This window comes from Strigops habroptila, chromosome 10 (genome assembly GCF_004027225.2).
Source record: "Strigops habroptila isolate Jane chromosome 10, bStrHab1.2.pri, whole genome shotgun sequence".
Lineage (NCBI taxonomy): Eukaryota > Metazoa > Chordata > Aves > Psittaciformes > Psittacidae > Strigops > Strigops habroptila.
Window position 1 is genome coordinate 30,523,823 of NC_046359.1, and position 144,179 is coordinate 30,668,001.

The 144,179-nt window shown below is 45.3% G+C and overlaps 1 protein-coding gene across 3 annotated transcripts; it reads right to left on the minus strand.

The window, feature by feature from the left end:
- Positions 1 to 5,337: 5,337 nt before the first annotated feature.
- On the minus strand, positions 5,338 to 72,034 carry SYNDIG1 (synapse differentiation inducing 1). Of its 3 annotated transcripts, XR_003993423.1 has the most exons (5): positions 64,245 to 64,504; positions 54,666 to 55,235; positions 46,111 to 46,248; positions 7,459 to 7,732; positions 5,338 to 6,897 (listed from the first exon to the last, which is right to left on the minus strand). XR_003993423.1 is itself a non-coding variant. In XM_030499121.1 (4 exons), the coding sequence occupies exons 2-4, from the start codon at positions 55,143 to 55,145 to the stop codon at positions 7,574 to 7,576; spliced, it is 777 nt and encodes a 258-aa protein (XP_030354981.1). In that variant the 5' UTR covers positions 55,146 to 55,235; positions 71,912 to 72,034; the 3' UTR covers positions 5,338 to 7,573. The 3 variants fall into 3 exon arrangements, 2 of the variants coding, with proteins under 2 accessions (XP_030354981.1, XP_030354980.1); XM_030499121.1 differs by lacking the exon at positions 64,245 to 64,504 and adding an exon at positions 71,912 to 72,034 and having other exon boundaries at positions 5,338 to 7,732; XM_030499120.1 differs by having other exon boundaries at positions 5,338 to 7,732; positions 64,245 to 64,539.
- Positions 72,035 to 144,179: the final 72,145 nt, after the last annotated feature.

Below are 144,179 nucleotides of genomic sequence, written 5' to 3' on the forward strand. Positions count from 1 at the left end.
ATAAGAGGAAAAATAAAATATTTTTATCAATTTCAGTTTGGATCTGTCAAACCAAGTTCCAGTTAAAAGAGAATTTAAGTTGTCCTCTTGCCAGCCAGGCTGCAGTTTGATCAGCATCAAATATTTGAGAGACAAATAATGTCTAAAGAAAACAGTCTCTTTCTCAGAAAGGTCAGTGGGAAATATTCTGCCATTGGGAAAGGGTTTTGCTTTTTATTTTCTCAATTGCAAAACGTCCTTGAAACCAACATCTTCCTGCAGCCAAGCTTTCCTTTTGATTAAATGGCATTTTCTGATAGAAAATGTTCTAAGCAAACATAAAATGATTAGAAAATGTAACCGGCTCTAATTGCTGCTGTGTGCCAAGAGTGAGCCAACAGGTCCCTTTCTTGGAGGGAAGCAGGAAAAGGGAGTTTTTTTCTTTGATGATTCAAGAAGTCACTGGCTGCTTCAAAGTTATTGGTAAGAGTTCAAAGGCAAGGCTCCAGAAATGGGCACATGAACTAACTAATCAAATGACATAATAAAGGAAGGTGAGGACAGGTCTTGGTGGGTAGTCATCTCAGCTCCTTTCCAGAATCCTATAAAAACATGAAGAAATGGGAGAAAGAGATATATTTGTGTGTAGCATTTAAGGTGGGAGCAGTGCTCTACAGGCCCTTATAATGTGGTAGGCAGTGGTTTACTGAGGTGTTCTCCAACTGTCCAGAATGAGAAGTAGCCTTGCAACAATGTATATATGTGCATTGTTCTACCTGAACGAGTAAAAGTTCATTAAGCAGTTAGCAGAACCAAGGACTGCCTGCATATTCATGTCTGTCCCCTTTCCTGGTTAGAGAGGATCTCCACAGCTTTGATGTGATGAGGGAAGTTGGCAAAATGAGAGTTTGCAGTACCCCAGTCCGCTACCAGGTTCAATGCCAATCATTGTTCTCAAAGCTCATAACTTTCAGATAGGACTTTTTTTCTGCAGTTTCTACTTAAGGACTCTTTCCAGAAGTGCCACTGTTTGGTGTCATCTTAAAGGCTCTTTTCCTCTTGCATGCAAGCATTTGGCCTTCATGAGATGTTTTGGGTTACTCATTTCATGGTTCAGTTTTGTGGGTTGCTGTTGGCAGTGCAGCACTGGTCTTCAAGATGGCTTGCTTCCTTGATGAGGCTGTTATTCTGTTACAGCTCTTAAGTTGCTCATAACCAAAGCAATTTAGTAATAATACAAGCTGTTGATTCATGAACCTGTTTTTGAAAGAAAATCTATATTATTTCACCTGCATCTTGGCTCATTTGAGCATTCATTTAGTTCTTGTGATCAGTCTTGCCTCTTGGGTATGTCTCAAATGAGTAGAAAATAACGAATATGCCAGGACTACGGTACGTGTTCTTAAAATATAATAGATAAACTAATTCTAAGACAGAATTAAGACATTTGGTCCCAGTTTTAAATGTGAGTCAGTCACAATTCCTTGGGTGCTCAAATTGTCCTTCAGTTTGGGGGAAATTCAAAGAGAAGAGTTGCAAATTCTACTGGAAGCGCAAAAAAATGGTGGTCAGCCCACATGCTTTTTTGTCTTTTTGCTTTGTTTTGCACAGAGAAAATGTAATTTCTGTGGGCCGTGCAGCAGGTTTGTGGAGACGAGGTTGGAGGAGCAAGCAGTAGATTGGTGGGCAGAGATGCCTTTTAAAGGGATGAAGCTGGAGAAATGGATTGACATGGACATTGCAAAGGTCATTCATTGAAAGCAAATGTGATATCCTGTCTCTGGGGCATAATGACCCAGTCTTGGGAAGTGTGTGAAGGAGTTAACCAGGAGCCGGTAGGTGCCCCTGCAGCACAGTACACTAAGGGGCTGTATCAGCAGAGTGCAGAGTGAGTGGAGTGATGAGGTTGATTATAGTGATTATAGTCCTCTCTGCTTGGGACTGGTGAGATCCCGCCAGTCTGGGACTCTCCAGTACAAGAGACAGAGGAAGAAACTGGAGTGAATCCAGTGGAAGATACTGAGCTGGCTGGAGGCTGAAGCACAGGGCACTGAGCAAGAGGCCAGAGTGGAGACCTGCAGAAGTCTCTGCAAACCTAAGTTATTCTGTGGTCCTAATTGCAGACCACCATCCCTAATTCCTAGAGATTGCAGATCTCCAAAGAGAATTGCTCCAAAGAGTTGGTAGATGGCTGAGACGAGCTGCCAGCCTCTGGAGGGCAGTACAGACTCTATTAAGGCTTATCATAGAAGAAATCCATGGCCAATTTGGATTAAGACCTGCTATCCTAGGGGCTGGGTCCTTTCTTTTGCAAAACAGTGGGCAGCATGCTGCTAAGGATGTGTCAGTACCACTTCCATGCACAACCATCAGCTTGCCCCCACCCAATGGTAGCAAAAGACCCATTGAGAAAGGTGGCAGGAATTAAAAACCCAGCAAACAGCTGACTCAAAAGCACAGAGCAGGGAAGCAGCAAAGCATAGCTCTCATGATCTGTTACCCATTTTGTACGTCATTATTGATCACTATTGCTCTTTTTGTTTTCTGTTGAAATCCACTGCAGCATTCTCCTTGATGGAAAACAAGTCAATTGAATTCTCTGTGTCTTTCTGTTCGGTATCTCCCATATACATACATGTATATATATGCACGCAGACACCTGTATATGTATGTATATGTATGTATGCACGATTGTGCACATATATGGCACTAAGAAATGACATGAGTATGAAACAGAGGGAACATCTCTACATTTTCTGGAAGGACAAATTGAATCTGAGAAATATGGAAATACCTAACCTTTGGAAAGGGAAAGCTACTGTAACCCACCTGGTACATCACTTCTCATGCTTCACCTTAGCACAAACACAGCCTGTTACTGGTCAGGCAAGTCTGTAGAAGGGAAGTTTTGACCCCAGCAAGATAGTGTGTGATCATAGATTGGATGTAGTAAATTACAGATTCTCTCGTACTTCCCACCTCATAAAGCCTGTCTCCCAGAGCCTTTTCCCACCCACAGACAGCTAATGCCCTGAAATGGCTAGAGCAGCCTGTCATAATAAGCACACTTGGACATATCTGAGGAAGGAAATGTGATGGCACGAAGGGGTAGCTCCTACCTTCTGACCATTGCATGGCAGCACAGTCACCAGAGCTGCCTCATGATCAACAAATAGGGGACATATGATGTCCTCACCATATCACCATAGACTGCAACACTGTTGGCACCTCCTGCTTTCATTCCTTTGACACAGCCATGATCCTTGTGTCTGCAACACTGACTCCTGCCTGTGATGTCTGAAGTAAAACCTAACGTTCTGTGTTGCACAAGAGAAGTGGAACCATGGGCTGCAGTGACCAGGCTGCCTGAGGAACCACCCCACAGCATCTTTTGTGCTGGCCTGATACAGAAAGCAGAGGATGCTTTCAGGATGCTGAAAAGGGATGGATTAGTTTAGTTGAGAAAACTGGGACTATTCCTGTCATCCATCTCCATGTCTGCTTCTTGTCTTGGATTTGAAGTCATCTAAGCCCAGGACTATGCTACTTGGACTGCATCTGGCCCTGAGGAATCCAGACACATAACAAGGTCTCCTAGGTGCAGCCCTTTGCAAATGTTCACGTTGTGGTCTTGTGTTGCTAACAGGCAAGTGTAATGAACTCTAATGAAACCTGTTCTCCTGCCGACCCTGTGTTTCATGGTCTGTTGTGCGCTCTTGACAGATTCTGCACCACTGGCTGGGGCTTTCAGCAGCCTAAGTGTATGTTTTCTGATGCCTAATACATATCATCCTCTCTCTTTGTGCCCTCTCAGGGGGCAGCGATTGGGTGCATCTCTTCTGTTGCACTGCTCCTTACTGTGAAGTTTATAGGCACTTTATTGCATTAAAAATGTCCACTCCCCCTGTCAAGTTCTGTCAAAAATGGTTACCAAATTGACAAGTCTCTCAGGTTAGAAACACTCTCGAGCCATCACTATATGCAGTGACGCAGGAAGAAATTAAGAGGACATTACAGAGGAGCTGACGGTTGTTGGCTGCCCATGATTTTCCTTGGAGCTCACCAGATGGCATTTCCCAAGTTTTGGAGGGTGCATGGCAGACAGCCCAGAGAAAGTGGTTGTCACCACCATGGGCAGGCAGGCTGGTGTCTGCCCCATCTCTTCCAGCCTTAGTGTACAGTGATGCTCCCAAGCAGCCTCGCTATGCACTCTCCTTGCCTCAGCAGGGAGCTCTTGCAAGCTAGCCAGATGGTGGGTGTTGTGTGGAACATGGGAGACATTCATTTCAGGCTGAGAGCGATAAAAAATGCTCAAGGCTAGGAAGATTCCCAAATGAAGGCACTGAGAATCAGTGGAGGTATCGGGGGTTACGAAATCCCGTCAGATAGCAGATGTAATGTGTAATTAGTCTCTGACCCAGCACATAATTTGCTGAGCATCTCTCTGTTCTCCTGAGCTCTGAGACGTTCACAAAGAGGGTTTTTTTCTTCTCTATCAGCAAGTCTCCGGCACTCCATGGATCTTTTGAGGTTAATCCACAACGGCATCCTACATCACACGATTAAGTTGGAGCCTTCTGACCCTGGACTTTACAGTTTGGTATTTTTCCTCATAGTAAATCTTAGCTCTCGCTACAGCTTGTCATCTGGTAAAAATATCAGTGCCACTCCTTTGACACTTCCTGATTGAGGAGTCTCGGTCTCCTGGGTGAGAGAAAGTCTCACTTCAGGAAGGGAGAGAAGTAGTGAGGCAGCTGTAGTCTTTGAGAGACTGGCTGACTTTTGGACTCGATGATCTTAAAGGTCTTTTCCGACCTAGTTGATTCTGTGATTCTCTCCATTCTCCCTGTGGTGCCAGAGCTCTTTTGTAAACTAAACAGGATCTCCCTGTGTGCAAACACAGGAGGGCAGAGCACTCTGCTACCCCAAAAATGATGCTCATTAAAAATAAAGTAGCCTTTAGGCATGGAGAGAGCATATAAGCAGCAATGGCTTCTGAATAACAGGTAGGTTTAAGGGGTAAGTTCAAGCTAGAATGACAAGTACACTAACTCAGTTTCAAAAAGCTGCTTTGAAAAAGGAAAGCACCCAGAGGCATTTTTTTGGTGTCCCTCTGTAGATAAGTAAGCTTTCAAGGGTCTATCTTTACCTGTCAGTACTTCCTCCTGACTTCTTCCAATTCATCATTCACAGTAGATGTAGGACTGCTGTCTCTCCTCTCTGGTTACACAACCCTTCCTTTCCCAAAGGAGGAGTTACAGTCAGAGAAGAACCATCAGCAACAAGCAGCCAGCAATGAATAATGAGTTTTTCAGCTCAATAGTTTCTTACAGCATTTCATAGCCGGTCTTGAATAGTACGGCTCTGAACAGCAGGACTAATTGCTACAGCAATTTATGAAGATGTTTCTCTATCTGACTGTGGTTTCCTAGTTCGTACAGGTAGGTACACTGTGGCATTACTCAGAAACACCAATGTAGTTTGGGTAAGGCAGATGCCAAATTTGTGTGAACACACAATAGGAAGTTCATGCCACATTTATTGTAGGAATCATAGAATCCCATACTGGTTTGGGTTGGAAGGGACCTCAAGGCTTATCCACTTCCAAGCCTCTGCCACCGGCAGGGACACCTTCCACTAGAGCAGGTTGCTCCAAGCCCCTGTGTCCAACCTGGCCTTGAACACTGCCAGGGATGGGGCAGCCACAGCTTCTCTGGGCAACCTGTGCCAGGGCCTCAGCACCCGCACAGGGAAGAACTTCTTCCCAGTGTCTAATCTAAATCTCCCTAGGTGACTAGGAGTAGTACATTGCTAGTCTCCAGGCTTAGTTTGAAGCCAAATAAATTAATGCAAAAGAACTGTCAGTGACTGCAACAGGTCTTTGGGTCCAGGTACAGTGTGGGATCCTCCATATGGATACTTCTCCATGTAGTTGAACTTGGGGTATTGGGGTAACTTTCATTCAAGTCTAATGCTTCACATCCATCCAAAGAAAGTGTCACACGGAGCATCAGCAGCTGTGTACCATGTATTTTAATAAACTGTATAACTAGCAGAAAAATAGTTTTGGATGTGTTTGTCTTCCTCCCCCCTAAAATAAAAAAAAAAAAAAGTCAAATTAAACCCAAAATAATGCCAACCCCAAAACAGGAGAAAAAACCTGTCCCAGAGCAAAGCTGACACACAATACAGAGTTGGAAAATAAAGGTATTTGATGACATTCTTGGGTAAAGAAATATTTGTAAAACACAAGGCGGTGAATAATAAAATGCTTATTGTTTTTGATCAGCTTCTCTCTCTGTATATATGTATATGGAGATACATATATATTTATGCTGATACACCCTTGGTGAGATGACATAGTACATCTGTAAGACAAAAAATAAATAGAAGGTTGATTGTGGGGAAGAAAATAATTGTATCATTTCAGTGAGTGGAGTAAGGACAGTGCTCAGTTTCCTTACAGCGTACCATTGCGCTGCTTATCGAGGGACAACCTTGTCTCTCCATGGCTATGTTGTGTCCCTGGTCCACGGATGAGCTGTGAGCTTGAGATCTGAGTGGTCTCCTTCACTGCTCTGTGTGCGAGCAGGATCCCATAAATGTAGGAAGCGTTCCTTTCCCTGGTTAATTCCCATGCTTTACCGTGATTTGTAATTTATTAGTATTTCAGTTTGCATTCCCCCCCCCCCCCCCCCCGAGGTTTCTTGCACTGACTGCTACGCAGGTTTCCATGGTAAGACGGAGCAACCCAGGTGAGCAATATGCCACAGGAATGTGCCGTTATCACGATATGACGAGATGGAGGAATTCGTTTTACAATGGATCTCATGCTACTTCGACTTCACCCTCAGTCTGCGGAGCCAAGTCATGCAGCAACCTCAGCTGTTCTGCACTGGGTGGGCCTGTGGGTCACGTCTTAATCCAAAAACAAGGAAAGGAAAGAAAAGAATATTTTTTTATTTCCTTTTCTCCTTCCACGGAAACCTACCCACACAAGAAGAGAAGGCAATGCCATTCTACGCTGAGGTCTCTGCTTCACTCTTAGGCAAGTAAGTCCTGTGTTCAAAACAAAAGAGAACATATCCTTCCTCCTGTTGTTACATTGCCAGCCACCGTCCAGGCTTTCCCAGCTCTCAGTGCCGTGCTTAAAAAGCAAACTAAGCACAAGCTCATGCTGGCTGCAAAGTCCGGGTCCCCAAAAAGATATTGAGAGAACAGCTCAGTTTGCCAGCTGCTTGTAAACACCATATTGCAAAGGAGAAAAGGCAAACACCCCTCTCCACACCTCCCCCAACTTCCTTTTCCTTTTTCCTTTTTCCTTTTTTTCTTTCTTTTCTTTCTTTCTCTCTTTCCTTGTTTTTTTCTTGTATGGGGGTTCATGAAGAGAAGCAAGACTTGTGCATCACAGATTGTGGAACTATCCCCCCAGCCAGCTTCCCACCCTACAATAATGCACAAGCCCACGTTATCCTGTACCTGCCCCCAGAAGGTGTTTGTCTCTTCATCTTTTTGGAAAGTCATGCAGTCCGATCTGCTGGGGGGGGTCTGCAGTACAGGTGCCAGGTGGCTGGTTCTCCCCCTTTCCTGAGGCTCATAAATGATTGTTTTTGGACAGATAGGCAATAAGAGCCACGGCCACCCCAACGTAGATGCCAGTTCCGATTGTGATGGACAGGACAGCCAGGAAGAGTGCTCGCCGGGAGCTGGAGCTTGCATGGTGGAAGTCCCCCTTGGCTACTGCTTTGTTTGTCTGCAAGATACACAACAACAACAATGCAACATATTTATTTGTTTCCCCTGGAAACAAAGATGTGATGCTCATTTCTTGGCTGAAACATAGTCCTGGGATATGACAGTGAACTGGTTGGAGATCAGGTGCTTTTTTAGTTGAATGAGGTTATTTGCACAGTTAAGATGATGATTGAACCAATGGCATCTCAAGTGGTACTTTTAAGTGCCTTTAAGCTTAAAAATACCCTAGGATTTAAAACTTTGCACCATGATGACTCCCGAGGTGGCTCAGCCTCCCATGAGCATGTGGACAGATGGGCTGCCATGTCCCGTCCAGACACAGCTACAGTCCTGCTTCCCTGATACGGCTGGACTCCAGCCTGGCTGGGAAAGGTAACAAGGGAAAAGCCCTCTGGAAGTGCCACTTGCACAAAAACACTCTTCCGAATCAGCTGGAATGGTTGGTCTGTTCTTACCTGGAGAAGGACGAGATGGGCTGAATTTTCCCTTCCAGTGTGGTGCTTTTGAGCACTGACTAGGTGGAATGACTGGCTCAGGTTCACTCCCATAGCAAGGCCAGACACCACCAGTTCCCTTTCATCCACCTCAGGCTTGAGCTTTAGTGCAGGACAAACAACTAGGAAACCAGAGCTAGTAGACACTCTTTTAGCCTTAATTCAGATGAACACTTACACACACGAACAGGGCAGTTCCCTTGATTATCAGAGGGGTGACACATGAGCTTAAAAAGAGGAGTTTCCATTTTGATGGTGTTTGGCGTCTCTTGCCATGGTTGCCAGTAGCTCAGAAGACTAACCCAAAGCTCTGGCAATTGTATCACAACTTCTATGCAGCTTTGAGTACCCAAGCAGGTGCCTTGAATTCAATCTGATCAGCTAGAGTTCCCAAAGTAATTTGTCAGGCTTTTTGGCTTGAGAACAACAAACCTCTCAGAGTTACTGTATTTGTTAGTACAGCTGTCAATGATGAACACAGAAAGCAGTCACTTTCTCATTGATGGACGTCTCCTGTGACGATCCCACAGTCACACTGACATCAACAGGATGGCCACTGCCAAAAGCTACATCTGGAGTTTGAGAAGTATTCAAATACTGGTTCTTCTAACACATCCTTCCTGATGCCTCCAAGCCTAGGACCCAAGACAAAAGCAAACTCCCTGCTCAAAACAGGCAAAGGAGAGCTAAAATTGGACAGGACTGATCTACCCATTGACAAGACTGCTTAATGCTGTTTCAGTGGGTCTCAGCCTTGCTGAGACCATGGTGTGGTATCAGCAGGGTCACCCTGCAGGCAGTAACAGAGCTATCACTTACAAGAAATGTCTTGTAGCAGTGTATGAGCTCCATAAGTTCTGAGACAGTCCTTGGTCCCTTGCAACAATGAGTGAGGAATTCATAATGCTTTAATTGTATTTCCTCACAAATGCTCGATGTGCTGGGACATTTTCTGCTTCAGTGTCACCTATTGCTCTATTTGTGTCTTTTATTTCACTATCTTGCTACTCAGAGCAATTTACAGCAGTCAAATGACAAGCTTTCATGCTGAAAAAAAGGCTTCTGGCCTTTCTGTCAATGACTTTATTAGGAGAACCATCTCTTCTCATTCATCAACCTAATTTTTTAAGCATAATGCCTTATAAATGTTTCACGCAGAAACCATGTCAAACAATACGTATTAAAAGAGAGAGAGACTAGACTGCAGGCAGGGGGGAAATGATCATTTCAAAACAGCAACATAACAGCAACATAAACTCCCAAGAGTTTATACACCTACTGTCATGTCCTTCAGTTTAGCTGGGTACTCACTTTGCAAAGGATGACCAGTTAGTGACCAGGGATTTAATGAGCTTCTTGTCTGGGATCTCCAAATACTCAAAAAGAGCCCTTCCCAGAAAAATGCTAGGAGCTTTAGGCATCATGGATGTAGTTGTCAGTGTGGCTTAAAAGTCGTGGCAAGGAAAGCAGAGAAAGCTTTCGAATGAGTAGGTCATTCAGCTCTTCAAGCATCTGCTAGCCATTGCAGTATCAATAAAAGGCTTGAGCAGAGAGGCTTCTATTCAATGAAGTTAGGTTGGATTTGCAGGTGAAGGCAAGTGCACAGCACTGAAGCTCTTTGAGCTTTTGGGTAAACTGTGGTAAACAATTTCAAACCTCAAAATGGAGTGAAAGTTTGAAAATGTTGGAACATTTCAATTTGACATTTCTGAAATGTCACATTACGTTATGAAAAATTCTGCAACATTTTGGGTTGACCTCTTTGAAATGAAACTTCTTGCAGTTTCAAAACAGCATTTTTTTCACTGAAAAATAGATGGAAACACAAAGGGGAAAGAAACCATTAACCAAAATGTCAAATAATCTGAAAACTTGACAATATGTCTTGATTGGATTCAATAAAAGAGGTCAGATCTTCCCAAAATGATGAATGACCCAAAGGGATTCAGAAGGCTGATTTGTCAAGCACTAATAGACCATTTTTTTTCTGGTAGGATCTTCAACCTAGTGACATACCTGCTCACAGAGAACAGCTTTTATACTTGATGAGCTCTCTGATGACATCTGTGAAAGGATTGGACCTATGGTGAAAATCCTTTTTTTGGGGAGCAGGCCCAGGCTTTCACTGAAGTTCTCGTTTTCAGCAGAGTAGCTAATCTGAGTGTGGGTTTTTCCCTTTAACCCAATGCATATTTTGTGACTTGGCAAAATCCAATCTTTCCTACCTCATTGTGCATTGGGAAGAGTACTCTTATATTCCTCCTTTATTCCGTTCAGAAAGGTTTCCATTGAGATGAGAAATCATCCACACAGACACCATCCTCCATCAGTGTCAGACTAGTCTGAAAGGATTTGTTTATCACTAAGAAAATGCTTTGTTGCTATTTCCTAATTAGCAAAACCATCCCATTACTCCCCAGAGTCACTATACGCAAATTGCAGCATTTCTGCAGGTTTAAGCTAAACAGATCTGGAAAACAGTTAGTTGCTACTCAAAATGCAACTGAGCCCAATTTTAATAGGTCAGCATCTGGCAACTAATAAGTGTTTTTTCTTGGTTTGTTTGTTTGGATTTTTTTTTTAAACAGGGATCAGATCTTTGGTATCCCTGTGCCCATTGAGAAAGTCCCTTGGTTTTGGTAACCCCCCATGGCAGGAGGTTGGAACTAGACGATCTTTAAGGTTCCTTCCAACCCAAAACATTCTGTGATTCTGTGATCCAGCCCATTCAATGCCTGACACAGAGAAGTGACACTCTGTTTGGGTCTTTCATGCCAGGGATGCTGTGCTGTAGCAAAACCCCATGTGGGAAATGAGGACAAGACATGTCTTGTGTTCTCATCTGGCATCCACACCCAGCCTGGAAATGGATTTCTGTGAGTTCCTCTTCACAGGCTCAGCTCTGGGCTCACTAGAGCAATACTGGCTTTTTGTTACTTCTTTACCCTGAAAAGCAAAGCCCCAGCTATGAAGGTTACTGGGCTTTAATACCTATCTGGTGTTAACTAGTCCATCATGATTGATGCAGCCAGCACTGGTAGAAGAATGAAGATCCGAATGCCCTACTAACAAAGGGCTTGATTCACTACAGCCTCCTCCAGCTAAGTGCCTTAAATTAACTATTAAGGAATACAAGCAGCTATTCTGAAGGCCTTAAAAGTGGCTGCAGAAGTAAGCACTTTTCCTAATCAAAATGATGTTATCTCTGGAGTTTTACGGTACTTCCATTCATTTGCTTCTTTCTCTGGCAAGACTGTGGCTGACAGCCAGATGATTGATGGACCAATTTAATACAGTCTTTGGGCAGCAGCAGGACTAGCAGGTTTGATAAACAGATCAGGGGACAAGTGCAAGACATGGGATGAATTACGAGTGGGGGATAATTCATTGCATCGCACCAGACGGGTTCCCTCACTGCACAGCCAAAAGGTGAGACACTTTTCTTGCAAAGGGTTTGTGTTCCAAGCCCCCTGCCCCTTGGTTTTCCCTTGTTCTGTTTCCTCTGGATGCCCCCATATGACTTTCTGATCAATTTGCTAGATACTGCACAGGTTGTGATGAAAGCTGGGTACTCCAAAGATGAAAACAAGGGCTTCAGCAAATACCAGCCCTCAATCAATCTTCTCTTTAGAGATTTTGGAAGTCAGCCAGGGAAGTGAGGAGGGGCAGGGGAAGGAGGAGTGAGGAGGTCTGGAAGGTTTATCTTGCTTTGTATAACTAACAAAATGAATATCTTGTTGTTTAGAAACACTTTCAAGGTACTTCCCTGGAGTTTCCACTTGAGCTTCTGCAAAACACATTCATCATGTCTCTGGGCTGCATGTTTTATGGGCTGAGAGAAGATGAATACTGTACCTCCATAGCTGCAAGGCCAAAAAATTCTGCTGCATCCCACAGTGACTCATATATCACACTCACAAAATACCTTCTGGTACACTGTATCTGGAAACAAGAAACACATTGATCACAATTATTAATCCTGCCTCATCACCCCAAGGTGGGAGAGCAGGAGCAGCTCCATGTAAGACGAGAATAGGGTATCCTGACCCCTTTAGTCAGGTGATGGGAGGATTTCTTTTCATTTCATGGTGAAGGAATGGCCAGCAGGGAGCAGGGATGCGCAGGCTCCATTAAGACACTGGCCAGACCCTAGGTCTTACTTCTACAAGTGGCATGCAAAACTTGCCACAGAATGAGGAATAACTCATACAGAAAATGCTTCCGCTTTCGTATGTTCTCCTGTCTTCTACTCAAAAGCTCTGGCGGCTTCTTTTAATTTGCCCAACTTGTACTTCTGCTGATCTCAAATTTCTGGGCAGTATCTTCCACTTTCAGGCTCACACCACTTATTTTCACTGATGGTGAGAAGAAGACTCCAGAGACTTTGCTAAAGATACAGATGGGAAAAAGGTGAAGTCAGGATCTGCCTCTGGACCATGAATGACAGCAGAGATGTGCCAGGCAGCAGGGGAAATCATGGGGCTGGCAGACCCAGCACAGAGGTTGGGACGTAGCAGGAGAGTTTCAGGAAAGAATCAAAGGGACTATGGAGTCCCATCAAACAGCTCCACAGGCAGAAATGGTGAATTAAGTAAATGACAAATGATTCTTTGCTCAGTCAGTGTCAGTCAGGCATTTGCAAATCACATTATGCCCATAGTATAATGAAACTTCAGCCTGTGGCAAGTGGCCTTTTAGGTACCAAAGAGCTCCTCTGGAGGTTTCCATTGCTTCTGCTGGGAAGTTGGGCCAGGAAGTGGACATGAGTCTCAAGCAGACATTCTCTGTCTGGAACTTACTGTGGTAACAGTGGGGAGCAGGCATCACAGTGAAATGCAGCACTTCAAAACAGAGACACAAACCTCTTAGGCTCAATGCTGGACTTAGTCTCTACTGATGCTTACATTTCTTTTCCTCTTCAAAGGAAAAGCCTAACCTAGCCTTCGGACTGCAGTGTCCAAAACCAATTGCTGGATCATCTTCAGAAAACTCCCATTCGCACTCCAGTGTTGATAGATAGACACCAGATAACTTGCTCAGGATTGATGTCTTTCAGTAAGGGTCAAGCCCACCCTGCGCGTTTAGAAGATAAAAATCACAAGATCTTGACCATATCCTGCTCTCTCACTATATGGTAGCACTGAGGTCCAGTTGGGATGGCTGATAAGGACAGTGAGGCAGTAAATGCTTAGCCCACATGGAACTTCCCCTGGGGCAGTGCTGAGATACTGTGAGTACTTGGGAAGCAGTGAGAAAAGGATGATACAGGGATGTCACCAGGGTTTCATTAACACATGGAGAGGGTATAAACTGGCATATGCAGCTGCTGCTGCTGCTTTGCTCGAGGCTTCTGCCAGATGTCCTAAGTGCTCTGCTGCATCTGAGAGTGACAAGACAAAATCCAGTGTGAAAACCTACCCCTGAAGGCTTGCTTTCTACAATGAATCCTCATTCTAGTAAATAGGCTTGCGGGCAGAGCATAGCACTGTGCGATGTGAGTGCATCGCAGCAGACGCTGCTTCATCAGCAGTCCCTCTGACCTGCCCCAGCCCCTTCTTTGCCATGACTGTTCAGCAAGGCAGAGAAAAACAGGCTCATTCCAGTGGAGGTAGGAACAGCCACCAGTGTTAAGGCAATGAGAAAGGACAGGCTGGTGGCCACCCCTGTGTCTGGAGTACTCTCTTGTGTTGCACTTCAAATCCATGTGTTTAGTTAGTTTAGCCTAACCTTTCTCCACCCAGTCCTCCACGTGGTGTTTCCTTCTCTGTGAGCATCACCTCCTTTTGCCCTGCAGCAGCACATGAACTTCTAGACTTGGCAAAACCCTACCAAGCTCCTGGATAGCTGGCAGGTGAAGACAAGTGGCCTCAGTAACAGAATTCCTACTGCCACCAAATCAAATGATGTTGTGTTGATGGGAGGGGATGTAGTGGGGACAATATTTATCCCTGGAAACCTATGAAAGGTGCAGGGGAAGAAAGTGTGAGTGGGGAGAAGAAGGAGTAAATAGAGACCAGCATGAGTTTGCCTCTTCTGCATGATCGACTCTTACAGCATCTGGGTTTCAGCCGTTGCATTGTTTTGGTATCAATGTTTTCTGCTGGAATTTGAAAATCCAATGGAGGCGAAGACGTGATTCAGCCCCAGGCTGGTGCTGCCTGTGGTGTCTGATTGTGCATTCAAGTGCAGATAAAACTATAAATGTCCGAGTGAGATTTCGATACTTGGAAAAACAAGAGCATAATAATGAGAACAGCAGGCATAAAAGGCCTGAATGAGCAGAATGTTTTTAGACAAGCTCCACAGCAACAGCAGTTCATTTGATTGCACTTGAGAGGATGAGACCTCAGCCTGTGATACGACGGCAGCTCTGTTTTCCAGGCATATACAGGAATTTAGGATGTTTATGGCAAAGAAGATAATTTCCCCTCCCCCACCCCGCCCCTTTGCTTCTAGCCCTTAAACAGATGTTGCCACTTTGTGATGGAACAGAAGAAAATTTGGGAAAGGTGGCATGTGATGAAGCCCAGTTTACACACACTGACTTACGTATGCCCACACAGACATACACATGGGTTTGTGTCCACACACATACATGTCTCAAAGGAGAAATTCTGTTAGAATCTCTATTTCTGAATTCATCATTGACGTTTTACCAATGAACATATCGTGGATATTGTTTGGGAACAACATCATGGAAGTATTACAGAAGCCTATGCTTCTTCTGCTCCTAAAGACCTCTCTTCGTATCTGCTTATGCCACCACCGGACACAGGTTATTGGGTTGGAATTCTTAGGAGGCTTCAGCATTGCTGTTTTATAATGCAGGGTGATATGCTCAGTTAATCCATTATGCTAATATGTCATTCCTGTATTTATTTAACAAAGGTCTGTGGATTTTGCTAACATAAAAATTGCACCTATTTAGTATAAGAACTAAAGTCACCACATTTTGATCAAAAAAAATATGTTTATTCTCAACTGAAATACACAAAAAGCACTGTGAAATCCTTAAGCTTTCTGCTAATGTTTCTGTTCACATTTTTATCAGAAAATTCTGAGCTGGTAATAAGCATGGGAATAAGGCAGTGGGCTTTTGCCTTTCTGAGAGACATACTTCTTTCAAAACAAAATCTAAATAATTTTCTTTCTCTTCTCTCCTCTATGTTTTAAAATGTCATCACTGCTTTTACAATAGGTCCTATATTTACATGGCAAAAAGATATTGACCAAAGTCCCATGAAAAATATGACTGACTGTGACATTCCAGAAGATAGAAACTCAGGGGGAAGGTTTTAAAAGCTCTAGAGGACAAGAAGAAGGAGACCTAATACTTTTAAAACAACTCAAACTGTATCCAAGATTGACTGAGCATGAAAAGTGACGTTTCTTTCAGACCAAGGGCAAAAAAGAGTGTCAAAAAATATGTTGAACACAAATATGTGCTATCAGATTTTTTTTTAATAATGGAAATTAATTTAAGCAGATTATAATAAATTTATTTATTATTTATAATAGTAAATTTATTAATTTATATAGATAGTTTTGAAATATTTCATGTTGCTTTCTAGCTTTTCTTTGGGTTTTGGTTTGGTTTTTCTCTCTCTCTATATACAATAACTAAATCTTTCAGATTAAAAACTTTGTTCCAAATGAAAAAAGGGATTAGTTTTGTTCTGCTTGGAAAGGTATTGATATGGGGTGCTCCAATCATTTCAAAGGGTTTTTGAAAACCTTCTGAGACAAGAAATGTCTCAAAACAACTTTTTTCTGAAACCATACTCTCTCTATATATATAAAAATATCTATATATCTGCAGACACAGTATTGACAAATCAACAAAAGTTTGGTGCATGAATTCTCATTTGGCTCTAATATTGGTCATTATGCATTCAATTTTTAATCGCTTTTCAGTAATTGACATGTTGCCTTTTCAGAAATACGACTCCTTCTGAGGAAGACTCTTCTCGTCAGGGTTGAGACGGCCTCAAGTGAACAAACTCCTGTGGAGCAGTCACCTTCCTGAGAAGAGATAGTCTATGGGGTATTTTGCGCCTGCTGCTGCAGGCAGACCTGAAGCTGCTGTTGATACCTTGGAAAATACCTAGGCTAAAAGGGAGATACCAAGGAAATTATTCCTGGCTAGGCTGCTCGTACTGTCAGGGAGAGCTGGAAACTGCATTAAGTGGTGTGATCACTGCAGTACAAAGATGATGTTCTCCATCCTCCTTGCCTAGCCCCAAAACTGTGCTTGGATGGGGAAAGAATGAAAAAAGAGAAGAAAAAATTGTGCTGTGAGACAGGCATCCTACCCAGACACCCACCAGCATCTACTAATGCCAGGATACACCTCTGCACAGGCTGAAGAAACCAGAGGGCATGCTCATCTCTTGATTCAACTCATTCTCAGTAGAGGAGCACTCAACAAGATCTCATTTTTCACTATGGGGAAGGTTCATCAGCTGACCTGGAACAATTGATATGTATTTGTCACCATTGCTGTTGGCATGGAAATGGAAGGTCTAACCTTGTATTAAGCTGTCAACACCTTGAAATGATTGCTCTGTCTTTCCTATGACTCAGCGTCTGCAAGACAAGAACTCCATGTTCTCCAGCAATAACACATCACATCACCGTGCTGTCATGCCAGTAGATACTAGCCCCTAATCTCTCATGTACAAAAGTCCTCCCTCCTACCACTGCAGTACTCCCAGGCTCCTGTACTCCTCCTGGTGCAGGTCTTGATGTGTAGGGATTCCATCCCAGGGCTTTGTCTCAGTCCTTGCTCTTGCCCTGCAGACTTCTTACCTTTATATCTCCCGTTACTCATTTCTGCTCCTCTTGTTGCCCCTCTGCTCCTGATTCACCCCCTCTTTCTTCTACCCAAACAGCAACCCTGCATTTGTGTTTTGTAGAAGTTATTTCCACCCCAGCAGGAACAGAGCTCTCTGCAGAGCTGGGCTGTGGGTGTACAGGCAGCAGCACTACCTTGCCAGGGGTGGGCAGCTGGAAGGAGCCCAGCAGCAGCCAGACTGAGCTGGAAAGGCTTTTTTTCTCATCCTCCTGTTGCCCAGTGAACAGGGTACAAAGTTGGTGATAGATCAGGGTAGCTCTCCAAGAAAGCTGTTGCTGAGGAGTAGGTCACCTGCCTGAGCACTAATCACAGCCTCCCCCAACCCCGTCTGTCTGCTGGCAAAATAGAAAGAACACTGAGACCCTGTACCTGCAGTGCCTTAAGCAGAACAGTGAGGAACCCCTCCAGGTCTTGCAGCACAGAGTTGTTGGTTTCACCTCCACAATGGCAAGAACATCCTGCTAATGTGCCTTCATGGTGCCTGAGTCAGCTCTCACTCTTGCCCTCAGGAAGAAACTAGATTGGCTTGAGATGTGTATCCTCAAGGATTCCCTAGCTTTGGTACTCTCTCTTTCTCCAGCATCTTACTAACGCCTGCAGTAACCGCCTTATAATAATGTCTTGCTGCAGGCTTGCTCCCCAAGTCACCTATTGCCACACTAAGAGAAAGGAGCAGGATGGAGTAGAGCTGCAGCAGTTCTTATACTGGCACATTGGGGCCATTTTATTTTTGATTCATGGGAGCCCCAGTCAGAATATTTGCTGCTTTGATGATAACTGGTGGAAGGAAGAGGCCATCCCAAAGGTCTCTTCTCCCTTTAACAAACTGCTCCACAGGGGTAGGGCTCCTCCTCACTGGAAACCCATTAGCAAACAAACATAAGTCCTCATTGTCCAACAGGGAGGGCAGAGATTGCTAATAAGGCTCCTTCTTAGTGGCTCTGAGGGGTCATCAACAACCTGGCCAAGTTTTTTAATATCAAATTATTCCAGAGTGTACAAGAACATGAAGGTTGCTTCTTTTCTTTTCCTCTCCTTTATTCTGTTGCATATATATAACAAACATCTTTCTCCCCATGATTTAATTTGCCTTGCTGTGTCTGCCAAAAGCAATGAGAGATGGAAATCAAAAGCTCCCCTCTCCAGCCAGTTGGCTTGTCTAGCAGCAGGAGGGTCAAACCTGAACAGTGGCTGCTGCAGAGGCCAGGTCCCTGTCAGCAGGAGGGAGGAGTGTTTGTGTGTGTGTCCTTGCCTGCACATCCTGCGGGGAGGCACGGAATGCACAAACACATTCAGCGCGGGAGGATGCAACCTATATGCCACACTCTTTTCTGTGAAGAGGGATAAAAGCCTCGGTAGGATGCCCTGGTTGAACAGAGGACCCCCTCTGTGAAATGGAAACCTCAGGAGTAAAAGCAGGATCCCTTTGATTTGAAAGGATTTTGCTTTTTGCTCTCCAGTCCCTTCCCTTTAAGATACTGGGAGCAGAGTGTGCTGCCCTGGGCATAGACTCATAGAATGGTTTGGGTTGGAAGGGACCTTAAAGCTCACCCAGTTCCAAACCCCTGCCACGGGCAGGGACACCTTCCACTAGAGCAGGTTGCTCCAAGCCCCTGTGTCCAACCTGGCCTTGAACACTGCCAGGGATGGGGCAGCCACAGCTTCTCTGGGCACCCTGTGCCAGCGCCTCACCACCCTCACAGAGGAGAATCCTGCATCTGGCAGGATGGCAGCTGCTATGGAGAAAATCCCTTTCACATGTAAGTCCCTTTAGTTTGGCCATCTCGTGTCCAGGACTACTCCATCACAGAGAGAATGCTATAAACCTGTCCTGCATCATGGGCTGAGCTAATGGGCTCACCTCAGCCTGGGGCAGGCTAGGAGGAACCAGTGTGCCTTCGGACCTGGCACCTCATGGGCCACATTATTCTGAATTTGCTTGTGCCAGGGTTTTCGCAAGAGCTCAGCCAGCTGGGGACAGAGAGAAGGGGCAGGTGATGCCAAACTGTTGTTAAAACCTGCCCTTTGCATGGGCTCTTGAGTAAGAGCAGAGTAGTGACAGAGAGGTCTGTCCCTGGCAACCAAGTCCTCAGAACTTGCTCAGAGTGATTGTTACCATTTGGTGAGGGCAGATGAGGAGTAACAGTCCCACCTGATTTATGCAACAACAGTTTTACACAAAAGGATGTGGGAGAGAATGGGACATATCCAGAGGTGGTAGCAAGTGAACAGGGTGAAAGTCTGGATGCAGAGATATAAACTCTGTGGATGCTTAAACTCCTTCCACCATGCAATGGTGGAGCTATAAAAGGAGGGTCATGCCAGTGAAGCACGAAGCCTACCCTGGTCTGGTATCTCTGTTGTATTTGTCCATCAGAAGTTTTCAGCAGGAAGTAATTTGTATGGGGAGGGATTTGACAGTGAATTATTCCAGAGCTTGCCTGCCCTCCTCCCCCTTCTCTCTCTTTCATCTCTCTGCCCCACTGGGCTAATACGTGCTTCATGATTGAAATGTACCATGAAAATATCCCACTAAAATATTCATGAACAACTTTTTTCATTATTTTCTCAGTGCTAAATGAGTCCATGGTAGCTATGCAGCCACAGGTCTAAGGCAGCCATCCACCTTGGTGACCAGCACTCCCCCACTGCCTCCTTCTGCTCCCTCTGTGTTCTCACTCTTGCTTTTTCTAAGCTGTAAGCCCTTGGGGACAGGCTTATGTCTTTCTCTTATCATTTCCAAGGTGTTAACTTTGATTTGTAGAGCACCTAGCACAGTAGGTATCCCTGCCTTGGACAAGTGCTGGTGGCAGTGAAACATACACAGACATTAGCAAGAGCATCCTTGTGACACTAAGTCAGTTGTCCACACTTATCTCCTCTACTAGAACACAGCACAAGGCCAAGCTCTAACCTTTTTGGGAACAGGATACAAATGTTATTACAGGGTGCTCTCTGAGCCTTTGTTCTCTTTCAGGTCAGAGATGAGGTTCTCACAGTAGCAAGGGTGCTAGCTGTTAAAACACTATCAGGTAAGATACATTTCACTTTTGCTTACATTTCTATCCTCCACTACAGAAAAGCTGTCTGCTGATGGAGGGAATAATTCTTTCTAGTACAATTACAGGTAGAACTATTCCTGCTCAATGGAGTTACCCTGTGGTCCCTTGTGCAAACAGCAGCACCATATGCAAAACTTGCAGAGATGGGGAATCATTCTCATGGGGCACAGCTCCACCACTCCCTAGGGGAATGGATGCTGCAGGACTTTGTCCGTCAGCACATGTCTCTGTGACATTCCAAACCTCCATCAGAGACAGATTTAAGATGTGCTCTGTGGTATCTGCATGCTGGAGGGTGAACAGCAGTTGAGAACAGTATCCACTTGAAGGAAGCATCTGTGATGTGAGCAAGTATATACCACAGGCTGGTACTGGGGAGAAAGAGGGACTCCCAGTCCTGTGTCATGGCTCAGACCCACTAAACCTCCCCACTCAAGTTCTGTGGCACTTTTAACTCGACCTAGCTGTTGGAGTTGCCGAACCATCCATGGGATTCTGTGAACAACATTTATATTGTTTCGTCTCCTGAGAGGGCAATATGTTCCCCTGGAGGGAAAGACAGACCTAGAAGTTCACTTCAGTGGAGCACAAAGGACTGAAGGAAGTGCTCTCCATGCTCCTGGAAGTGCAGACAGGAGGATCAGCTCCAGACAGGTCCAGGGATGTAGCGATGGGCACGAGTGATCAAGGTGCCTACAGTAATGTCTTCTGCTGGCAGCAAAGGTACATCACGAAGCTGTTCACTGGGTGATGAACAATGAACAGTGCAGCTTTCACTCCACATATGTACCAAAGCAGGGCATCTGCTTTCTGGCACATCTAGGTGGGCGCTTCTCTGGCTGTCACCACTGTGTGAACTGAGAACCAGTTGAGAAACGGGCAGTGACATGGCTCCACAGAAAGAAAAACACCAGTACTGTAAATAAAAGAAGTGGTGTCACAGCCTGGAATGAGTCCTCTTTCAAATGAGCCCTTCACTAGGGAGAAAAAATAGATGTATTATTTGCAAGGATGTGGCTTGGAGCAAGGCACCAGGTCACGACAGCAATCTTGAGCATGTTTCAGTTGCCATCGCTGCTGTTGCAGCAATTAGGCTGAGTCATTTCAGTGCTCTTTAAAAATCATCTTGCCTTTAACTTCATGTGAGAGAGAACTAAGGTTCAGGCCCTTGCCCACTGTAAGGAAAGTAATGCAATGGATGTCTACCGCAATCTGAGGTTACCTCACTCTCTCTTTTCAGATTCCCAGTGCTTTTGAAGATCCTTAAATTATTTCCAGAGGAAAACATTGGAGTGCTAGTGCCAGGGCACATCTTCCAGCTTCAGACTGGAGAATCACAGTTTAATCTGGCTGGGGTGGCAGAGGAGAGCTGGCTGAATGCACATAGGAAATGATAATCCTCTTGAAGCTGTTTGTGTGTGACTTCCTACAGTCCAGGATTATATGTGCATGAGAATGCCTTTGGTCTTCAGCTTTAATGCTAATTTCTTCCTTCTTCAGTTCAGCTGCTCCTTTCTAACACTGGATTTCCTATTTCAGCAACTGCAAAGGCAGACTGACTAATTCAATTACAAGAGTAATTCAAGAGTAGTGCTCAATTTTCCCCTTTTACTGAAGAAGTGCTTTCCTTTCCTGGTAGCAAGGGCAATGCAAAGCTTATCCATGATTGAGCCTTGGTGGAAAGGTTATTCCAACAGGATATCAACCTCCTTATGTCAAAAGGACATTCACCTAAAAGATAGCGTCTCTCACACTCAACTTCTTCTTTACTTCCATTAACATTTTACTGTGATTTACTGTTGTGTTTGCAATTTCCAATAAAAACACTGAAGTTTTCAATGTTTCCAAAGAACAGAGGTGACTGGGGGAATATGGGAGGCTGGCTGGGATGCGAGGTACCTGACATGTTTGCATGAACACCTCCTACTGAGTCCCAGTGAGCCCTTTTCCTGTGCTGTACAGGCAGATGAGGTGCAACGTGCTTGTGGCATTGCCAAGGATGGGAAGCAAGGTGGAGTGATGCCTACAGCAAAGCATAAAAGCTGAAATACATCTTATGAGACTATGTGCCATGAGGTCCTGTTAGCACTTAGAAACAAATACATATTTAAAAGGGATGTAATAGCTACAGAAAATTGCCAAGCCATTCTATGATTGCTGAAATAATTAAAATCCAAGCAAAGAAAGTTATGAAGACATGTGTAAACCCAAAAGAGCTAGGTGACAGTAGTGAGTTTTATGGCTCAGGGTCCCTCCACTGGCTTCCCTGTCCCTCTTGCACTAGGTACTCTGCAAACCAGAATGATTCTCCCTCCTTGGAGCACTTCCTATCAATAGCCATCAGCTTAATTATGCTGCAAGAAAGTCAGGAAGGAGTTCACACCTGAAATTCCAGGGGCAGGAGCCATTTGGAAGAAAGCCCTAGGGTTATCCAGATCTGATGAAAAGCTTGGTTTCTTTGGGATGCAAATGTAGGAGACCAGCAGCACACCCAGTGGCAGGTGGAAGGTGAACCAGGTTTAGTGAGACAGTTACAGAAGCTAATTTTCAAGCAATGTGCACTGAAATGTGCCATGAATAAAACATCCATATTCACATCCAACATCAGTGCAAGTCTATGTGCTTATAATGTGATTTAAGTTAAACAGGGAAAACTTCTCCTATAAGAAAAGCAGCTCCACTCTCAGTGTTGCCATCCTAAAGCTGAGTGGCACAACATTATTTTCCACATGTTGAAGGATGGGGATGGACTTGGAAAAAGCATCTGCACAATAGTTTATTGAAACATATTGAATAGCCAATATATGGCCTCTAATATCAGGTGTTTAAATACATGTGGTAGTTTAACCCCAGTCAGCAGCTCAGCTGAATATTTGCAAAATGACTGTTCACTGCTCACTGGGCAGCAAAGGGATGCTACGAGAGCACAGGTGAGCAAGCAAGAAAGCTCTTGGAAGGGTTCCCCAGGGTCTAAGGACACACATTCTGCCAGCTTTCAATGTTCCTGCTATTAAAAACAATGTTAAATTACCTCAGTAATGCCATTATTTTTGGCATGCCAGGTGCCACAAGATTGCTGAGGAATATAAAGTGGCATTTTTGGAAGATGCATGCCTCCTCCTCTCTCAGCAAGTCAGGCTTTCCATCAGCTTCTGAGAACAGGGCTCGAAAGTCATGCTTCACCAGCACAGCCTGTCCATGTGGAGCAAGCCTGAGGATCCAGGACATATGTCTGCAAACCAAAATCATGTGGAGGTCCTCCAAGGAAATTCAGGGATGCATAGGCTAGAAATCAAGGCTGATATCCTCATGTAGGAAAGCAGAGTCTTTTCTTTATTACCAGAACTTCTACTTCTGAAATCAGATGGATGAGTTAATATGGTGGGTGGGTGGTAGTTACCGCATTGGATTGTGGGCTTGAACCCACATCTGTATATATTATATAGTGCCCAGAGAAGCTGTGGCTGCCCCATCCCTGGCAGTGTTCAAGGCCAGGTTGGACACAGGGGCTTGGAGCAACCTGCTCGAGTGGAAGGTGTCCCTGCCTGTGGCAGGGGGTTGGAAGTGGATGAGCTTTAAGATCCCTTCCAACCCAAACCAGTCTGGGATTCTATGATTCTATGATGATACCTGATGTAAATAAATCACTGTAAATCAGATGCCATCCTCAAAAGAGTTCAAAATTCTTTGGATGAAGTTATGAGTGAGGATCATTCTTGTTTTTAGGGAAGAAATTACAGCTTTCCTGCTGCTGTCAGCTGATCTCTATGGAGCGGAGGAGGTATTCGTGTTTTGCAAATGGGCCCAGGCTATTTGCATGGAGCTGCTGCAGCTCCTCTCACTGTTGTTAAGCTTCCTTTGAAACTTTCCGAATCAGTTTTTTTACACCCGCCCACCAGGAGAATGACACACTCCCAACAGCAACACGCTTCTGCTGGGAAGACACACAGGGAGCAGCCGGATCTGAGACACCAGCTCTTCCCCGCACCTTCCCCTTCCTGCAAGGACACCAATGCACTTGTCAGGGGTCTTGCCTCAAAGGGCAGCATCTATCCTTTGCATCGGTCACCTCAGAGTGCAGTGAACGGAGGGAGAGGAAAGCGAGATCTCAGGTCACATAGCATAAGCAAGAACAGCCTTGGGTCCCTTATTCCCAGCCTTAAGCTGTGGCTGGTGTTTGAGCATAAATGGGTGGAAATGGCATCTCCCCAGAGCAAGGATACTTGGTGATGATGCTGCAGCTGGGAGAGGATACAGATGTGGTAAAGCACCAGCCTAAACTGCACTGGAGTTTGTCCATGTCTTCAGTGTGCTGTGCTGCCTCTGCTTGCTGCAGAGGCATGTGGAGGGTTTCTAAAGCTCCTTCCATGCACACAGAGGTCAGGAGAAGCTTCTGCAGGAGGTGAAGGGAGATGGAGGGCCAGTGTGCATCGAATCTTTCAAGAGGTTTGGCAAAGTGTGACTCAAAAAAACTAGCTATCTTTTTGGTAGCCAAGAACCCATATAAGGATTGAATGTAGTGCTTTCATTTCATCTGTGATGAGTGACAAGACAAGGTGAATGGCTTAAACTGACAGAAGGGAGATTTACATGAGACATTAGGAAGAAGTTCTTCCCTGTGAGGGTGCTGAGGCGCTGGCACAGGGTGCCCAGAGAAGCTGTGGCTGCCCCATCCCTGGCAGTGTTCAAGGCCAGGTTGGACACAGGGGCTTGGAGCAACCTGCTCTAGCGGAAGGTGTCCCTGCCCATGGCAGGGGGCTGGAACTGGATGAGCTTTAAGGTCCCTTCCAGCCCAAACCAGTCTGTGGTTCTATGATCTGAATCCTTGGAAATCTCATCTCTAATGCTGTCAGGCTTGGGGGAGAGACTGCTCTTCGAGATACAAAAGTGCTGGAGACCACTGCTTACTCCATCAGCAGCACGGCTCTGCCTCAGCAAGTCTGAACCAGGAAAAAATAAGAGCTTGTTTAACAGGAAAAAAGAGACACAACAAGTGAGACAAGGCTCCCTCACACCTGGTCTCCAGCAGTGGGAAACAACTGGTGTCCTGGGAAATGTAAAAAGGCAAGGCAAGGACATCATATTTCCCCAAACCCACCCTCTTGTCTTCAAAGCAGGTTGCCATGGAACAGGAGTGATGTAGAGATCTCAGATCCCTTTGTTGCTTTGTTCAATTCTTTTTGCAGTGAAGATTTCAGCAGAACCATCAGCCTGGCTCATGTAGTCACTATAAATAAACATAGCTGTCTTCTGTAATATCAAGCAATGTTCCAGATAGGGGTGCTGCCAGAGCAGCTGCTTGGTGCATGATCTGGGTGAAGAGGACGTGCATGGCGAGAGGGGGATGTGCAGAATGCAGGATTTGCAGAAGAGCAGGATGAAAATCGCTGTGGCTTCTTGTGGAGCACTCACTAAAAGTGCTCCCATTGGAAGCAGGTAAATTGCAATGGAGGAAATAGCTGTCAACTGGCAGAGATACACAGCCCCAAGAGCCCAGAAATACCGACCACTGAGGGGGAATTTGTCATAGCCCTTTCTTCACCAGTAAACTTGCAAGGCAGAAGCTTAGATTTACAGAAGCAAACAGCAGGGCCTGGCTGGGAGTTTTCTCTCTCTCAATGTGTTTTATGTCTGTTTGCCTGTAGATGGAATTTGACAGCACATGACTGCTCTCTGTGAAGGTTTTCCTGGGGATGTTTAAAATAGTGCTGAGGAAAGGAAGATGCTTCAGTTCCAATGCTCTGCTGCAGTGCTGCTCCAAGGCAGCTGCACTTTGCCTGCCCATTGTCTCTCCCTTACCAGAGGACCAGTGTCCTCACTGGGACTGCATCTCCACCATGACGCACCATGGCCAGGAAGCTCCAGGATGCTCCTGCAGGGAGTCCTGCCAGCACTCAAGAGCATGAATATAAAGCAGGAGAGTAATTCTGTGTGGAAACATGCAGACTTTTAGCTGTAAACGTGGGTTTTCTTTTGTTTTGCTGTGCCTAGTGCATTCTCACCAAAGCAGGTTTGGTTTTTTTTTTTGTCGTTAAACTCTATTTTGTAGGGAGCTAAAAAAGAAAGCAAACACTGCTTTTGGACTAGCTGGCAAACCACTTTAGGTGGCCCTAAATATATCAGCACAGCTTGCTGGTATGAATTGATAACTATTCTTAGTCATTCACTATGGGTTTACTGAATATTAAGAAACCCACATAACAGTTTTCCTCCTGCTGGAGGAAACTACCTTTTATTTTCAGAATCTTGGGGGTTAATACAATAAAGTGCCAAATAAGTAAATGTTACTCCAAAAATACACAGTCTTGAACTCAGCAATCCTGCAAAAGCAGTTAGCTCACCATCTAGGAAAGCCATCAAAATAGTACATTATATACTGTTTCTATATGATATCAGAGAAAGCAAATCTGAGAGAGTTACAAATGTGACAGAGCTCTCCTGTCAGTTTAGTGAGATTACCTTCACCAGTCAAGGGACACAAAACCTGGAGGAGGAAGTGAGTATCATGCAAAGATGAACACTAAACCCAAAAGCAAGGTCTGACTGTGTAGATGGCACAAAAACATCTCACAGATACCAAGAAGAATTCAGAAGAACCAGCCTGGAGTCCTGAGCTGTTCCATGACTCAGAAACAGCGTACAGAATTGGAATCGGAAACTAAACCGTAGAGTCTTAAATACGCTTTATAATGGCAAATGGAGAACTGTCACCTTGTAAGGCAGGGTCTCCAGATCGATTTTTAATCATCAGGCCCAACTCTTTCCCATCTCTTCATGAAAAGCGTCAAAAGTCCAAAACTGGAATTTCATCCAAAGGCAGATTTTTGAAGTCTGGAAAGACCTCTCAGGATAGGAAATTTTTTTTTTTGCTCCAGTCGATGGAAAAACTATTGGTGAGAGGAAACCGGCACCAGGTCTTCACCGCAAACTGTTCCTTGAAGAAATGAGCTGCTTTTCAGTCCCATCCACCTTGAAAGCGTGCTGGCATTATGCTTTCTAACAAAGTTGAGTGGCAATCTTGACAGGAGAGCAACTAGTCACCCACTCCAAGAATGGGAAATAGGCTAGTACGGAAAAGGCACCAGTTATCAAGTAGCCAGTAAACTAGTTCCAGACTGAGATAGATTGCTGCTATATAAGACTAAACACTACTGTGACTGAAATTGGTTACAGAGCAGAGACCAGAGGCATGTTAATAAATCAGTTCCGGTGTATATCCAACTGGCATAAGGGAGGATTTTAGCAAAACCAATTATAAGCTTGTAGAAATCTTAAGCTCTGCCTACAAAAGCTGTAAAGCCATTCCTGAGCATTCATCTGCACTGTTCTCTGCCCAGGTCAAGTGGTATTACATTTCCCCTCTTCATCTCTAGAAAGCTTTTCCTAAACCTGAACCCAGACCCACCTCACTGCAACCTAGGACTGAGGGTTTTAGCCATCCTGGAGTGGATGTGGAGAAGAGTTTATTCCCTCCTTGTTTGCACTTGCCTTTCACATACTTGAAGTGTTCCTGAATTTCTCCCTGTTCAACTCTTCTGCAGGCTTTTTCTCTGCTCTGCTCTACAGCAGCAAGGAGTCGTAGCTGGCATTCAGGCACTGGTAGCACTGCCACATACTGAAAACGTAGGCAAGAGCAAGAAGGAAGGGCTGGCACAGGCAGAGATAATAATATGTATTATGCTGAATTTTATGTCAGGACCAGAAGGCTCTTTATTACACGATTTTATTCTTTACAGCTCCCAACAGAGCAGCAAATGCATATATTAGACTGTAAACCTCTACAATGCAATCTATGTAAATCACAAATATAAAGCCATGTAATGTTCCCTTGTGGTGATCCAACATCAGCATCATCAGCACTAGCAAAGCCAAGGGGGACCCATTAATGCTTTCACTGGTGTGTCTTTGCTATCAGAGACAAAAGAAAGGACTTTCTCCCTTGCTTGGTTTGCACCCCCCCAACACAAGTGGCCACTGCTGGCTAAGGGACCAGCAGATCATTTTATCACAGAGATGCTGGCATGGAAGCTGACCCACAGGACTGTATAAACACAGCCCTGCAAAGTCATCCCAAAGAGCTCCTCTTTCTCCTGCTGGAGAGCTGGGAGGCTGAACTAAGCCCTGGAGAGTGGGAACCCCAAATGCTTGCATAATGGCCAGCCAGTGGCTACTGCTTGGAAATTTCCCTGCAGTCAGGAGAAACTGAAGAGGATTCAGTGTGGGATTTTTTGACGGAGATTTTCTGAGGATGTGGCATAGTTAGTGGAAGGGACATGTGGTATCTCTGGACACAGCCATTCCCTGTATAAGCAGACTTCCTCAAGAAATTTTAGAATGTGAAAACAGAAGTGCCAAGAGAGGTGCTACCCTTGACTTGGGGGAGAATGAACCCATGACAAAATAGGTTTAATGATCCCAGATGACCTGCCTTTATTCCTAGCTGGGGTTTTGCACGAGAAATGAGTTCCCTGCTCCTAACCTGTACACAAACTGCCCAGTGCTGCTGTGTCAACACCACCATGGAGCAACAGCTGGTGGAGTTCAACACTGCACGACTGGCTTCCCCTCTGAGGTGGTAGGTCATTGTAACCAAGTCTTCAGTTTTGAGGGGACCCTAAACTGGCCTTCAGCCTATTTCTTGCCCATTTTCCCACCTAGGGCTTGAAAGAAGGTGAGGAGGAAGCAAAACAGAGGTACATTCACCACTGCATGGGAATGCTTCCAACCCAGGACACGGGTGGCATTTTTCTGATGCTTGTGCCGCTTGCAGCGCCTGCAGGGAAGCTGCCCACAGAGCGCTCTTTGCCTCTGAGGAAACAGATTCGCTTGCTGTGAAAGATGCTGCTTGAAGATGTTTCACTAGAGGAAAACTGGCTTGTGAACCAATCAGGAGCCCTGGCTGCTGAAATGATCAGTGGCACATAATTTCATGTTAAGAGGCATTTGCCTCCTGAGGGCCATGTTAATGGAGTCTGACTGGGTGTTGATTTGGTTATCCTTTGCTGCTAGGTATACAGATAGCATCTTGCACAGGCAGGCAGGCTGCATGCTAATGATCCTTCCTCAACAGGGGCTCAGAGGCACCGAGCTCTCAGAGATCCCTGCCACAGAATGTGAATCAGAGCAGTCAGGGCATCCGTGCAGGGGATGGCTCAGTGGGAGGGTGGCTGCCGCAGTCACTCCTGCTATAGAAGGAAGGCTTAGCCCATGGCCACATGCTGCTGAGATCACAGCAAAAGGGATTCTGGAAGCTGAGAAGTGAACTCATCAAGTGTCCCAAGAGTAGGACAGATGCACATCATAGGATCATAGAACCATAGAACCAATGAGGTTGGAAAAGACCCTCAAGGTCATCAAGTCCAACCATTCCCCAGCACTGCCAAGGCCACCACTAACCCATGTCACTAAAGGCCTCATCTACACGGTTTGCGAACACTTCCAGGGATGGTGATTCCACCACTGCCCAGGGCAGCCTGTTCCAATGCCTGACTGCCCTTTTGGGGAAGAAATTGTTCCTAATATCCATCTAAACCTCCCCTGGTGAAGCTTGTGGCCATTTCCTCTTGTCCTATCCCTTGTTCCTGGGAGAAGAGACCAGCCAGTTCCTGGCTCCATCCTCCTTTCAGGTTGTTGTAGAGATGTGATAGGTCTTCACATGTTATCCTGTGGGTAACTATTTCCAGTGAGTTCTTGTGATGTTAGAGAACACACATGGCCAGAAAACAAGTGAATTGAAAAGGCAACTGCCCAAATGGATGCACTGGCATTTGCTGATGCAAAGCTGTATTGACAGCTCCTGTAAAAATGCTCTCAGGACAGCAGCCAGAGGATCTAGGCTTGCACTCAGTAGCAACAGGAGGTATGTCAAAACAGCAGTAGTGAGTGAGTAAGGAGGAGAGGGAGTATGGCTGGCTTGTGTATGATTTCAGCTCCTAACTGCTGAATAAATATACCACTTGCCTGTACTGCACTTGGGAGCCCCAGATGTGAGCTGATACCCTGTAGCCCTGTAGAAGGATGGGGTTGGCCCCAGAGAAAGGCAGTGATTTGACATGCCTTTGTCAGGGGACATCAGGGTCCAGGTATGCCAGGTTCTGTACAATGGTGTGGTTACAGACCCTTTCTCCTCTGATTTCAAGGCGTGCCTCTCATACTCTGGATTCTCAGCAGATTGTCTTTCTTTCTAGCAGCCGTATTTTTGGCTGTTCAACCCAAGGTGTTTCCAGTCATGGATGCTCCCCATCAGGTGTTCTCTAGGGCTTTACTGTTCCCAGTGACTTCAACCAGTGATTCATGAAAACCAGCAGCTCTGAAAATTAATCTGCTAAATCTAAAACAAAGTCACCCAAAGAGACATATGACAAAGCAGTTGTGGGAAGTGATGTGAGCAAGAGGAAATGGGGGGTTATGGGTAGGGGTGGAAACATGCTCTTTCCCTATGGAAAGACTCTTTCAGCCCAGAGAAGTGAGATCTGTTTCAGTCCTACTTGACGCTGCATGGTGCTGCTTTCATTCATGTTGACTTCGTGGTCCCTGCTCTCAGACCCGGTTGACAGACACAGATGACTAAAGAATATCTCAGTACTCCCCATTCTTTAAGAGAACATTGTGTCTGCGTCTAACATGGTTTTCTTGTTTACCATTCTAAATAACAACCCAGTGGTGTCAGACCGACGGGCAAGATGAACTTAAAGGTCTTTGCCGTGCCTAACATCTATGATTTTGTGAGTCCTTTCAGTCAGAAAAAGAGGAGACAAAACACTTGAATGGATCTAAAAAGACATGACATCATGGTTCTGGTTCCCTACTTTGGAATTAGTAATAAACTGAATTATGGTCAGCCACTTACCATTAACAAACAATCTTTAACTTGCTTTCTCCAAAATACATTTCCCCTCTCTCCTAAATGAATTCATGAGAGGAAAGCAAGAGGCTTTCTCTTGTATATACTCAAAGCAGAGCAGTTTGTTCTTTGAGCAAGTAACAGAATTTGAGGCATTTCAAACAAATCAGCAATGTCTCAGCTACATGTACACCCAAGCACCAACAAAAACACTTAACAGCAGCTTCTCGCAGCACTTTTTGTCCTGGCTGCTTGGTTGAACATCCTGTCCTGCTGGGCTGGCTAAAAGGCCCTGGTGAGTTCCTCTTGGCATGGCTGTTGATGCCTTTCCAAGTACTGCTCTTGTTTGCTCATTTCATTTTAAGGTGAGAAGTCAGGATTTTCCTCAGTGGACGTTTGTGGCACAGTGAAACTCACAGCTACACATAACATCACATGAAGTGGTATGCACCTGCAAAGGGGCCTGAGCTGGTTCAAGGACTCCCTATCATTCCCCAGCAGTACACAGACAGTGTTTGAGCCAAAGACAGCAGCAGATGATGGCAGCCAGCTATGAGCTGCAGTTCCATCTATAAGGGCTTGATTAACAGTGCAGGGGTATTGGAGTATCATTCACCCTCTCTTGAAAGACCAACTGCTTCACTTCACACCCCTTCACTTTCCATCTCTGTTCAACAGAAGAAACACCAGGCAAGGTATCTAGTAGTCACCAGTTATAGTACCACCATTGCCTTCAATCTCCCAGTTCTCTCTTTTTTAATTACACAGTCACATAGTGAAAAAGCAGTTGTTCCTATCAACCCATGCAGTGGTACAGAGCTGCATCCCTGCAGGAACAGGGAAAGTATGCATCCTCCTGACTGCTACAGCAAATAGGTGTCCAGACTGGACACCTAAGAGGACAAGCAGCGCACATATTGGCCAGAGTTTACAAACAGTGGCATTTCTACCTTTTACCCTTGATCCTCAGCGTAGCAATTCCTAGGAAGAATGATCTTCTTTGCTTTGCCAACAGATGCAAGCACATATGGTGAAGACTCCAGGTTGGTGAGGTACAGGCTGGTAGATTAAAAGAGAAGCTGAATATACTGGAAGGGTGATTTAATGCTGACAGTAGTGTCACCACTCTGTGCTCGTACTGGAGATAGCAGATGATGCACATTCTGCCAAAGAGATTTCACAGAGGTTCTGATTTTCCTTTGCACAGAGATATGACAGCAATCTCTCAGCTTAATTAGCAATTGCCGAAATATGTCACACTTGGTAGGAGGTAAATGATTTTGGCCTTATCAAATAATTTGCTAACATGCTGTTTCCTTTGTGGTCACAAAAACATCAGTGCCTCAAATCCGCAAGGGAGCTGTTATGGATTGGGGGGGAGAAGGAGGAATTTTGCGATAATAGCAGGGCTCTGTAACAAACCAGCAAATGCAAGGAAATGGGGATCTCTGCCCTACGTTTCACTGTGGCATTGCTTACTGTTCAGGTAAGATTGTTCAGGTTTGGCTGACTTCCCAAAATGAGCGGAAGCAGATGAGCGGAAGCAGCTATTTTCCCCCAAATCACTTGAGGCAAACAGCAAGTCAGCGTAATCTTCACACATAGCCTATTTCAAAGGCAAAACAGAAGCTCCCCCAGCTCCAATTGGGGCTGCAATTCTGAGCTGCAGAAGTTCAGATTCTAACTGCTTGACTCTTTTCCTCCTAAAGACAATTTGAATTTATAGGCTTGATGGCAAACCTTGGCATCTTTTACATCTGACTGATGGATAACACCTATGTAAGGGCTGCAGGGTAAGGCCACCAAATTAGGAGGCAGAAATGCAGCAGTGTGAGCTCCTTCGTAGATGAAGTAAGGAGCCAGGCAGCAAGGTCAGAAATGGGAACATAAAGAAACAGTTGGGAGGCCAACCTAAGGACAGTCCTCAGTGTGAACAAGAAGTTCTTCATAGCTCCCTGTAAGCCTGTCTGCATCAGCAAGCTCGGCCTATGTAGAGGAGATGGCAGTTCTCTTCCTCCCCACTGTTCACCCCCTTGGTTTTTTGAGGAGCTAGTTTGGACTTTTGGTTGTTGCACTCCCACGAAGGACCCTTTTGAACACCTGGATTGCCTTTGCTGTGCAGAAACCTTCCTGAATCCCTACCAAACACCACACCACCTACTGAGCCTTTCCTCCCTCTTTTCTAGGGAGCCCTCTCTGATGTGCCAGGTAATCAGAGAGAACACAAATCTCATCCTCTGTGTGTTTGCTTTTGACACATTTTGCCTATGAAGTGGCTAATGAATACAAGGGTGCTTCTTCAATGCTGATAAACAGCTCAGCGGCTTGGATCCCACTGGGTTTCAATGCAATCTGCATCCCTCTGCTTCTCTGGGGTTTAAAGATAAGCAGAAAGGTCCGTGGCATCAATGGATGTGCTGGTCTCAGCACTGCAAAAGGCACACTTCCATCAACGTGTCCTGCAGTGTGTGTTCCTCACGGGGCTGTTGCCCTGAGAAAAACAGCTTCCTGTGTGCAACAATCCCAAAAGTCAGATTTATTTCCCCTCTGGCAAAGCCACACTCTGCTGTCCCCATTTCAGCTCTCACAGCACTGTAATTGATATGGTTCCCACCCGTCTTCCCAGCAGCATTCAGGATGGCACAGGACAAAAGTGAGCTCAACCTGCAGACTGGCACTGGTGTAACTGCACCAGAAAACAGGACACTGTTTTCTCTTTCAAGGTAATTGCAGCAGAGCATGCCAGTATATTTGCGCTTCCTGCAGGACAGATTACTCCTTTCTACACATTCTCTGGTATCAGGGAAGATCTTTTCTGGTGTAAGGACATCGATACTAAGCTTGCATTACAGGGATGGGCTGCCTGAAGTATGCTGCTTTAATTAAAACAGTATAACTTCTTCTTGCAATTAATCCCTAATGGGTTTTGAAGATTGGATCGTTCATTTATCCTGGGCCACAGTAAATGGGAAATTTCCAATTCAAAGAGTGTGGACCCAAGGGGCAGAGAGAGCAATGCCAAAGCCTTCACAGCCTGACTGCAGGGATAATAAAGAAGGGAAAGTGATGCGGTACAATGGGCAGAGGGTCTTAATCATGGTCCCCTTGCAAAGCCACCCTTAAAACCTTCCCAATGCCCTTATAACCTTTCCAAGATGAAGGCCTTTCTGCTCCTGAGAGCCCAGCTGCTTCAGTGAAGGGGAGCCACCATTGTGCCCCATTTAGACACAGTGTGTATGGCTGAGTTGGTCTCATGTTGACACAGGAATACAGGAACCCTGAACAAAGGCATTCATCCCATACCATAGCAAAAAGTTTCTCCTTGAGCTTCAATTCTGCTTAAATGACACTTCATTCTTCCCTGTTTTCAGTATTTCTGCTAAGTAACTTTCAGAAATGCACAGAGAACATAAACCTTCATTTGCATTTCATGAGCAAAAAACCAGGCAAATAATGTTACCAATTCCCCACGCTGAACCCAACACTCTGAAATGCTTTAAGATTTCTTGCTTTTAATAAAGAAATTAAGGGGAACTAACGCTGCTCATTCCTTTTCCAGGCAGAGTGCATATATGTGCTAGAAACCTCTATGATGATCTGTTTTCTAATCAGCAGACATATAAAGAGTGTATTATGATTTTGTTTTTATTATACAACACAGAAGTTATTAGAAATGGGGGAGGGATTCATGAGGCATCACTTCTGTGACACAGTTAGGATCAGAATACCTGAAGGTTTGAAAGAAGGTTGATGGGGGGGAAATGCTAGTGTTGACAGACCAAAGTGAGATGCAGTAAGAATAAAAGCCAATGCCCACATGATTTAAATATTCATTTTCATTGTGGGAATACTGAAAATCCTGGGAAACAAGCAATTTGTGCTCACAACTATTTAGGAATAGCCACTGAAGGTCCCAGGACAAGGTGGCCTTCGCCACATTTAACAAAGGAAAGCTCACAACTGTGAGACATCCTGAAGACAAATCAGGAAAGGCTCAGGTGATGCTCAGGGTGAGTCCATCTTAAGCTGAGCCAACCTGTCACAGTTGTGGTTCAAACTGAGACTGGGTGGATGCACTGGAGCTTCAGCAAAGACAATCTGGGCAGTCCTTGGACTAATGCTGTGGCAAGGTCCCATGAGGCCACTGAAGTTCTTGCTTTACAATAGCTTCTGTGCAAGTGAGGGCTCCCAATTAATTGCTTAATTAGTTGTAGTCTGGAGAAACCTGCTTAGAACAACGCCATCTGTGTGACAAGGTCAAGGAATGAGGATACATTCAGCACACAATTACTGAGTGTGGTGTCTTGAATGGAATTCAGAAATCCCAGGCTGGGATAATTACTATTTAAATTAGTTCAAAGGGCCACATGTCTCTGGACACCAAATCCCATTTCCTGGGTTATCACACCTGGGAGGATTTGGAACTTACTCTGCCTGCCATTATCAGCCCAAGGACCACCTTCACCTTTTGTAGCATGTCCTTGCTATAGCAAAGGGAAGTGGTGGGAGCAGCTACTAGGCTCTGAACCATGGACAGGGAATTCTCTATCAACTTTTGGTCCCTGTTGTGAAGGGAGGACCCTTCACATAAAAAAAAAAAAAAACCAAAAAAAACCCCACGTCCAAATCCCTGCCAGAGGAGGCTTCCTGAGCAAACCTGGGAAGAAAGGATTTGCTCCCACCGTCCCATTTCTACACCTTTTGCTAGAGACAGTAGCTATAATGAGAGGTCCCTCCTGGTGATACACCTCATCATGCTGGGGCAGTCACTAACATCCGTTGGCTATCTTTGGGACTGCGGTCTGGGAATTCTGGGTAACAGCTGGTTTGAACAGCATCCTTTCTCCTGGACTTCATGATGGCAAAGCACGCACTCCAAAGAAGGCAGGATGAGGAATGGGGTCAAGCAGGACTTGCCAATTCCATCTCTTCTGCCTGATACTGTGACCCCTCTTCTTTCATCTCTTGCCTTGCCCATAGTCTTGGAGGAAGCTGAGTCCCTCTGTGGACATGCATGGACTTGCATTCACCCAAGCAACTCTGACTCCTTCACACTTCTTGGAAATGAGACAAGAAATGGCGAGATGTGGATATGTCAGTGACAACTCCTTGCTCATCGTGCCCCATAATGAGTGTATTTTAATATTAAACTGGCAGTGGGGATTGTCACAACATGAAAAAACTGGTGTTTCCCCCCCAAGCACATAAAATACTACATTGGTTTTATTACCAACAATACATCATGTGTCTTGATGGGTGCATTTTAATGTCCTGCCTACCTCTGTGGATACAGCTGGAGGCAAAGCATCAGCAAATGCTGTTGTTTAGATTAAGAAACAGTGTTTGGGAACAATGCAATAATATTAGATAATTAACTAACCTTTCACTTCTTAGAGAAAGATTTAAACCATTTAAGGCACAAATGAAACAAGGACTAGAAACAGGGTACCGCAGAGACTGGTAAGAGGTAGAGTCAAGACTGTCACAGATCTTCGCCAGAGCTATCAAAAGAGAAGAGTACTGATATATCTGTGTGCCCCTACAGCCCCAAACAGTGGCTGCCTCAGGAAAGCTGCTCCTTCTGGGCCCAATATTTTGCTCAGGGTCATGAGAAAAAAGTGCAATCTCTGCATCTACTTTAATGGTACAGGATTATTTCTTGTTGTTCTTGTTAGCTCTCAAGCTTTTTGGCTGGCACAGAGCTTAACTTTACAGAGGCCCTCCAGACACTGCCACTAGCAACAGAAGCTTGATTTCACTGTGTTACCTTCCAGGGTCCCATGGTAAGACCCCTTTGTCTGTTTTAGTGCTCACCTGAAGAAACCCTTGCACTCAGTGGGGAAGTTTGTAGGCTACCTGCTGGGACAGCCATTTGCCCTGGAGGAAAACCTCAGTGCTCAATCACTGGAGAGGTGCATGCTGCTCAGACACAAGAACTGAAAACAGAGAGTGTCTTCCCTTCCTATCATCTCAGATATTTTATCAGTTTATACAACAGCTGGGTCCTTTACAAGGTTCCAGTACCTTCCACTACCTAAAGGGGCCAACAAGAAATCTGGAGAGGGGCTTTTGACAAGAGCCTATAGGGACAGGACAAGGGGGAATGGCTTTAACCTGGCAGAAGGGAGATTTAAATGAGACATTAGGAAGAAGTTCTTCCCTGTGAGAGTGCTGAGGCGCTGGCACAGGGTGCCCAGAGAAGCTGTGGCTGCCCCATCCCTGGCAGTGTTCAAGGCCAGGTTGGACACAGGGGCTTGGAGCAACCTGCTCTAGTGGAAGGTGTCCCTGTCTGTGGCAGGGGGTTGAAACTGGATGAGCTTTAAGGTCCCTTCCAACCCAAACCAGCCTGGGATTCTGGCAGATTTTATTGTTCTGCCTTGCAGTGGGTCCTTGCTGAGGATCTTTGGATATGATGGATAATCCAGTATTTATTCCAGGCTGAAGAGCATAGTTATTACTTGTGAACATGCAGTGCCCAGTTTTAGGCACAAACTGCACAGCAGCAGGTAGGTCCTAGTCCCTTCCTTTTCAGGTGGTTCTTGTCATTCACCCCAAAATAAATATACAAAACCTTTTACTTTTTCCTGCTGCTGGGAAGTCAGACAATTCAATGAGGAGTTACAATTGTCTGTCAGGCACTTTTGCATGCCTAGATCACTAGACTCAAGTCTTCAAAGTGTTTTTCTGCGGCCCATTTGAAAGAGATATGTAGATTATAATCAGAAATGATGAGTTCAGTTTGCTGTGCATCCAAACCAAGTAGTAATTCAGTATCCATCACCAGAACAGCTGCTGAGAAATAGCAAGCTGTATATTCAAGATTACAATATAGCCTTGGGTCTCTGGTACATGATGTTGATCTCTTGGAGGAATAAAAAAATACCTGTCTTCTGCAGACTCATAAAAGGTTAACCTTAAGCCTTTGCTGTTGAAAATATCCATTCACTTACTACTGCATACATTAAATTTCACATGTGGTTGCTTCCTTTTGCTTGCTTTTTTGTAAAAGGGTGCATGTTACAGTGCCAGATGAAAAAAAGGTCTATTTATGAACAGCACCCAAAGAACCACTCTAGACATACACTGTTCTCCTTGCCACAGGAGAATTCGAGGGAGATCATTTGCCACCTTGGATGTGAAGAGCATCATAATGTCACCAAGCTCCTGAGGCAGCATCTAAAGCTTTTTGGCTTTTCTCACAGCTGAAGCAGATGCTGGGATGGCCAGAATGGGGGAACCATGTTCCATTCCCAGATCTGCAATGGGTCTCTGCCTTTCTCATGCCTCTTTCAGCAGGGCGACCTACTAGGGAGGTACAAAATTTTGTCCCCTGTTTTTGCCTCTGGACTAGAAACACGGGTGACTTTGTGAGTACTACGGACACACCAAGCTTATGGCAGGCATGCATGTAACCATCGAAGGGGCATTATTCTGCACTGAAACAATCCTCACTGTCTCGTGAGCCTGTGAAGTAGTGAGCCAATAGATGAGCAACAACAAGTAACAGCAGGATGAAAAGAGGATGCCAGGAAGGAATAATGTTTTATACGCTTTGAGAATGACTATATCGATATGTGTCTGGGCTCTGGCTAGCTCAGCATAAATGTCCAGCACAGAACAATTTATGTGCAAAGTTTGCCATTGTGCAAGATGTTCTTGCTAATAAAAGAGACCCCTCACCTCCTCAAACATTTTGAGTTGGTCTCTTTTCTGTCCCAAAACTTCCTTATAATTAAACACCTGCATAATGAATTAAACTCTCTCGGGAATGTTATTTGCCAGCTACCTTTCCAATTATTTAAAATTAGCTTAAGGGCTAAAGCAATCAGGCCATTCATTAATCTAATCTCTTTTTGTAGCTGTAGTTCGTGATTTGGAAATGTGACCACAAGATCAAAAGGACAAAGAGGAGTGAAGAGAAATTTATACAAGACACTTACAAAGTTCCCTGGCCCAAGACCTCACCTACAGTGTACTGAAATTAGCAGCTGCTGAGACACAACTCGCTGCAAATGGATATTTTCTTGCGTGCACAAACATCTCTCTTCTCAGGAGACATCTGCCCTGAAGAGAAAAGTTGGTGTCAGCAAAGTTTACCCACACTCAAACCACTGGCTGGGAGCCAGATCCCACCTGGAAAGCAGAGAATTAGAGGTGCTGGTAGTTAATAAACTCCACATCATAGAATCAGTCATAGAATGGTTTGGGTTGGAAGGGACCTTAAAGCTCATCCAGTTCCAACCCCCTGCCACGGGCAGGGACACCTTCCACTAGAGCAGGTTGCTCCAAGCCCCTGTGTCCAACCTGGCCTTGAACACTGCCAGGGATGGGGCAGCCACAGCTTCTCTGGGCACCCTGTGCCAGCACCTCAGCACCCTCACAGGGAAGAACTTCTTCTTAATGTCTCATCTAAATCTCCCTTCTGCCAGTTTAAGCCATTCCTCTTTGCCCTGTCACTACCACTTCAGATTTAGCATCACCATCTGAGGCAGACCCTTGGGAATTAAAGGACCACAAGACATCCTCTGCCACTTCATGCAGGAATCGGCTTTCCTTCCCCTCTGAAAGGGGCAAAAGTTGCAAACCTTGAATGTACTGAACCATGTGATAAGCTTTTTGCAAAGCCAAGACATGTCACCCAAATGTGACCCAAATCAGGGGCCAGGGACATCAATTTCAGAGCTGCTCTTCCAAGAACAAGAAACCCAGCGCTCTCACACAGTAACATATGTTCCTGGCTATCTCAGCAGGTAATTTCCCTCTGTTGAGAGCAGCAGCCACGTTATTTTATGCTGGCACAGGCTGTACTGTTCAGTATTCACTACCATCCTCTGCCCAGCCAATCTGCCATCTCTGCATGCTCTGCATGCCCTAAGGGCTGTGCTGGCCTGGGGCATTACCCTCTGAGCATTTGCCTTTCACTCTGAACCTGCACAGAGACACCTGTTGTCACTTACTATCAGCCTCCCACAACGTTGTCCTGGTTAGGACAGAGGCTATCATAACAATTTATTTACTGCCCATAGCTGCAACCACCCCCCTCATGAACATGCCCACATGTGAGCCGCAGTGGCAGAGAAAGCCCCTTGCAGCATTCATGCAATATTACATTTAATCCTTCATAACAGGGGAACCTCAAACCTGCCTTTCTTCAAGCAAGACCTACCTGGAAGAGTAGGCCCTACCCATCCCATGCCGTGCTCATCCCATGCTGTGCTCCTAAATTAACTCTGGCCATCCCAGCCTTTCTCCGACTCTCAGTCTCCCCATTCAACACAGCATATTTCCCTCTCTTTGATGCCCTCCTCAGAAAGTCTGACCAATTTCACTACTGAGCCTAGCTACTGGAGGGATCCACAATGCACTGATGTGTGTGTGTGTGTATATCTATTTGTGTGTATAGATAGGTAGATAGGTAGGTAGGTAGATATTCTCACTAGTGGACCTCCACCATGCTTAGACAGAGAGGAGCAGGATGAGGCTCCTGGTGCTGTCTGCATTTGTTGAGTGCTCTTAGTGTCTTTCTGTGGTCTGTATGGCCAGCCATGTATCCATGTGAATACATGGTGTATATGTGTGCTCTGTGTGTGTGCCTGCTGAGAATGCGCTTCCAGCCTTGCTGCTGGTTGGACCTGCAGGCATGGAGCAGCAGCAGCTTCACCCCCCTTGGGCTGCTGTATTTTCCTCTAACAGTCTCTATCTCTGTGTCTAATGAACATGCATGGTCAGGTTAGCATCAGTCGTGTCTAGGGTGCCTGGGCCACATGCACGCAGCCCCTGCCCCAATCTTTGAGTGGACAAGGCAGACAAGGAGTGAAAGCCATCAGCTAGAAGTGATCAGCACAGGCTCTACCCCTCTGACTGAGGCTCGACTATAGGTGCAAGTCAAAGCACAAGAAATGTCTGTCTGAAGAGCCATATGTAAGTATAAGACAGCTGTCTTGTGGTAGCTAAAATTATGGTGTCATTCGATGATCCTGAAGTGCTTCTTGCAAGCACTGTGTTTCAGCAGGAGTGTGCACATATGCACTCATACAGAGACAGTTTGCAAGCAGACCTGTATGAGCAGTTTGCAAGCAATGTTCACCCCACGTTTCCTTGTATAAAACCTTGTTCTCAATGGTTTCAATCTCTTGCCAAACTTCAAGCCTGAAATCTAACATGCTAGGCACAGCTACTCCTGTGTTTGCAAATGTGGCTGGAAGAACTCAGCTCTTTCTTAAGGTACCAGAGCATAGTCATCCCAGTGAGAAACTAAGCCCTGTGACATGAGGGTCTAAGAGCCATATAGGCAACTAGGGGCAAAGTCATGTCAGCATGGACTGCCCCATTTGTTATGGGACCTGACCCTTTGTGCGACAGTCACTAAGCCAGCGAGTCCCTGGCTTAGTCCTCTCCTCAGTAAGACAGAGTTGGCAAAGCCAGATCTTCCAACATAAGTGAGGGGGAGCGATTCCCATTAGCTGAAGAGTTGGCATGTCAAGAAATCATAGAATGGTTGGAGTCTAGTTCCAACCCCACAGCAATAATAAATACTAACTGTACAGAATCTACATTCACCAGCTATTAAGGCTGAAGCCAGCTCAGAGGAGCCCATAAGTCATAGTGTCTGCCATCTACCTTACAACTACAACTGCAACACAGCTCAGTGAGTGGGGGACCTTGCAGGGCTGGGGTTCTCATGCAAGGACAGTGGCCATACTGTCACCCTTTGGCCATCTCAGCAAGACACTGGCACCGAGCTCTGCTGGGATGATTTCTGCCTCAAAAGTCCTTAGCAGCTCCATGTGAGGAGGACCTCATTCTGACTTATTTTGACTCATTCCTGACCCAAAAGGGTTTAATTGTCTGGAGGTTTTATTCATCACTTTTACAGCTCAAAGTCTGCAAAGCTTCATTAGAAGGGTGCCTGCAGTCACGAGCACACACAGAGCCAAAGAACTCAGAGATTTGCTTTTCAAGTGATCAGCATAGCCAGCTCAAAGCTCTGCATGACTGGCAGCAGAGACAGGGCTGAGTAGCCCCTGAGCACCTCCAGTACCCTACATCCAAGCTGTGTGACCCAAAGTGACAGCCCAGCTTCAACTCAGGGATTGTGTGATCAGTATCCTGGTCTGAGACATCAAAAAAGAAGGACTTATGTTATATTTAAGGAGGTTAAAGCTCATCTTCTTTTGACAGCTGGCTCTTTTGTACAAGCACTTAGTCCAAGAAAGGATGTGGTGCTGAAAAATCAACAACCTCTCTGGAAAATGCAAAAGCCCACTGTCTGTTTTGCTAGCATCACTTCAGCAATGCTGAGCAGCACACCCTGCAAGTGTACAGTTCAGCCTGTTACTGCACATAAAACAAGTAAAGAAAAATACTCCAGACTTTTGGTTTTGCCCGTGCCTTTTCATCTCAGGTACAAAGGAGTACAGCATCACCAGTACAAACACAGGCTTGTGGTTGTGGGTTTCAACTTCTTTACAAGCTATGAAATTCTGTTTTCTGATGGAGAAAAGTGGAGCAGAGAGGAAAAACAAAACAGGGTGTGCTGGTAAAGCATGGAAAGGTCTTAGCAGTGCCCACAGGCAGTTTGGTTGAGTGTGGCACACCACACTGCCATCCTGTCTCATGGTTTTCCCTGTTGAGGTAGGGACTATGAGACATATTTCTAATGAGTAACAGACAGCACATGGCTGTTATTTCCCTGTCCTTTTCAGTAGTGACTAGATGTCAAAATCTGATGAGGAAATGCAAAGAAAGAGAAATACATTCATGTATGCTGAGCACACGATCTCTCGTCTCTGGTAAAGGTTAAGCTCATACTGTATCCTCCCTCACAGTGGAGGAAACTCACAGTGGAATGGAAACTATTTCTTTCTTCTCCCCGATGACCACTGAAACATGTCAAAACCCAGCTTTTTCAAAGCCTCTCTGAAAACTGGAGAGAAAGTCTCTGAATGTTCCATAAGTAGTCATGAAGACAGACAAGCTCCTCCTCAACCTGGTCATGTATGCCTCATATCTGGATGGAAATTAAGAAAATCCTTTTACCAGTATTCAGCCTTTACTTTTCTTTAAAGCCAATCCAAGCATTGGCATTTGGAGTTGTGCCCACTCCAGCAATCCATGGGATGTGGAAATAATTACAGAGCCATGCATCCCTCAATCATGGTATGAGGGAGGTAATTACAGCATGGATTAAGTGCAGCAGACGGGAAGTGCTTGCTGTCATGTGCTTGAACTCTGGTCTGTCCCTGGCAGCTCTCACATGCTGCCAGGGAGGAAAGCAGGTTTGGAGGCTGTTTGGGAATCTACGTACGCTGAGGAGTGTCCAGTGGGATTTTTCAGGTGTATGTCTATGCCAGCCGGAGACAGCTCCATGGAGGTTCCACACAATCATAGAATCCCAGACTAGTTTGGGTTGGAAGGGACCTTAAAGCTCATCCAGTTCCAACCCTCCGTCACAGGCAGAGACACCTTCCACTAGAGCAGGTTGCTCCAAGCGCTGTCCAGCATGGCCTTGAACACTGCCAGGGATGGGGCAGCCACAGCTTCTCTGGGCAACCTGTGCCAGTGCCTCACCACCCTCACAGGGAAGAATTTCTTCCCAATGTCTGATCTAAATCTCCCTCTGCCAATATAAAGAAGTTAGAAAAATAAAACTTGGGATCGCAAGATTTGCAGGCAATGCCATACTTGCGAAAATCAGATATTCCAATGGAAAGGAACTGGTTTTGCTTTCATAGGGTGCATTTCTGAATCCACTGCTCCTCCCTGGTGTCTCAGCTGATGCACATCTTCATTTCCACCATGCAGGCAGACCCTGCACAGCTGCATCACAGAATCATAGAATCTAGAATCAGCTGGGCTGGAAAAGACCTTTATGATCATCAAGTCCAATTGTTCCCCCAGCACTGCCAAGGCTACCACTAAACCATGTCACTAAGGGCTGTAGAAATTTTTGGCCTTAATTTTAGTTTCATTTTTTCCACTGGAAAATGTCAATTTGTTGTAGCTGAGGTTTTGCAGAAGAGTCAGTTTCAGTGAAGGCTCGTGGTTCCTCAGGGCTGTGATGGACCTGCTGGAGGGGAAGGCAGGCAGGGAAGGACAGACTGATGCACCCATGCTGGACCGGGACAAGAAGGGACTTGACCATCTTTCTGCAAAAGATTTGGGAAATGAGTTCTCAGCTAATTCAGCTCTTGTGGACAGAGGTAAGAGGAGAGACCGGAGCAAAGGAGAATGTATTATGGTGGTGTTATTATTATCATCATCATTTTTTAGTGGGGAGAGATGAAAAGATTTCTACTTCCAACCCAAAGCAATAATCAGAAATCAAAATTCCTCAGAAACAGTCCTTCCTCCTGGCTGGATTTAGCCACAGCTTGTCCTGGTGCACCCAAGGGGTCAACTAACAAAGATTAATTTATTGTCTCTCAATCTAATAAAAGCAAAGCACCTTGCTGACAGCTCCTAATTTTAGGCATCCACATTCAGCTCTTCTCCATCAGTCCCTTCCAACCCTAATGATTCTGTGATTATGCTAAACTAAACAATACTCAAGTTTTCCAGTGCTTAAATCCTTCAGCACAATACCATCATTTTTCCCTGCCTACACATGGCCTTTTTTGCTTTCCCTATGCTTCTGTCTTATGGATTCATGCTGGCCCCTGGAATCAGTTCACAGTTAATGTGGATGCCCTGTTCTTCTACATCAGCTCTCAGCTTCTCAGCCATACTGCTTTGAAGTACTTAATTACTTTGTTCATTTTGCATTTATTGGACTGTGCTGTGTTTCCATTGCATTTCATAAAGCAACCCCCAGGCCTCCTGAAGGAACGCTACCACAGGACATGAATGAGCACACTGTTCTCCCCAGCACAGAGCAAATGCACTGCTAATGGTGTTTTCTGATGGTGACAAACTCTCAACCCTTCCTTGGCTGCAGCACTGGTGAAAAATCCTGCCTAGTCCACATGTGTGAAGAGACATGGCCATGATGCTTCGCTTTCCACTCTCATCGTCATCAGGCAAATCGCTTAACCCAAACTTGAGAAATCAATAGCACTCAACAAGGAAAATTGTTATTTTCCACTGGACAAACTTTAGTTTTCTCAGAGGCTTCCATGTTCAATGGCAAACACTTCATTTAAAGCAAGAAATAGTGGTGCTGTGTCTCTTTCTTTGGTATTGGAGACTAGTATTCTTCATATCTGAAGTGCCTGCTCTTGCCTGACAAAGAGCCAGTGCTAGTAAATGTTTACAGCAGACAGGTTAGAAAGACAGGCAAGAGGGTGAATGCTTTTGATGCTATGGAGTACAGACTGTAGTTGGCAATAGGCATTTCTATCACCAGTAGATAGAAATATAAGTGAACGTTCCCTTGCAGTCACTGATGGGACTTCCAGTGTGACTCCTTTTCTATCACATTACATTATCTGCCATGCTGGGAAACTCAATAATTACTCTGCAGGCACTTCTGAAGACATACTTGTCAGAACAAATGATGGGGCAGGAGGTGATTGATAGTTAGGCACAGGCTAGAAACCTGCAAGCCCATCTCATGAAGGAAACAAACCAAACCACTGTCGCTTCTCTGGTAAAAAGTATTTCCATATTAAACTTGGACAAGGAGGACAGGCTGAGCAATTTTACAGGGGGAAACGAAATGGTTCCTGGAAAGTAAATTTGCTTCTGCAGAACAGAAATTACTCTTCTGCTCCTAGAAGGATATTACCTGGTTTGCTTTTCCAGATGAGCAGTTCAGGAACTAATAGATCAGTTTCCCCAATAAGAAATCCAAGTGTTTGAGATAGCAAAGGTGTTTTCCACTCAAAAGTCATGTCCACAGAAAATCCATAGCTAGAGATCATACAACCTGCCATGGAACCTGACCATCATCAACTAAAACCTAAAATATTTTGTAGATTCCTCCCTCAGCAAAGTATCTCACAAGACCACCACCACTATCACAGAGACATACCAAGGTGAGGAACACACTACCCACTTTAACTACCTCCCACTGCCCCAGAGAATGAATGTCTTGCCCCACATTTGGGGTTTGGTGAACTTCCCTTGCTGGTGTGAGGTGATGGATATAAAACTCTGAGTTACCAGGAAATGCTTTAACATTACCTCATGAGACAGATAAAAGGCAGCAATCCCCAATGGCCAGAAGCAGCAGAGCATGGAGAACACAGTGAGGCCGAGGTGATCTCTTGGTGGCATCATCAGGAAATTGTCTTCACTTTCAGTGTCACTTGAGTAATCACTCTGGAATAACAAGGGAGAGAGAAATAGAGAGGTGCTGGTTAATGGTATTACTATCACTCCTCTGTCATGGGCCAAGACTGTGATCATCTCCCCAGTCATGCCAGGGCAATTCCTCAGCATCAAGACAGGCCTCGCCGGCTGTATCACAGCCTCCATCACTATTGCATGAACTTGACATGTTCTCTCTCTTACGACACGATACCCAATCCTGAGCTTACTGGGAGATCTTCCCTATCCAGAAACCTTTCTGACATTGGGAAGCTTTTGACAACTTGGCTACATCATTGTCTGTCTTCCCTTTGTTCCTGATTCTGGAAGAGCTGCACCTTAACACAAGGAAGCTGTGGCTGCCCCATCACTGGCAGTGTTCAAGGCCAGGTTGGACACAGGGGCTTGGAGCAACCTGCTCTAGTGGAAGGTGTCCCTGCCCATGGCAGGGGGTTGGAACTGGATGAGCTTTAAGGTCCCTTCTGGCCCAAATCATGCTGTGATTCTATGACACCAGAGGAGCTGGATATTAGAGGGTCCTCTGAGAAATCAGAACTACTTTCACCAGTTACAGTCAGTTTGGGTTATATGACTAATCCTGCATAATCACCAATATGGTCCTTTCATGTTTAACAGTCTCTTTATAAATTTACATGGAACTTTTCACAATTACATCATGATACCACTAACCTGTCAGAAAGCTTTTAACTAGCAGAAGTTAGAGAATAGCATAGCTAATGAACTTGTAAGGTTTGGGTGGTGAGCAAGACTGAACAGACAAACTTTTTCTTTATTTAATGGTAACCTAGATGAGTTTAAGCAACTTGAAATATCAAACTATTACCCCAACCAAACAACAAGCAATCAAAAGAGAACTTGTGTAACCATTCAAAAAAATACCTGGCAAAGAGCATCCCTTTCCTGGCTGAGATATTCTGTTCATTGCTAGAGCAAAGATCCCTCGGAGTTACTTTCCTCATGAATCCCAGTTACTCCAGGCTTTTTACTGAGCTGGTAATAACACAAGCTAGTTCTCCTCTTTGAACAGAACTCCTCTAACCTGTCAATCAGACAATATCACTATCTTCATGATGCTAGAAAATTATTAAGAAGAAACAAGGCAAAATACATCCTGATGCAGCTGCAGTCATGTAAGTGACAAGAGACAGGAGCAGTGTCACAGGGTGGCAAGAAACAGCAGCAGCAGCAGCTGAGGGTCTCTTCAGGATGTGGAGGGATTCATCCCTTTTCAGACATGGTATCTGGCTCCAGTAGCTTCCACTGGAATTGCACAACAGACAGACAGTATCTACAGAAGGCTGCTCCTTTCTGCTGCAAATCAGGCTCTGACTTGGAGACATATCTTTGTGCTGTAACGGGAAGGATGTAACCTCGGGTAGGTGCACAGTCCTCCCCCTGGCCAGGTGAGCTGTGCTCTCTGCAGCCCATGCAAGACGCTGCTGTGAGAACACCTTTCTGTGCCCATGGCCCTGCAGCAGACATGGCATATCTCTAAATCACTGAGCACACAGCAGGGATTTCCTGCTTCCAGTGGATCCTTTGTAGCAAAAGCTGTTATTACAACTACAACCCTCCTCATTCTCCCTGACTACTGCTACACATCCCTCACCAACACAACTGGAGTTCAGCTGAGAAGACAGCACAGGATAAAGCAATCTCTGCCTCAGTTTACCCACAAGCCTTTTTGTGTCTGTTACAATGAAGAGGTGACCTCGGGAGTGCAGGCATGACAGGAGTTACCAGGAGATGAGGGTCCAGAGGACCTCTCCCCAGAGCATAAATTCCTGCAGAAAGCACACAACACCCTGCCCAGATGAATGTTGATTACAGTGAATGACAAAGAAAGCAAGCAGCCCTTTCCTTTCCCTCCCTCTTTCTCTTTTCCCTTTCCCTTTCCTTTTCATTTGCCCTTTCCCACCAGGTCCCATCCCTCCTATTCTCCCCAGGTAAAGTGGGAAAAGAACCTGAAGACAATGGCCTTTTTACCCAGAGGAGTAGGTGACACCATCAAAGGTTTCAGGCTTTCACTGCATGACCCAGCTGGAACAGCCCCACACAAGCCCTTTGACTGTCTTATTTACACAGATTTTTCCACGGTGCACATTTCTGCAGACCTAAAATGCATTAGGCACAGGTGAGGTGGGCAGGACATAAAGTGCATTTCTGCAGGAACTGTGGATGTGACAAAGGATGAAGAGGAGAAATGAGCTTTGTTGGGAGAAGGGAGGCATCTATTCCCAGAATGCATGGGATTTTGCAGCAGCTGGAATTTGGGTGCTAGACAACTCAACAGGAAATCTTGACCTCTGTATTCAAGGAGGCTGCTTCTGATGCTTCCCAAATGACCTGAGCAAGAAGCCAGCCTTGAACATAACCAGAAATGTGGTCACGCTGGAGATTGGTAGGATGAAGCTCAAACATTGATGGATTTTAGTCCATGAATTTCACTGGCTCCTCCAGTTGCTAGCAGTGCTTCCTCTGCAAGCGAGTGCAGAATAGACGAGAGAGAGAAGAGGACATTTAATATGGGATACTGAATCATGTAGATACCCCATTCCTGAAAGAACCATGGCTTGGGAGCAGGAATGACCTGGCACAGAGCAAGGCTGTCTGTACACAGTGCTGAATGTGGGGTGTGCTCTTTGGGCTGTATTTCACAAGAAGGACCACTAGAGCAGAGTGTTCAGTGAAGAGCAAGTTGAAAATAAACCCCCACTGTGATGCACCACAGGAGGAACAAATGTGGTCCATGGAGAGGGAAGGAAAGGTACAGTATTACAGACGTGCACATCATGGGTCCAGGTCTGGTACCACCATTTCACATGTTGAAAAATCAGGAATCAGAAGGCAGGTACATGCATCACGCCACAAAAAAATCTTCTACACAAGAAGAAAGAAGAGAAGCCAACCTCACTTGTAAGATAAATTTAAGATGCAATTTCACCACAGTCTGTAAGTGCCTGCACGAGTAGATAATTTCTGATCAGAGACAGCTCTTTCATTTGGCAGAAAAGCAGCAGAAACCCCAGCGGCTGAAAGCAGAAGAGATGAAGAGCAGACACAAGGTGCAGATTTTTAACAGAGATGGTGATGAACGCTTTTCTACAGTTGTAATGGATTTTCTATTACATGAAGTCCTTTCTTAAATTGGGGCTAGCAATCTCTAAAAGCTATGTGCCTTACCTCAATCCAGACATGATGAGTGCACAGAAGTTCTGCAGACAGCCTCCCGTGGGCTGCCTGTGACATACCAGAGGCTGGACTTGATGGTCACGTTGTCCCTTACAGTATTAAAACACCAGGCACGCTGGAGAAGTCAGACAACAAGGTCTGCTGTGAACCACCGCTGCCAGTAATCTTTGATAGATATTCAGGAAACAGCCTTTTTGGTATTACTCCTTTTTTCCTTCAAAGCAACCAATTCAGCAACATGCACACAGTGCATACAAAACTAATTTCTGGCCTGGCCCTGTGGGATCTGCTTCAAAATCAAATGGTCCAGTGGTTTGATTTGGACAGAGACCAGCGCATGATGCGACTGTAAGATAATATGTGCTCTGTTTCCCCCTGCAAAATGCCTGTTTCAGTAATGCAATTAAACATGATAACCCTGTTCTGACCAGCACTGTGCATCCTTTTGCTCTTACTGCAAGCAGTGTGAGTTCACTGAAATGCAGATGTCGAAGGCAGCGAGCTGGGTGGTAGCTCTCCCACCAAGGGCTGCTGTTTATGACTTCTCTGCCTCAACACACTTACTGAGTAGGTGTGCAGCATCTGGCTGATGCTTACTGAACAGGCGCAGTCTCTAAAACCTGCCAGAATCCCAGACTGGTTTGGGTTGAAGGCACCGTAAAGCTTGTCCACTTCCAACCCCCTGCCACGGGCAGGGACACCTTCCACTAGAGCAGGTTGCTCCAAGCCCCGTCCAACCTGGCCTTGAACACTGCCAGGGATGTGGCAGCCACAGCTTCTCTGGGCAACCTGTGCCAGGGCCTCACCACCCTCACTGGGAAGAACTTCCTATTGTCTCATCTAAATCTCCCCTCTGTCAGTTTAAAGCCATTCCCCCTTGTCCTGTCCCTAAATGCCCTTGTAAAAAGTCCGTCTCCATTCTTTGTCCTGGTGACGTATTATTTATTTATTCTATTTATTTTGCCTATTTGTGTATTTCTTTTTACTATTTTGAGTTTTGCGGTTGCTCCCTTTCAGTTTTAAAGGTCTTTAAATGATGCATTATCCACTAACCCTGACCTGGTCCAGCTCCTCTTGTTTCCCCAACTCCTAGCCTAAATCGTCCTGTCAGTTGAGCAGCCAGCCTTGCAGAATGGGCTCACAGAGGTCTCTCCTTACTTGGAAATCTTTTCATATATAACCTTGCAAAACCAAAATGTGCCAGGGGCAAAAAAACCCTGGATACAACTATCCAAGCCCATTCTTCCTCATGTCCCCCGGATTTTGAACATCTGCCTTGGAATGTTTTCTTGACACCCACAGCCAGTCTGCCTATAGCTCAGGGACCTCACTGCAGGGCATCAGTCTGAAAGCTCAGGGAAGTGCTGATGGGAAAGGGAGTCGCTTTGGGCCCTGGCTGCTATTGACAGGATTCATAGGAGGGCACTTGGAGACTGCTGAGGGTGACTTCCCAGCCATTGCTCCCTTCACCTAGGGCTGGCTAATAGAGGTTAATATCCCTTAGCAGGGCTCAGTATCTCCAGACTCCAGTGGCTTCTCCTTTAAGGAAGAAAAAATAAATCAAACACAAATGAAGTGTAATCACTCTCGTAACTGGTTAATAATGTATCTGTGAAGGAATCCAGGGACATAAAGTGTGTCCTATGGGGTCAGACCAATGGCCCGTTGAGCCCCGTGCTCTGCCGCTGACAGCAGCAGCAGAACATGACGTAAACCTGGACATTTTGCAGTCCATCCCTTGCGCTTTCTCAGCACCCACAACTGTTGTGTAAGAGGTATTCTGTGTTCTTCTGAGCATGTCCCACGGGAGAAAAGAAGCCAAAATTATGTTCCCAGATCCACAACATATCCCTAGGTGTGCCCTGGCACAGGTTGCCCAGAGAAGCTGTGGCTGCCACATCCCTGGCAGTGTTCAAGGCCAGGTTGGACACAGCAGCTCGGAGCAACCTGCTCTAGTGGAAGGTGTCCCTGCCTGTGGCAGGGGGTTGGAACTGGATGAGCTTTAAGGTCCCTTCCAACCCAAACCATCCTATGATGATTCCATGATGTATTGCACCATTTTCTTCAGTTCCCAAGGTGCAGAATGGAGAAAATTCTGTTTTCCCACCCGCAATGACCAGTGAATTCATTAGTGTAAAGTGTAAGACCCTGAAGGGAAATGGCCATACAAGCAAGTACCCAAAGCATGCAAGACCTGCACTAGCCTGCCTCTTTGTCCATGCTGCAGAGCTCTCTGGAAGGGGAACCCCACCATGCTTGGGTCCCCAAGAGAATGTCCAAACATGTTTCCTGGATACCTACTCCCAGGGGTTGCTGAAACTACAGAAGCTCAGGTCTTATCAGCACAATGCAGGACCATCCAAGCCTGTGCAAGCTGGAAGCACTGAGAGAAACCAGGTATGTTGTGGTGCTTGACATGCATAAACACCTCCAGGGCCACCTCTTCATGTTGCAGAAGAGACATGACAAGGAGGTGCTTGGGAACATTGAGAAGAGAGGTTAGATGGAAGAGCACATGGCTTAGGAGCCACCTTCTCTCTTTGCACTTTCATGCTCACATCACAGGGATGAGTTTCACAGCAGCATCCAGCAATTTGTATGGGAAAAAAAGAAGGCAGGTTTAACTTGAAAGCACTACATTTCCTTTCTTCTTTTACTCCCCAGAACATTCTATTTATTTCATTTTCAGAAACTGTTTCAGACGTACATCACTGGGAAAAAGGAAAAAAGGTTTTAAGAGAGTGCTCAGATGTATTCTTTTATGCTCACATATGAATAATTCAATTTGCTGCCATCAATAGCTTGGGTTTCTCTAAATAAGCCATCTATCTAGGGGTTAGGAGGAAAACTAGCAGGAACGTAATACGACAAATGATGTTTCTGGATGAAAGATGGCACTGCATTTACACATGAACTCTAACAGGAGGGTATAGCAGCTGGTAACTCATGTAATATTTCATTGCCATCACATTTGACAAGTTGTCTGCCCATTAGTTTTGGTGTAAAGAACTTATAAGATATTTATAAACATTCCAGAGATACCTAAATAGGAAAACATTTGATTTCAGGGCTGGGCACTGAAGAGAGAAGTTTAAAGCTTTGACAGAAAGCTCAGCCTTCTGTGCCCAGGCCTGGTAATTGCTGGAGCAAAGTGGGGCTGTATATGCTAATGAGAGATGTTTCAGAAGCCTTTTTCCCTCTAGACAATTAGGATTTTCGCAGGCAGTCTGAGTAACTTTGAACCAGGTCCTGAGAAGCACTGCTATTAAAAACCAAATTAAACATGAACACGTTGCAGCGATGTGCAGGACCCCTGCTTAGGATTATAGAATCCCAGACAGGTTCTGGTTAGAAGGGACCTTAAAGCTCATCCAGTTCCAACCCCCTGCCATGGGCAGGGACACCTTCCACTAGAGCAGGTTGCTCCAAGCCGCTGTGTCCAACCTGGCCTTGAACACTGCCAGGGATGGGGCAGCCACAGCTTCTCTGGGCAACCTGTGCCAGGGCCTCCACACCCTCACAGGGAAGAACTTCTTCCTAATGTCTCATCTAAATCTCCACTTTGTCAGTTTAAAGCCATTCCCCCTTGTCCTGTCCCTACAGGCCCTTGCCAAAAGCCCCTCTCCAGGTTTCTTGCAGGCCCCTACAGTACCATTTTGAATAGACACCCAGATCAAGAGCCCTGCATTGCAAAGGCACCTAAAAATCCCACCAAGAAAAGGGAAAGGTTTTTGATATAAAACATATATTTTCTTTGTCCTGCTTACTTTTCCAGCCCCTTTTAGCCTATTCTTCAGCATCTGGCTAAAGAACGTCTTGCTGGATTTGGATTGACAAAAGGGAGACACACATTTTTGCTGCCTAAATGTGAGGCTGGATGTGTCAATAACACCATTAGGCAATTCCTGCTGCAGTCACTTGCATCACTACTGCATGAGAGGAACTAGGGCAAAAAGGCAGCAACTAGGGATTTTGTTTTGATTAAGAAAACGAGGCTTCCCACAGCCAATTTTGAAGTGCTGTAGAAGGGTGTGATTTGAGCAAACACCCTTCACATGCCTCTGAGAGGAACTTTTTGTCTCCCTGTGGAGGCACTGAATGCTGTATTACTGGCACACGCTGGGAAAAACACCTGTCTCTTCCTGTCTTATGAATACAGAGAGAAAAGAGAATAACGGAGAAGTCAGGCTCTTGTTGGGTTGCCCCTGCGCTGATCACAGGCAAGACACTGGTATTACAGGAGGTGAAAATAGAAGTTTTAGAACTTGTTATATCTCAGTGGAGAAAACCCCAGCAGCAGAGAAACACGAGCAAATAGTATCCTGATCTCAACCTGCCCATTCGAGTCAAAGCTATGGCTTTGCTCCAGGCAGCTAAATGGTCTCTGTTAGGTTAGGAATCTGTGACCAATAGTGGATGAAGCAGCATGATGCACATCCTCCATTCCCACATACACAAATCTGTGCTGCACTTGGGCAGCTGGTTTCAGCCAAAACTGAAAAGATTTCTTTGGAAGTAAAAAAATGCATCATTTAAGAAAGCATGAAATTGATTTCCATAGTCTGCCCCATTCGGAGAACAAAATGTATCTTGTTTTACTGTGAGCAATCAATGAAGCATGGAGGCCTAAAAGAAAACTTTTCATTTGGGATCTAATGAAATGTTTCACTCCATCAGAAAAAAAATAATCTTTTATTTCAGAGATATGGGATTCATTGCAGCTTGAAACCCAAAGACTTCTGATTTTGTGTTCATTCACAGACAGAAATTTTTCATGTTTAAGCCAGAAAGCAAAACAATCTGCTTATGCCTAGCTCAAGTCAGGATAAAGTAAGAGATTATGTTGGAATGCTAAGACAAGCTCCATGTATGTGGATGGATGCTCCTCGCCCCGAACTCACAGAGCATTTAAGCACACAAGTCATCTTCGGTTTCTGACCAGCCCATTCAGAGACAAGAGGGAAATGCTGGTCTCCATTAGGACCAGTGGGAATTTTGCCATTAATATCCATAGAGTTGGAATTTACCCAACAAACAAACATGAGCAATCACTCACCGTCCTGGCTGGAGGAGACAGTCATACAGCTGATCCCATGCAGACCAGCTTCCAAAGCAGCTGATTCCATGCAGACCAGCTCTTGAAGGCTGCACACTTAACCCCAAACATGTCCTCCTCCCCCCCCAGCCTTCCCCACACATTCCAAATGACATCTGACCTCTAGCTCCTGGAAATCCTCCTCTTCCTCCACATCATAGGAGAGGGTGTGAATCTTGATGTCATCTGCTGAGAGATCGATAAACTTGCTGTCTGTGTACTCCAGGCTGTCTTTGGTGGGAGAGCGGTCCTCGATGAAGGTAGTTTCACAGCACTCTGAGCTGATGCTCTCGCCCCACGAGCGCAGCACGTTCTCTGAGTAGAGGATGATGTTGGGCCGGTAGTGGGACTCCACTGTCTGCTGCAGCATGTTGGGGTCCAGGAGCTGCTGCACAGGGTCATTCCTGCCGTTCTCCAGGCAGCCCGGAGAGGAAAGACTGCCTGCTCGGTGGCTTTGGTACTGAGGGGTCGGGTACACAGAGATCAGCCCATCTCGGCTCTCTGCCACCAAGTTCCTTGTATTAATTAAACCATTCCTTTTCCCGGCTTCCGTGATCTTATTGTGCATTAGCACACTGTTCTGCTCCGCCAAGCCATCCATACTGGGAGGTGTCTGAGGGAGTAGGACAAGTGGTCTTTATTTTCTTGTACCTTAGAGACAGGTCACACTGGGGCAGAGGCTCCCATTTTCCTGAGGAAGAAAGGAAACATATCAAGGTGAGGACAAAGGCGATGAATAACACATCAAGGCAACCAAATCAGCTTGTCTTCTGTATCACTTTACGAGGAAAAGAGTGGAGACCCAATAGCAGCCTTCCAATATCTGAAGGGGGCCTGCAAGGATGTTGGAGAGGGACTCTTCATCAGGGACTATAGTGATAGGACAAAGGAGAATGGGTTTAAACTGACAGAGGGGAGATTTAGATGAGACATTAGGAAGAAAATCTTCCCTGTGAGGGTGGTGAGGTGCTGGCACAGGTTGCCCGGTGAAGCTGTGGCTGCCCCATCCCTGGCAGTGTTCAAGGCCAGGTTGGATGTGGCTCGGTTCCCCCTGAGCTGGCTTGAAAAATGTTCAAGGCTCCCATGGGACAAAAACCATCCGCCCCACTGAAGCCAGAGAGACTTGGCATGGTCCTAGCATGCCTCAGTAAATAGGAGGGAGCCTGTGGTGTTGATCAGTCCTGCCATGGATCTAAACATCTATCTGGCAGGTGCTTACCCGCTGTGCATTTAAACCAGCCTTATAAACCAATCTTGCAGATTCTGAGTGACACTTGCCCCTTGGGATGGGGGAAGAAAACATCTGAAATGAGGCAAGGACAAGACAGGGACCATCCTTCTACACAGAGCTCCTCCGGTAATAGGGCAATGCATTGCTCAAGACATCCTCTCTGGAGTCCCACATAGCAGTGCAGCTTGCATGCCTCGGGGAAGGTCAGCAGAGAGAGATGCGGTTGGCAGCAAGCAATCAAGGAAAATTGTTTAACCCTACAGTCATTTCTGTCTGAAGCTGGCTGTAGCTACCTTACCAGAGTCTGACCCGATGTTCTTAGCTCTGCAAGTATATTGCTTAATGGTATGGAGCTAGTGAGACTCTCATGCCACTTCATTGTAACATCTTAAAAGGAGAAAAAAAGGAAACAAAATAAGGTGGCATTGATTTTTCCTTTCCAGGTGAAATTCCCAAGTGGCTGGCCATTAGGTTTAAATCAATAGCACCTTGATTGCCAGTGCATTCTGATGCATAGCTCTAACAAGGTCAATTGCTGTCTAGGGAAACTGAGAAACTGTTGAGGTACCCAGAGATCCTTCATCAATATAAAGGCAGGATTAAGAGCGTTGTCAGCCACAAATGAAATTTCACGTCCTCAGGGATAAAAGAGAACCTCCCCTGGGCTTTTTTCTTCTCAACCACTGGCTGAAGGAGTTAAATCAGATTTCCAAACCCCTTGTAACCAGCTGCTACCTTGGTGTTGGTGGGAGAATTAGACTCAAAGGCTGGACTTCATTTCACCTACTGCAGACACCCAAAGGTGTTTCTTGGGAGAAATTAATTGCAAGGTGCACAGGACTGATGGGCTCAGTTTCTCTCTAGAGCACCAATACCCACGTGATACACAGGCTGGGGGTTCTCAGCTTAGTACTAACCTTCAGATGAGTGAAGGCAGGTGAAATGAGTCGCCTGTGTTCAGATGGAGGACATTGTCATGTGGCCATGAGCAATGCTCAGGGGCAAAAAGTAGCACATGCTTATGTAGTGGCTCAGAGCCTGTATCCTGCATTCAGGGACTCCTTGGAGGTGGATTCAGCCACCATCCCTTCAGCAAGGGCTTTCACTGACCTGACCCAGGCCAGGCTCACATGTCTGCATAAAGATTGCCCCAGTTTCCAGGTCAAACTGCAGCCCAAAGGACAGAGCAGGTAACCTCCCATAGACAACTGGGGGAACTGGAGAATGCCTTCCCTGCAGGCAGCCAACTCTGAAAGCCAAAAGAGCCACTCTCATTACATGGGACCGCAGTGAGGTTTCAGAATGATGCCAACAGGAAAATGAAACTCATCAGAGACCTTTAAATAAGAGAGCTTTTCAGTCCGCTCCGAGATGCAGAGTTAATTTAACGGGTTTGATTCGGGTTTCATTTGTCTTTGCACAGTTTGGATTTTTCCCCACAAATCACTCACTAGTACTCAGGCTGACCAGAAATAATTCTGCATTTCACACTTGAAGCTGGAACCAGAAGGGAAAACCAAATTCAAGCTAGTGACAAAGAGTAGATCAAACTCCACTCTAATTTCTGCCTTGGGGATTAGACATTTTTACCCAGGTCTCTGGCATTAAAAGTGAAGCCATTAACTACTATAACCTTCATTCTTTCCAATTTCTTGCATTTCTTTTCCTTCTCTCTTTCTTATTTTAACAAGAAGCTGCAACCAATGCCAAGATACTCAGCCTGCAATGCTGTGGTTTATTAAGCTATCACTTGTGTTACAGCAGAGCCCAGCTACAGTAGCTGCAGTGAGAGCTACGCTCTGCTAGGTGCTCTGCAGGCTCCTGCTATGATGACAGGGGCTGACAAACTAATTAAGCAAAGGGTGTGAGGCAGGTAAATGCAAGCTGGAGAGAGCGCAAGGAGTGAACAGCTGAACACTGTGCCCCAGGCAGACAAGGAGCAGAAGTCAGCTCTGCTATTGCCCTCCATCCCCAAACTCCTTTGCTCTTCTGTGACCTGGCAGGATGCTGTTGCCCTCCTGCCTCCATGGCGCTCTCCCCTTTACACAGTTCTAGCACAGCCTCAGGGTGCTTCAGCTTCTTGCAGACCCCTGCCAGGTACCAAAAGTCCTGCGTGAACAAGCAATTCAGTTACCTCTGAAAAACCAGGCTACAGCTGAAACGCCCCAGCGCTTCCCTCATGACAGAGCAGGACATTCATCCAGACAGATCAGACATCACCAGGTTTATTGGTAGGAAAACATGGATATGATAGCAAGCTGTGGTGAGGCTGAAGGCAGGGTCCCCATCCACTGTCAAGGCTTATGGCCATAGCCACTGCCTTTCCCTGCGGATCTTGCAGAGCATCAGCCAGGAAAAATGGCTCAAAGGGCTCATGTGTCTCTGCGTGGGGATCCTGGATATAAGCAGAAATCTTCTCCCCATGAAGACAGTCAAGCATTGGAAAAGCTTGCCCAGGAAGGCTGTGCAGTCTTCATCCCTTGAGGTTTTTACAACCCAACTGGATGAAGCTCTGAGCAACCTGGTGTGACCTCATAGTTAACCCTGTTTTGACCATGAGACTGGACTAGAGACTGCCTGAGGTTCCTTCAGCTTCAGTTACCCTATGATCCAACTCCATCTGCTCCAAACTGATGCCCACTGTCATGCTTCAACATGGTTTAAGGTATTCCAAACATCTAGAAATTGCAACAACATATATGGACCTTTTACTTGAGAGAAATCTCAGGCAATGTATGTTTGGAGAGCTGATTGCAAAGTGAAATATTTAAGGAAAGAAAGGGGGAAAAAAACCCTCTTTGATTTAGCTGAGCTCATTAAAGTGGTTTTGTTTTAAGAGAAAGTTGCTATTTCAGCAGCTGAAATTCCTTTTGACCTATTAAGTAAACTACAGGGAGTTTCGTAAGGCAATGCAACTAACTCACACTGGGAGAATTAGGAATGCATGCATTAGTGATAGCTAAATGTTTAGTTGCCAAGAGTGGAAGTAAGACCTCCATGCTATTTTAGTATTATCAACGTGCACGAAAACCAATGTGAGACTTGGGCCTGTCCTGCCCTGAAAGGAGTGACTCAAGAGTGCTGTGAAATGCCCAAGGTCACAGCAAACACAGTAGCAGAGCTGGAAATAAAATCCAGGTCTCCTGATTGCCTGTCCAGAGGTGTATTTAAATGTGCAAACAATTACCATATGCATATTAGTTCTGTCTGAATAATTGATTGCTTGATTCGGTAGCTGAACCAAAGAATGGGGGAGGAGACAGGAGGAATTACCTTGTGTTGACCTAAAACATTATTCCTGCAACAAAATATTTCCTTTTGAGCAGATGGAAGCGTCTCGCCTGAGCCAAAATTAAATGTAGAGTTTCATATATTTATTTTTAATTGAAAAAACTGGGGCTTAGTTCAATTTCCCTCAAGTTGCCTCCAGTAAAAACCTGACACATTCTGGCTTTTCTAGCAATCCTCCTTCCCGACTAATTCTGAGAGACTCAGCTCCTGGTTGAGTTCAGTCCAAATTCACAACTTTTTTCATTTGATGACAAAACTGCACTTTCCAGCTCATAAATAACTGACCTGACTAACAGCACCTGACTGTCATGTAAATAACCCTAACTGCATCTCTACATCAGCAATGCTTTTTGTGCCTGACACACTCTCCTGCCTTCTCCTCTCGTGGCTACAAATATAGACCCTCCACTCTGAGTGTGGCTAGCCAGTAGCACACACAGCACAGGACGCCTTCACACCAGCTTGTATCTCTGGGTTCTTTGCAGCACTGTGGTTCAGAGGGTCCCCAGTACTGCAGAATAGGACCATTTGACAACCCCAAATGTATCCAGCCTCATCATATCCTGCTGAGCCCCACCACCACTGCAGACTGGGGAGACGGAGTCATGAGCAGTGATTCTTGCTTTAAAAAGACCTATCTTTCCCAACAGAAAGCTAAGCTGACCTTCATTCTCCCTCCATCCATCCCAGAAAGCTGTTCTGTAAAACTCTCTTGATTATGTCCAGTACATTAAAACTAACCTTCGGGAGATAATAAAGAGAGAGACACATAATGAAGTAGCTCAGGTCACTACCTTCAGCAGCATGGTCAGGCTGAAGGCTCTTTTGCCAACTCGAGGAGCAGAAAATTGTGCTGCCTTTCACTTTTGAAGCAAGTGAATACAGCTGTGCTCTGATGTGTATAATTGCATCCTTAATTGCTGAGCGGCCTTATGAGAAAGACTTCTTCCTAAGTGAGCCCCTCAGTCTTCTTGGTCCCTATGCCAGAGTCTGGATGAGTTGCTGAGGGTCAATCTAGATTTAAAGGTCTGAGAAAGCCTAAGCTACCACCAAAACCCTCTGCCTAGTTTTAGTATTGCAGCAGAATTAACATTCTCCAGCTTAGAAGAAACTACCTGATGCTCTGCCCTGTAGAAGTCTGCAGCAAGCCGAAGTCCCTCCTGCGCACAGCAGAGGATCTAAATGAACCCTGAGAGGTTCACCCAGGAATATCAAGATCACAGCATCACCCAGGCCTCTTGCTCTGCCTGCACCAACTCCAGTGCTTCCCTTCGACCCAAAACCCCTGTTTAACTGTGTTTTTAGCCAGGCTGGCCCATAGACAGCAGCACCCAGATGTGGCTCCAGGACTGGCCCTACTAAACTTGTTCAAGTCTCATTCCTGATGGGCAGCCAAGCACCCACACAACCGTTGTCATACACCCTGCATACACCCTGCTCATCTGGCTCTACTCTCATTCCCACATTGTATGCGAAAAGCAAAGCAGGACAAGATGCCAGCCTCACACTTGTTCTGCACGTAACACACCAATACTATGCTCTAGGCTGGGATTTGAGGTGTTCCTGAAGCAGGAATGATAAATAAACAGAGGACAGAACAGGAGCACAGCCTCATGGTGCAGGCTTGGTGCAAAATGAAGGTTCCCATGACATCCTGCCCCAAGCAAAGCACCCCAGGGCTGTCAATCACTTTGCTAGAAGAAGGCTTCTGTGATAGTGTAAAATTGCCAGTGCCAGTTCATCAGGGCAAGGATGATTCAATTAAGCAGCCACTGCTGGGGCAATAAAATCAGCCTTGCTTCATCAGGCTCCAGAAGAATTGCAGAGCCAGGAATACGCTGTGGGACACAAGCTTTATAGGGTGATTCAGACGTAGCCAGACTGGTAGCTGGAGGCAGACAGGGAAACACTGAAAAGTAGTGTCAGTGGGCGTAGATTGACCTTTACAGGCCTTTTTTAATCCCATACTCATCCCTCCCTGCAGAAATCAGAGTTGAAATGAATAATGGGGCCCATTAGACTTGGGGCATTACCAGAGCCTGAAGAAAAATCCTATAACCTCCTCCCTCTGGGAGGAGAGCAACCATAGGATCAAGGTGATTTCTCTATGGGAGGCACAGGCATCTGGCTGGCTGCAGATTAACTCACCATTGCCTCCACACTCTTGCAAGCCACATACAGTGGGGAGAAGGGATATGGTTTTGTTGCAGAGAGCACAAGAATAGGAGCTGGAAGGCTTTAATTAAGCTATGATTGTCTTCCAAGCAAATTGTCCAGTTCAAGCTCCATTTCAGAGCTCTTCATTCTCCCTGGGGATTTTTAAGGGGTCCAAGCCCTCAATCCAAGCACATAAACCCCATTAAAGCACTGCTTGAATGATGCTAACTTGATGTGAACCATCAGTTTGTTCCTCCTGTGCCTCAGTGAACTGAAGTCTCAGAGCTTAAGGACAGAAATACTTCACAGCATGGATTTGGATGGATGGTTAATGAGGGAACTTTACACATTCAGGATTTATATAGATGCGTACACACAGATACACATCTAGAGGGATGCTGTGTATAAACTGGGAGTGCTAACAGCATGCATGGGCTCACACCTCTCATGTTCTGCACCACTGTTTTGAAATTCAGTCTTGGCTGGTGCAAGGAAAATAACCAGAGTTTGCCATTCTTCCCGTGTTATGACATGAAATTCAAAGCACAACATCTTTTGATTCTTAGGTGCTGTAAGTTGCACCAGCTCTACCCAAATCCTCAGGGTCATACCTGATGAGGAGCATTTTGCTGTGATCTCATTGCTCAAAGTAGTTTCCAACTTTTACGAGGGAAAGAGTACTCAGAAACCTTTGATTTGATAACCAGACATGAGCAGATACCCACACACTTGCACACAGGCACTGTTCACATTTGTCAAAGCAAAGCCACTGAACATGCAGAGTAATTTCCTCCTGTTTAAACCTCTGCAATTCTTTCCCGCTTTTTCCCAATGGCCCTGTACAAACAATAACCTGCAAAAAGTCAAATCTCCAAAGTGAAGAAAACAACATTTGGAAGTCCCAGTATGTTATCTGCAATCTTAATAACCACATAGGCAGTATTAAAAACTCTCCTGGGCAGAAGCATTTGTAGTTGTCTGCAGATAGGAATTCACAGCAAAGACAAAAACCTCTTATCCAACTATGTTGCACCATCTCTCTAACACTATCCTCAGAAGCCAAAGTGTTTTAAATTCACAAACAAGCCTTCCTCAAGTTAAATGTGTGGTGGTGGTGTCCATCTACACCAGTACTGCATTACATCTGCATTTGTACAACAAAGAGCCTCCCTGTGACTGTGAGATGGATTCCAGAGCCTATGGCACCAGTGGTGGGAGATGTCTGCTTGCCCACTTAATAAAGGAAGACTTCATTTAATTCCTACAAATGCATTTCTCCTACATACAGCTTGGCATGACCTGTAGTTACCAAGCTGCCAATAAAGTGTCACCTTGGCCAGTAAAATCAAAAGTGGCTTATTCTTTGGAGTGAGGTAATTGGAAACTAATCTGGAGAGCATCTAAATGCAGCTACTTTGAAGATGATAGCTCATTAACTATAATTAAGAGCAAGTCATTTAAATACATGAATGTAGAAAAGTGCATTCTCTGCTCTGACTGCAATAATCCCCCTGAAAGTACCAGCTAACTGGGTTTAAGAATATCAAAGCATCTTTTAATTGTTGTTAATGCCCTGTTTACGAGGGATTAATGCCTAATTATTTGTGATTTGAATACTTAAGCTCCCTGGAAAGTTTAGGGTGGGGTTTTTTTTTGGCTTCTTTCTCTCTCATTACACACTGATGCTGCAGCCTCTTGGCTCCAGTTGTTTTGAAGACGCAGCTCAACAGATTGCCCCCCAGAGGAACTCCTGCCACTACTGCTCTTATGACAGGGCAAAACCTACCATGACCACCACCAGTCCAGCACAGACCCTTGCACCTCTCCTCCTGCAGCACACTCTGGACCAGCAAGAGCTGCCAGTCCTGTTCCAGAAAAGCTTGCACTCCTGCAGTACCAATTCCAGAAAGGTCTCAATGTATTTGCCAGCCTCTTTCTATCGAATCATAGAATCAGCTGGGTTGGAAAAGACCCTCAAGATCATCAAGTCCAACCATTCCCCAGCACTGCCAAGGCCACCACTAACCCATGTCACTAAGTGTCTTGTCTACACGGTTTGTGAACACTTTCAGGGATGGTGATTCCACCACTGCCCTGGGCAGCCTGTTCCAATGCCTGACTGCTCTTTGGGAATGAAATTGTTCCTAATATCCTGTCTAAACCTCCCCTGGTGTAGCTTGAGGCTGTTTCCTCTTGTCCTGTCACTTGTAACTGGGGAGAAGAGACCAGTCACCTCCTGGCTCCACCCTCCTTTCAGGTAGTTGTAGAGAGCGATAAGGTCCCCCCCGAGACTTCTCTTCTAAGACTAAAGGTTATTCTTGATCTTCTGAAGGGTTCTCCTTGATCTCTTATGGGTTGTCTTAGGAGGATGGGGCAGCCATGGGGGACCTACCCAAGGTCATCCCTCTCTGCCACTGAATAGCAGGGACCACTCCTGCCTCCTCACCTGGACCATCCCTCTCTCCAACTTGGCTGTCACCACCAGCAAACTAAAGGATGGGAAGGAACAGAAATTCAACGCGGCGCCTCTTGAGCAGGGACACGGCAGTACAGCCGCTCTTCCCCTTCCCAGCCTAGGGGCTGCCCTGCAGAGGCAGGGTACCGGGTGCGGGGAGGGAAAGATGCTCTGCCCCGGGGAGCTGGAGGTGATTCCTCCTGGGCAAGGGAAGGGAAATGGAGCACCCCACCCACAGCTTCCCCTCCAGTGCTCCCAATCCAAACCTTGCCACTGGAAAAGCCGAATCCCTCCTTCTCTGACCCCCCCCCCTCCCCGTGCAAGACCGGGCTTGCTAATTCCGGGTCTCGGCACGGCACCGGGGCAGCACCGCGGCGGGTGTCCCCCGTGTCGGGGCAGGAGCCCGGCGGCCCCGGGGGGGCCCCAAGTCCCCGGGGCTGCCCACCGGGAACCCCCGTCCAGAGAATGGGGATGCAGAGAATGCTGGTGCATCGCTCCCTGGAGGGAATGGGACGTAATGGGAGGGGAGGGAATGGAATGGGATGGGGAAGGGGGCTGTCGCTCACCTGCAAGGTGACCCGCAGCGCGGTGCTGCCTCGCTCCTTCCCTCCCATCCGCCGGGGGCTGCAGGAGGGGCGGCCGGGGGGGACCGGCTCAGCGCCCGGCCGGGGGCACCGGCACCATCCCGGCGGCGAGGAACCGGGACCGGAGGCTGGAGACCGAGGACCGGGCAGAGCGAGCGGGTGGCGGGGCTGCACCGCCGGGCTGCACTGTGCGCTTAACTCGCGGGGAGGAGGAGGGGGAAGGGGAGGAGGGAAGGAGGAGAACCAGCCCTGCGTGGCAGCGCGGCCAACTTTCCTCCTGCAGCAGGAGCAGCATAACATCTCTCGCTGCTTACCGTCCCCGCCCCCCCCCAGCCCGGCAAAATCTCCACCTCCTCCTCCCCGAGCCTTCCTCCCAGCTTGGGGGTAGGGGGGTCTCTGCTGAGCGCCCTCCCCGGGGGTACCGGCTGCCCCCCACACCTTGCCCTGCCGAAGATACTCCTCCAGTCACCTATGTGCTGGCAGCATCCTGTGTTGCTGGCGGATGCACCAGCTGCCCAAGGCGATGGGGGGCTCCAGCAGGTCTGAGGAACTTTATTTTGTTTGTGTGTTTAATTTTTTAAGTGACAGTGTGCCAGGCTGCGTGCTGCAGCACTGAGGAGAGAGGAAAGGAAGGTATTCTCTGCCTTCCTAACCTGGGCAAAATGTGTGTGAGCTTGATTCATTCGTCCCTCTTCCCATCCCCAACAGTCCTGCTAGCCAAGCCATTGCCTAAAAGCTTCTCTGCCACTTCTTTCTAGATGCTTCAACATCTATAGCTCAAAACACTGTTGGAATATCACATGCCTGGTTTAGAGCACTGCTTGCCTTGGCCACTGCAGGTAAAGAGGCACGAGGCCTTTTTATAGAATCCCAGACTGGTTTGGGTTGGAAGGGACCTTAAAGCTCATCCAGTTCCAACCCCCTGCCACGGGCAGGGACACCTTCCACTAGACCAGGTTGCTCCAAGCCCCGTCCAGCCTGGCCTTGAACACTGCCAGGGATGAGGCAGCCACAGCTCCTCTGCACAACCTGTGCCAGCGCCTCAGCACCCTCACAGGGAAGAACTTCTTCCTAATGTCTCATCTAAAGCTACCCTCTAAATCTACCCCTCTTGTTGCCTTCACATCTCTCCCTGGGTTAAGGCTGATTTCCCTCCCTACTTGCCTATTGCTTGTTGTTATTCATACTCCCAAAATAACCCATGCCAAACCTGCACTGAAGGAGAATGTTCAAGATTTAAACCACACATGAACTAACTCGAACCTGTCCTGGGGATTTTCTGCTCTTTCCTCTCTTTCACAATATTTTAGTTCTCTTCCAAACTCCAACTTTCAGTCTACACGAGTGGTACTCAGAAAAGATTTTTCTCTCCATCTAAATATCTGGTTCATTCTTGCTCCAGACTTCAGGGAGGGTTTGTGTCTTAGAGAAAACAATTTCTTTGTTAGTGTAATAGGCACCAGGAGAGAATAAATATGTAATCAGCTGAAAAAATAACCCCAAATTATGATCACCCTGATTCTCCAAAGTGCTTTTCACCTCTCCTTTCTTGGGAATAGAAGCCTGTAAACCACAGTCATTATGCCTTTACCGACTAACACTTTTAGGAAAAAGGCTGTCTTTCTGTTCTACTTGTAAAGGAACACAACTGTAGGGGGCCTGGCTTCAACCAGATGACTTCAAGCTGCTACAGTGCAGCTACTTATACCAGGCATAAATGCTACTGACTGGTGATACCAGCTGGCTGAGATGGATGGTGGATTCCTGGTGAAATACAGTTTCTTATTGACCACAAGTATTTGTGCAATAGGAGGAAATGGGGCAATATTTCCAAAAAGATGTTACTCTTTTTTTCCCCCTTGGAATTAAAAGTAAAAAGATAAATAAACAAATACATTTATGCAGACTGGGGCAGGGAAGGGATTTTTGGGTCATCAATCACATTTTCTGGCTTCCCGGCAGCTACATCCTGCGAACCTGTTTGGGAAGTGTCAGAAGGAAACAAACAAACAAACAAAGTGTTTTCCATGCTGTTATCAAAGGGAGATTCAGTGACATCAGCAAAGTAATAATTTTCTCTAACATCATTTCTCCACCTTTTCCATTCTCGCACCAAACTAGATCACATTCTTCATTCAGTCCGGGAAGACCATGGGCCTTTGTGTCCGTGAGGAAACCAGGCCTCATTTGTTTGAGTTTTGCAGCAGAAACAAGAAAATCTCAGTGGAGCAATCCCAAGCCAACACCCGCAGTGGTTGTAACTGTTGTTCCAGACCTTCACCCTCTTTTCTTGTCAACTTCTTCTCGTGCCAAAAACCACCCAAGAAGGAGCTTACCAGTGTTCTGACTAGTGTTAATCATGCCCCTTCCCTAAGCTTGCCATAAATTGGCCTATTCCTGACACTGGAAAGCTAATGACTACACCTGATTTGATTTTGCTATTTGATCATCCACCTTGTACCCTGCTGATTTTTGGAGAAAGATTTTCAAAAGACCAATAGAAAGGGGCTTTTGGTGAGGTGAATAGCAGCAGACTAGTTTGTGATTTGGGATTTCTCCAGCAACATCACTGAGAGTCCTCTTCAACACCTGATAAACTTGCGCAGTGCATCCTTAATGCATTGTGCCAACACATTTCACAGCTTCTTGGGTGGGAAGAAATTGGGGAGATTCATGCTATGTGTCTAGCAATGGTCACTAACCCCTTCTTTCTGGTTCTAAAGGCACTTTTCATACCCCCTGCGCTGATGCAGGTGCACCTCAATAGGAAAGGTTCTGTGTAGACAGAAGCACAAAGCCCTGCAGTGACAGAGAGCAGCGTGAAGAGGTTGGGAAGCGACAAGGCAGGGGAGGAGGAGAAGTCCACCTCCCTTGGGCCTGATAGCTGCTGGAGGCTCACTTGAGCTGCTTGCTATTCTAAGTTTATGCCAGCAACCTGCTAGGACAAAGTACATAGCAACCAGGGACCTCTTCTTGCTTTATGAACTGGGATCTGAGTAATTGCTCCCCAGGGCCTCTGAACAAGGCTTAGCTGTGGCCTGAGCTCCTGGGAAGCTTCTATTCAAAGACCTGGTGAATAATAAGAACAAGATTAATCTTTGCAAAGAGGAAGAGTGGAAGGCAAGGCTGCTTAGTGCACAGGGAGGGATGGGAGGGATGCAGGGCAGCCTAGGTTGGCATGGGAGTCTCCATGGGTCCTGCTGTCTTTGAAGAGCTAGGGATTTGGGAGTCATCAAGGCAGGATGTAAAGAGGAAATGCCAACTGGAAACAGAAATTACCAGATATGTACAAACAACTGTTCCTGCAATGCAGGGTTTGGCAGAAGTTAAGGAAAGGATGAGACTTTGCAGGCATATATTATTATAGCTCCAGGGAAATAATTTCACAGCTGGCTGCTCTGATTGGGGCTGTTACAATGACTTACACTGACCAAGCTATTTGACCACTAGCTCCAGTGTAACCACCCTAAATCACAACTCTGGGTTGGAGAGACAGAGTCCTGATTGACTGCCTGCTTTTTGCTCCCCTGCATGTTCTGCAGGACCATTAGCAGTCACTCTGTGAGAACACTTGGAGACAGAACTGCTCTGAAAGCCTTCTGGCCAAAACCCCCTGGGAGGCATCATAGTGTGGGAGCAGGAAAGAGTCCCTGTCTGGAAACCACATGTGAAATGCTGCAGGAAGTGAGGACAAGCTTTGTGATGCCACGAGGATTTGGGGAGCATCCTTAGCTGGTACATCTGCTGATGGGCTAAAATGCTCACAGGAGCTGGTGGGAGAAATGCTAGGCTGTGGTCCTTAGCTGTGCAAGCAAAGTCTGAGGGTCTCGGTGTGCTGTATGCTCTCGCAGGTCCAGGACACCCCGAATAGGAAAACGGAAAGACAGTGACCTGCAAGTGCATCCCTGGGCTCTAGGAAGAGCAGCAGCACCACCTATCACCAGAGAAGGAAGAAGGAGAGAAGACGGACCAAGTGCTACTCCTTCTCGCTGTTCACAGTACGAGATTGAAGCCCAGTCCCTCTAGATTACCAAAGAAATTTACTTCCTCCAGCAGAATCATAGAATACCCTGGGTTACATCTTTCCCTGCAAGCTTTCTGCTAAAGGCTCTTGCTGTGTCTGTGGATGGCTCCTTATTTATCTAGCATCCTTCACCGCAGAGGAAACAAAATGCCACTTAATACCTCTAAAGCAACAGCTGGGTGGTTGACTGTCCCCTGAGGTCAACTTTTGTCTGCCAAAAATCCTGGCACCATAGGTACTGGTGTAGCCTGAACCACCTTTCACTTGATGATAATTCAGAGTGATGGTACAGAGCAATCAGGAAGTAGCCCAAAATCTGTAATCTCTTCCTGCCAAAGGCAAGAAGAATCTTTCCATTTAATTGGATTAGACCTCAAAGGCATAGCCAGGAGTGCTTTTAGCTTTCTGGGAAAGAAAAAAGGGTTAGCTGAGATGGCTGAGCTGAACTTTGTGCTGATTTGCTTGCTGGTAGTTCTGAAATAAGAATGAAAATGGAAGGTTGGATTAAGCCAAGCTGAGCATTTTGTTTCTTATTCTGTATTTATGGCAAATGGAAAAGTAATATATATGTATATTTTCATATTTTTTTTAGTTGGGTGAACCATGTAGCTTAGCTCAAAATAAAATGTTTAATTGCTTTGAACTCTTCTTTGCTCTTATAAACTGGGTATGGGCACTTACTTGCAACAGAGGAAGAATCTAGTGGTAGTTGCTGCTCCTCTTTACCTAACCTGCATTAAGAAAGTGCGGCTGCGAGATATCCTCTGCTAGGAGGATGAAGTAAACAAGGTGTGGGTCTTTACAGCTGGTACTAAATCAGTTTGGAAGGACCTGTTCCAAAAGTGAGACAGGGCCATCTTTTTACATACACAAGTCCTCAGCCCAGTTCAGTCTGCAGAAGGGGTTGTCTGTATCTTCTTGGCTCTAGATGAGTTACATGAACTGAGATCAAGTGACCCAGTTTTTCATATGTCCAGGAGCTGAGAGACTCGGAAGTTCGGGGGGGGGGGGAGGGAGATAAAAAAATCACATTGCTTTTATTTTGCCATCTGTGCCTCGTCTCCCTGCATGCAGGTCTCATGTTTGAACTTTTTGGGATGCTTCCAGGAAGCCTTACAGCAAGGGCTGGCACTGATGCTTCCCTATTCATAAGGCAGCTCCTTGACCAGTATGGACGGCTCCAAGGGAGAGGGACCTGTATCATTTCTGTACTGCCTTGCATTGCTGGCCTTCTGAGGTAGCCAGGAAAGGCATAGGTTAGTGCTAATTGAGATGTGGCCATCTGTCAGACAGGAAATATGCCAAGGCCACCTTGTGATTTTTTTTATGAGGGAAGGAACCGGTCATTGGTGACAATATTTAGGTGCCACAGACCTTGAACAAACTCAGACAATCTGAGATGATAAAGGTTCCCTTTGGATACATTGGGGATCTCCTGAGTTGCTTCACTTTAAATGCCTTTTCACCTGCTGTGAAACTGCAGCAGAGCTGCTTTAAGTCAGATGCTTCTTTGCAGCTGAGTGCCACAAAAATTGAACTGTTATTTGTGTTTCTCAGTATTTCCGTGGCTCCCAGTATTTAGGGACATGTATATAAACATGGTAAGAGACGTCCTTTCCCCAAGATCTGATACTTTAACCAGCTAGGACAGGAAAAGTGGGGAGTAGAGGGAAGCATCTAGTCCCACTGAAGGTCTCAGACCTAGATTTGGGCATATTGATGTCTGACTGGGTAGGCATTAATTAAATGAAATGAATTGCAGGTTGCCACACTGGGCTGATTCAGCCACTTAAAGACAGATGAAGCCCTCTGTCATTCAGATAGCATCAATGGACTTTGCACAAGACATCTGAGAGAGCAGTGGTTGGAGGCAGGAGGATGTCCCAGTGGTTAGGGAGCTTGGTGCGCCCTATGAGTCTGATTTCTACCTTGGCAACTGTGATTCAAGGAGAGTGCCAGTCCCTTTTCTTGCTGCCTGCAGTCTACATAGCCTGGGTGAAACCTCATAGCTTAGAAGCCTCGAGCATCTGTGCATGAAGGACACGATGGTTTCCAAATTCTCCATCATCCTGCAGATTTAAACTAGTTGGTGCCTGTCCTGGAACATTAGGAGAGTGCTCTGTGGTTGGCAAGAAACTAATGAAAAAGCCTTTTCCTTTCTGCACTAACAGACCGTGAAAACAAAGAGAAGTTCAGATTCCCAACTCCAGTCTCCTGCTGCAGCTCCCATGGCAAGGATGCAGTCCCACTGCTCCTCAGGATATCTGCCAAGAGCTTGCAGAGGATGAAACCTGTAAAGGCATGCAGGCAAATGACAGGACCTGGTCTCAGGCTTGGCTACCCAGACAGACCACAGGCAAGGAGAGAAGATGCTGAACATAAGGAATAATGGAATGAGAAGCTGATGGAAGTTACGGATAGCTCCATGAGAAACGATCAGGTTTCACAGGCGGGGAGAAAGATGCTGATATCAAAAGTTGTGGAGGGACAAACTGGAGGGGACAGGCCAAAATGATAGGACATTATGGTTAGTAAGTAGTGTAGTTGAGGAGAGATGGCTTGAATGCTCCTTAATGAATGGTCCCACAAGCATTTCACTAGATCCACTAAAGGAATTTATCCATCTGGCTGATAAATACCTAGTTGCCAGGAATGCTCATTAAATTAACTGATGCCACCTTAGAATGCAGAGGGGAACATAAATTTATCTTTCTTATTAATTTCCATGTGCTTACCTGCCTTTTATATATGATGCAGGGTTGTTCTCCCCTGCAGTAGCTGTTAAAGTGAGAGGTAGGGTTTTTCACAAAGAAAATATCCTAACAAATATCCTAGGGATGCTCTGGCAATTCTCTGCTTGCCCTGTGCAGTGCGGGAAGCCTTGGAGGTACTAGTTCTCATGCCGTGTTCAGAGTGCTGTAGCCATGGCACGATTCATATGGGTAGGGATGTGTACAGGGAAGCTTTTCAGGAAATCTGGAGCCTCAAAGATCTCTATCTTTTTCTAAGAGAAAAAAAGGCAACCTTTTATCTCTTGTCCTTTCTGTCCATGGGAAGAGGTCTGGATCCCAAACTGCCTGTCCTTTTCATCTTGCTTATCCAGTGTCCCCAGAATCAGATCTTTTTCCCACAACAGGGAGGGGATCACCTGTGGCTTATAGTTCTCTGCTGTCTCTTTGTATATTCTTATAGCAAGCAGAGTTTTGAGATCTCTTCTCACGAAAGAGATCTATAGCGGAAAAGGAAGACATTTGCTGCGTAAAGACAATATTAAAGGAAGTCAAGCCTTTGGTCTTCAAGGAAGATCTCCCTGCTGAAATCAGTGGAGGGTTGTGCTTCCAAATTAATTGCATGCTTCTGTCCTTAGCATCTGGGCATAGAATCAAAAGCGATGAGCCAAAAAAGCAGCACTGAGCTGCTCAGGCGAACAGTCACCATCAATAATGAGAAATACTAGGACAAGTACTCTTTGAAATTCAAATCACAAGGAGCATCATTTAAAAGGGAACTCAGGAGAAGCAGAAATACCATGCAGCACACATTCATTGTCATGCATGTGACAAAATCCTCTGTATTGCTGTTACTTAGCATCATTAAATGTATTCCCATATTATTAATGCCATACCTGTGATGAAGTAATTAAACTGGCAGCCCATTTCTTCTGAACTAGAGGCCAGGCCTTCAGCTGGTGTAAATCAGAACAGCTCCACTGCAGAGACTTGGATTTACAACAGGTTGGGGAGCTGAGCCATTGCTTCTAAAAAGGGAGAGCTGAAAAATGAAGTCAAACCCATCACCACTATATGTTGTTTCTTCTGCCCCAGAAGAAGGATAAGCCAGGCTTGAGTCCCTGCTGATCTGGAACCACTCCCAAAGCACACTGCAGGCAATCTGTAAACTCCTCCCAGCAGATTTAACAAATTAAATTGGGAAGGTTAAATATTTAATAACATGCTAGTGATTTCTTCCAAATGGGCACACTTAGTCGCTGCTATATCCTATCTCTTTCGTAGCCAAACTCATCAGAAATACTCACAAATCTGTTTTGACAGAAATGTTGTATTATGTCTGCAGGAGAAGAACTGATATAGAGTTCATCACCCTGCCCTCCCCTTTCAAGCTGTCTAGCCACAGCTGCCATTTGCCCACCTTCCATGCCCCATCCCTGGCAGTGTTCAAGGCCAGGTTGAACGGGGCTTGGAGCAACCTGCTCTAGTGGAAGGTGTCCCTGCCTGTGGCAGGGGTTTGGAACTAGGTGAGCTTTAAGGTCCCTTTCAGCCCAGACCAATCTGTGATTCTATGATTCCAGCTCGGCTCCTGATGTACTCATACTTTCACAACAGCAGGAGGACTCCATAACACCTTTCACATCATCATCCCAAATGGCAAGTCTGGTCCCTGGACAGGAGAAACATTCAAGTGCATGACTGCAATGATAGTATGGCCCTTTCAGACTTTGGGTGTCCTGATGCCAGACACATCATTATTCTCTTAATCTTTTGCTCCTTAGTGTAATTCTAGGCAAAATTTCCCCTGGATTTGCCTTACATGCATCCACTTCAAAATAGCAGCTTCTTCCCACATTCATGGGGCTAATCAATTAAACATGCTTTGGATGGATAACACATTTTGTACTTTTGACCTCCAAATGTCTGCCTTTTTGGTGCTAGATCACTGACAATCCTTTTCTTTTTCTTTCTTCTCCCATTGACAGGATACCAATATATTACACCAGTTTTTCTGGGTGCTTTGTAAATTTTTCTTTGCTCAATTAGTGCAGATTCTTTCCTACAAAATAACCTGTCTCCATTAAATGCTTCTTGCCTGCAGACAGTTAGCCTACTAGCTTTAACCATCTCTTCTAATCTACCTGTTCTATAAATTACTGGAATCACTGAGACAGTACAACTCTTCTTTCTTACATTTCTGTAAGAAAGAACAGCAGGAAGGCAGAGACAGTTTAAACTTTGGGATTTATGTCAGTCATTGCTTCATAAATAATGGATCATAATAATATAGAAACACTTACTTGGGGGGGGTGGAGTTTAGTCCAAAAAATCTCCTTCACTCCAGGGAAATGCAGAGCTGGGCCCCACAGGGATATTTTCTGCAGCAGACTATACTGGGCATACAAAATGCAGAAACCAGCACAGTCTCCTCAAGATGATTGACAGAGCAAAGTTACTGAATCCAAACAGTATGTACAACCCAGCTCTAACATCAATGCTGGCCAGTCAAAACTTCCTGGGATATGGTAGTGCCATCACTTCAAGCTCTTGTAATTTCCAACTACAACACACCTACAGTAAGTCAAGTCATTTGCACTTAATGTAAACGAGCTTTAGCTGGGGTGGATTAGCATGGCTGATGAGATTAGGCTGGTTTTCTTCAGGCAATAGCCTACGGCCCACAGCCCTATCTAACACTACTTTTGAAAAGCATAAAATGTAAGAGCAATGGGCTTTACATTTACACAGAAAGCATGTATGACTGTATTCTCATTGTTCCTTATGCCAAAGACTTGGACACACCTTGCAGAGACTGTGGTTTCAGGTGATTTATTTAGGGTTTATGTCTTGTCCGCCTTTGTTTTCTGTCTGAACACCTCCTCTTCCATCATTATAATGACTTCATTCTGGAGGTACCTAGGAATTTCGGTGGGGTCATTCTCTGGGACACACTGAAAACCAAACTGGCTCATTTTCAGGCCCAGTGAGAAAGGTGGGATGAGAAGGTACTCAAACATCCTGCAAAGCATCCTGAGGAAATCCTTATCTTTCATCCCTGTGAACATCTGAAGCTTCAAGGAAAATGTTCACTGAAAAGGCAAATGTAAAGAGTGCCGAGGCGTTCACACTTCGATGAGTGTGTGCCTTTGGTGTGTGAGAGAGGGTCTTTCTCCTCCCACTACTGCTTTGCTGCTGAAGAATGTCACACCTTGGCTTCTTCAAACACGGATTTTCCAAGTGTCTCAAGTACCAGCTGCAGTATTCACTGAAAATCACTTGCCAGCATTCCTTGCTGGCAAGGACACTATCCTTCCCCCATTGAGGGAAATGGTAGAGCAGGGTCATGGATTTCTTTAATTCCCTTGGACCTGGAGGTCTGCAGTTTGCTCAGCAATGACCCTTGAGGATAGTTTTGTTCCAGATGTAATCTTCAGGGAAGACAAATTGTTGGCTGCCTGATATAGCCAAGATAGAGGGAGGTACCCACAAGGCCTTTTCCATTGGTTAGAACATCTCTTTGGGGTGGTGCTTTTGGTGAGTTTCAGAGATCTGAAAGCAGGGCTGGATGCACGTAAGTGTGCGTCATCCAGAAACACAGGCTGCTTTCTGATCAGTACTTTGTACTGCTCAAGTCTTGCTCTCTGGTTTGCAGTCTGGGTTAAGTACAGTTGTGCTGGTTTATACCTGGCAAATACTATTAGAAACTTCTGTGTTGTGTCTCCAGCCTCATCTAGTTGTTCCTCTGGCCTTTCAGTGTCTTGGATCGGCATTGGGAGGATAATATCTGATGGATCTATCTGATGGATCTTCATGTGTGATGCCCAGCTGCAATGCATGCTATATATACCTTTCACAGGGAGCTTGCCCATAGCAACCATTCAGAGCCTGTCTGGCAGATATTTCCCCAAGAAACATTGCTTGAGGCTAATATAAGTATTTTCCCAAATGGAACCTCAGTACGTTCTGCCTGATTTTTTCTTATACACCAACTCTTGAATCTTGGTCTGAGTTCAATAAAGAGACCAAGGGAGACACAGCTGTGATCACAAAGCATTTGTGTGTGGCTTCCAGATGCTGTGCCAGCTTGCCAGAGAAATCGCATAATTTGCATCTTTTGTGAGATCATACTGACACTGATGATTCTTGGGCTGCTTGTTACCTGTTCTAAAACCCAGGCCACAGCCGTAGAGTCTGCCCAAGCTGAAGATACACTCTGCCTGTTTTCCTGTTGTGATGATTAAGCCAAAGGGAATTCTTCTTTCCATCTGCTGTTGTATTCATGCGAAGGTCCTGCAGCACATGTAGCAGGTTATTTAAGCTGCTGCTGCCTTGTGCACTGCCTCTTTGACCATGGAACGGAAAGCAAGTTTCCTGTCTATGAAGGCAGCATGTAAAGGGCAACTGAGTCCTTGGTGTCTCTCTGCCAATGGCTGTACGCCATACAGCACACATGGCTGATCAGCAGGAGTCAAACTGCATTGTTCTGGGTGGTGTTCACGAGTCAGCAGCAGCTGATTTCTGGCCAGGAGAAACTGGACATTGCTGTCCCTGGAGCAGACATGGCTGTGACTAGAGGACAGCTGCTGCAGCCCAAGAGCAGGGATCTCAGAGCATCCTCCCTTTCACCCTGCTGGGATCTTGCTAGATCCCCTGCCTCTCCAAAGCAGCACACAGGGTGTGACTGTGGCTGATTCAACAGCGCGGGCTTGTATCTCCACTGAAACAGTCACACTCCGTTGTTCAACAAAACTGCAGACTTGTCAGTTCCCCCACTCCTGTTCTTTCTCATGTCCCTTATGAATATGATGGGTAGTACAGGTCAGTGAGAAGAAAGGGAGACATCTTCAGTAACCTTGCACTGTGAAAACAGACCCTTACTCCCTGCCTTGAGCTGGCTGTGAATCTGTAACATGCTTGACCCAGTTTTTTCTTGATAAGTTTTATGTAGTTAGATCTTTGTAGTGGGACCTTGCCTACTACATTCTTTAAGAAGCATAAACTGGGTAAGACTGCCTGTTAGCCAGAGTCCTCACAAGAACATGAATAGATTTGACAACATTACTTGGGATAGTGATTGTGATGAAGTGGAGAGTGGCAGAAGGGTCTCTTGAGCAAGTGGTTTGCAAAACAGCAAAGAAATCCAATGTCAACTGGAAAGAAATTTAAACATGGGAAAGTAATCCATGCAGTATATGCTTACTAGCACTAGTGGTGTCCATCATTTCTTACAATCCCAGGTGCCCCATGGAACAGGTTTTTCAAAAGGCAAAGAGAAGCCCAGGGTCAGGCAGCATCCTGTCTCTTATCAAAACCTTTTTTTATGCAGGGTCCTCATATACACTTCATGAACAGTGATAAATGAAATATCCCATCTTCGTTTGGCTTTTATTTTCATTTAATTTACTTGTGATCCTACAGCTTCTGCTTTATTTTTGGTCCTTATTTCTTTCACAGCATCCAGAATACATCAGCTTTGTCAGTATGACCTGCTCCTGTATCTCACACTCTGACAATCACCTAGAGAATCTCACGTTCACAGCTGTTTATTGTGGTACCGATAAAAACCCTCTCCATCCTTCCTTTGATAAATTATTCATGGTTTTCCACTTCTTCTTAATTAAAGAAAAAAGAAACGTACAAATTCTCCTTATGACATTCTCTTTTACCAACAGTTCTTCACTATGTACCTCATTTGTTGTCTTTCTAATACGTGCCTCCAGTGGGATTATGCTCCTTCACCAAAGTTTTGGCCTGTCAGTTTTCTACTGTTTATGCAGTTCTTAAATGTTCCTGTCATATCTTAACCCTGCTGGCTTTTCTCTTCGTCTTTCCCAGCAATATGTAACCTGCTCTCGCTTGAGTACATGGTCATTAGCATACACAGCACGGCGGCTGCTGCTGCTGTTATTCTCATTATTACCATAATGGCTGGGGCTAGAAGTGAGAAGCAGCTTTAGGCACTGTACAAACGCGGACAATCCCTGACGCAAAGAAAAAGCTGTAGCATTGTTCAAAATAATTCTGAAATCATTCTTGTGAGTATCCTAATCTCCGTTTAAAAATATTCATTTTTACCCATCAGAAAGCTGCTACCAAATGTGATCTGTTCAGCCCTCAAGTTTTTTGGCAGAGTTGACTATTTGCATTAGCTCTTCCTCACCACCTCACTCTGCAGCCAGTTTTAGTGACCACATTGCAGCTACAGCTGGTGAATCCCCACAAGACTTCACTAGCTAGGGGTTTCCTATGTGCTTTGGGGAATCCAGCCATGTATTAAGTATTGCAATAACAACATATGGATTCCCAGCTTTTTGAGAAACCCAGCCTTCATTTCATAGTTGTACAGTACCCCTTGTCCACCCCTTGTGCAAACAACTAGGTCTGCTAGGTTGGCTTTTAACACCATTTTGGTCTTGAGATCAGATCTTCACCTTGGAAAGGCATTTATTCCCAGCCAGCCACAATAAATCAGGAAGCTGAAGTCATGCGCTCATTCTGCTTGATCCACTGTCAGCAGAGGGACACAGCACCAAGCCCCAGTGAGCCGGATATAGTTTGCATTTTGACATCTTGCCAGCACTGATCTGCACAGGAGATCAAAGGCAGTGGCTCAGATACAGAAGCAGCTTGTAAACAATCAGGCTGTGCTCGTTAATACTTATTGATTACATTGTTTTCTTCTTAATTCATCAGGAGTTTGTCTATATTGAGTCATCCTATAGAAGCCTGGATGGGCCACTGTGGCATAGAGGAGCATGCTTTTGAGCCTTAGATGGTAATATAACTTGGGGCTGGCACCTAGGGCAGATGTGAAAGCAGCATCAACAGGCCTACAGTGTAAGCAATAAAACATGAAATGTGGATGGAGCATGATTTCTAAGCTTGAGGATTAGAGGGTAGAAGCGCAGAAAAGGGCTCCCTGGCTCTCAGGGAGACTGGCACCGGACCAGGATCTTCTGGTCCTTCTATCAGCAGGAGTTTGGTATCTCCATGCTTCCCCACGTCCTGGCCTCATCCTCCCTCTGCAACACATCACCCACCCACAGAGCAGGCCAAGGAAGTCTTTACAGTATGGGAGCAGGCGAAGAAAAGGCACTGAGCTACAGACAGCCCAGGAGGGAATCAGGATACCATCGCATCCTAACAGGAGGGCTGGAGAGCTGTATGGACAGCACACAACAGTCTCATGCTGAGTTTAGATTGGATATTAGGAAAAATGCCTTCACCAGAACAGTTGTCAGGCACTGGAACAGGCTGCCTGGGGAAGTAGTGGATTCACTATCCTTGGAGGTATTTGAAAGATGTGTAGATGTGGCACTTAGGGACATGGCTTACTGGTGGAGATGGTAGTGTTAGGCTTACAGTTGGACTTGATGATCTTACAGGTATTTTCCAACCTAAATGAATCTATGATTCTATGATAGTGGACATTCAGGAAGGTCCCCAGCCTGTTCTGTCCCCTGGTAAGTCTTCAGGGAGGTTACTGCAGTAGTGCCCTTTGGGTTTATTGTCTTGCATTATAATATTTCTTTGACTGATGGAAGAAAGGGAAGGACACCATGGTGGGGAACTTTAGGATGTGGAGTTTCCATAAACGTGGGCTCTGTCCCCAGTTGGGAAGATATCATCTGGTCAAGACATTGTTTTTCACGTCTGTAAAATGGTGATAATACTCCTGGCTGGTAGTCGAAGGCTTAATTGATTAATATATGGAAGACACTATTTGACACAACGTTATCATCCCTGGAAAATAAGGAGATGCTAAAAATAGTGTAGTACATTTTGACAGAGCTTTTGTTATTCTCTTTTTATGTTCAATTCCTTTGAGTCTGTCTTTTTCCTTGTTAGGAAATCCTAATTAACATTTTCATTTTCATTTCATTACCGGGTCTAGGTTTTGGTACTCTGTAGGCAGCCACTAATCATTCAGTCCCCAGATGAGACGAAGGCTTCTTGGTGTGAGAAGCGCTACAGATACAGAGGGAACCTTGCTCTCAATACTCTGGATGAAAGCAGCAGAGGGGAACTGGCCCACCTACAGTCAGACCAAATACAGGTCAACAGGAGTCCTGTTTCCTATCCCCTATCACAATGCATATGCCTCTCTGGTGGAGAAGAGGCACAAGTGTAGATGCAGACACACTCTCACTTGGGACCTGGCATGGAAACAGCTAAAAGATCTAGCTGAAATCTGTCTGTACTGTAGTTAGAACAAGGGCTGTCTGGGAAGTGAACAACCAGCTGCAGGGCGTCAACAGAAAACATCATGCTCTGTACCTTGCCTCTGACAGTGCCAGCATTTAGTATTCATGGGAGGGTATGAAGGGGGCAAATATAAAGCTACACTTGCCCAATACATTAATTTTATATAAAACTTTTCTAAAGGTCTGTGTATAAAAGGTTGCAGTGGGACAGGAGGTGTTTGGGCTGGAGGAAGAGATGGGGTAGGAACAGGAAAATAAGGAATGTGAGGAAAAGGAATCACAGAAGCAAGAACAGGAGGAGCAGGAGGAATACTGCCACCTTCTGCAATCCTGATTTCCATGTCCCTTCTCCCCAGTCTATCTAGCACCTTGCTAACATTGCTTGTGTTACTAACAGGCTTGATTTAAGATAATAGTCTTGAAATTTAGGAGGCTTAACATGTGACCTGGCTCCCCCCCTCTAGCTGGGGAGGCAAGTCCAGCGTGATGGAGTGGAGATATCAGTTAAGTCTAAATGAATGAGGCCTGAACAGATGCTCAAGCACTGTACATCAGCATCAGCACTTTCCCTGTCATGGCTTTGACGTATTCCCAAGCAGCAGCGTGAGGGAGGAAAAGCAAATTTAGCACGACAGATCCAGACTGCATGGTGCCACTTACCCTTTGGGCATGGCCTCTGCTTATTTACAGTGAGGACACAGCCCTAGGGACAACCAGGAGCATAAAGATGGTAAGACTCAGAAGACAGTCAGAGACCACCTCTCCCAGATTTATTATAGCAAGTGCCTCCTGACTTCAAATGTTGGTAATGAGAGCTATTTCACTTGTATGAATGACCCGAATGTCTTCATCAGCCAGACAACACCACGAAAGTTTTAACAATACCACTGATAATTATACGTGGGCTGAGTTATATGGCAGCCTCCCACCTCGCATGCTCTCTGCTGAAGGAACTGTGTGAAGCGGCTTTGTCTGCATATGAATTAATCATGGTGTGAATCTCCGTGGCTGAGCTTTGTTCTGCACCCGATAGCACACACTACCTGCTATGGAAAGGCTAAAAACTTTGCTTCCTCCCCTCCAAACTCCTGCAATCCCCCTTGATTGTAGGAGAGAATATTAATGCAGCGGTCACCTGGTATTTCTGACACATCTGAGGACTTGTATTGCAGTACAGAACTCAATGGACGGATGGGTGGATGGACGGGCGGACAGACAAAAACAATCAGGGAATCTATAATTCACACGTTTTCTCATGATTTGAAGCAGGGTTCTCATTTTTCTTGCTTTGCTCTCTGCTAGATGTTAGTAAAGATAGTGAATTCTTTCTGAAAATGAAACCTGCTTTGATATTTCTGAAAGCTCCCTCTGTTCTTGGCTCCTGGCGGCAATCACAACTATGGCAGAAGTGAATGAAACCCCACAGATCTATAGATGTTTCTGGTGATCTGAGCTTAAAGCCTAAAAGCCCCTTGGATTGGATATAAATGGTTTTGCCTTACCTCCGAATTGGCTTCTGCAAGAACAACAGAAGATGAAGCAGTTGTCCAAGCCTGGGTGCATCTTATAGTGATGATACAGATTAGTTTTTAGCACCCAGATGACTCTAATAACCTCTGAAGCTCAGTGCAGTTAATATGAATCAGATGGCGTGTTTCTTAGACCCTACCTCTGCTAAACTCCTCAGCTCTTCCAGAGCATGCATCCAGTAACAGGGTGGAGAACAACCTCTGCAATGGCAGTGCCAGTTTTTGAAGAGCAGCACTTAATCTGTTGCCTTTTCCTTTTTCTGCTTGTATGTTTTGTTTGTTGCTTATCTGGGTTTTACTTTGTTTCCTAAGTGCTTCCTATTACCATAGCTGAGGATTTCCTCTGGGGAGTATGTTGCAGCTGATGATCACTATATGTGCTATAAATGCTGACAGCCAGTTTTCTGGGGTTGTTGGTTTATGCTATTTCATGTATAATCGCTGTTTCCCAGGTTTGGTAGAGAAATGGTGGGGCTAGCTCTGACCGCAAAGCTTGTGAGGTGTCTGAGTTCATGGATAAATAGGTGCATTAAGCATGCTCATTGCAGGGGTTGGACTAGATGACCTGTGAAGGTCCCTTCCAACCCAAACTATTTGAGGATTCTATGTGGCCCTTTGCATTTGCAGCAATAACCATGTGTACTGAAGAGCACATTTCTTTTCCTTTAGGCTTGCACTACAGATGGTTTCTCAGAGCCATAGCCGGATACTCTTTGAGCTACTGCCCTTGAAACAGAGCCTAGCTTTCCAAAACTGGAGCATGGACCAGTATCCAGAGTGTGGTTTTCCCTCTTGATCCTCAGGACTAATCTTAACCCCCGTGGCAATTTTTCTTTGATATGTGCAGGATCAAATCCAGAAGCAAGATGAAGCAAAAAATCTCAATTGTTTTGACTATCTTTTGCATAGTAGAACCTTCTAGCACACCTCTCTCTTAATAGCCTGGGTGTTTTAAAAGAGGGATGAACTGAAGCAGAACTGAGTGAGTTGAAAGGAAGTGAATGTGGGTTTTACCAGCCTCTGGCAGTGGAAGCAACAGGCTCTGCATATTTATTGATTACAGTGTGCTCTACATCCTAGGAGGGGGTATTCAGAGCTAATGGTGGGTGTATTTGTTATGTCTGGTTCAGAAATCAGAATGAATAAATGATAAGCAGTGGAATGCAATTGGACTGCTAACAAGTTGTTTTGGCTTGCTTTCGTTTGAGAGAAGGAGGGAGGGAGCCAAGCTGAGCTGTGAGCTCTGCACAGGTACAGAGGGACTGAGGAGCACACTAGACTTTGTCACCAGACCTGTTAGCAGGTCACCCAGCAGCTGAACGAATAGATGTCCTTGAAAATCATGCACATAGTCTCAATCCTTCAGAGAGCCCTGATACTCTCAATGGGTTGCTCTGAGGAGGATGCAGAGCTGATGGCCCCCAAGCATGTCAAACTGTGGTGGCCTTACACCATGCTCAGTTATCCTTACTCAGTGCAAGTTGTATATTGAAGTGAATAGGAGGGCAACAAATGGGAAGGGAGATCCTTGCCTATTAGGATTTACCAAAACTATCCCTACTTGGCTCTCCCAAATTCACCATTTCCTTTTAGATCTATTTGGCTGTGTTCATAATGGGGGTGCTTCTGAAGCCATCGTCAAGGCAGTGCTTGCCTCCTTGGTAGACAGTGAGTCTGCTGCTATGGGTTTGGATAGAGCCTGAAGGCAGGTATTTAGCGCCCAGATCATATCCCACATGGCACACAGCTGTGTCTTGCTGGTGGCTCCTCTTGCCAAGGTCCCCTGCAGCTTTTCCAGTGTTTCTTGGTAGGCACCCACCTTGCTAGTAGAAAAGCACAGTAGCTTAGCCACTGCTCAAGCCTGAGTGAGTGAACACTTGGAAAGTCCATCATCATGAAAAGTCTGTCATCATGTCAGTGGCGACTTCGCACTGATCTTTGGCCTCAGGAAGCTGAACATCTTTACCCTTACCTTCTTTCATTCCTCTACAGTGAGCGCCTCTGGCATGTCTCACCCCTGCCTCAATACAGGAGCAAGGCTAGTTGTACATTTTACTGACTTCATGTTCCATCTAGACTTCCTTCAGCACTGTTATTTGTCAGTGTAATAAATAAGTAAAGCTCTGGACCCATGGAAAGCATTGGTAATTATTTTGACTAAGTTCTGTTTGTTTTGTTTTGACATCTTTTCCCCAGGAAAAGACATTGTAAATCATCTGCCAATACAGAAAAGTTGGAAAGGAGTCCAGATTTTGTAATTTTTGCTAGTTTGCCTAACATGAAGGAAAACAAACCTTCCATTTGGATCACAGACACAACGTCTACTCTTTCATTCTGCTGTGGAAGGATTTGCTTGGGGAATACAAAATATTCACACCTACTGCTTGTGATAAATTTAATCCTCTCCTCAGCAGCAACATTAGGAGCCTAATTTGGATTTACAACAAAGCCAATTCTTTTGCTGCAGCAGCGTATACAGCTCCTCATATGAATAAGAATCAGGCCCAGTGTGTCCCCATAGATAACAGAGGACTGTTGTGAGAACTGAAAAGTTCATTCACTTACATCTTCATTTTCTTAAGGGTGTGTGAAGGTGTTCTTGTCAAATCTAAAGTTGGAAGGAAGACCCCCAAAACACTTCAACCCCAAAGCAGTGACTGGGAAGGTGAGTTTTCTAGAGGTTTCTAGAGTCCTAAGACTCTTTCAGGGCATAGTAGGCAGTGAGTATTCTCCATGTCTGCTGAAGGTAGACTGGAAGAAAGTGGCCCTCTTGTAGCAGGGGGTATTTAAGCCAGGCATAGAGTATATTTGGTATGTTAGGCATAGAGTATATTCATCAAAACAGGGGGTCCCAGGGCACTTCAGTGGAGCTGGCAGGGCAAACTTCTTCAAGGATGGTATGGATAGATTAGATTCCCTCAGAGCAGGGGGAAGGATTAGGCTATTTCTTGGGGTCTCCTGGAGCATGACATTTCCATTTTCCTGAGATTCTGTTTCTCAGCTAACTACTGTAGCATCCTTCCTCATCTCAACAAACCTTTCTTCACCCAAACTTGATCTGGTATCCTTCACCTCTGCAGGTCCCAGAGGTCTCCAGGCACAACCTGGGCTCTGCAAGGGCTGGACTTCTGTCCCTCCACCCATCTTGCAGGGCCTTTGGGACCTTAAGTCCTGTCACCATGGATCCTATCTCTTTTCCTCTCCTTAATACAAGAAAGGCTCTCACCTCCAGGGAACAGGCACAATCACTCAGGGGACAGACCCAGGACTGCCTGATGAAGATGCCTGAGCTGGGAACAGTCTTGCTCTAGGCTAGGACTCAGTGTATTTCAGCTGAGCAAAAGGCCAGAACATCCTGTCCCATAACATCCCTGTGTGATGGTTTCGGTATGCAAGAGTAGGATCCTGAGGTGATATTTAATTATGAGACTTCAAATATCTTAAGAACACCAAATTTTGTTCCCAGTTACAAAAACCTGATTTGGAGGTGCTCCAAATGCATTGGACATATTTCATCTTCAGTCAGGATCCCTGCCCCACACCCAGCTGCCTTGGATCCCTGAGACAATTGCAGCTTCCAGGAGAGAATGAACTTTGTACAATGCACAATGACATTTCCACATGATGTACCAGCTCCTTTCTAAATATGTGGAACCCTCACAGGCCAGCATGCTTGAAAACCCAGCTGTGACCAAAAGCAGCATAGAAAACCTGGGCCATGTGTATTGGCTGACCACAGAGTGCAACCAGCACACCATTTGAACTGGTTTGAATCATGGCATCAACCTCCACAGTTCTCAAACCAGACACATGCACCTCCTGCCTCACGGATAGGAGGGATATAATGCATGTTGACCTCCAGGCTACACTTGAGCTGGAGCGCAGACCTGCTCACAACTGGTTGTTGCTGCTGTTTGCAACAAGCCCCTCAGCTAGAGGGGGACTAACTACCTGTTAGTCTGAACTCAAGGAGTCATACAACAGTCAAGTATTTTATGTCTTTTTGGCATTACATTTCTAGCTTGTTTGGCTTCAGGCAACTGTTTGACACAAAAGCCCTAAGGAAAATGAGAATAATCCAGAATCTGTTGTCTTTCAAGCTCATGTTTTTAAGCTGATTCAGCTTTGGAGAGCTGACTTCTGGGTTTTCTTCTGAAGGTAGGAAGATCGTGAAGGTCTCTTTGGCTTCTTTGTTAGCCAGTGTCTGTCAGTAGGGCTCCCTCCAAGGTAGAGCGATGAAAGGCAACGCCAAGGGAAAGCCTGGCTCCAAGCCCCGAACCATCTCAGAATCCATCTTTCTCATTGAGGAAAGGTGTTGGGAGAAAGGAATTTCATGCAGCGAGCCAGAGATGATACCCAGATAAGGCACTGCAAGGTCAGCAGAGGCTTGGTACTAAGTTGCAGACCCATGGATGAAGGCAGACCAATGTGCTTGTCAGCAGTCATGGATTTACCTGCCATCAGCATTGGGGTTTTTCACCCGTAGACTTTCTGTCTCATTCTATCTTGCTTCATACAGGATATTTTCTGCTTTGACTTTGTACAGTTTTTGCCAGTAACTCTCAGAGTGAGTCACTCTGAGCAAGCTGGAGATAGGCCAAGGGCAGGGATGGGAATGCTGTTTTCCCTGCTGTGGCAGATCCCTTAGGCTGTGCTGCTGGTGGGCAAGCACTGCTCTTGGCTCTCGCACAAGGCCATATGGTGGGAAGTAGGTGGGAAAAGCCTTCCCCATCCAAAGAGAAGTCCTCTTCTGTTGTGTGTACTCAGGGGATGGTTCCTGTACATGCTGCAATTTTCTTTCTCTCCAAGCCGAGCCAGAGAGACAGGTTTTGGCTGCAGGGATAGGATGGGATGGGATGGAATGGGGTGGGATGAGATACTCTAGATGGGGGAAAAACAGTTCTCCCATTAGAAGTTCAGTTTGTAAAGTCCCTGGGACAAAAGAGGCAGGCATATGCCTGAAGGCTTGGGATTACATGGCCACTGGTTTCTGCTGGTTTAGCCACATCAGTCTTGCAGACCAGCAGATATAATAAACTCCCTGACCTCCAAAGCAAAAGGGAGCCACTGCATTTTGCAGGAGAGACTGGGGTTGGTCCTATCAGGAGGCAGCAGCAGGCTGTGCATCTCCATCACCCTGCGTATGGCCAGTCATCTGCAGCTGGGCATAAGGGACAAGACAGGGCAAGGCCAACCCTTCTCTGTCTGCACTGGAAGCATTTTATGCTCACTGTGCTCCAAGTCGCTGTGTGAGGCAGGGCAGGATTGAGCCCTGAGCTCTGCAATGCTGTGCTGGGAGTAGCTGGGCTCCAAGATGGTGCTGGAGGCAAGATTTGTCGGGAGAGGTAATGTTTTTTTATGGGAGCAATTCACAAAGGTGGATAGAAGGGACAAGCTTTAGTGCTCCTGGGTCTTCTTCACATCTGAAATAGGAGCAGCAAGAGACAAGCCAGGGAACTGAAATTCATAACTCTGGACACTAAACATCACGGGCTCGATAGAGATATTGGTTTTACGGCACTTTATAATTCTTATCCCCTCCTCTCAGCTAACAGCTTCTTGTTCCACTAGCAATAAATTACCTGCTGCTCTCATTTTCTCTCTCCCTCTCTTTCCCAGAGGACTGAATGACTTTTTTACCTCACCTCATACTAAAAAGTCCCTCCCCCACTTAGCAGGTATCAAATACCCTTTCTCACCTAAGGTGTCACCAAGTTAATGAATCAAATTAAACCTTGGGCAGTTGTTCTCAGTTTGTATTTGGTGCTGCAGCTCATACATCTATGCCAGACCCAAAGACAGGTTTGTGTGCCTGAAAGCAGCTTGTTTCGCACTGAATACACTGATTGCTTTAATAAAAGGTATTATGCTTAAACTGATTTGGCTCAGCTAAATAAAGCCTGTGTGGTTGCTGAAGGTAAGGTGAATTGGCAGTTGTATTGGGAAAGTTTTCTGGTGTACAGAGCTGCTGTATAGTGTTTGGGCTGTGGACTTCCAGTAAAGGCAATTCCTCTAACCCCTGGATGGCCATGGGTTAGTCCTGCACTGCCAATGGCATATACACAGGGGCCTGTTTCCAAACTTGGGAGCTTTGAACCACCAATTCTAACACCCACCCCCTTACCACTTCAGGGGGTTAGTCACTGGAACAGACAAATGAACTGCAGAGTATCCCTCGGCTCTTCCCACTGATGAGCCTGGGAATGGCAGAGGGAGGCTCAGGGCTGAGCCAGCCCCCAGCCCGTCTGGAAGGATCTGCCTTTGTTAAGCATCTAGAGTTTAAACAGTGGGAATCTGGGTCTCACAATTACTGAAAATAAAGCTGGCTACATAGACAAGTGAATGCTGAGGGATTGTTGGAGCCTTTTGCATCAAAAAAACAACAGCGATGTTTTACAGTCTCCAGCCCTAGCCAGTAGCATTTCCACGCAGCCATCCCAGGATGCTGCTCCTTGTGAGGATACAGTGTCCACAAGATATGGCAGCAAAGCATGACCTGCCATTTGCAAATGTGATCAAATGCACCTGATATATATCTCTCTCTCTACACACACACATATATATATACATATATACACACACATACATGTATGTATATATATAAACACACCTCCGGAGCTTCATAGGAGCTTGATGGGCTGCGGGTGCTGAGTGACCGCTGCGGTGGGTGCCTGGACCCCTGGGTGCCTCTGGCAGTCAGTCAACTCTGTACCAAGGCTAGATGAGGTGAGGACTCTGAGTCCCTCAGCCTTTGACCCTGTGCAGTCCCTCAGGGGGGGAGGAGAGAATGGGTGAGAAAAGCAGATACAAATCAATCATGTTAAACAATGAAAAAGAACATTATGGGGGCCAAGAGGGGCTGGGCAGTGATACAACCAGTGCTACAGCGTACAATGAGCAGTACCCAGCATGTTTCCCAGTACCTCCATGACTCTACTTTCCACAAGAGCCACAGCCATGAGATAGCTTCAGCCAAATGAGGCGCTTGCCTCCAGGTTTTCTTGGCCCTGGTAATACCTGTTTTGCCAAATGTGGTGAATGTAAGCTGAGGGGGAAGTTTAAGAAAGCATTTTTGTGACATGATTTCTGCATCACATTGAAACAGTAGAGGTGATTGCTCCGTAAGGAAAGACCTCTGAAGGAACAACAGATCACGGATTCAAGCAGCCCCACAGAGTCGATCCATTTCCCTCCCTCAGGTCAAGGAAGGGGATTCTCCCCCTCTACTCCACTCTGGAGAGAACCCCACTGCAGTCCTGCATCCAGCTCTGGGGCCCTCAACACAAGAGGGATGAGGAGCTATGATTTGCTCTCCTGACGTAGTCCAGGCGGCACTGAAGCGTGTAAGGTCCTGGCAATGCGCTTTCATGCCAGCCAGTGCCAAAAGCAAAAGCCATGATGATGTGTTGCTCTCCATGACAACTCTGCTTTCTCTCAGCTCTCCGTGACAACAGGCTGCTCTTCTGGAGCCAGTCCCTAAAAATATGGAATTATGGACATGCAGGGATATCATTGAGCTCAGGGCCAGAAAGGAATGCAGAGCTTTAAGTCACTTTTCTTTTTACTGGAGAAAATTCTGATTGTGAGAAATGGCCAAGCCCTGGGCAGCATTGAGCAGCTGCTTCAAGGCAAATTCAAATGCAATTTCAGAAGAATAGAAATGACTTTGGAACAGTTCAGCTTTTGTAAGATTCACAGTGAATCAAAGATCTGACAGCAGACATCTGCAACAGCTATTGATCAATGTTTTGAGCAAAAAAATAGAAAGTCAAGGCTTTATTGACTGGCCATTTGTCATGTGAAATGTGTTTTAAAGAAAGCAGAGGAGACACACGTAGCCTTAACGCTTATGTGTGGGAAATGGATGCCTGCTGCTCTGATGAACCCCAGACCTGCAGGTAGGATGACTGGCAGCACAGCTAGTTGTACCAACAGCTGGGCAGAACACTTCCATCCGCATGTCTGGAATTCACGTTTGGATTCCTCTGCACTCTCTCCCCACTCTTCCTGAAGCAGTTGCTGGTTTTTTTCCCATTGTGGTTACACTGCATTAGTGCTTCTGAAGAGCAGCAATTTGGTTTCCTCACAAGGTCCCCCTGGTCCAGGCTCCCCAACCTATGTGTGCTGTGCTCCTGCGAGACATTCCCTGATGCTCCCTTTGCAGAGGGGAAGAGCAGGTGCAACAGAGGACCTGCAACCATGGCAGAGAGAACAGAGGCACAGGACATGTTTCCAAGTAGGAACCTGCCAGTTATTAACCAAAACATCACCATTTTCAGCTGAAATGTCATCAGCATTCAAACTTAAACCCTTCTTTTACTCCTCCCTCCCTTCTTCCAGACCCCCACTTAGTACATCACCACTAAAACATTTACAAATGAGAGTAAGAAGCATGAAAAACAATGAGGCGAATATGGAAAAGCAACACTGTTGTTTTCATTTAATATGAATATGCCACTGAGACCTGGGAACAAATCACTTCAGCCCCTGCAACAACAAGCACACCATGGATATAGACAAAAAGTAAATGACTTCCATGTCATGAGGGGGCTCCTACCAGCATGCAGAAGCCCTACCCCAGTAGAAGGGAATACATGGATATTCAAAGCCATTTACCAAAGTAGTGAAGAGAAGCAATACTTCCCTTTGACTTGGAATTCCCGCTTCTGCTCAGCTGGGAATAGAGGCATAGTTAATCAAAGTGTTTAAATAAGTTTCTCTCTGCCTTAATCAGAGCTGTGCAAATAAATCTTTTTTCAGTTCAGTAGCTGAACCAAAATAATAATAATTGTAGATATATTTTTAAGTTGTCTGAAATGAAAGTTCAGGCTTCCTCAAATATTTTCAGTGAGCAGAAATATTTGATTTAACTGAAGTGAGATGGTGACTCTTCACTTTAATTGCTCTTTATTTATTTTAAACACATAGAGCTAAATTTGTCCTTAAAAGGTTGTTTTGAAGGGAAATGTCAAAACAGATCTCTTAAAAGACGTGTTGAAATTAACAGTTCTGGCTGTCCTACTTCTTTCCCCATTTTTTGGCTTAATCTTTTCACCAAATTCACACTTAATATCACCCTGGCAGCCAAATGAGCTTGTCCAAAACAACTGCCATCCAGCTGTGCCATCTCTGAAACACTTTTACAAAGGTATTTCAGAACTGTTACAAGAAGAAGCTGGGCAGAGCAAGGAGTAAGAGGGATGGGAAGAGAAATCATTATAGAATCCTAGAGTCACAGACTGGTTTGGGTTGAAAGGGACCTTAAAGCTCGCCCAGTTCCAACCCCTGCCACGGGCAGGGACACCTTCCACTAGAGCAGGTTGCTCCAAGCCTCTGTGTCCAACCTGGCCTTGAACACTGCCGGGGATGGGGCAGCCACAGCTTCTCTGGGCAACCTGTGCCAGGGCCTCACCACCCTCACAGGGAAGAATCTTTTCCTAATGTCTCATCTAAGTCCCTCTTGTGTTGCTGCCCTAGAGCTGGACGCAGGACTGCAGGGGGGGTCCCACCACAGCAGAGCAGAGGGGGAGAATCCCCTCCCTTGACCTGCTGGTCACACTCTGGGGACACAGCCCAGGACATGGTTGGTTTCTGGGCTGCAAGCTCACACTGCTGGGTCATGTTGTCATGAATCTATCTCCTTGTCCCCAGAGCTCAGCTCAGGACCTCTGGTAGTCCATGGAGTGCCGCATTTCTTCAAGGACTTCGTTACTCTGGCTTGGAGTGGAGCCTGCAGGACAGTGCAGCTACAATTTGGGGCTGATGTGTCCCAGCAGACTCATAGCTTTTGTGTGCCACAATGGCCATCCTGTGCTGAGGATCTGTGATTCAAAGTCACAGCCATCTCAGAGCCTCATGGTCATCTCATGTGATCAGCATCTCCCTCAGCCCTCTCCATCTCCTCAGTCTGGACGGCTGGCACAGTGGAGACCAGGCTCCAGTGCTCACAGCATATTTCTTTCACAATGATTTTTAGCATCTGCTACAAGTGGTTTGTAAGCATAGACATGTTTCCTGCTCATCTCACTGCTTCCTTGCCAGGGCCTGGCAGAGAACTGAGGCATCCTGACCCCCTGTCCTCCCTGTCTTTTCCTATTATGCATCAGCATGCAGAACTGAGGTCTCATGGTCTTCACAAGCCAACTTTTCCATGAGAGAGGGGATGGTGTCCTGGCTCCCAGGTCATGCTGCCCGTGGGGAGCTCTGTTACTTTTGGATTGCTGCTTAGCTGGAGAAATGCTGCATGGTGAAGAGTGGATTCAGAGATGGAAGGAGAGGGGTTTAATGCTACTGCTTTCTGTCAGACACAGAAATCTCTAAAGGCTAGGAGGTTTTTTCATTCCTTTAGAGCTGTTTGCTTGATGTCTGTTTAAAATGTTTTATTGAGACAGCACAGGTACTTCTTTTCTAAGGGCAAAAATCTGTATGACATTTTGGGCTTAGACCACTGACAAAACCAATGCCTCCTAGGAGTCATGATTTGCTCCCAGTGTTCCATTCTCTTCTCTGTTATGTATCTGTTCCCTCTTAAATTAACTGTAATGAAAAACCTTTGGTGAAAAAAAAATCCACGTTATTTTGGCCTAGGCCTGTGGGACCTGTGGTGACCACTGGAAACTGCCATTTGACTTCATGCCTCTTCCTTTTTTCCTGTTGGGGAATTCTCTGCTCTGCTGCAAGTCCACATACATATAACAGCTTCTCCTTTGGGAAGGAGAATGATGAGCCACACACAGTGGAAGTACACAGTGCTTTCTGGGGTATGTCCTGAGATCCTGACTCAGAAGGTCTTGATCCAAGAGCCATTGCAGCTTCCTTTTTTAGACCCTGCAGGTTGTTGTAGAGCTTTGGACAGGTTTTAGTGTCAGCATATACTCTGCTTATGGCTTCAGTTTGTCCATGGGTGCCTCCACATAAGCATAGAGCTCTCCTAAGCTTCCCTGCATACTCTTAACCCCAAGAATAAGAAGTCAGCCTCCAACTAGTGAGATTCATTCAGCCAGTTACGAATTTCGAAATAAACACTTCGAAAAGCTGAGGTCTTCTATGCATCTTCTGGATTTGTGGCACACAAGGAACGTCCTTTTCATGCCTGATTGCCTAGCCAAAGTCTGGAAACACGTTATTTGGTTAACAAAAGTTGAATTATTTCTGTCATATCTTAACTCTAGGGAGTGGGTCTTTATGAGAGAGACTAACAATCAGATGAGTTTATTACATGCCAGTGATGCAGTGAAATTCAATTAATTTGTTTGCTGTGCTTCCCAGAATGAGCAATAGACATGCCATGAATGTGAACGATGCCATCACTCTGGTACTGTGTCAGTAAACAAATATAATCTGATGATGTTTTGGAGTCTCACTGTCCCTCCTTGCACTCCCCTGGGTCCCCTGAGGCTCCAGGCAAGATGGGAGCACACTACAGGAACACACTTTCCCTGGTACAATGTTGCAGACCTCTGCTTTAGCTTTGCGACCACCCAAGGCCCTGCTGGGAACAATGGGATAGAAAGCCCTACCTGGGGAAGGAGTCCTTGGCTGGCCCATTGCCTTCCCAATTCCCATGGACACAGGAGCCAAATGGGACAACTGCAAGGTGTCAGTTGTTTCCCCACACAAAATATGTTCTCCAAAAATGCTGCAGAAATGCACTGGACTAAAATCCACTAGTTTGAGGGGGAGAGCAGGAGTGGGGGTGGTTTTGTTTGTTTTTCATAGACAACCTGTGGAGGCTGTCTTCTTGTCTTGTAGGAGCTGAGCCTTCACAAGCCCTGTTTTTGAGCTTTCCTCTTCAGCCACAGAAGGATGGAAGTTTATTTCTGGTGTAAGAAAGTTGAACTGCCATGTTAGTTCTTGAAAGGAGATTGATAACAAAGCAGCATTTCTTTGAAATTCAGATAATGTACCTGCTGTGCTTTCCAGATTCAGCTCTGCACATTCCATAGCAGCTCAAAGTCTTTGAGAGTGTATAAGATCTCTCTGAGATTTTTTCTCCCAAAGGATGCAAAGGGTGAGAGTTAGGGAGCTGGGGACAGTGCAGGGCTCAGAGGTCCTGGAGTTTCGTACATCAGGTCTAAAGTTCTTTCTTTGCAAAATAATTCAAATCTCAAAACTGAAACTGGGGAAAAAAATGTGTTTGCTCTAAGACAAACAATAAAATATGGAAAGACAGACAGGATAGAGAAGATTTCATCCACAGCCACCTTCCACTTGTCCTCAAGCTCCCTGGCAGTGGGAGACAGCCTATCCCAGCTTGTACCTCAGCAGTGTCACCTCAATGTCAGACCTCTTCAGCCTGACATATTTGCACTCATTATCAGTAGGTAAGATAGGATTTTTCAGGCTGGAAAAAATGTCATGGGGAGATGGGAGCAGAGAGTGGCAGACACAAGGCAGGTCATACAAGAGTGGGTAAGGATTGCCTGATTCTCCCTTAATTTTCAAATTACAAAAGAAGTGGTAAGTGAAGCTCAAAGGAGTTGAATTCAAAAGCTAGCAGGATGTGAGCCTCATCCAACATGTGCTTGGTCAGCGAAGCTTGAGCTGTGAAAGCAATGTGCTTGCATGGTTTCAAGGGGAGACTTAAGCAAGTGGATGGAAGAGAAATCCTTTCAGGACAAGTAAATATGCAGAATCCAGCATGAGCCAGGACCCATTTGTAAGGGAACTTCAATAAAACTATAACAGTTTGGAATACAATGAAAGGAAATCTTTGGGTGCTGTCTAGTGATATAGGGCTCACCAGCCAGGAGATGGGAAAAGCAGCAGTAAAATGTGTGGTTCCTGGAAGAGATTCCAAAGCTGGCTGCAAACAAGCCTTTTGTGGCTACTAGACCATAGCAAAAATTTAACTGTAAAATGTACTGGGAATGTAACAGTCAGAGTGGTGGGAGAAAGGACTGAACTGGGGTGATTTAATGTGTCCAAGAAATTAACTTGCTGTAGACACTGCAGCTGACCATTCCAGGAAACCTGCCAGAAAGTAATGAAAGCAAATAGGGGTTCTGTAAAAAAAAGGCAAATTCTCTGTTATCTGAGAGAGGAAATGCAATCGGTTTAAGAGAGAATGACACAAGATCTTTTTCTATCTAACCTCTAAAAGCCCTGATGTATATATATAAGGAGAATTCTGTTGTGTGCAAGCAGCACTGCTGGTAGAGATATAACTTTCACATGGAGTTGGGAGAACTTTTATAGTAGATTAAAGATAAAAGGTAAAAAAAAAGTACCTTTCTGACACTGTGTTTCTGGAGCAGATTTTAACACCGTCGTAGCAGAAAAGCACCCCAACAAATATCCTGTGCTTTAATCAAATTACAAGAAATGGTATTAGTTGTGTAAATAGATAACAATGGGGATTGCCTGGACTGCCAGAGTGAGAAGTTTAGGCAATATATCATTGCTTGCCAACAGAGAGTAAACTATCAGTAGTGACAATCCAAAGAGCAGCATGGATGATTACATTTGCTTTAATTAGTTTCAAGGAATCTTGATTGAAATTAAAAACCCAAGTGCTGTGAACAAGCTGTTGTGCTAGCTTGGGAAGCAGGATGGTTTTGATAGTGCTTTAAAACTGACAGGGCAAGGAGCCCCTGCCAGCTGAACAGGTTTGACAGCCCGGTTCAAACACAAGGCAGTTTTTCTGTAAGCTGTAATCCAAGCAGTATCTGCCAGCCTGAACCTTGGGCGTTACTTCAAGAGGGAAAACTGCTATGAATTTGTTGATGCCAAGATATATATTATGGTCTTTGTTTCACCAAACACACAGCCAAGCACTGGCATTGGTTCTCCAGAAGAGCACAAGCATCAGCTTCCTGCCCAAAGTTCTTGACTTGGGCCAGGAAGTAATACTTGCTTCAAAAGAAGCTAAATCAGTTATTGATGAGGTGGAGGAATTATCTCTGCATGGGGAGGAAACATTTGCTTGGGAAATAAAATGAACACAGAACAAGGCCAGAATGATGCTGGACTTCCCCACAAAGCAAACAGTATCCTTAAAGGTAATCGATTGAAGGAGATGACATGGGAACTAAAGGCAAACCAGCACTGATTCAATTAGAGATGTGAAATCAGGGTGTGGCATGATAAAAGCACTGACCACACAGACATGGAGAGCAGTGCTAGTGAGATGAGGCACCTGGAATTGGGGCAGCCACACTGAACAGGGTGGGAAATGTGCATGAGGTCTGGTGATGGTGGCATTTGGGAATATGCTTTCAGATATGAGCACTGCTGGTGATGATGCACAAGGAAGAGGCCAGAAGAGACAAGAAGAGACCAGAAGTCCCTCCAGCACGGAGAAAGCAAAGGCAAAGCTGGCAGCTCTGCAAAGCTGAGCTGATTTTTGTCGTGTAACTTAGGATAACTTAGTTGAAGAAACTTGGCATACTGTTTTCTCAGTAAAATAAAAGCTAAAGATTTTCACAAGCACTGGAACAAGGTATTCATGGTCTTTAATCATGGTATTCACTAGCCAACAGGAGCAGTTATAGGAAACAAAAGATGTGCTTGATCTTAAAGCTGCCACTGGAATGCAAATCCCTTGGCAAAGGATGGAGGTAAGTCCAGTTTCAAGTAAATAAAACGATGATGTCTTGAATGTGCTCATATCAACCCAGCCACATAAAAAGCTGCACCATTAGCTCTGATATTACTGAGGAGTGCTGAACACCACTGCAGCAGTCTCTTATCAGGATGGTGATATCTCAGTTCATTTAACAATGGGATGTGTACTTTTCATTATGCTGCTGTGGCAAAAGTGGAAGTGCTCATTTAACTTCCCTGGGAATCAGACACTCTTCTGAATAAATATGCCTGTCACAACTTTACCGGTTCATTATATTATAAGGGGATGAGCTGTCCTGGCAAATTTGCAGCAGATTAAATTTGAAATGAGAGTGGATATTCAAGAGATAAAACCTTTACAAGTGAAATCATTGTGGAAAGCAAGGCACAGTGGTTGGAGGGTCATGGGCTACACCGGCAGGCAGGAGGGTGATCTGTGAGAAGGGGGGATCTGCACCCCTTGGAGCCACAAGGATTGTCAGACAGACAAAGGAGGTGGCCTGGCAGGCACACAGCAAGGCCCAGAGATGAGGGAAATGCAGAACAGATCTCTCATCTGCAGCTGCTTTTTAGCTGAATAAACAGCAGTCAATCCATAGCAAAATGCTGACATCTTAATATTACAACCCTCCTGTACAGAGGAATTACAATTGCAATTTATAAACTCCATAGAGTGAATTGTCTAAGAAAGAAGCAGTAGTCTCTATCTAGGCACAGCACAGGGGGAGAACGGGGAGGCAGGCATGCCCATGAGTTTGGGGCAATGCGAATGATAACAGTTGAGGTTTCTACCCTTAAAGGAGAGGGAGTTGCTGCCACCATGGAGCCATGGCTCAAGCAGTACTGCTTCAATATATCCCGAGATGTTTATAGCTAGATTACTTTATTAGGCCCGAGAAGGTGCCATGCAGAAACCTGGAGGTAGCTGGAGGCAGCTGGAGGTACCAGTGGAGGGAGAGTGGGAAATGCAGCTCTGTGAGAGAACTGTTCATCCTTTTGCAAAGAAACCATCAAGCTCCGGTGTATAATTTGGTTGTCTCCAAGAATTCCTCATGGCTGGGGCTTCCCTGAGATAACAGGGCCATTCCCTGGGAGGATGACTGTCAATTGGGAATGGATATATTGGATTTCAGAAAATAAGATCAAAAGGAGGGGTCAGAACTCTGGAGAGACTGCATCTCAAAAGTTGGTTATGTTTTCACGATGCTATTAGATGGCTTTTGGCAAGCTCGTGACCTCCAGGTATAGTTACAAATCAGAATTAATTGGGTTTTTCCTCCCCTTTTCATTTATCATATATGTATATCTTCTGCTAAGAGACCAAGCTTACTTCTGCACCAAGCAAAAAATACGAGAATCATAGTAACTGATAACTGGTGAAGAATCTAATCCTTGTAAGTGTTCTTGACATTAAAGTGTTCTTTCTCAGATAGCTGGGGTTTCTAGCTTTGAATGGCCTGTAATTGGCAGAATGACATGATTAATTTTGTTTAGTGGAATCCATCGTGCTTTGTAGGTATTGCAATGTGGGAGCAGGTGCCTTCGAGTCTGCAGAGGTTGATGTCACAGTGAACTGCAATTAACTGATGGTTTTTAAAGCTAATTACCTAAGAAAATGGAAATGGAGGTGGAAGAGATGGAAGTGTGAGTTACTTAGAATACCTCTTCTCATAAAACAGAATTAATTGCACTTGATCAGGACTGCTTTTAAAATCACTGTGTAATCCTTCTTGGTTTTGAAAACAGGCAGCAAAGAATTTGGGAGAGTAGCTATGGGCCTTGGTTCTTTGGACAGGTGGACATCAAATATCAAACATAATTTCTTGACAATGGTCATCTATATATGAAAAATATCCTACTATTAAATTATTTTTAAAAAAATTGTTCCACAAAGACTTAAAACATTATGTGTTTTTTTCCTGGTTAAGATGCCTGCTCAAATGCAACTTAATTTAATAAAAGAAATTTAATTAAATAAAAGGAAAATTAATTTAATTTAATAATTATTTAATAAAAAGAATAATTGATGCCTTGTCTCAGACTACTTAGAAATGTGTCAGGTACGAGCTAGATGAAGATATGAGAGGTGAAATCTTGCAACACCAGACGAGTCCCTGCATGGATTTCTAGGGAAATGGGACTCTCGAGCTCTGCTGAGCTTTTGCAGCATTGCCTTGCCAGCGTGAGTTGTCCAAGCTGGTTCTTGGGAGTCTGTATTCATCCCCAGGCAAGGCAAGCATGGCTGTTCCACGCTGGTCCATGCATCCCAACACAGCATCACCTGGGAGATGAGAAGGCTCTGGGGAAACCTTAGAGCAGCTTCCAGTGCCTAAAGGGGCCTATAAGAAATCTGGAGAGGGGCTTTTGGCAAGGGCTTGTAGGGACAGGGCAAGGGGGAATGGCTTTAAACTGACAGAGGCGAGATTTAAATGAGACATTAGGAAGAAGTTCTTCCCTGTGAGGGTGCTGAGGCGCTGGCACAGGGTGCCCAGAGAAGCTGTGGCTGCCCCATCCCTGGCAGTGTTCAAGGCCAGGTTGGACACAGGGGCTTGGAGCAACCTGCTCTAGTGGAAGGTGTCCCTGCCCGTGGCAGGGGGTTGGAACTGGATGAGATTTAAGGTCCCTTCCAATCCAAACCAGTCTGGGATTCTGTGATCAAAGAAGAGAATATCTTCTGGTGTCTGAATCTCACTCGAGGATATAGAGGAACCCATCCTGCACATCTTGTTTCTATGGAAACTAATGCACTTCTCGGGGCGGGGGGGTGCGTGTGTGTGGAGGGAAGGAACAGGGAGAAGCAAAATAAAAACTAGAATAAGTAGCTGAGAAAGTAGGGTGATTCTATACCTTCTGTTGTCATTTGTCTTTGAAGACTTTTCCACTGAGGGCTGCCTCACCAGTGGCTGTATGGCAGTCTCCCTAAACCCTGAGGCAAAGAAGTCTCTTTGCCTGATATGATGGTGGACTCCTGAGGTACTTGGTAGAGAACATGTAGTGCTAATCGTCCTCACTCCAGTGACTTCAGGAGCACCAGATTGGAGCCTGTCATTTCTGACATGCCCGTAAGAATGAATGTTATTAAAAATCTGTTATGGATTCTGCTACCAGGTGCAACATCACATTTCCAGATCTACCTGCACCTTTAGGCATCGAGAAAACCTTTGCAAGTTTGTTAATAGACAAGTTCTGAAAAATGGGGCTTGGACATCTAATACCCCATTTCAGAAATCTTGCAGCCTGTCCCAGATAAACCAAGCAGGGGAAGAACAAAAAACTCACATTCTTCCTATCTCTTCGTTAAATGCACACTGCAGCACATCGTGCTTTGCCTATGGCTCCTTGTGATGAAATAAAGCAATCAAATGCAATGTATAATAATGATAGCTGTTTCCAGAACTGTCAGGGCCCTGCAGTGTCCAGGCCAAACACCCCCAAAAGCCTCTATTCAGCTATTTTTTTCCCATACGCTGCACAGATTTATTACCTTTATTGACTTTCCAAATGTTTACTCTTGGAACATTCATCTGTCAAAGCTGCTTGCTGCATCTGCAATCAATCCCCGTGGTTTCTGTGCCATGGACAGCAATACGAAAGCCTTGTTTTAAAGATCACCTAAACCCTGCATTAGTCATTGTTGCCAAGTAAGGGAAGGTGGAATAATCTACCCAGAGTGCATGTTCAAAATTGTGTCAGAGAACCTGATTAGTGTAAGTTGTTGTCACAGCACTTCAGGTTTCCTGGATAGACAAGCTTCTCTACATCTTGGTTTGGACACGGTAAATTGCTGACACAAAGGACAGATGAAACTTTACTTTCCATAGAGTCTTCAATGAGGCTCGAAACTCTTCTGAAGAGGGAAACTGAGGCTCAATTTGCTGAGCACTTCCCCAGCTCATCTAACAATCCGGTCAGCAGTTTATCCTACAGGAAATTTTCTGGCATCTTGGCAAATTTTCTTCAGCCTTAAGACCACAAAAGCAGGCTTTTAGCTGGTGGAAGGCAGACTGCCTTCTCTCTGTGAATGCCTTTGGAAATGAATCAGTGTAAGAGTGCATCCAGCTGTATGGCAGACTGATCTGGATGTAAGGGCCAGCAGCCACCATCTTTCCAATGAGTTCACACACTGTAAAACCACCCGTTGACAAATATTTCTAGTTTCCCTGTGACTGCATTTGAGCGAAGGCTGCTTGTTTTGTAAAGACTCTGGGCTATTTTTGGTTTTCACTTGACTTCAGCCAGCAATCTCATGCATTTATACATCTTATTCCCCAAATGCCTCAGTGGCTCACAACCTCCTACAACTCTCCTCTCAGACATTCTTTCAAGGGGTGACTCTGTAAGTGACCTCGACTTACGGATGGCCCAGATTCAGGCCATCAAATTCCCATCAGTGTGACAGGCATCCTGTTTCCTCCTGGCCCTTTCTAGGCCACAACGAGTGCTCAGTCACAGGTAATGAAAAGCACAGGGTCTTGGGCGGATTTTAGGTCTTCTGGTACCCTCATGTCCAGCTGCTGCAGGCTTCCAGGTGACCTTCCAGCGTGCCGGACCATGCACAAGGGCTTTGTGGTAGAGCAAGGAGCTGGACTGATACCCAGTGATGGATGGAAGATGGCCAGCTGCTTTCCATTTCAACAGCAAGATGAAACCCAGGCATTGGCAGACCAACCCTCTGCATCATGAGCATCACCCTCCCTGCTAGCATGGAAAATACTGACTTCCTGCTCTGCCCAGCCAGAGGTATATCATACTCTGGTTCTGCTGCTGTTTAGGGATGTAGATTAAAGTTACTTTTTGGGGACTAAACCCACTCAGGTGGAGGAATATCTGCAGTCTGTCCATGCCCTACCTCATGGACCACATCCATCCATTTTCCATCAATACTCCCATCCTCTGCTTTTGTGGCATACTGATGGTAACAGATTCCATTGACAAAGCACTGGCTTTGAGGTTAGCATGTCTTTGCCTATCCACATATCCATCCCCCTGTTCACTTATCCCCCTATGCTGTTGAGCAGGACCTGTTATAATGCATTTGTCACACATATAAGGGTCCTCAACCACAGCCATCCCACTAGGTGACTGGAAAATAGCATCATTTAAAAAGCAGTGACATTACCAAGCAACACTTTCCTCCCCATTGCCTCACTTGCCAAAGGATTTGTCACTCTGGCTCTTGATCAGCTGGACCCTGCTTGGTTATTTTTGGAGCGAGGTGCTGTTCAAGCCCTTTGTGAATACCCAGCATCCTCGGGCTCCTTCCTTCTCTAAGGAAGATGAGCAGAGAACCGCACTCACAGAAATGGCATTCCAAGAAGAGGTGGGTGCCAAAGCAGTAAAAATAGCTTTGGAAGAGCTCTTTCTGCCCACTCCACTCCACCCAAGCTCTAGTTCATTTTCCACCTTCAGCTTTGCTTCCTTCTTTACGTAGGCCAAGGAAAATGACTTTATCTAATGCCAAGCTTCTTTTGGGAGAAGAAAGTTCTGTTTGGAAGAAGAAAGTCCCTGCGTTGGTACTGTTTCCTATGGAGCCATGAAAAGAACTGACTTCTCCAACCAACCACCTCACCTGAGCACCATAGAAAAAGGGCCAAGAATTGTCTGCTCAAGTCCCAGGCTGAGCCCTGTCCCTGATACCATCAGACATCAAACGGAGACTGACACTGCTGCTGCTTTTCTCTTTGAGAGAACACCTCCAGCCTGGGTTTTCTTCTGCCCCGCATGCTGAACCAGGCACTTGCACACAGCCAGGAAGACCCACACGTAGCTCTAGGAGACCTTCTTATAGAAGACCAGTCTAGACTGTCAACTATTCAATCATTGGACAATAAAAGCTAAAGCAGAAGAGCCTCAAACTTACAAAACCTAGAAATCTAATTCTCTCCCTCACTTTTCCCCCATCAAAAATAGCCTGTGAAATGAGATGTCAGGAGATATTATTAATGCCAAGAATGTAATAGGAGACAAGCCCACATTAGCTGCTTTCAAGGCTAAGGAGAAGGTGCTGAGTTGCAGCAGTGAAAATTTAGAGAGCAGCTTTTTGGGAAGGTTGGAAATCCACATCTCTAGCCTTAGAGTTGTCGCTGCCTTGTAGAAGTCAGGAAATAATTCTGGTTTGGACAGATTGCCATTTCCTAGGGGGTCTTATGCCTTCCCAGTAGCAAAAGGGTTATGAGCAGTTATGCAATCCTGTCCAGCAATTCTGTTTTTATTAGCATTTCATTCTCTACCCTGGTTTCCAACTGCAGTCCCAGATGTCCTGGGAACTCATACTGCCTAATCGTCTGGCATTATGTTAAAATTCCTATTTGGTCAAACAGGTACTTTATGCAAAACCAAAGATCATTTATGCTTCCAATACTAATACTCTTGCTGGTACTAATGCTTTGAGCAGTTCCAGTCTCTTTGTCCCTCCTCAGTGGGTTATTCTGAGAGGAATAATGGCCCCTCAAGGCCAGGACAAATGCATTTTTCTTCAGCTGCCATTCACAGAATGCTTTTTCGAGAACAGTTATTTGGCCTGAACAAATGAATCTTTTCTTTAAATCCCACAGGACATGTTTTCATGGATACTTTATATTGCAGTGTAATTAATGCGATTAGTGTTAATGGGACTCATACCTTCAAATCCCTGCATATCCTGCTGCCACTGTCCCACTGTGTGCCTTACTGGAATATGTATTCAACTGAAGCAAGGATCAGAAAGAGAAAAGCAGAGCCCAGAAGATGAGAGATCAAAGGCATTAAATGTGAGGGATACACCTGCACAGGGAAACCCAACTCAGACAGAGGCCTCACTTGGGGTGATCTTGCTGCAGCCCAAAGGTTTTATTCCCAAATGTGGCTGTGCTCATCAGAGAAAGAATTCTTCTGGAAGATGTGAGCATGGAGACAGTGAGATGGACAGCCCTTGACGCAGCTCCGTACCCCGAGTCCATCTCCATAATTTTCACGGTGTAACATCCCTCACCTTGATGCCCTGACACCATGGCATGAACCTACATTTTCTTGTTGGACTGGCCCTCAGCCATGCAACAGAACAGCAGCACATCATGACAGCAGGACCAGTGCTAGCAGCTGGTGGCTGATGCCTTTACAACTTTGCCTGTGCCACAGTCCTGAAAAGCAAAACTGACCATAGTTCATACTGCAAGCTATAGAGTCATAGAATCCCAGACTGGTTTGGGTTGGAAAGGACCTTAAAGCTCCTCTAGTTCCAAGCCCTGCCATGGGCGGGGACACCTTCCACTAGACCAGGTTGCAGAAAGAGCGCAGGGCAGCATCAGGAGGTGGCCTGATGTCCCTGTGCATCCAGCAGGACACAAGGCAGAAGTCATCCTGCCTGGGAGCAACTGGAGACATGAGTTTCTCTGTACAGGCACAATTTACACGATTTCTGTATCTCTGTGTCTCACTCTTCTTGCCCAACTCCAACACATATCAATAGGAGCTGCAGAGAACATCAGACTGAAGGCAAGAAAAAGATCACTAACTTATGTACAGATTTATGCTTAATTAAACACAGAAGTTGTCCCTGATGAATTAACAGACATTCAGCTTAGTGGCTGAAACAAAAGACACACAAAATAATTAAGCTTACCTTGAATGTATTTTGCTCAATCTCCAATGGACAGTTTCACTTGGTTTTAGGCTTACTTAATAGCTTAACAACCAGCTTATTTATTCTCTGCTCTTTCCCCACACACAGACAATTCTAAACTACAAATGCAATTTGGAAACAATCAGCATTTGATGCAGTTTAACTGATACTGGTAAATGTAAATGTTTTCTTAACTTAAAGTATTTTCCCACATCTTTCTGTGAAAGTCAATTTATAAATAGGCTTTTTTTTTCCAAAATTCTAGGGTTTTTTTTTTTTTTGTGCAAACACTGTTTAATAAGAAAGAAAAAGCCCCTCCGCTGGCTCACTTGCTTCTAGCTCTGTGGGTGTGCTTTGCATTGTGAGCGTAGGGAATGTCACAACAAGTTTGTTCATTTGAGATTTCTTAAAATAAACATACAGAGAAGGCTGAAAACCATAAGTAGGCATTTATATTTAAAAAACCACCAAGTTAAACACTGAGAAAAATTAGCTTGCTTAGCAAAAGGACATGCCTCATAAAGCCAGTACTGGATTTTTCCAGGAGGAAATATATTGGTATGTGAATAGGAACCCATGTGGGAAAACTTGTTTATTTATATGAACGCAGGAGAAAATGGTTTCTTGATTAAAATCTCCCCATTTGCATATTCAAATATTCACTAATCTAACATTTTACCTTCAGAAAAGCCTTACCAAACCAGCAGATCTAAAGCAGCATTACCAAGTCAGACGCACCCTGCATTAACCTCTGCAGAGAATGTTTATGTAAGACAAACATTGGCTTGTTCCAGAGAGAAACCCAACAGCACTCAGCACCAAAGAACATGCAATAGCTTGAAACCCTGGAGCTTACATGACAATTTTCACCATAGCCTGGAGCAAACCAGGAGCTGATTCAATTTCAAAGCCATCCCTACCAGGCTGCAAGTCCCAGAGATGACTTCTGATGTAAACTACTTTCCCTACTTCCCTCTTTTTTAAGGGGACAGAAGGAAATCTGCAGCTCCTGGGGGGACGTGATTCATTTATTTCCCCTCCTCACCTCACATCTTGTACCTGAGTGACTACCATTATTTTTAGCTGTATCTCTTACTGTCCCAGATGGTCTAGATGCAAGATGGTCCACCCTTAGGTCATCAATAGAACATCAAGTCAGGCTGTCCAAGAGTACAGACAGCTCAGTACCTTTCAGTGCCTCTGAGTTTTGATTTGGCAAAACCCACTTTTGCCTTCTGTAAACCTCTTTTTTTTTGTGCTCAGAAAGTGAAAGAAACCTCAATACTTATTTGTTCAGACCAAACCCATCCCTTAGCAGGAGCAGAGAAGATGCTTTCATGAGAAAGAAGCAGCTCGCTGCCATCAGTACAGGCATTTACAAGAAATAAAGAAGTTAATTTGCTACAGTCTTTAAAAAGCAGGCAACTTATCAGAGCCAGCCATGCAGTAAGCGCTGGGCAGAGAAGATAAATTTCTTCATTTTTTACAGAGTTAAATCTTGCTAATTAAGAACACATTGCTTCTTGCTAGAGAGAATTTGCATTGATATCTAATATTTCCCACATGTACTTACCAGAAGTGAGTGTCTCAGCCTGTCTGAAACACAAGCATTAACTTCCCCTGCTTCCCAAGAGCATCGGTTTGGGGAAACAGACCTCTTATTAGTGCTGTAAGGGCTGTGCCCCTGTAGACCTCCATTTTGGAGGAATATTTCTCCAGTATTTATAGGCATAACCAGTCATAGGCATAGTCAGAGCTGTGCCCCCTCCCCATCTGAGAGAAGGGATTTCGTGAGGGTGCAGGAGAGGTAAATAGAAGATGCACAGGAAAGGTAAGTAGAAACAAGGGCCTTGTTTCAAGACACTTAACTAATATGTACATGGGACTACAGGTCCCCTGGGAGAATATTAACGACTGCAAATTGAGAAGAGCTGAAATCCTGTCTTCCAACTAGTCCACAAGGACAGGAGATGTTTCTCAATGCAGAGACTTAAAAAGGCTAAAAGTGAGATTGCAGATTTACTTCCATATTTGCTGGCTGACATCTCCTTAACTGATCATTCAGAACAGCTTTGCATCTGAAGCTTTGGTTACGAGGAACCTTTCTTATATTACCTAGCAGGTGACCTAGCAGGACTTGGGAAAGGGAAGAAAAGAAAGAGAGGAAAAATGATCTTACCTAAATGACTTACCAAGCCGTATACTCTCATCCTGCCTACATGGAGCATGATGAGACATACATCTCTCATGTGCCACTTCCCAGCTAGGCAGAGGGCATATATAAAAAAGGGCTGGGTCCAGGGAGCTGGGAGGTGATCCCAGCAGACTGAAGCGGTTGAGAAAACTATGCCTCTGGGACTAGCTGTCAGCTGGGAGATGACTTCTTGCATGGTCCCATATTCTGGAGATTCCCTATGGAAATATCTCCCACTCATGCTAGGCCCTGCATTGCTTTAAAAGCACCCTGAAAGCAACTCCTCATTCCTGGGTTTCTCACCATGACAGCATTGTTGCCACTCTGCTCTGATAACAGAAAATAATTTACCCAGCAGGGACAAGCAGTGAGCTAAGGAGGGGCTCAGGCTGGAGAGAAATCCTCGTTAAGTAAGTATCAGTATGCTAATTGATTGAAGACTGTTGAATGCAAAACCATTAGCATGTGTCCATGTTTGTAAGTGAAGGGAAGTAAAAATACATCTTCCAGCACAGTGCAGCTTCTAGTGTTTCCAAACTCTGATTTAATTCATGAATAGAAAAAACTGTCCAAAAAGCTGGGATTTTACTCCAGAAACCCTCTGCACAAACCCTCCTTCCCAAAGTCTCAGCCCAGCCCAATGCTGGATAAACACATAATCCCATCTTTGTGATAATATTGATTGAAGTTTACATCCAGGAGTGCCAAAGCAGCCCACAGCAAAGCAGGCAGCACTCATTTGGCCTTAAAAACGTTGAAGACAAAACACTAATGCTGCAAATAGCAAAGTCCATTAAAATGAAAATGAATGTTAATATGTTTGTGTAAAGCCAAAATGGAATTTAACAGAGAAAGTTGTGAAGCAGCATCTTCTGTTAGTGGAACAAGTCATCAGGAGCATTGAAATGCACTGGCTTGACATTATCAGAACACGTTGGGCAAGGTGAAGAGATTTGTCTTGACACTTACTCGTGGGTGGATAATTTTGCTGAACGGATTTTCTGAGGGGAAACTGGTTTTGGGTTTTCTGTGGAGGCTTAATGAGCCAGCAAGAAAGATCAGTGAAGGGCACTAGAACAGGTCCTGAGCTGCTGAACCTCCGCTACTCTGCTGTCTCTGCCAGCAACACTGCTATTGTTGCTAGTTCTTCCCATTCTATTATGAGCCTTGGGAGGTTTTAGGTTTTTGTGGAGTTTTTTCCTTAAATTTTCTATTTTGGAGTTTTCACAGGCCAGGAGAGATCCAAGAAGCTGCTGCAGATGAAGAAATCCATAACTCAAGACTGATAAGTGACTCCTCAAAACATTGCACAAATCACAGCTTTTTCCACAGAGGGTGAATTTTCCAGCAATGATATGTGTGGCTTCCCATCCTCTGGCTGCTGCTAAGTCCTCTAATTATTAATAATGTTGGTTAATTATTAATAATTTCTAATTATTCATAACTAGCTGCAGGTGTATGGCAGGTGCCACAAGGTCACTGCCCTCTTTTATGGCTGGCAAATGGAATGAAAGACAGCCAGAGAACAGGGACAGATCAACATCTGTCTTTTAGGGGACATGAAGAGGAGTAAAGGATACTCAAGAAGAGAAGGGCAGAGACAAATCCTAGAGGTGAGCCTGGGCTAATGGCAAAATAAATACATATTCTTCAAGTGGGCAAAGTAAGTTCTGCAATTAGCAAGTAGTCTTTGAGTTCATAAATCAGCACGGTAAGGAGCAGCCATGGTAAGGAATGAACCAGGCTGTTGTAATTGGTCTGGGATGTGCAGGTGATGAACCGACCATCTTCTGCAGGAAGGTGGGCCATAACTCTGGGGTCTCAGAGCCTTGCACCTACTTGGAGCTGTTGATAGACCTGTTCCTTGAAGAAAACTCTAAAATCCTGTGTACTCCACCAGAAAATTGGTTTCTCTCCAATGGGAGAAACCAGTCCATCTGTGGCTTTAAGCCTAAATAGTGCATCAGGGACTTTTAGGCTTGGTCAGTACATGCATACACTGAGTTTACTCTTCCAGCCTATATCCTGCTGTGCACTGCTCACGCTGGAGAAGGCCAGGATCACTGACCTCTCTGCGCTGATGGAGAAAAGAAAAGCAGCTTTGTGTGAGTCACCCTCAGACTCCAACTCTGCTGAGCCTGGGAAGAACATGAGGAGCCCTGTGGACACCAGTGCTGTCTGATGGGCTTCAGTATTGCCCTGGGCTTTGACTGCACGTATGCAATAAGTAGAGCCAGAAGGTAAATCCAGACCTTGTGTGGTTTAGAGCTAAGGTAATTAATAAACTGAGACTGCAGCTTGGAGCGTTTCAGAGCTGAGGTTAGACAAATCTCTGCTGGACCCATCCTCCAAAGCAAGTCTGCAGAGCATCCCTCAGGGGCTATTACAGCTTGGCAGCCTGCTGTGTAGGAAAGCAGGTGGGAACTGATCCCTGGAAGCATGCCTCAGGAAATCTCCCCTCAGCTCCTCCAGAGACGTCCACTCCCTGCTGCTTCTGCTTGGCATTTACCAACAGATTTTCCCAGGCAGCCTCCCACCTGCTCAGCTCCTTTCCAAATCTGGCCCCTAATGGGGAATTCAGCTCTCTCAGAAAAGCTGTGATGAAAGGAGCAGAACAAAAGCGTGCTGACGCCCATGGGAAGGTCCTTGCTGGTTCTAGCAAGCAGTGGCTCATGCCAATTCATTTCTCTTCTCTATTCCCAGCAAACCAGCATGGTCTTAGAGATCAAGGTGAAACAGGGTCATGCACTTCGCCCTGATGCAGCATAAAGAAAATACATGCAGTCCGAAGAATAATTGAAGCCACGTCCTCAGTTCTTAGCTTACTCTAATTGAGGATATCAAAGAAGAATAAATTCTACTATCAGACTCAGCAGGAAAAGCTAAGTTGGAGGGAGGTGGTTCTTTATTGATTCACATGGCTCTATATCGCACAATGTCTGGCAGAAAATAAAGGGTTTTAACTTGAAGGGAAATATTAATTTTAGCTGAAAAGAAACAGTGCCAACCCCAACCTTTTTTCAGCAATATGGCTTAGAATCTTAAGGTAAATATTCCAATTGTTAACTTTGAAGTAACTGAATGGTTACAATTTCTGAGAAGGAGCATGTTTTCAATCATACACAAAAAGTAAAATCACCACATCTCAGAGAGAAACCCAACAGTCTGGATACCATTGCACCTGGTGTAATGGATGAGGTAGTTAAACAATTAAAACCTGTTAAAGAGCTCACCATTCAAACTAGAGTTGGCCAAGCCCCATTCTTGTAGCATTTTGGATTATTAAACACCTTGATCTTTTCAAGCTAACATGCTCTAACAAACGGCAAGGACACTGATCTCAGAAAAGATTAATTCCTGAGTGCATAGGGCTGAAAGAATAGTCCTAACGTGGATGTGACCCAGGACTGTGGATCAACGTGGGGATGGCCTAGCCCCAGAGAGCTACAGGCCCCAGCTTGTTTCTCTGAATTGGTCATGATGTCTCTTTGGTATCTGTTGCTGCCTCTTGAGCTGAGAAACCAGAGGAAGAAGTCACTTTGAGAGAAGGGCTAGGAAAAACAATGAAACCAGCTGTCCCCACACAGGCTGGGTTCTCTTGTGCTGGTCTTTTCTGGGGTGGTGGCTGAACACAGATGACCAAAGAGCTATGCACAGGGTGACTGGTTCTGCTTCAGCTCTCCTCTAGCAGCAGGGCGTCTGGGTGCTACCTGCATCAGTGGTCACTCACGGACTATCACAACAGAAAGCACAAGCGGGTCCTGGCCTCACCTTTCTTTCCCGAATGTTCTCATGTTTTCAGTCTTCACAACTGTCAGTGGCCAGGAGCTCCATGATGCAACCACATGCTGTGTGAGAAGACAGCAGAAACTGGGTTTCTTGCTGACTTTCCCTCTTTTGTACCCCTCATGCAGAGTATCTTTTAAAGCTGAAAGAGCTGTCCTGCTGAACTCTCACTAAAAGCCAGACACTCTCTTTTCCTCCTGCTTTCCTGATGCGCCAGTAATGCTGCTGCAATTCCAGGTAAGCTTGCAACACTTGTGAGAAGTGAATGGTAGTCTTCTTCCCGCTTTCGATTTCTTCCTCATGTTATCTATTTACTTCTCATTGCAGAGGAAGGACTTGCAGGCTCTACCTAGGTTGCCACCAGGTACCATGTGTTAGTTAGGCAACTGGTTAGAGGTCTCAGAGCTGCAGTGTTGAAGTAATTTGTATTCATTAGACCTCTCCAAAAGAGAAGGTCATCTAGTAGAAGATTGAAGCTGTGGATAATTCATTAGACGAACATCTTAAAGGAAATTGTGCCAGACACGAGAATCTGATATGCTCCTGAATACCTGGAATTGATGTAATGTTACCATGGAAAACATATCTTTCACAGTTATGTATTTTGGAAAATTTGCCTTTGACTGTAGGAAATTGCCAGCTGGTCTGGGTCATGGCAGGTCTGAGGCTCACATAGATGTGTTGGCATGGATGGATTAGGAACTGAAAATCAAAGCCCTGTTTCCACCAAAGCATGTCATGAAATTTGGAATAAATCTTCTAATTGGAAGTTAATTGGTGTTATACTGAGAAATGCAAAGCAAGATGGTGTTAATTAAGATAGTTTCCTTTCTCAAATATCAAGGACAAATTTAAGTTCCCACCAGTGTTATGCAGTGAGATGTATTTGCATCTGACATTGAGAAAGACTGCCCACTCTGGGAGCTGTGTATGCAGCTTTCTCTTCAAGGGCATCCTACCACTTCTTGCAGCAAGAAATACAGAGTTCCACAAAAGCTGAGACCTCTGGGGCATCCTAACCTCCCCCGTACCTCACAGCATCTCCCTAGTTCATGGGAGGGGTGATGTACATCCAGTAGAGCACAGCCAAACTCGCTGTCTCCAGGTGGTGAGGAAATGTAGCACTGAAACACTCTCAGCTCTGACACCATCCCATCAGAAAAATGGTTGGGTCCTTGACTTTAGACATTTCCTGTTGTCAGGTGTTCCTCAGAGCATCCTTGCTTACCAGATGACCTCCTCCTCCCGATATCTGAGCTACTACGGTAGAAACACACTCAGAAGGCTGCAAGCCACAAGCAAGGTCTGCACCAGGGCTTCTGCCAAGCAATAAAGACCAAACTTCATAGCAAAGTGGGGAAAAGCCCAACCTTCTGCTCCAGTTCCCAGCAGAGGAAGCCTTGACACTGTTTTTCAACGCACCAGAGTGTGTCTGTCTTTCTCTATCAACCTGTTCTCCTGCCATCCATCCTTTTGACCCATTGCAAAGACCATCTTCATTAATGCCATTTCATAGAGAGACCTAGCTCCTAGCCGGAGGCTGCTGTGGTGTGGAAGGGATAATGTACCATGCTATGCCTCTTCTCTGCACAACTTCCCAGGACAAGCTCCCTGGCAATGTCTTTTCAGACACAGTTTTTAGGAGAAGGGACAACCGTACCCCTGTTGGGTGAACTGCCACATGAGTGCAGCTCATCTCTCCCCATACAGCAGGTTTCTCCCTCTATAGATTCCCCCTGTGTGGATGGTTTTTGCAAGAAATTTTGCCTCAATGTCTGTCTACCCAACAGATTGGTCTGCTAAAAAAATTAGGTGTTTTATCAGCAGATAAGGCCTAACAGCCCCCCAAGACAGAATCACTTGCTGGCATTGTTGTTTATGGGGAAAACACAGAATGGCAGGATATATCATATTAGCACGCTACAACTCTCTACATCCCTACTACATGGAGTTCTGAAAATTAGGAAGTATTTCACATATTGAAATAAAATATTTAAATTTTCCTTCCTTATTGAAGATTATTTGCTGGTTCATCCTGTTATCACACTGGTTTTTTTAATCTGCTTCACTTCACTTTACTGCTAACCGTGACTCAAGTACAATTTATGATTCAAGTCAAAAGCTTGATTGCATTTAGTTTGCTGGTGACAGAATCAATTCATTCTGGGTAGGAAGAGTGATGCATGGCTTGTCAGCCCCTTACTGGTCCACGGATTATTGAGAAGCCTAGTGCATGGCTTTGTATGCTTTGGAGTCATTGGTTTTCTGCTTAAATAGCTTCATAATTACTGAAAGTCAATAATTCTCTTCTCATTGGAGGTTCTGGGAATCCTCACACGGAGAAACAGAGTGAATATATCCTGGCTTGCAAAGTTCTGGTACAGGGGCCACAAGAGTACATACATACGACTCGAGGGTGGTGAGCTGCTGGCACAGGTTGCCCAGAGAAGCAACTGCCCCATCCCTGGCAGAGTTCAAGGCCAGGTTGGACAGGGCTTGGAGCAACCTCCTCTAGTGGAAGATGCTCCTGCCCATGGCAGGGGGTTGGAACTGGATGAGCTTTAAGGTCCCTTCCAACCCAACCCATTCTATGATTCCATGACTGTTCAAATTGCTGCTGAAGGAATAACACTTCAGCACAGCAAAGGAGAATGTGTGGTGACCTGGCACTCAAAGAAGATCTAGACCATTACTGCTCTTTGAATTGCCTGTGATCCCCAAATTCTCATGACTGACTGTCAGATGTAGGTGTCCTGAACAGCATCACACCCTAACACCACATGTCAGGAAGAGCGTTAGCTGGGCAAAAGGCTGGTGATGGTGGAGACCATCATCCCACATGGCTTCTGCCTCCCTCCTGGCCTCTCTCCCACAGGAGGTGGATGTCATATAACGAGGGATGTCATATAATGATATGGTGGCATATAACGAGGGTGTCTCAAACCCATCATCCCTCCAAGCTAATTGGGTGAAAATGGACTTGGGCAGAGGCCATGTTGGTCACCCAGCAGAATGGCCCTTGATTAGACACTGGGCTTTTAATGTGATGCAAATACCAGCTACAGCAGAGGCTGGGCAGCACTCAGGGCAGGGGAAGAGGTGGTTTTGGGGAAGACTTAGAAACAATATTGGTTGGAGCTTTTTCAGCACAACAGTTGTCTTCCAGAACAGAGCATTTTCCTTTCATTTTCTCAAAAGTATGTAAGTCCTGGTAAAATTACAGCCTACAACGAGGAAAGTACAGGAAAAAAAATCTTTCTAAGAGTCTTGATAATACCAAATCCTCTCATTCTGCTGAGGTAAAGTAAATAAATTCCTCTTTCAACTCACCCATTTCCATTAATTTCACTTGAACTTTTAGGATAATACCAAATATTAATTTTAATATTATATTTCAGTGCTGTTTTTAATATTTGCCTGTATAAGGCTTTTTTATTATAGAAGAAAAATATGTGTACCTTATGGAAATGGAGCATTTAGGTATTGTAGGAACAAAATTATTTGATGTAGTCAAGACCATCCAGTTTGATTATTCTCATTATACATTTCTGGAGGAGGGAGAAGGAAGAGCGTTTTATGTTGAAATTCGATTTAAACCAAAAATGACTTCTGACATGTTGGGATTTTATCAGCAGATAAAACTGCTGGTATCTGGCAGCAGTTTTAGCTGGTGATGGTATCTCTGGGGTAAAAGATGGCCTTGTTCAGCCCATGCTTATATCCCCATAAGCAGCCAGGTCGAATGGGCACATAGAATTGAGACAATGGGCTGGAACTGTGGAGACCTGAGGCTGTGTTCTTGGAGACATGTAAATACCTAACCACAGGATGTGGATCTAAGGTTATGCTTGACTAGTTGCATCCCACGGAAAGTTAATTCCTATGTATTCTATCTTTCTGGCACAACTCACCTACATTCCCAGTGAAGACACAGGGCTGAAAGAAAGGTAACTTGAAAGTGCCCTAAACAGCTGAGTTGGATGCAGTTGACGTATGGATGAGGGGGGCTGGATGACCTTCACTTCCTAATGGATTCACTCCTGAGCTAAACACATCTACATCTTTGGCTGTATCTATTCATCAAACTAATGGCGTGATGGTACTGGCTCTTATTGGATTAAATCAGCACTGAGGCACGGGCTTATGCTGATGAGCAGCGAGTTTCCCAAAGTCTCCCAAGTACGTGACATCTGCTGGCTGCTCTTCTGATGGGCACTGTGTCAGAAGGTGCTTTGCAAGGTGTCATAAACAATTGTGGAATGGTTTGGGTTGGAAGGGACTTCAGTTTCTTGGAAGGGATCTGATTTGGAAGGGACCTTAGGCCTTAGAAGGGATCTAGTTTCATCCCCTGAGATGTTTTTATGTATTATAAAGAAGTCAGATCGAAGGTTTACTCAACACTGGCCTGTGCCTGAGTAAATGCATGCCAAAGTCTCAGACATGTGATGAGTCCCCGCTCCTCAGGAGACCCTGTAAGACACAGCATTGTCCTGGTCTCCTTTGGAGCACAAGGCAGTGTGCTGTCTGTCCCCATGCCACACTATTTGGTAGCATTTTACATTGGCCTGCTCAAGTCTGCTCTTTTCCCTCCAGTGGTGGGAAACAGGGAAGGAAGGTTTCCACACGCTGGAAAAACTGGTAAGTGATCTGTGGGACCCTGTCACTTTGGGAATCTTGCTCAGACTGTCCTGGAGGGGACTAATTTAATGGCCTGGGAGACAGGAAAGCATGGTCACACATCTTGTTCCCAGCGCTGCAAAGAGCTCCTTGGCTCCAGACGTGTTTTGTGTAAAGTTTGCCTAGGGCAGGCGACAAAGACCGGAACATCAGAGCTAGGGCCTTCACTGCTCTTTCTTCTTGATGTTAAAACTCCTGCCTACAGAAGCAGAGGAGCAATGCTACCTTTTAGAAGTGCACCCTAGCCAGGCCTCCCAGTTCATTGAAACTAGAGTGTGTTGGATGCCACTACATACCAAGACACCTTCTTAACTCCAATTAAAGCTTTGCTTTAATCTATGCATGTGCTTGAGTGCCACTCTTTTGCTAACAGAGGTCTGGATGGAGGCACTCCCAGGCACTATTTCCTGTAACAATTTGCCTCCCCAAGAATTCCTCCGGTTTTCCTGTTTCTTATTCGTTATTAGTGACATCTAGTGACCAGCAAGAGTCATGCAGCAAATTAATGGAACCATAATTAATAAGGTAGACTGAACTTACATGACAAGAACGAACTTGGTCTATTAATTTAGCAAGTGTTTCTCACAGCTGCCAACAGAGAATTCAGACAGGCAGGATCTCTGGTATTTGAAATTATCCTCCTACTCTTCAGCCTTCTACAGAATGCCAAGGGCTGCCCCAGCTCCTGCAGGAGGTCCTACAAAGAAGGCCCTTAGCTAAGACTTTCCGAAGGTTTTATGATCCAGATAAGAGTCTTGGGGTTTACATTTTGATGTGCTTTAAAGAGTCCGATTTTCAGATAGGAAATTTTCAGCTTTTTATAAATCAGTTTTCTTCAGGATGTCTCAGTTGGGTGTCTGAAAAACCAGGCAATTCTAACGCCTCTTTTGATCCTGCTTTCCTGATAAAACAAAAATATTTAATTGCTTAGTGTATTGCCACCATTCTGCTGAGTCTCTGCTCCACACCATCTTGCCCCTCAAGTGATTAAGGGCTCTTTGACTCCAAGGCTTTTTTTGGGTTTAATACACTTTCACAAATGTACACAAAAGAGCTCAAGCCCATTGTTTGTTGCTTAGAAGCATTTTACCCTACCAAACTGTCCTATCACTCTTCTCCTTCAAGACTACAATTTTTTTCCCTTATTAGCTTCTGAGTCTGGGAGCAGTTTGGAGGTCTAGTAGCAAGACTCACGTTTCTGTTTGTGCCCATGCTGTACTGGTCAGTCTGCTCCTGGGTCCACACTGGTCCCCAGGCTGCTGGAAGGGTGTGTAAGGACTATGGACCCTGCAAGGTGGGGGCAAGACTGTGCATATTCCAGCCTACAGGCCAGTGAGGTAGATCATAGAATCACAGAATCACAGACTGGTTTGAGTTGGAAGGGACCTTAAAGCTCATCCAGTTCCAATCCCCTGCCATGGGCAGGGACACCTTCCACTAGAGCAGGTTGCTCCAAGCCCCTGTGTCCAACCTGGCCTTGAACACTGCCAGGGATGGGGCAGCCACAGCTTCTCTGGGCACCCTGTGCCAGCGCCTCAGCACCCTCACAGGGAAGAATTTCTTCCTAATGTCTCATCTAAGCCTCCCCTCTGTCAGTTTAAAGCCATTCCCCCTTGTCCTGTCCCCACAGGACCTTGTCAAAAGCCCCTCTCCAGATTTCTTGTTGGCCCCTTTAAGCGCTGGAAGCTGCTTTAAGGTCTATCCAGACCCAAATGTCTCAGCATCATTTCCTCTGACAGATGCTGCAAATGGTATGACCAGTAACAGACTAAACACACAAAGTGTTGCAGCCCTGAGCAAACCCAGAGCTAAAAGGACCACACCATTATGCTATTAGTCAGCGCAGATGCCTGTGGTGGTGGCAGTGACCTGAAACTGTTAATCTTGTTACTCAGGGAGGGCCTTCAGCCATGGGACTGGCAAGTGTGGAATAAATAAACCCGGCTTTTCTTTCATTCCCTGAGCTGCCTGCCACATTCAGCCCTCACTTAAGGCAAAGAGAACAGTGAAGCAATGGTGACAGCTGACAAGTGATGCCCTTCACAGCTAGACTGCTGGTGGAAACAGCAGAGATTAATTTCAGACAAAGACGGCTAGGTTCTGGGTTTGTAGCTGAAAGGCTGCAACCTCCTGCCAGCTCTGGGTTTATCCTCTTTACTCAGGCTCTTTACGAGATTTCATTCTGCCTGTACATCACCAGCCCCTCAGAGAAGTGACCCCAGGCTGCATCTTGTGTGTCCACCCTCACAGGTAGCAGTACAACCAGAAAGAGCCATCGGCTGTTTCGTGGAGCACGGGGAGCTCCACAGCTTCTGCACAACTACCTAGTTCAGGGAATTTGTGCCCAGGTACCAGGTTTTGACACTAAAGAGAGTGAGGTTGCTTTTGAAATCAGAGTTTGATCTGCATCATTGGTGCTTGTGTTGAGATAGAGCATCTGGGGAGCTCCAAAAAGGCTTTTAGAAACATCAGGGAATATAAGGCCAATTCCCAGCCTGTTAGGCATTCTGTTTCCACTGACATCAACAGGCTATGTCTATTGTGGCATTGGGTCTGGCACTAGAAACCTTCTTAGCTTTGCTTTTATGAAGCTTATGGTTCATAGCAAAGCTCTGTATCAGTGCTGCCGTGCAAAAACCTGATGTGTTAGTTTAACATCATTAGTCAATCTTTAGCTCTGCTGCTGCAGCACTTTGTGGTTATTTAATACCAACTTTCTTAAAATAATAGGTGAAGTGCTGGGACTTGAGAGAGCTGAGTGTAATTCTCTGCTGTTCCAGACTCCGATTTTTGGCAGATCAAAGCACAATGCTCTAATATAACAGGGGTACCCAAGTACATCCCAGGCCCTTGGGAGAGGGGATGCAGTGCAATGGAATTATGGATGTGCAGTTACTTTGTGTGAAGGTGTAGAAAGAAGTAGAAAAATGTCATATGTGAACATCATGATAAAACTTAAATGGAACGTTTTGAGGACAGGCTAGCCAAATCCAAAACTCCAAAAAGGGCCTTAAGTTGCTTTATCTCAGAACTTGAGCACAAGAATATTGTTCCAACCAGCAAAACCAGCATCCCAGCAAGGGCTGAGTGGTTGTAAAAGCGGTCAGGATTTGGGTCCTGAGGAGAAACATCTTCAGGTCATGTTTTGCTGATTTTAAACATCTGCAAGCAAATAGCCTGTGATTCTCACACGCAGGGAATTACCTGGCTTATAAATGTACCGACCTTGTAAAATTTGGCATTTGTTTCATCTCTTCTGCTATCAAAATGCCCCTGGGGGGGTATTTATGATGTTTTTGCATAGAGAGAGAGAGTGAAACAGATTTTTAGCTCTAGAATATCACCACCTGCCTGGGACGGGCTTCAGGCACACAAAGATGTCAGGTCTGGACACAAAATCTGGTGTCCAGGTGCAATACTGGAAGCTACATGTTTCAAGACTGTCTGTGGAGATGTCACCAAGGAAAGTCGTGTTTTCTCTATGAGTTATTTGATCCCAGTGGGCGCTGACACAAACCCTAAGTGTGGAGCCTTTTGGATGCCCAGAGCTCTCTACAACAGTGCCTTTACTCACCGACTGCTCCTGTCCTTCAGCAGTCCATGTGGAGCAACTCTTCTTGGCAGGAGGAGGGAAGCGCTTGCAAATAAGAACATGGTAAGTTAGTTAGTTAACATGAAGCAATCTGAAGGTGGGAAAAGGCTACAAGATCTTAAAGATCATTGTTAGTACTTTATCAAAACCATAAGCTAGCTTTCCATAAATGCTGCCTTTGTTTATTTCTCATGTAAGGGATGTTGTCGATACTGAGAGAGTTTTTCATTTCACCAATTACTAGAAAACAGCTTGGCACTGTGCTCTAATTTGGAACATATCCGATTTAGCAGACAATATGAAACAATGCCTAAATTATTTCCTACAAATATTTAAAGCGCAAAAAGGTATGACACTAAAAATCCATCTGAATTGAACAGATGGATGCAGAACTTGCTGGACTTCCTATATGTATTTACTTCTCAAATCAGATTTTATAAATATTTTTGTATTACAGTCTTTCTTTGCCTTTTCCATAAAATGCTTTTATGATGACAACTTTATTGGTGCTGAAATTATTTCTCTCCTGACTTTCAGATCACAATAACCTTGTTTGCCTTCTGAGTATTACCTATTATTATTTTTTCTCCCAATCATAATGACATGCATCATTTCCCTTTCTTTTGTTACAGGTTGTTTGGGTTTCTTTCCATAGTGATGTCTCCTTGAGAGAAAGAGACACAATAATTAAAAGGATGGGATATCTCTTGATGTTTCAAGTCTGTGATGTGTGAAATACTCAGAATTATTAAAGAGAAGTTGAGCAAATATGTCATGTCTTTGAAAACATAGACAAGAACCTTCATCTAGGTCTTTTTTTTTTACTTCCAGACAGCATTTATGCAGGCTTTCTAAAATTGCCTTATTTCTAATGTATTCACCCAGGATACTTTAACTTTTCAGTTTGCCTCATGCATTGCTGTGGTGAGTTATCTGGCATGGTCCATCAATGCATCTCAGGCATGTCTTGAATACAGCCAGCAAAGGTTACACCTGAGAGAGATCCATCTGCAAGGGAATTCAAGGTGAGGATGTATATTGGCAAGTCATGAGCACGGTTGTGTTTACAGCACGTGAATTTAAAAGACCTGATAAAATTAGATGGACCAGAGATGCTCTTGAATCAAAATGAATAACTGGGAATCATTTTTTTCTCCTTTGTCCCAACGAGGATGGAAAGACAACCCTTTCCTGTAAGGTGATGAGCTGCAGGGACCATCACTTCTGGGGCCTTTGGCACATGTTAGTTGATATAAAAGGTCTGTTTGTGTTGGGGTAGCTCTGTGAGTACCACCAGCAATACATCAGTGAAGCTACTCATTCTTTCGATGAGTACTGCTTTTTCTCTTTCTGACCCTTGCTTTGGAGCCATTACATTGGAAAGCAACAGCAAGTTTTATGTTCATGGAGTTTTTAGTTTTCTAGCCTTATGGTCACAGCTGAAAATTGATCAGATAAGCTCTAAAGATCTCAAAGGTTTTTGGCAGGCAAAAATAAACCCACATAGTGTTTTAAACAAACCTCACCAGCCATTTTGTGGCAGAACTCTGGGCTCACAGTAGCTCTGGGAGCTCATTAAATTGCTTTTCTGATCAGTGTGTGTCTCTGTATTTAATGTGATGTGGTTGGAATCACAAACAGAAACCAAGTAGAAATGATGCTCCAGCCCTTTGTAAAGAGACATGTATGTCTTGCTAGGATAGCTCAAAGCACTTCTGAAATATTAGGCATTGCTTATGTTTGGCAAGTAAGCAGGAAAGCACCTCCTGTGCCATTATCTGCCAAGCTTCTGGGCTCAAATAAACCAATTTTCTATATCTTCATCTGTTAGCAGTACTGGCATCTCTTGTCTGCCTCTACTGAATCTCCTTCAATTACATCCTTAAGGGACCCATGGAATGCTTAAAAAGGAAATGTGCCTTAATTTCATCTCAGATTTTGGGCCTCTTTGTGCTCAATTCATTAGCAATAAAGAAGCTGTTTGCAGCATCCTAGTCCCTCCGTTTGCAGTGATGGATCAGTCTTGTCCCATATGTTGTTTCTGAATGGAGAAGCTGAAAGAGTAGAAAAGAAGGATTCAGATCCCTAAAGACAGGTACCTAGTGCCACTTGAGGCGTCTTGGGATAAACAATGCATGCCCATGTGTTTGGTGAATAGGACATGAGATTTATCGACCCCTTTTCTCCTGAAGCAGCAGCTGAACACGTACCACAGAACATCCCTAGAAATCCGTATTTAGGAAACTGAGTCCTACCCAAAGGGACATATCAGATCTCATGATGTGGAATACCATGCTCATCCCCATGAATCCAGGAAGCCCCTTGAAGCCAAAGAACTTTCTTCATAGCAGTGAGCAAAGCCTTCGGCTTGCTTAAGCCTTAGTGTGGTTTGAACAGCCATCACCAACTGGGTCCAAACACAGAACCTTCCGCTTTAGATTGTCTTACAGAGAATCCAGTCTCATACGCAGGTAGAGGAGTCATTTTGGAGGAAGTTAATGGACTTGTCCTGGCCAAAGTTAATGTGCAGCTTGCATTGCCAGTCCCTTGGGTGCATAACGAGGAGGAAGGGTGCCAACAGAGGGTCTCCCCATGGCAAGCTTCCTGCCAATACACAGTTGGGGGCCCCAGCCTCAACTGCTGCTCTTGCTCTGATATACAAACTCCAACCCAGATAAGTCACTGCAGCTTCCAGATGGTGTGGGAATTGCACTGCTGCAGCACAGTGCAAAATTAAAAGAGCAACACAGAGAGTCCTTTCGTGGCTGGAAAATTGGAGAGAGAGCCTCCCAAAAGCTGCACAAGAATCAAAGAGACACAATGAAGGAAGAGCACATGCATGCAAAAATACACAGAGAGACAGGCTACAGATGACAAGGAATACTAATGGGAACTTGAGTAGCTTTTACGATCTGTTAGAAGGAAGGCAGAGGAGCATGTAGGTTTTGTAGTTACTGAAAAATAAGAGCTAAGAATATCTGCTGTGGCAGCCTACTCACTGAAAGGTAAACTGTGACCTGCACTTTACTACATTTAAAGAAAGAAGTAGCACTGCAGATCAGAACAGGAAAAGACCTGGTTAAAGAATATTTAGAGAAGTAATAACAGGTGAAATTTTCCATCCTGCTCTTAGCAGTGAGGTGATGGGATTCCTGGACCCTTAAGGGTTATCTCTGCTAATGCCCCATACCTGGGGCATTGAGGAGGGCAAGCAGAGTAGTTCATCTTTCAGGAGTGAAAGAAAAACCCAGGAAATTGGAGTAATCTAATACCCAGAAAGACAGAAGAGAAAATTATTGAACAATCTCCTTGCAGTCATCCAGGGAATAATAAGCTGATAAAACCAGCCAGCAGAGATTAGTCTGAACTGACTAAGAACCGACTTTCTCAAACCATTTCTAACTTCATTCCTTGTCAAAGTAACCAACCAAGTAGATAAAGAGGAGGTAGCAGATGTGATATTTCTTGCATTTATTGAGAGTATGACATTGTCTTGCATGACATTCTCTTAAGCGAAGAGGGAAATACGGCCTGGTGGGTGCACCCATCAAACTTGTGGATGACTCTATGTTGAGAACGGTACCAAGAGCTTTGAAGGACAGGATTAGCAGAGGCTGGATTAGTTGAAGAAATCATAGGAAATCAGTGTAGATAGCTTCAGTAACAAGAAGTGCAAAGGAATAAGGAATTCAGGCAGAAATGGATGGTTTCTTCCTGTGTATCTGCCACTGCTGTAGCAGTTCTTTAGAAAATGTTTGACCTTCACCAAAGTGTATTTTGCACTTTCTTTCCATAAAGGGTCACTGGAAAAGCACAAAACTACCAGGCTTCGTGTCTCCAGAAAAAACTAAAATTCTCCATGCGGGTCTGCTCCTCTCCTCAGTTATTCCAGCCCTTAGCCAAACACCAATCTTATTTTAGATTGTGTTTTCAAACATTTGCTCTGTCGTTTTCCAGCTAGATAGTCTTCATGGAAAAGAGCATCACTAACAACAGTAAGATTTCCCTTGGCAGAGGAAAGGATGATTGCTTGGGATGAATCTTGCAGAGTAATCAGTTAATTATCCCTGGCTCTTTCCAGTGCTGAGTCCCCACTTCTGGTTGAAAATTAGAGGAAGGGGCACTGCTGGTGAGTTAAATGCTTCGTTTTTATGTTTACCTTTCCCCTATTCCTTTTGGAAATATGCACCTGGACTGTATTGCTGAAAGAAAGGATGTTGTGAAAAAATAAACACCTCAGACAATAACAAATTGCTTGAACTGAGTAGCATGTGCCAAAGACTTTTAGTACCAGAAAGACTGAGCTGCTAACAAAGCTATAGAAACTCTCACTGAAATATGCTACAAGAGCTCAGGACATCTACCAAAAAAATCCCCTGTAAAAACTAAATCCTATAGCAGATAATTTGCCTGGAAGATTAATTAAGTATAAAGTGTTTTCTACAGCATTTGGCTTAGCATCGTATAAAGAGGACAAACCAGCAGCTGAAAAGAAAAGCATATGTGTCTCTAGTTTACTAAAACGCTGGTGAAATGCCAGAAGAATACAAAGCTAAGGAGAGCCTGGATGTACCCATGGATGTAGCTGGATGTAGAGCTGTAGGTATGGGGTACGTAGACACAACAGGTCTTGCAAAGCTGTTCCCAACCTGTCTGTCATTTTTAATATACGTGACATAACTCACACAGAAAGACATGAGTTCTGTTTACAAACATAGAGGACAATAAACAGACTTGATTGATTGGAGAATTATACTTCTTGAGGAAATATTTGGATGGAACCCTCCAGATTTTTTCACTACATGTAGAGCAGAGCAGAAAAGAGGGAGAAGAAGGAGTACTGGGAAAAAAGGTTATGTTTCAAGACAACATGCCTAGCTACAAAACCTAGGAGCGCATGTATATGTTTCCAAGAAACATACATCCTGGAGCTCAGGTTAAACGCACAGGGTCTGCCTGTGATTTCCAGTGTAAATCGAAAACTTGCTTTGTCTTCTTCCCTTGAGGGACTTTGCAAAGTTCATCAGGCCCAAATTCATTGTCCCTGACTTCTTGCCAGTATCGCCCTAGTAAATAAAATATATGGGCAGCAGCAAATGCCTTGCACTGCACACATATCCATTTTAATATATCAATACATTATTTGCATGTAATCACCAATCTAAGATACATACAACAGAAGCTGATCGATGTAGATGAGACACTGGGTCTCCAGTTGCCCTCTTGATAGCTTAGGACCATTTCAGAAAGCAGGATACCTCCAACTAAGATTCAGGACATATGGGAGATTTGTCTGATTTTAAGTGACACCAAAAGGAGGTGTGTGTTCTGTGACAGGCATTTGTGAACAAAACTGTATGTTGCTTCCCTACCCAGCTGGCTCCTAGAATGGACCCCATTTACTCTGGACATGAGTCTCCACTCTTTCCTAGAGCAACCAGTGTTGCTCAAAGGGGCTGTTTGTACTTCCTTGTTACCCAAGGAAGCTTTATCATCCAGGAAGAAAACTGTCCTGTGTAACAAGTCCCCTGACTTTCCCAGGCAGAAGGTCCATGTGCAGCCCAAGCTACGTAGCCACTTACTCCTGTGCTTCCAGCTTGGTGCCCATATTGTCACACTCCACAACCTGGCAGGGGTGTCCCTGGGTCCACTGCTGCTGTCCTGTAGCAGGACAGAGCAGTAACATCCTTTAGGTCTTCAATCTCAATGCAGGCACCACTACAGGCATGTCCTTGGAGGCTTGTTCCAACATAACTCAGATGACAACTTGATCCCTTGCAAAATTATGGCTGAGTTAGATGATCATTTCCTCCCTTCGCTTGGCTGCATACATTGCTGCTGGATGCCTATGTAGGTTGCCTCCTCATTTGTCAGTTTTGCAATTCCTTTGTCAAAATCATCCTCCACTGTTTCAAGGTCAAAAGTTTCCTAGTACCATGGCAGCTTTTTGGGTCCAATGAGAGATGAATTGCTCATCAGAAAGATGTCAGAATTACTGAAGCATAATTAACCCTTATTGTTTCCAGCGGCAGGCCAAGTCTAACCAGCCCCAGATGAAATTAACTTGCTGTATAAATCCTAGTTACACTAACATTAGATATTATAGATGTGTGCAGTCTGACAGATGTATTTTTATTAGGCTGTGTGCAATCTCCATTTGCATGGTAATGAAGCCTCCCAACAGCATTCAGCAGGTGAGATGGGAGATGAACTCCTTCCATCAGCACCACCGCTTGCATCTCACCATCAGTGGTATTTGTCAGAAATACAAAAACCTTATTAAACTGACAGCAGCTGCAGCATCACTTACATCCTTACCATTAAAGTGCAGGACTCATGCAATGCCTGAGCACAGAGCTAGGACCTGCCACCACCAGTGACAGGACAAGCTGCTGCTGAATTACAGTTTAACCAGCCCAAAACTGATTTTAGGATATACTAATTTATACTCACTGTTACCATAATGTTGGAGACCTTTGCCATCCTCAGTGCTTTTATGGCCCAGCACGCTGAGTTTGCTGTAGGTGGCTCTAGATTTTAATTTCTGTAAAAGAAGAATTATCCCCATGCCACATCTTGAGGTTAAACTCTTCATCTCAGGGCCTCTAGCTGCATGGACAATATCTAGCACCATTGTGAAGGGGACTGATGTAAGACAAAGACTAAAACAATAGTAAACTCCTGCATTAACCTTCCAGGTGTGGTACCCTTTTTAAATAAAAGCAAAGCACTGCAGACATCTCATTAAGTCTCTATTTCAAACCTAAATTGGCTCCTCAGTTGATTTGTGGTTAATTGATGCAATCAGAGACACAGCTGAGGCACACTGAATGCTTAGCAATTGTAACGCAGTGATTTCTGACAGCACCTCAGTAAATGTAGCACGAGGAAATCCTGCTTCCTGGGAAAGGTCCTGCACTTGGGGGGAGCCTGTCACTGCCGTTGTGAGAGCTCCTGTCAGCCTGCATTAAAAATAAAGCCAGGTTCAGGTTGCTAATAGCTGCAGTTATCCATCACCTGCAGGCAGGGGCTGGGGATCACCCTTTCCCTTTCTGGCAGGGTGCAAGGATGGACATGGGGGAAACCCTCATATCTCCTTAGCATCATTTCCAAGCTCTGCCTCCAAATTTCTTCCCATTGGATGATCCAGCACACATCGCTGTCATGTGTAATTATGACCCCTGTGTCCCTGGTAGCACTACCCACTGGCAAAGCAACGCGGTGCTTCTCGTTATGGGATCAGATATTCCAGTTATTTATGGTTCTTCCCAATGTTTTATAACCTGGGTAAAATTTACATGGCCGGCCTCCTATCTTCAGAAAGTTGCTTTGCAGAAGGCTTCAGCTGAAATAGTTTCATTGCTTTGGATAAAAAGAAGGTGGGACTTATTCTTTTTATAGGCTTCTACTTCTTCTTTTAGGGATTCACCCCTACTCCCAGAGCTTTGGGGGAAAAACTCAACTTTTGGTATATTCATCCTTCACGTCAGGAGCAGCAGCAACTATGAAAAGCCATCTCCACCTGTCAGGAAGACCACACTATGGAAAAAAGCCTGTCAGTTGTATGGCTAGGGGCAATTTAGGGCTGGAATTAAATCCAGGGGAGAGCAGATCCCCGCTGAGCACATCTTCAGGCAGCTCAGATGGATTTCTGCATGGAAGAAACCCTCAGGCTGGGCTCTCCCTAGCTCAGGTGTTGAGGGGGAAAGCAGGGAGCTGGTCTTGCTCCCACTGAGCTCTGGGCTGGCCAGAGCAGGCAGAAGGTGTCAGGTCAAGAGGCATTCATACCCTCATTAGGAGCAGTACCCTGATGCCATGCACACAGATGGGATGTGGGCTTTCCTTCTGAGAATAACCCATTCAACAGGTTCTTGTTTGCCTGTCAGTAATTTTATTTTAAACATGCAGCCACAATACAAATAATAATGTTCTGAGTATTTGTGTACTGTGTGTAACCCTCCTCCTTTAGTGTTTTGGGATGGTCCCTGCATCACCAAGGGGCTTATTTTCATGCTAAGCTAGTTTGTAGCATATTCAGAAATACAGGAGTGGTATTTACCTTGGGTAAAATGTTTCCTAATTTTTGTTTCTAGCCTTTTTTGTCAGCACCCCAAGCAAACAAATGTAAAAGCCTATCATAACAGTAATGAGAAGAGTGGACAAGAGACTAGAAATAATAATGTGCCTATTTAACTGAGCTCTGGTGGGCTCTAACCCCTGTTTCCTAATGAGACAGGGTTTGCACACTGCACAGCACCATTCATCTGCCTGTCTCCCTTCTCATGACTAATACTGAAGCTGCTGCTCAATTTAAAGCTCATCAGACATCATTTGAGCTCCCGAATGTAATTAAATTCTTCTAAGTTGTGTGAGAGTTGCTGGCTGAGTAGAGAGATGTAAATTGAGTGCATTCTCTGAGGGGAAATTGCCAGGAAAAGCTCAGCAGTTACTGTGATTGCTGGCAGGTCCATAGGCACAAGGGTTCCCAATGGCTGGAATGCATGTGGAGTGCGGGTCCAGCCTCTTGTAAGCAGAGGTTATTGCCTTGGTGATGCTCAAGCCAGTGGGAAGCCAGGCTATGTTTCTTGAGCTGCTGCATGGGATAAGGATGGACATACACTGGTCCTGGGCAAGGGGGTCTGCTAGGCTGGATGATACTTCCCTGGTTACTGCCCCAGATTCCAGATGGGATATCCCAGGCAGGGCTCATCTTGTGTGTTCAGTAACATCCGTGTGACCCTCTCTTCTCTGGTCCTGCATCACACACACAAACCTTCTCCACATTTCCAGGCCAAACAGTTCTAGCCTGCTCATCCATGATTTCCTTGCACAGAAACTACAGAATCATAGAATAGTTTGGGTTGGACCAGGACAGGCCCTGACCATCCCCACTGGCATTTGTTGAAGTGTCTCCTAATAAACCCTACTGAGATGTGTAACGAGGAGCTGTACACTCTGTCAAAGCTGTGGGCTAACAGTAACCCCCACCCACAGCCACCATCATGATGTTCTCCAATACCTCCTTCAATCCTTCTCTAATGGTCTCTAGCAACAGATTTGTTTTTCCAGCACAGGTTGGCATTTATCCAGGGATCCACTAATGCTATCTGTGATGATTGAATTTTGCTGATGTCATAAAAGGATTTGTTCCTCTGTTGTTTTCTGTAACATCAAGTAATTCCCATTAAATAGTAAGTAATTGATTTATCATGTTTGTCTGGGCCTTTTTTGTGTTGTGGTTTGTTGGGGTTTTTTTGTAACTAATTGATTTATTTAGTCATTGCAATTACAGTAAATCAGTTAACTAAAAATAATGCCAACTAATTAATTTACTTGGTATTTAAATATTAGGAATTGCCATGAATGACTGCAAATTACTCGCAGACAGGGCAAATTTTCTTATCACTTGCAGGAAATGGGATGATTAATTTTCAAATGTTATTTATATGTGCTGTTTTCCTGCTGTTCCACCTGCTGAGCAATCCATGGGAAAATCCAGTTAGTGAGGCTGATACCAAAGCACTTAGTCCCCTGGTGCTTCCTTTCCAACCTCTTCTTAGCTGCATGAGGCAGAGTTATGTCCCCAAAAAGAATAGAGGGGTAAAAAAACCCCCTAGTAATGTAGGAGTCTGAACACCTTGCTAATAGGTTTCATCTCTCATCTGAGGATTCTCTGATGTCTAACAAGGCTTAACCTCACATTTCAGTTGTTTCACTGACTACCACTCCTGCAATGAGTCCCCTACGTGGCCATCTCTTCAAGGAGGGAAAATCCAGTTTGAAGATATAACCTTGGCAATTTCTACCCTGATGGAAAGTAGCTAGAAGAGTACAAAAGTGATGGAGACAAGTGATGGAAGAAGATGGAAAGGAGACAGATACCACCAGGAAAAATCACAATATCCTTGCTTCTATAGGAAACCATGTGAATAAATAGATTTCATTCCTTTCAGGAATGAGGCTGAAGTATCTCTGCACTGGGGAGGATGCGGTTAATGGTGTGCGCTGCTCTGAAAGCTCTTCATTCCTAGCAACCTATCCTTAATTGCCACACCTGCACAGCTAGGACAAAAATCCATGCACTTGGCTGTCACAAAGCAAGTCTCAGATGCTGCAGCACAGGAAGAAGAGTGGCACACAGAGATCAGACTTTGGGGTCCTTCTCTGGGCTTCTTCAAAGCTCAAAGGCACAAGGGATGCTGCATTGGGCCAGAACGTTGAGGCTTTTGAAAGAAAGCGGTAGGTTTCTTTAAAAGTCTTTGTTTTCAGACATAACTTAATTTTTTAAAATAACATCTTTAACAAATCTTAAAAGACCTTTAAAAAGACCTCTAAAACGACATGTGCTCCTTCCTGGAACTGAAGTCAGCTCTGCGCTGCTTGAATGACATGGTGGTCACAAATCAGCTACTTCTTCTTCTTCTCCTCAGCATTCCCTGCTCCAGTGGATCTCCCCTTGTCCACCATGCTTGCCTTGTTCCTCCACTCCTCCTTGGCTTGCCTTCAAGTTATTTTCCCCTCATCAGTGTCCAAATCTTAGCCATAGAATTAACAAGTTCGGAAAAGATATTCAAGATCAAGTCCAACCGTTCCCCAGCACTGCCAAGGCCACCACTAACCCATGTCACTAAGGGCCTCATCTACACAGTTTGTGGACACTTCCAGGGACAATGATTCCACCACTGCCCTGGGCAGCCTGGCCACCCTTTGGGGAAGACATTGTTCCTGATATCCAGTCTAAGCCTGCCCTGGTTCATCTTGAGGCTGTTTCCTCTTGTTCTATCACTTGTTCCTTGGGAGAAGACACCAGCCACCTCCTGGCTCCATCCTCCTTCCAGGTAGTTGTAGAGAGCGATAAGGTCCCCCCTGAGCCTTCTCTTCTCCAGACTAAACCCCCCCAGGTCCCTCAGCTGTTCCTCATCAGACTTGTGCTCCAGGCCCTTCACCAGCTCCGTTGCCCTTCTCTGGACCCACTTCAGCACCTCAACATCTCTCGTCATGAGTCCTGTAGAGTAGAAGATAAAGAAATACAAGGTGAAAAAACCCTCAGCGAACTGTATGATCATAAACATATTTGCCAGGCTAGACCAGGAATGAGTCGCTAAAGAAAACAAGGGGGGAATTGTAACCAAGGCAGGGTAGGTTTTGCTCTTTTTTTACAGTTGAAAGTCTCCTTAGCTTGGAGCTAAGAATAATCATTTTATTATTTCTGAAGAGACCTGGCAGGAGTCCAGGCCCTGGGTTTGATAAAGTGTTGAGAACTGAGGCATCCATAAAGGAGTTCCTTTATGAGATTTGATGTTCCACTTAAAATCAGCAGAGTCTCTGCTAGAGTTAATTGGTGTCAGAGAACTGTTTTCCTCTGGAGCATCTCAAAGAGACACCAGCAGAGAAACTGCCTTGCTCTGTTTCCATGTTTCACTTCCTTCCCTTCGCTTCCTGAGGGGAAAAAAAGAGGAGAAAAAAATCTCAAATATGAATACAGATGAGAAGCCTGGAATTTGCCACTCCTGAGTTGCTGCAGGGACTCAGGTGAGAAGAAATTGTTACAAAGACCTGAATGTGCAGGACATTTAGGCACATGCTTCAACAAAGCCTGTGCTTGTTCAAGCATTCCCTTTCCCAAATTGAGCTTGATGTGTTCCCATACTCCAGGTGATGAGCCCAGGGAGGGCACCAGCAACAGTGATTTTAAACGCTTCCTTGCAATGCCCGCCTTGCTCTGAGATATCTGACGATGAAATGTTTTTCACAAGGCAGGGAAAATGCCTGGTTTTTGCAGGTTAGCTTGTTACTATGGCAACCAATACACCTCCCTTCTCTTCACCTGAAGCACTGGTTTGAGAGGTCAGGGAGAAATTTCAGCTAAGGGTGCACATCACTTTCCTACAACTCTTGCTGCAATTCTGAAAGTGAAGTTAAACAGAAATCCAATTAATCAGCACGCCCCACAAGCCAAATATCTGGATGGCTTTGCTAATCATAGAATGGCTGGGGTTGGTAGGGACCTTAAAGCTCATTCAGTTCCAGCCCCCTGCCACGGGCAGGGACACCTTCCACTAGAGCAGGTTGCTCCAAGCCCCGTCCAACCTGGCCTTGAACACTGCCAGGGATGGGGCAGCCACAGCTTCTCTGGGCAACCTGTGCCAGGGCCTCACCACCCTCACAGGAAAGAACTTCTTCCTAATGTCTCATCTAAATCTCCTTCTGTTAGTTTAAAGCCATTACCCCTTGTCCTGTCCCTACAAGCCCCTGTCAAAAGCCCCTCTCCAGATTCCTTGTCGGCGCCTTTAGGCACTGGAAGCTGCTCTAAGGTCTCCCTGGAGCCTTTTCCCCAGGCTGAACAATGAAGCATCTACGGTGCTCTCTAATTACTAGGGAATGAGGAAGGACTAGAAGAGGGGTTTTCATATGATGACGGCAAACAGCTGGACTTGGACACAAAGCCAGAGCCCAGCACGTGCAGCATACAGAAAGAGGGGAAGTTTTGTAACAGCACCTTTTCAGTCTGGGGACAAGTAGAGAGATTGAAAGCGAGAGGCTGAGCTTGGAGAAAGTCACGTTTGCCAGGCTGTGCAGGAGTTTAACTTGCCATTCAAGAGAACATCAGCTTCTAAGGAAAATTACTTGCTTTCATAGATGAGAGAAACATGGTTTGATTTGTTTTTAAGAGAGAAAAGGTTCTCTTCCTCATTTCCAGTTACTGCCTAACAATTGCCAGGCAAAGCAAACAGAAGGCAGAGAATTAGCTTCACTTTAGGCAATCACAGCTACAGCAGCAATTCACTTTTGCAAAGGATGTTACAGTCTTAAATGGCCGTTTTTCCTAGAAATGCAGCCCTAAAGGAGCCCTTTCTGACCACAGGGCTTTGCCTGCCCTTTCATCCTGTTCTTAGATGATGATGTTCTTTGGTTCATCAGTGCCAGCAGCTTCTGCATTTGGAGAAACACAGCAGCCTGGATGCCTGCTTATTTTCTAAGGTTTGCTTTGAATGTGCAGACAGTCCCTTTCCTTCTCAGAAAACCCTCACAGCAGAGAGGAGATGCTGCTCTAAAGGAAGATGTTCTCTGAAACAAACCCCCAAAACCATACACATCTGATGTTCCCCCTCCTGCTGCAAATAAACAAGCATTAATTTATTTTCCAGCTCTACCCATTCTATGATTTGAATGTGTTCCCCTGCTTTTCAGTCATCCTGCTATCATAGTTCACTTGTTAATCTCCCCTCTCCTTTGCTCAGCTTGCTTTCAATGCACAAACACATGAACGACCTTCCAAAGAAGCTCTCTCCCTTTGTGTCTCCCATCTCCTCCATTACTTCAAGCTCACTCATTCCACCCTGGCAGCTCCTGCCTTTCAGGAGAGGCTAAATTAGAGAGCTTGACTTTTATTTACTATTGGTCCTAAAGAACCAGATTCCAGGAAAAATGTGATTTTGAGAAAGCTGTGACCACCAGATGGTGCCTGGGAGTGACTGGCAAGAACTTCATCAGCACTTCAGGCTCCAACAGCTGTCCATCAGTAACGAAGATTTAGAATCCTAGAATCCCAGACTGGTTTGGGTTGGAAGGGACCTTCAAGCTCATCCAGTTCCAACCCCCTGCCATGGGTAGGGTCACCTTCCACTAGAGCAGGTTGCTCCAAGCCCCTGTGTCCAACCTGGCCTTGAGCACTGCCAGGGATGGGGCAGCCACAGCTTCTCTGGGCAACCTGTGCCAGTGTCTCACCACTCTCGCTATAAAGAATTTCTTCCTTATAGCTAACGTAAATCTCCCCTAAGTTTGAACCCATTCCCCCTTGGCCTGTCACTACAGTCCCTGATGAAGAGTCCCTATCATCCTTTTCTCAGGGGCTTGGGCTGGATTTAATCTGTGCCCACCCCTCTGAGGACATCCTTCAAGCCATAATGCAGCAGGGTAGTGGTCAACACCCCAGCAATCATTGCTGCTGTCAAAGGCAAAACAGCCTTGGGAAGGTTAGCTGCCTCAAAGGGTGATTTGAGATATGAGAATTAATAGACCACAATGCCTGCAGAGAACAGCCATCCTCAACCTGCCCAAGGGGTGCTGCTGGTTGGGAATTTGGAGTGCCTTGTCAGGAAGAAAGCCCAAATCTTTAGAAATCTGTTTTCATTCCATTTTGGAGTGAGATTCTGAATGTAACTCTCATGACAAAGGGAGTTCTGAATGAAATTCTTGTTTAAGCTAATTGTTAAATGCCATTTGCTTTGGTCTAGGGAAGAAAATCTCCACTTTCATGGTGGCGTATTTTAATCCTGCTCAATCTTCCACACATTACGGAGTTATTTCATTTTAACATCTGCAAAGAAGTCAAGGCCAGAATGTGCAGAATGCGCAGAATGTGCACACTGCATTGTTTAAAGAAAAATGGCAAATTCAACATGACTCACTGCAGGGGTTTTTTCCCCCATTAACAATACAATCAAAACCACCGTGTTCTCTTAAAAGCATTTGCTTTCCCCCCAAAAATGGCAATTTCTGATGGCAAAATCTGCTCTCTGGAAAGCTTCCTATTTTCCTACAGCTGAAAATCACTGGGAGATGCTATAGCATAGAAGTGCTGATGGAAAACAACCTAGTATCTACTCCATTCATAGAATCATAGAATCCCAGACTGGTTTGAGTTGGAAGGGACCTTAAAGCTCATCCAGTTCCAAACCCCTGCCACAGGCAGGGACACCTTGGCTACTCATTCAAGAAGCTTAGAAGAGGTATGTGATAACACAGTCAACACCACTGAGCAGTTTTAGCAGGCACCATAACACCCAGGTTGCAGAGTCAATATGTTGCAAGAGAAGTTGACGGAGCACAAATTACTTTTCTCTGAGAAGTTCTCTGCTCGGACTCATATTAGATGTATTAGAAAAGAAAACGTGCATGCTCCACTGGTCAGAGCACATGTAAATCCCCCTCGTGCTTGAATCAAACATTTGCATTTCCTACTTCCCAGTTAAATTTGCACCCAGGAGTGAACACTGCAGGTTTACTGTGAATAATACAGGTTTTTGCTGAACCTTAAGGGGCAGTACTGTGCATTAAGGAACATGCCTTTAGACACTAGATCTGCAGCCTCAAGGCACATGCTGATAAATATTGTCCTCAAATCATGTTGGTATAAAGTATTACTAAGCTGGTAGTATTTGCTATAAGAACTGCCCGTGGGGGGCCATGAACATAATTTTCATCCTTCATTGATGGGTATTCATCAAATGAATCTTTTGTCTTTCGCCAGAAAGGAAAAAGAGAACATTCAGGACGGTTATCTCTGGGTAGGTCAGTTATACAGATTTAATCAGTTTCCATCAGCTGAGCAGCACAACTTCCACCAGAGACACAAACAGTGCAGACTGCAGCTTTATGCCTATTAAAGAGCATGGCTTGGCCTTCATTAGCACTAGTGGGGAGATTATCAGACACCTAAATAATTTAGGATCACAAGTCGTTAAGGATAAGAAATGTCCTTCTAGCAAACCTGAGGCACTTCTGAAAGCCCCACTGAAGTCTCATGTCCCTGTCCAAGGCAGGGCAGCTCTGCTGTGTCCCCTGAAGAACACCTTTTTCAAACTGTCTATTCCCTAAGGGCTATTCAGTAGTGCTGTCAAGTCACTTCTCCCTCACTGCCTGAACGAAGTATTATTATTGCTTTAACAAACCGTCTGCTTCTGTAGCTCCCTAAGCATGGTGACGTGCTAATAGATGCTGGACACATCCACAAGTGCTGTAATTATTCAGGACATGTTTGCTAGCATACGAACATGCAGTACATTTAAATGAGGGCTCCCTAAACCATCCCACCAACCACTGGGAGCTACAGGACATATTTGTCTCGGGCTGCCTAGAGCACAGACAGAAGAACAAGAGCGCTGAAGAAAAGATGTTAGATTCAGGATCTCCGTCCTTTCTAAAAGTTGGACTTTGATGATCTTAAAGGTCTTTTCCAACCTAGTTGATTCTATGATTCTCTTCCAGTGCCCCTAATTTAGAGGCAAGGAGGCACCATCCTCTTTGCAGTGAGAGTGATGGGATTTCAGGCAGAGAAGCTGGGAAAGGAGATTTTCTGGCTGTAGGCAGCTGTCTCATGTAGCTAATTGGCTTTCACTGTGTTATTGGGTGCTGCTCAGTCTCCTGCTGGTGCTGATACAGGAAAAGCCCCAGGAAGAATCAATCAACTGCTTAGCTGAGCATAAAAAAAACAGTAGTGTGGCCTCAGGGATGGGGAAGAAAATAACCTGAGAAAATAATTGTTGCAAAGGAAGCAATTCTGCCTGCTGCTAAAACAACCCTTGGAGCAGAGAGGAGTCTTGCTCCGTTCAGCGATGGAATGGAGCAAGAGTTTCTACTAGGGGGAACTGATGTCTCCAGATACCTCGCAGCAGTGGTAATAGATGGAGGACGTGATCTGTGCCTAGCAGAATTATTTCTTTCCTGCTTGCTTTGCCAAGGCATAAATCTCTTCCCTGTTCCCTGGGGTATGATTCTCCTCATTGAGGCAGGGAACCCTTTTGATTCAACAGCAACATTCATTTACTCTTCATCTCCTAATGCTGCAGGAAGGCACAGCTCCAGCAGCAGTGCCAGATCATGGTGAACTCTCCATGTCTGCAGTCCCCTGTTCACATCAGAGATATGGGGTGCTGCCTGTTCTAAAGGTGATGGTTGCCTTTCCCCTGTACCATCTCCCTTCATTAAGCTGAGGGCTGCTTATCCAACAAACTGTGACCAGTCTGGTATCTCCACAAAGCACTGTGAGAAGGAAAGCTGTAAGTCACATCTTCCCCAGCCCCTCCACCTCCTTCAGCAAATCCTGCCTACACCTACATAGCACCTCTAAAGGTAAATCATTCCCCCATGGGAAGATGGGTAAGATCCCTGACAATGTCCAAAGAAGCAGCAGTGTCACTGAGTGACAGCTTCTTTCCTCAGCCTGTCCTCTAGAGCCTGGAAAGATCACTCGGCTCATGGCCTCTTCATGGTCCAGGGGTAACCTCTCCTTCCCCATAGCCACAAGCCTGAGGGGTGAACAAGCCTCTAGAGGTTTGGACCAGTCCAGCCCAAGCCAAAGAGATGTAAAAGAATTCCTTTGCTGGAGTACTACTGGGGGAGAAATCACTTGTGATGGGGTTTGCAAGCTGGACTCCCCAACACTAAACAGCACCAGAGGGGCCAATGGGCAATTTTGTGCTGGATAAACTCAAGGTTTTGGCAGCCAAAAACTTACTAAGTAGCAGAGTCCTTTATAAATAAGTAATGCCAAAGAGACAAGGCTGGATTCACAACTGATAAAGCTGCACTGATCTGCAGTTTTCAGGGAGCTGCTACTGCATCCTCACCCTGCAGCCAGAGCTCTGCCTCTTCGCTGTGAGATGGCTCTTCAGCCAGCTCCATGTGTCTTTTTCTGCAAATATCTGCAAAATCCCTTGAAAACCCTTGTGTACCTTTTCTAAAAAAAAGTAAATTAGTGTAAGATTTATGCAACTTATGTTACAGATGTTTTCTAATGATAAAGACTTACGTGCCCAGGGACAGTGCTTAGTACCCATTACTGCTGGCTTTTAAGAGCAAGTTAGCTGGAATGGATTAAAGAGAGCTTTCCTTTTAGAAGATCTCATATCACCTAAAAAGCACTAAACAAATTATAAAATCATATAACCATAGAAAATAAAAGATCCTCTGGTCCAACCTCTTGTGGGAAAAGCAGCCTAGATGAGATTACCTAGCACCCTCTCCAATTGCATCCTGAAAACCTCCAGCAGTGGGGATGCTACTATGTCCCTGGGGAGGTTGTTCCAATGAATGATTGTTCTTACTGAACATGAGATGTCTTTTCCTCCTTTACCACAGAGCCATCTGAAGTTGAGTTATACTGGATAAGATTTGCTCCCACTTCTAATTTAGTAGAAGATTGTGTCTCAAGTCCCCAGCATATGAAACCTAATTTCTTCCCAAAATAATTAAAAAAAAAAACAGGCAGGGAGAAGCTTCCCAGGGCTGGCAATGCCACAGGGCACATAATGAAGTAATTTGAAGGACACTTTTCCTTGATGCAAATCATCTCTCTTTACAGCAAGAGTGAAACAGCACTTGGAAGGCATTTCCATCCCAAATTATCTGCATCTCCAGCAACGTATCTTTCAGCAGCTGGTTGCTTCAGTATGGTCTGCTGTGAGCATCCTCCTCCTGTGCAGCTCTGTGACGTGCAATTTCCCAGTGCACCACATACTGTGCATCCTGCAATCAAACAGAAGCAGAAAAAACCCTTTATATCCAGGAGAGCTGAGAGGTCTGCTCACAACTGGCCTTCTGTTGGAGAGTCATGTTTCAATTGGCTTCTCATAAGTATTCAGCCCAGCATGCCAGAGGCTTTTGCAGTGAGCAAATAACAATTGCTGATAAGTTCAAATGAAATTCAGCAGGAAGATTTGCAGGAAGAAAGCAGAGGAGGCTGAGCCACTCGGGAGCACTCTAGCATGCTTGAATCCAGCCCCTGTGCTCCAATGCTGAGGGGACCTAAAGGTCATCAAGGAAAGGACTGAGAAGATCTGCATAACTGCAGCTATGGGAATAACCATAAGGGCACTGATGGGCAAAGCTCTCCCATCCACATGGAATATCACCTGCTGGTGGGGAACATCAACCGAACCCCAATCCTTTGCCATGTGAAGCTGGTGGCTACTGTAAGATTTTAACCTCCACACATGGGAAGTAGCACATTGCTTACTGCAGCAGCTCTGGTGCTACAAACACACATTAGATAGGGTGAAAATGGGTAATGCCATGTGTATGAAAATAGGAACATGACAGAGCACATTACACAGTCAGCTGGGAGAGGTGGGTTTATGATTCAAAGACACTGGAGAGCTGAGGTTATAAAATAAAGAATTAATTTTTGTTTAAATCTATAGATATGTATCTAATCCTAAATGCCTTTATAGACATGATCCATGGATCCTTTCCAAAGGAAGGGAAAAGCCTTTTTTATCTTCACAGAGGATGGCTGCATAGCAAAGGGGCTGATGCAGGACTGAGTTCAGGGCTGAAAGCCAGCGATAAGCCACATCCCCACAGGAGAAGATCTGTTTTACTTACAGCTTTTATCTGCACCCAGACTTCTTCTTCTCCAGTCTTCGGGCTTTCCTGATGAGCTCTCCAGAAGCAAAAGCTCAGTTTTGAGTGGTGTTGTATTGCCCTAATTCTCCCTGAGGAGCAGATGGAAATGGACATTCCTGGCTTGGCTTTTGCGCTTTTCCTTATGGCACGCTCAGCAGAAGCCACATTGTACCCCATTTACCAGTCCTGCAGGAGGAAGCTCAGGGCTGTATGGAGAGCTGAAAGAGCAGAACAACCCATGCCTTCATTTAGCTGCAGAAGGCACACACACACATCAAAGTCCTGCTAATGGGAGGCTGGATGATAAAATTTCAGTGAGAATGCAATTCATTAGATGCAGGAAGAAAGAGGGACACATAATAAATCTGATGGAAATAACGTAGTTTTGAAGGTGCTGACATGAATCACAAATTGCATAAAATTTGTTCAATAGAAATAGGTAGCTCAGAGTAGTTGAGATGTTTCATTTCACCTTTTTTATGCATATGCTTCCATTCTTCTTTTTGAAAGAAGACTTTTATTTCATTTTCATATTTTAAAGGAACAATAGACACCATTAATGGTATAATCTGAAAGTTACGCGAACTAGATAAGTGTGGTTTTCTGTTGCAAAAAGAGTGAAGCAGGATTTTCTTTCCTTATGGCTGCTAATTTTATCTGTGAACATGGGCACTTTTCCAAACCCATGTATCCCAGATAACAAGGATACCCTCAGTTGACTTCTGCAGGACTCTGTGAGCCAAACTGAGTCAAGTCACCAACATGCCTACAAAGGAAAAATGTTTGTTATTAACCAGAAAAAACAAAGGGGTCCAAGGTATAATGAGAATTTGAATAGCAACAGTGTTAAAGGAAATGGGTCTATGGTCTCTTCTACAGTGTGTGCCCTCATGGAACAGCTATCACAGCTGCAAAGTTGATGTAAATCGTGTTTTCCACCAGCAAACAAGGACCTCAAGCAGTTAAGTCATCTTGAAAAGCCACAGTAAGGAGAGAAAACCATCCTGTGAACCATCCAGCTGTTCATAGAATTACAGACTGATTTTGGTTGGAAGGGACCTTAAAGCTCATCCAGTTCCAACGCCCTGCCACGGGCAGGGACACCTTCCACTAGAGCAGGTTGCTCCAAGTCCCGTCCAACCTGGCCTTGAACGCTGCCAGGGATGGGGCAGCCACAGCTTCTCTGGGCAACCTGTGCCAGTGTGTCACCACTGGAACCACTTCTATCCCTGTTGTGCTAAGGAGGACACGTACAGGGGGAAAAGCCAACGTCAGAGTGTGGTGAACCACGCTGCCATCTTTCAACAGCTTCTTCATCTGATAGTCTCCAGTGTCAATCAGAAAAACAACATTTCAACTACAGCTCTCCTCTGCACAAGCATCTTTAAGATTCCTGCCAACTGTCAGCATGTCTCACTCATCCATGGGAAGCAGGAAAACTTCTAAGCAAAGAGATCAAGTGATCTAATTCCCTAAACATTCAACTTTTTTGATTAAACACTTGAGGCTGAGGCTCAGAAGGTTTATTTATCCTGGGCTGAAGCAGCCAATTAAACACCCAACGCTTCTGGAGGCTGTCAGGTAGGTGTCAATCCCAGCCTGCCTTGGTCGCCAACGAGTGGTGACAACAAAAGGAATGAATAATGCACTCTTTGTAAGGCAAGGCAGAAAATTATAGTCATCTGGGGAGGGAACAACATGCTGGAATCAGCCTCTTCTCTCTGCCTTGTCTCGGGGGGTAGAGCGATGTTCACTTTGCCATCCCAGTGACACCCCCACACTTGTGCATTGCTCTGCCTCAAAACATTTGCATGTGTGCATTTTGCATACACCTCCTCTATGTCTGCCCTCCTCAGATACCTGTGTGGCCTGGCAGCTCTTGGCCAGTCTATCACAGCATATCCAGCACCCCTTCATAATGCTGCCAAGTATACGTGTTCCAAAACATCTGCATGCACAACAAAAGCCAGAGTGACCAAGGCTTGCTTTGCTGTCCTTATAGCCCCTTCAACATCACCTCCTTGTTGAGGGACCTCCCCAGAACCACATCTGAACCAGGTCAGGAGGAAGGTGAATCCTCATTAGCTCTTAGAATCGTAGAATTGACAAGGTTGGAAAAGATCTTCAAGATCACCAAGTCCAACCCTTAACCTAACACTGACAAGTCCACCACTAAACTGTTTGTGAACACTTCCAGGGACTGTGATTCCACCACTGCCCTGGGCAGCCTGTTCCAATGCCTGACTGCCCTTTGGGGAAGAAATTGCTCCCAATATCCAGTCTAAACCTCCCGTGGCACAGCTTGAGGCCATTTCCTCTTGTCCTATCCCTTGTTCCTTTGGAGAAGAGACCAGCCACCTCCTAGTGCTTCCTCACTATTCAAACCTCTTTAGAGCAGGTTTTCAGAAGCACAGACCTCCTCTGGGTAATGAATTGCATAGCCTCATGTACACTAGCATGAATATATGAAAGCAGAAAGATGTTGATGGTGTATAACATAATTAATCTCTCCAAGCAGAAAAGTGACCCATGTGTCATAAGGGTCACATTGAGAGAGTTAGAAAATGTTCCTCTGAAAATTGCTTGTATTACAATGAGGCTGTTTATTCTGTGGGTGCCAGAACACATTAAAAATTACATATTGAGAAAACTGCCACAAAAAAAAAAAAAGAACTCAGCTCCTGTAACCACAGTAACTGAACAGCACCGAACATTACCTGGTCTAGCGGAAGGTGTCCCTGCCCATGGCACGGGGTTGGAACTGGACAAGCTTTAAGGTCCCTTCCATCCCAAACCATTGTATGATTTATACCTACCCGTAGGTTTCAAATGTTTTCTCCTTAAACCAAAGAGTAGTTAAAACAATAATCGGTCTATCTGCTCTTGTTGAAGCTTTTTTTCCAAACCCAGTAACTGAGGGTTGAGATGCAGCTGAGGACACAACAACCCTCAATACAAACTTTCAGTAGCTGTTTAGAAGCTATTTTGCTTCCAGGGAAGTGATTTAGCCTTCTGCCTCCCCAGGCAGGTCTCAAAGAGAGGAGGACCTTGAGGCAGAGCTCTTGAAGGACTCCAAAAATGCAAATACTTCTCCCAGATGACCATGGGAGGGCTCAGAGGGGACCTCCTGGCTCCCCCAGAAGCCACTCGCATAGCACCACATTGTCATGCTGTGAAGAGTCTCATGTCCCTTACTCAATGTCTTGCATTCACTTACATGTTGCCTCAGTAACCTCCAGATGGCTGTTAGCAGAAAATGAGGAATTTAGTCATGGCAGGACCATCCCAGGACTCTGAGCCAACAACTTCCAGCCAATATTTGTATCTTCACAACCCTTTCCAATTGATACAAGACCATTTGCAGTTTTCCCAGTCTCAAAGGTGGGTCTGTCACCCTCACAGGTGAGAAATAAGCTCTTAGTTGATGGCACAATATCCCAGGAGCAAGAAAGCAAGCAGCAAGCAAACAAAAAATGATCCTGGTTCTCATTCCTTCTGCACAATGACCCCAATTATACCATATCACATCATTTGCATTGCCACCACACAGCCTTTTATATCTGCTTGAGTTGCCATTTTAAACCATTTAATCTCAGCCTACCTTTAAAAAAAGGCTTGCAGAAAATTAGACGCTTTCTGCTGATGCAGTTAAGGGAGCTAATTTCAATTCCAAGGCAAACAAGATTTATGCAAGTTAATAGCCTTAGCAGTCCAGAAGCCATCTAGAGTAAGGCTCCTGTTGCTCTGTTTTAATAATCCATGGGACAATCCCAGGTATCTATATAAATTGGATCCTCCAGATCTTATCTAATTTCCAGGCAATAATTTCCACAGGGCAAGACAATATTTACTGCTAATTTCAGAAGTGTGCATATGACTTTTCCTGGCTTTGCATGTGGCCCTGAAACATCTGGGGCAGCAAAAAGATAGTTTCCCACTTGGTGCAGGATTAAATACCACCAGTGGTAAAAAAAAATATAGTTGGTTTCAGTGTCTGCAGCGTCAATGGTTTACTCCTTCCGCCACTGCAGGGGCTGCTGGTACAAAGCTGGTGTTCAGCAGCTCCGATATTTATAAGCAATGCAAAGTTCTCCACAAGCATAATAGACTGAATTTCTATAACACTGGAGGTCTGAAGAATCACTAAATTAATGTCATTGAGATATTTTAACTCCTGCAGTTTATTAATCATGCTGGAGAAACATCCAGTTCCTGCCTCTCTTCTTATGCCAACATATTGAAAACCAGACAATTATTTCACCCACGGAAGGGAATATTTCCTTATGCAGAGCCTGATTTTTCTGAGGAACTGATCGCAATGAGCTATCTCCAGTTTCAGCAGAACTCAGGATAGTTCACAGCCCTTCCCCACACACATTTATGTTGTTATCTGTATAACATTTGTAACAGCCATCAATGCAATTTGTCAATCCCTGTGTTTGCTTCTCCAAGCACTTGCGAAGTACAAGGGTAGTGGAGGGTCTGTGGGTGAAGATGCACATGTTTCAATATCCCAGTTCTCACACTTGCTTACACAGCCCCAGGACCCGTGCTTCCAGAGGCACAACCGGAGCTCTGCAGCTATTCCCATCCCACCCGGACTATCCAGCAAAACACATTTTCTGTTGTGAAATGAACAAGAAAAAACAAAAAACCCAAATCCATGTGCAATCACTCAACAACCCAGCACCAAAACTGAGTGGACAAGCCCCTATGCCACTGAGCAGGAAAACGGACAAGGCTACATTTCCCACCTGTGGGAAAAGTACTTGGAGGCAGGGGAAATTATAGAAAACTGAGGTCTCACAGAAGTTGTAGTATTAAGGAAACTTTTTTAGGGTGAAATATAGTTGCTACTTCCAGGAGGGTTGGCATGCACAGGGTCTGCTCCACCATGGTTCTCTAGGCAACTTGACACCCTGCCACCTTAGCACATGGTAAGAGGAGTAATGAGGGTGGAGTGGAGACACCATGGCCAGGCTCTGCTGTAATCCCCGCAGGGATGGGAATGTGATGGTACCATGCAGCTGATAAACCACAGAGCAGCTGTCAAATGGAAAATAGATGTCTGTTGCTGAGCCAGCAGTGATGGTGAAACTGCTTTCCTCAGACGAACTTTGCTCCTTTTAATCTCATCATAATATCAACACACACCTCCATCCCAAAGTTACACACCTCCAAGGTATGACCACCTCTCCCTGAGCATGTGCTATTTTCTTGACTATAAAAGAGAAGGGAGAGAATTCTACCCCAATGAGTAACAAAAGTCTGTATGACCAGAGTCATGCAAGCTCCACCTGAATGTAAAGAAGTATAAAAGTGAACAAAAGAGAGGAGATGTTGGGTAAGACTCCACTGTAGCCGATGGGCTGAACCTGTCTTCTCCCCCATAGGGATGCCTCTTGGGTCAGAACTCAATTCTGTGCACTCTATATGGTCAACTCACACTAACCTCTGTTTGGAACATCCAGGATTTGAGGGCCTGACTGGGACAGCATCAATCCCTCTAGTGCCTTTCTGCCTGGGTGATCAAAGCAGAATGCAGCACCCGGCAGGGTCTACTACCTGCAAGGAGGTGGTCACGTACCTGAAGGGCTAAGGGACAGGGTTGCTGCAGCCGCCTGGCTCTGCCTTGCTTTTGCTAAGGGTAAGAAACCAGCCTGCCCTGCATCCCCGGCTCGGTCCTGCATCCCCTGTGAGATGGTGACCCCCTGTGGAAAGCTTTTAGGTTACACATGTGAGGCTGCAAGAGGTGAAAGCATTAGCTCTGCACTGGATACAAGGCAGCTTTTACTTGGCCTCAGGTATCTGGGATCATTTTTCCCTGCTGGAAATCCATCCCTTACTTTCACTTGCCCTGCTCCTCGCTGCTAACCATGCCATGCCACCTTTCTGAAGATCAGTAGAGACACAAGAGCAGGGAAAGACCACAGCACCAACATAGAACCATAGAGTGGTTTGGCTTGGAAAGGACCTTAAAGCTCATTCGGTTCCAATGCCTGCCACGGGCAGGGACACCTCCCAGTAGACTGGGTTGCTCAAAACCCCATCCAACCTGGCAAGAGCCACTAAAGAAGTCCCATCCCAGGCTCCCTATACCCAGCATTTGACAACCTCAGCAACCTAATGGCAAGCCCATCTGAGCAATCACCAATGAGGAAAGTCATGTATCACCCAACGCAGGGGTCTGCAGTCAAGAGCAGCCCTCCATCCTGGTCCTGCTCTCCAAAACCAGAGACTGGGGTTGTTTCCCAACAGCCCAGGCTGGACCACAAAAAGGTTTCCTCCAGCCTTCATGCAGGTGCAGTGCCCGTTAATCTTTTCCAGCCCTAGGAGACCCAAGTGAGGTGGTCAGACATCATCTATCTCCAAGGAGGACTTGTGAGACAGCATCTTCCACAAGACAACACGGGTGCCCCAGGACAATGCAGATGTTGATGATCAAGCCCAGGAAAGAGCAGCCCAAATGTCAGCAGCAGGATGTTCTGGCAACATGTGCATCTTATGGGCTGGCTTCAGACCCCATCACACAGCACCTTCCCCAAGGGTAGACATTCCCTCAACATTCCCTGTAAAATAAAAAATAGAACCTTGCTTGCCTGTGTCAGTATTTCAGACCAACGTCCAGTCTGTGTCTCTCTGCTGACTGAAGCAGAGTTTCTGTGACTTCAGTGAGATTTGGGAGCCCATCTCATCCTGACACCCTTTGCTGTCTGCACTGGAAGGCCCCCATAGAGAGCAAGGTGTCCTGCCACAGTTCTTGTGCTGGCTGCATGTGCTTTGGGGGGTGTCAGGGTGAAGGACCAGACACCAGCCCTGTGACCACTCACCAGGTCCACTGACAGGGTCATCCCCAGGACTCATCCTTGCTCTCCAGCTCATGGAGGGCACTGGGAGGGGAACGGATGCTCACCAGACACTGCAGCCTTTTCCATGCCAGGTTCTACCATGAGCATCATCCCCAGAACAGCCAAGGATGTTGAGGACTGCATCCCTGATCCACAGCTTTGCACCAGCCCAGCACTCCCTATCCTGTCCTGACTGGAAGCCCTCCAGATAGCCAAAATATAGGGAGGCAACATCCCCATCATCATTCCTCCCCTCCTAACCCCAGACACATTGAAGCACTGTGTGCTTTTTCCCCTCTCTGAGGATAACCAGGCTCATTTCAGTGCCCTCAGTATCAAATGTGGCACAGATCTGAAATGTGATCAAAACATGCCAGTTTAAATGCCATCCTGTGCTGCAGTCTGGGTTTCTCTACAGCAGCTGCTTCCCCCAGCAAGTGCAGGCTTTGGGTTTGACTCCAATTAGAGGTGATAATCAATGGGTCAAAAAGATTTTTCTGAGAGCTCTTGATTTGTGCTGGATTGCTGCAAGCACATCTGCGCTTCTTTCCCTCTAATATACGAACTCCGCTGCTTCTTGCTTTCCCAGCACAAGCATCTGCAAGAAGCATTTGCAATATTTGGGAGGGAGTAGTTTAAAGTGGCACAGAGCGAAAAAAAAAAGTCTCTTGCCAGCTCTCCAAACAGAATTCAGACCCAGGTTTGTTCAAACAAGACAAAAGACAGACAAAGCATCAGACTGAACAGCAAAAGCATTTCCAACTATGTTATCTGGCTAACATAGAAAGCAGTGGAAATACCCACTATTCAGGGAGGAAAAACGCAATAAAACATCTGCAGTCATCTTAACCAGTCCCATGAGTTTTAGCGAGGGAAGGTCAGTGTAATTAACCAACCTGCTAAACTAAATCCATGCTCAGAGGTCCAAAGCTAATTTCATTTTATTAGCTACTGCTCTTCCTAAGGGGAGCCTGCTCCTGAAGAGCTCCCACAACATCTGCTTTGGGACCAGCCCTGTGAACCCCCCTAGTGCCTCTGCAT

Bases quoted from the DNA above. Each gene is read 5' to 3' on its own strand.
- SYNDIG1 (XM_030499121.1), bottom strand. From the start codon at position 55,145: ATGGATGGCTTGGCGGAGCAGAACAGTGTGCTAATGCACAATAAGATC. The intron at 46,249-54,665 runs GTCAGATGTCAT...TTGTTATTCCAG, and splicing joins AGGATTTCCAGGAGCTAGAG to AGTGATTACTCAAGTGACAC. The intron at 7,733-46,110 runs GTAATGTTAAAG...TGTATCTTGCAG, and splicing joins CCTTTTATCTGTCTCATGAG to ACAAACAAAGCAGTAGCCAA.